At 44.8% G+C, this 142,271-nt stretch overlaps 6 protein-coding genes, 1 long non-coding RNA gene and 1 pseudogene across 13 annotated transcripts; 6 read left to right on the forward strand and 2 right to left on the reverse strand.

The window, feature by feature from the left end:
* Positions 1-23,085: 23,085 nt before the first annotated feature.
* Positions 23,086-37,261, reverse strand: LOC144991190 (uncharacterized). Of its 3 annotated transcripts, XM_078945108.1 has the most exons (4): positions 37,086-37,261; positions 36,896-36,997; positions 33,240-33,366; positions 23,086-27,762 (listed from the first exon to the last, which is right to left on the reverse strand). In XM_078945108.1, the coding sequence occupies exon 4, from the start codon at positions 27,744-27,746 to the stop codon at positions 23,370-23,372; it is 4,377 nt and encodes a 1,458-aa protein (XP_078801234.1). In that variant the 5' UTR covers positions 27,747-27,762; positions 33,240-33,366; positions 36,896-36,997; positions 37,086-37,261; the 3' UTR covers positions 23,086-23,369. The 3 variants fall into 3 exon arrangements, 2 of the variants coding, with proteins under 2 accessions (XP_078801234.1, XP_078801235.1); XM_078945109.1 differs by lacking the exon at positions 37,086-37,261 and having other exon boundaries at positions 36,896-37,032; XR_013655146.1 differs by lacking the exon at positions 23,086-27,762 and having other exon boundaries at positions 33,232-33,366.
* On the forward strand, positions 31,494-32,959 carry LOC144991191 (serine/threonine-protein kinase pim-3 pseudogene; annotated as a pseudogene). The gene has a single exon (XR_013655147.1). The product of XR_013655147.1 is annotated as a serine/threonine-protein kinase pim-3 pseudogene (transcript).
* Positions 37,262-39,685: 2,424 nt separating the features above from the next.
* ace2 (angiotensin I converting enzyme 2) lies at positions 39,686-49,105 on the forward strand. The gene is made up of 18 exons (XM_078944304.1): positions 39,686-40,067; positions 40,163-40,321; positions 40,426-40,519; positions 40,982-41,125; positions 41,478-41,593; positions 41,693-41,798; positions 44,729-44,826; positions 44,946-45,118; positions 45,396-45,622; positions 45,887-46,031; positions 46,119-46,217; positions 46,471-46,593; positions 46,682-46,875; positions 47,239-47,297; positions 47,404-47,501; positions 47,591-47,707; positions 48,008-48,202; positions 48,285-49,105. The coding sequence occupies exons 1-18, from the start codon at positions 39,714-39,716 to the stop codon at positions 48,397-48,399; spliced, it is 2,616 nt and encodes an 871-aa protein (XP_078800430.1). The 5' UTR covers positions 39,686-39,713; the 3' UTR covers positions 48,400-49,105.
* Positions 49,106-49,701: 596 nt separating this feature from the next.
* Positions 49,702-55,630, reverse strand: LOC144990948 (uncharacterized). 2 transcript variants are annotated; one of them, XM_078944305.1, is made up of 7 exons: positions 55,534-55,630; positions 55,330-55,448; positions 55,087-55,189; positions 52,649-52,982; positions 51,020-51,142; positions 50,774-50,913; positions 49,702-50,549 (listed from the first exon to the last, which is right to left on the reverse strand). In XM_078944305.1, the coding sequence occupies exons 1-7, from the start codon at positions 55,543-55,545 to the stop codon at positions 50,334-50,336; spliced, it is 1,047 nt and encodes a 348-aa protein (XP_078800431.1). In that variant the 5' UTR covers positions 55,546-55,630; the 3' UTR covers positions 49,702-50,333. The 2 variants fall into 2 exon arrangements, with proteins under 2 accessions (XP_078800431.1, XP_078800432.1); XM_078944306.1 differs by having other exon boundaries at positions 55,330-55,429; positions 55,534-55,619.
* A 4,004-nt stretch (positions 55,631-59,634) lies between these two features.
* On the forward strand, positions 59,635-75,740 carry LOC144990949 (uncharacterized). The gene is made up of 10 exons (XM_078944308.1): positions 59,635-59,769; positions 61,626-61,839; positions 69,163-69,347; positions 69,417-69,632; positions 72,067-72,466; positions 72,665-72,786; positions 72,899-73,138; positions 74,297-74,458; positions 74,580-74,669; positions 74,761-75,740. Exons 2-10 carry the CDS (start codon positions 61,626-61,628, stop codon positions 74,929-74,931), a joined length of 1,800 nt encoding a protein of 599 aa, XP_078800434.1. The 5' UTR covers positions 59,635-59,769; the 3' UTR covers positions 74,932-75,740.
* Positions 75,741-75,765: 25 nt separating this feature from the next.
* Positions 75,766-86,297, forward strand: pir (pirin). Of its 2 annotated transcripts, none has more exons than XM_078944310.1 (10): positions 75,766-75,905; positions 77,852-77,954; positions 78,054-78,146; positions 79,558-79,638; positions 80,531-80,737; positions 82,238-82,322; positions 82,528-82,572; positions 84,455-84,537; positions 85,429-85,495; positions 85,592-86,297. In XM_078944310.1, the coding sequence occupies exons 2-10, from the start codon at positions 77,862-77,864 to the stop codon at positions 85,708-85,710; spliced, it is 873 nt and encodes a 290-aa protein (XP_078800436.1). In that variant the 5' UTR covers positions 75,766-75,905; positions 77,852-77,861; the 3' UTR covers positions 85,711-86,297. The 2 variants fall into 2 exon arrangements, with proteins under 2 accessions (XP_078800436.1, XP_078800437.1); XM_078944311.1 differs by having other exon boundaries at positions 75,776-75,905; positions 77,845-77,954.
* Positions 86,298-87,145: 848 nt separating this feature from the next.
* On the forward strand, positions 87,146-95,173 carry vegfd (vascular endothelial growth factor D). 2 transcript variants are annotated; one of them, XR_013654824.1, is made up of 8 exons: positions 87,146-87,399; positions 91,129-91,345; positions 91,422-91,542; positions 91,618-91,687; positions 91,759-91,882; positions 91,981-92,096; positions 93,684-93,849; positions 94,235-94,374. XR_013654824.1 is itself a non-coding variant. In XM_078944309.1 (8 exons), exons 1-8 carry the CDS (start codon positions 87,295-87,297, stop codon positions 94,251-94,253), a joined length of 942 nt encoding a protein of 313 aa, XP_078800435.1. In that variant the 5' UTR covers positions 87,146-87,294; the 3' UTR covers positions 94,254-95,173. The 2 variants fall into 2 exon arrangements, 1 of the variants encoding a protein (XP_078800435.1); XM_078944309.1 differs by having other exon boundaries at positions 91,759-91,886; positions 94,235-95,173.
* Positions 95,174-101,813: 6,640 nt separating this feature from the next.
* On the forward strand, positions 101,814-109,117 carry LOC144991192 (uncharacterized). The gene is made up of 3 exons (XR_013655148.1): positions 101,814-102,228; positions 105,320-105,446; positions 105,652-109,117. It is a non-coding gene; the product is annotated as an uncharacterized LOC144991192 (long non-coding RNA).
* The last annotated feature ends 33,154 nt before the right edge of the window (positions 109,118-142,271 follow it).

Genomic DNA, 142,271 nt, shown 5'->3' on the forward strand with positions numbered 1-142,271 from the left:
CAAGTTCAGCCTGCTGACGGGTCTGCCCGGCAGGAAGACCTCGTTGTAACAAGGGGGCGGTCGGTCGCAAGGCGACGAGGAGGATGATCTTGCGATCAGGGTGCTTAGGTGGCCTCTGGAGGTTACGGTGTACCTGCGCGAAACCTTCCCTGTGTCGCGATCAACCGGGTCCTCCATGAGGAGCACAGGGTTTATCGATCCCCAGTGACAGCGCGCGGGCAAGGGACCCAGGGGTCCCGAGGCTCGTTTCAGGCAGTAGTCGACCAGGTCGTTGAAGCGTAGCTCCGCGCCCGTGAACACAGTGAACGCGTAAGGAAAGCCCTTCGGGCCGTCCGTCAGCGTTCCGGACAGATTGTTGAAGGCGGCATAGATCTCCCCGACCCCGTGAGCGATTCCCGGATCGACTGCGGCCACGTCTTCGTCCTCGCCGCTCGCGAGGTCCTCGCCATCATTGCCGCCGACCTCCTCTTCGCGGGAGCTCCCGTTTCCTCCGCTAATAGGGGTCTCCCCCTCAGCCTCTGCGCTCCCGGGCTCTTCGACGTCGAGTTTGTCACCTTCTGTCTCGTCGACAGAGCCGTCCCGAGCCTCGCCCTTTCGGTGGTCCTCCGCAGGGTCCTCGTCTTCTTCGTAGTACCTCCATCGAGAAAACGAAAAGCGGTCCGAACCCACCAGTGGTACACCGTGCAGAGTGACGTGCTCCTCCGCACTACGGTCGAGCAGCCCCCCTGGCGCCACCATGTCCTCCACCTCGGGCGGCCCGGACCGGACCTCGGACGTGTAGTGCAGGCTCAAAGCTCGACGGAACAGGGGGTAATGGTGCGTCACGTCGTACTGCCTGCGGAGCATCTCCTTCACGGAGCGCGCAAACAAGACCTGAAGCCGGGCTCCGAGCCTTGAGTCCTCGCCCTTCTCGTCCTCGGGCTTCTGCGCGTAGCAATTCAGGAAGAGAGAACAGTCCACTCCTTTGGACAGGCACAGTCTCGTGAGCTCGTCCTGGCGCGCCGCGCACTGAAGGACGCCGCGTGCGTCTGTGTGAAAGCGCACATCTCGATCGAGGGCGCAGGCTCTGCCAGAGCACCCGAGCAGGACGAGGTCTACGAGTGCTTGCACGACAATGCTCGCGCAGCTCTCAAAGTTTCGATCCAATATCCTCGCCGAGCATTTGTCTCCGGGGCGCAGGTTCACAGCTTCGGACGACGCGTTCCACACGTTCCACTCATTCTCCTCAGATCCTCTTGTCAGGTAGCAGACGGGTTTGTACACGCGGTCAGGCGAGGGCCTCTGAGTTCCTCCCAGAGGACCAGAGCGCTGCTGCTGCTGCTGCTGCTCTGCCGTGTTCACCCTTCTTTTCGCACGCTTCATCGTGTGACTGACGTTCTGCAAGAGGGTGCGATGTTGCTGATATTCTTTTCCTACTTTTTTTTTTCCTTCTCTTTCGGTAACAATCCACAAAGTGAAATTCGTCTCAGATTCTCGGGCCCGACGGGGACGAGGCGCAGGGTGAGGCTCGCTCGCGCCTAGAGAACTCGCCTCCGAAGCTCGGTGACCCGTCACAGAACCGAATTTAGGAGGGTGTCTTGTAGAGCGCCCGCCAGCACTCTTATTTTGTGATAACAGCGAGGCCCGTGCTCCCCTGGGCAGCGGCCGCACATGTAGCACCACAGTTTCTCGGACAACGTTACGTATAACCCGTGGGTGAGATGAACTTTCAGAGAAATGTCCGTCCCGGCCGGCACCCACACAGCCTGAGGGTGAGCGATTAGGCCTCTAGTGAACCTGGCTTGGCCCAACTCAATGGCGATGCGCTCAGGTGTGTAGTTTGAAGTCAGGACGGGGCAAGCGCCTCCCGAGACGAAAGCGTGCTGGTTCAGATAGGTCTCGCCTGGCGCCGCAACGACCACGTCCATGCCGCAGGAGAAACATCGACTGTGCCCCGTGGGCTCGGCGGGAGCACGGCCTTGGGCGGCCTGCGAAATACCCGTTTCATCGTTCTCTCTGGGCATTCCCAGCCGTACCATTTCTTGCGCAAAATACGAATTGTCGTCCGGGTGGACGTCTCGGCCTCCATTTGTGCTGTTCAACCACTCGAGCCTGCGCGACATGGAGACGTCAAAGTACGGGTCTAGGCCGATCGGCACGTACACGCCGTCCCTGCGGACGATGTTGCTGTAGACCGTAGGTTCGTCTCCCTGTCGTCGCTCCATCCCCTGGACTAGTTTGACACCTGATGCGAGCCTGGCTGCAAAATGTTTGTGAAACAGAATCCTGGAGCCTTATAAAGAGTCACTTACCTGGCACAGATGTCTGAAGTTGGTGTTACGAAATAAAATGAAAGGAGAGAGAGAGAAAGAAAAAAGCAAAGACAGCAAGAAGTAGGAGCGAGGTGACAGAGAATGAGATAGATAGGGACGGACGAGGAGGACTAGTAAAAGAGTGCCCACTCACGTCGTTGCTGCTGGACAGAAAGTGAGCGAAGGACGAGCCCTTGTACCCGGGATCGAATCTGTACACCCGGTTCTCGGGGCTTCCGTGAACGCTCACGGTCCTCTCGGTCTGAAGGAAGGATGGGAGTCTCTGGAGTTCCTCCATGGCGGCTTCCACCCCTAGCCTCAGTGTGGTGCACATGTGTTTGTTCTGAGCCTGCACCATGACGTTGATGTCCAAGTGCAAGAGCACCGCCGCCAGTATCAGCCTCATCGCCAGGCTCTTGCCGCACTGCCTCGGGGCGAGGCACAGGGTGTACGGGTTGGCGTATCGAGCAAACTCCTTTTCCACTTCGTGCAGGTGGCTGCGCGCCGGGTCCTGGTAATCGTAGCTCTCGGAACCCAGAGGCGCGAGGTTCAGCGTGCTCAGCAGGGCGTGCTTGTGCCTGAAGAGCTCGTCTCCGAACTGTGCCTCGGTGACGCCCAGCACGACTCCTCTCAAGAGCTCCATCTGAAAGGGCTCCATGCGCATGCCGTTCGTTTGGAAATATTCAAACACCCGTTCTACCATGCGCCGAAATCGATACATGAGGCGATCGGAGGCGTCCCCTTCTAGATTTCCAGAGGCCCGTATCTCGCGCACCCTCGCCTTCGCGCCTTCCAAACCCAGCTCGCGAATCAAGACGGCTTGCGCCACTCGGTCTGTCATCAGCCGATTGTATTCCGAGACCCTCTCCCGTTCGGAGCGCCTGCTCTCCTCCTCGACCTGATCCTTGTAGAGCCTGAGCCGTACGCAGTCCACAGCCACAGCCAAAGGCACCGGCGGCCTGGAGCCAGGCACGGGATCGCGCACGATTTCTCTTCGCAACCAAAGGATGTCATCAGGGTCTGGTGACAAAGTTCTCCACGGAGCTCTCGACAGGCCAGGGCGCGCGAGGCGCAATGGCCTAGGTCCACGCGTGAGCTCGCTGCTCGAGGAGAGGGCAGCGGGTGAGGCGCTGTGTCCGGCGGAGCTCATCGCGCACAGTGCCTGGGCTCGCCGAACCCGCGACGCAGAAAGACGTCCCTGCAAGGCCGCCGTGAGCGAGTTCGTGCTGCCGCTCAAAATCCACTTCAGGTACTGCTGGCTCTTCTCCGGGATTCCCGTCAGCGATGCGGCGCGACCGAGAGACGCGTGCCTGCCGGGAGTTTTAACAGATCTCGAAAGAGTTCGCTTCAACCGCGTAATGATGTCGGGAGACGGCGATCCCGAATTCTGCTGCGAGGGAAGGCTCTCGGACGTCTTCGGGATGAAATCTTTCTGGCTCACCACCGACGGAAGGTTGGTCGTCGTCGACTCGCCTTTCGAAGACGCCAAGTTGTCTCTGCTGAGGCACCGCAATCTCACGGACGCCCTGGCTCTCTGGGAAGTGCAGCCCGAGCTGTGCTCCCGGCTCACCGAGGACTCGAGCGCTGCGCACTCAGCCTTGATCGGGCTTTGCGGGGACGCGTGCCGCCTGAGCCGAGGCCGCTTCTACAACCTGTACGCCAGGTACCCTTTGCCCGTGGAGAAGCAAAGAGGCGGCCTCACTTCCGCACCTCCCCAGAATCGTAAGGCCCCCGTCGAGGAATGCGACGTCTCCGCTCGAGAGATACGTTCTGGTCAGGAGTTGCTCTCGATCCTCGCACCTCTCTACGCCACGTATTTCGCCCTGGTGGAGGGGGACCCGGCTTTGGATGAGCTCTGGCGCAGAGTGGATCTCCTCGGGGCGAGGTGGCTGGTTCGAGAAGAGTTTTCGGAGCTGAGCCTCTCCGTCAGGCTGCGCGACAGTCGGTTCGCGAGATTGGCGTTCGCCTGCGCTTTCTTTCTCTCCGACTGTTGAGCATGGCAGGTCTTTTGGGCGCAGAAACCGCCGCTCATTAACCCTGGACGCTGACCCGCGAAGGCCGCCGTGATCAGCTCTCGCTCCACCGAAGACATGGACCCTCCCAAGTTCGAAGACAAGGAAGAAACGATTAGGTCCATGCTCAGCACCCGCTTTGGCAGCTACCGCGTGGTCTTCAAGCAAGCTGCGTGCGACGTGTGGGTGCGAGGCAGAGATTGCACGGTCCAGTACCAGGTGCGCAAGCGCCCGGACGGGGCCGGGTGGTACGCCTACTCGAAATCCGAGTCCAGAATATTGGGGGAGTCGGCGGAAGACGTGATAAAGCTGTGCGTGAAGGACACGATTTCCGAACAGGACGAACGGGAGGACGAGGTGGTGGGGAAGGAGGACAACGAGGATGAGAACGAGGCGTCGCGGCACGACTACGAAGTGATACGCAAGCTCTTGGAGCGCGAGAAAGACAGCCGGCCCCAGGGAGAGACGATCCCGGACGTCGGGGACTATCGAAGGGCCGGGGGGTGGTTGAACTCGGGGCGGAGATGCGAGGATGGCGACCGATCGACCGAGGACGACGAGAGTGGCGATGAGCGAGACCGCTTGCGGGAAAGCTTTGGCAACCTCAGGCTCGGGGCAACGGATCGTGTGAAAGTCCAGCACCGCCATGCCGCTCGCCCCGTCAGCCCGAGTCTGGCTAACTGGGACCTCGACCCATCCGAAAGACGCTGGCCTGGCTTCCCCCCTCCAGTCCGTCGAGACCTGAAACCCGTGGAGCGCCTCTTCGCCAGGGGAATCCGTTCGATCTATTGTGGTGACGAGGAAGTCACGGATTCGAAAGGTCCATCGGAGTACGACAGCGAAGAGGATGGATACTCGTGGGGCTGCCGAGATAACAAGTCCTGAGCGTCGCAGCAAGCACCCGTACAAGCGCAAGGCAATGGGGCTGAATTTAGAAATTTAGAGTGTGTGTAATAAATTTTTTTTAAATTTTATTTCATTTTCTACCCATTTTCATCGGAACCACTTTACACCTCAGAGCTCCGGTCTATGTTCCGTGGAGATGAACGAGGTCGGACGAGCCTTTCCCGTCTACTTGAGCCCATAAGCAGCATAAGAGCGAAGAGACGAAGCCTCGGTCTTGTCTACTTGTCTGTTTCTGGAGCGTACACTCACACGAAAGCAGTCTGATACAACAAGCCCATCCGCCACTGCAGCAATGTCAACCACTCCAGAACAAGACTTGTACTCCTCGGATGTGACGCGCACCAGGGCATCGTCCTTCACGGTCACAACGGACACTGAATCGTTCACCACGGCCCGCAGTCCCGAAGGAGACGGTGTTGTTCCCGTATTCTCGCCCAGAGAGATGGCCCGCTCGGAGTATGACGGCGATTCGGGCCTTGAGGAGACCGAGGCCGAACCGGACAGCGTCCTTTACCTCCAGCTCTCGTCGAACCCTGGGATCGCAGAGCCACGGATCGATTTCGAGCCCCCGTCCGATTCATCGGGAAGCGAGATCTACAGCTCCTCCGATGACGATGAGGAAGACAGCAGCATAGAAAATTATGATCGCTACGACCCAGCACTCCGGTGGCACCACCCAGACGTTGTAGACCACATGCGAGGACTGGGCCTGGCCATCGACGAAGAAGGATACTGGTTCGATCCGGGTTCCTTCCCCCTCTTCTCTGAGCCTAAAGGCGTCGTGTTTGAAGACGACGATTGAAGTTCTGCTTGCTGTGTGTGTGTCTGTTCACATTTTCGCTACCATCTTTATCTTATGAGACTCAATAAAGGTTCTGCTATCTGATAACCAGTGTGCTTGGGTTTGTCGAGAGCTCCCGACGCTCGTGCAGTGAAAGGTTTAGGGGGAGCATGGGTTCGAAACCCTAACGCCGGGAGTTTGAAATGGGGGACATAAAATGAAATAAAGAAACGTGACCACCGGCAACAGCAAGCGTTTGAGCCTTTTCCCTTTTCATTTTATTGAGGTGAAACAAAACAAAACACAGCTGCATTTCACGTACAATGAACCTCTCCGCATATTCTCACGGAGCTCTCTCCCCCGTGAATCTCGTCTCTTGTGTGGCAAAGGAGCAGAAACGCGGAGAGCACGTCGTCCCTGGTGTATTCGCCCCCCTTGGACTTTTTGCCTCCGGTGACCACGGTCCCCCCGCCGCCCTTGGCTGACTCCTTGATCGAGAAGGCAGCCATTTCCTCCCTCAGTTTGCCCAAGAGCCGCTTCCCGTGCTCTGCGTGCAACCTGTCGGCCAACCTGCTGTCGGGTAGGGAGATGGTGTCTCGGATCTCCAGAGCTCGAGCGGTCGCGTCCGTGGCCAAATTGATACCGCTCCTCGACCTCCTGTACATGTGCACGGCCATGGAGGAGCCGGTTCTCGTGCTGGAGCCGGCGCCCCGAGAGACGCCCAGGGTGGCTTCCACGAATCTGCCCTTCCCCACAGCCTCGGCCAGCACGGCCCAGCCGAGGGACATGACGCACTCGCAGTAGCCCAGATCGTCCCTCTCTATGGCGGACACGGTGCTGAGCACCATGGCCAGTTTGGTCTTGGCACTGACGTGTTTCCCCAGCATGTACCTGGAGTTGACCTGGGACCACTTGCTGTAAAAGAGAACCCTGAAGCCAGCGCGTGCCAGAGCGTGTTCGAGCAGCTCCTTCAGGTCGGCCAGCGCGTTCACGTAGGTGTTTTGCTCAAACACCACAACCACCGGCACCTCTTTCCAGTGCGCTGAGGGCAAAAGGACTTTGAGCAGCCTGACGTGAGCGCTCAAAAGGGCCGCGTACACCCTGGTGACTTGATCTAGGTCACGTATCTCCAGCTCGTCCAGTGACATGATCTGCAAAGAGACGGGGGAGAAAGCAGGTTTAGGTACTTTGTGGCGAAAAACGAATTGCACATAGGAAACCGCTGGCTGCTCAACACGATCACATTCCGCTTCTTAATCATCATCATCATCGTCATCATTATCATCATCATCATCACTTGTTGCAATATCACCCTTCGAGTAAGACGAAGGTTACGCTTTGTCAACATGTCTTTCTGTCCCGCGTGCCGCAGGGCTCGAAGACAACTCTTGAGCCTCATGCGCATGCCGTGGGAGCTGCTGCTCTCCCGGTACGAGTTCATGGTAGCCCTCGCTTCGTTCCGCCGCAACATGGACCTGTTCGTCGAGATGGACATCGGGCAACTGAGGACGGCGTACAGTCAGGTGGTGTCGTTCTCGCCCGCGAGAATACTGGTGACAGACTCGCTCGTCTCTCATTACGTGCTGAGTTCGAGGAACGAGCACTCGGGGCGAGAAGCTCTGGCTTCGGCCCCGCGCGTCCCTGTGGAGCTTTCGGAGGCAGTGACCCTTGCCCTCGGAAACAGCGTGCCGAGACGTTTTGTGCACGATTGCATGAGCCAGCATGAGTGGCGTGGGCATGAGGAGATGGTTCTCTCTGCCTTCGCCTCTGCAGAGTCTGTGCGCGGCGGGCCCCTTAAGTACCTGGCCCTGGTAAAGGCCAGCTCCCGGAACGTGGCCTCTCTGCACACGGTGGTGGCGCTCGCCATTACGGGCTGGCTGATGGAGCTGTCGGGGCATAGCGCGGGGAGTTGCAAGTGCGGGGTCTGGGAACAGGCCCTGGAGCTCATCTCGTGCTCCGTGCCAGATGCGGAGACCTCCCTCAGCGTGCAGGACGAGAACCGCGTAAGCGCGTACATCTGCACCCTGATGGACGTGAAGCACTCGTGCTCGGGATTCGACTGCGCCCTCGTGCGGGCTATGGCCGCCCGAGTTTCTTACGCCTCGGCGTCGGGGGAATTTTCCTGCCCCGTGGTGGGGCTAGCCGCATTTCGCAGGGAGGACCCTGACTTCAGGGGGCCCTGGTACTCTGGGACGGAGGCGACGGTGGGCTACGGAGCATTGGAAGTTGACCCGCGGACGGGCGGACCTCGCGGAGGTCCGTGGGTCGAAGACCAGTGCGGCGTATCGGCGCGGGTGCTGAAATCCTGCCTGCCGGCCATGATTGCACTTTTCTCCACCATCCTCACGCGGGAATTTGCAGACGAGTACCGGACCGTTGAGCGCGGAGAGGGTCAAGTCCCGTCGCAGCGCTGCCGATGGACCTCTCGAGTGTTCAGGCTCGCGGGCTGTATCGAGTTCCGGACCGTCGGCGAGCGGGTCCGAGCGGACCTAGGAGATCTGGGAACGGTGAGGGACGCCGCTCTCAAAAGCGCAGCCGCCGTGTCCACCCTTTTCTGCTCACCCGAAGCTAGGATCAAGCGCTTCGTGAAGAAAATGGTGAACAAGCAAAGCGACAAGCACTCGAGGAGAGACGGCTTTTACACTCTGGTGATCATGGCCTCTCTTTGCTTCTTCCCTTACTTAAAACTCGCCGTGCTGAGCGAAATGTTCGACAACAGGACCCTGGTGCTCATGTTTTTCGACAAGACCCTCGCCAGGCACAACCAGTGGTCCATGCTCTCTACCAACGTCCACCTGCACGTGAAACGGCCTCAGTTTCAGAGAGCGCTCGCCGACCCGGGTAGACTCCTGCCACTGGTCGTGAGGGCCGCCTTGGACGACTACGTTTCTCTATCGGGTCAGAGCAGCGAGCTGAAATGCCTCCCGGCCACAGTAAGGGCCGCGAGCCAGTCCGAGCCTCGCTCGGAGAAAATGGAAACGCGCTCCGATGCCGCTCCCGAGGCAAAAGGGGGATGCCCTCTCCGGCGGGCTTTTACGAGGTCCACAGAGGCAGGGTCGAGGAGAAGAGAATCCGCGTGAGCGACGAGTCGCCCTCGTCGCAGCGATCCAGACAAATCCGCGTGGGATGACGACATGCTACCTTTCGTCCGATGTCTTCGCATCTCACGCTGAACATTGTACCTCGTGGCTGTTGTTTCTCTGCTGTGTTGTACCTACGCTACCTTCAATAAAATCTCCAACGAAAATGTGTCTGATGTGTTGGTTTGCATGCCTTGCCATCTTTTCTACCCCTTCATCCCCCCTTAAGAAAAGAACGGAAAAAAAACAAAACAGCGCTTGTTCAAATTCAGGTTTGGTGTATCGGCTTTATTTTCCCAACCATGTCACCCCAATGATACAAAGAAACGATGAAACGAAAGACAACGAAACAAAAAACAAAACAAAACAACAAACATAGAACCAGCAACTCGCACACGTTCCACAGCAGCACAAAGACACAGGAGGGCCTTAGACATCCCCATATCTCTTCTCTTTCAGTTTCCTCCCTTTCTTTCGCTTGGAGCACAGAGGTCTCTTCCATTCCACCCCTTTGCGCCTCGCGCGTTTCGCCTCTCTCGTCTCCACGTGGCCGGACGCGTCCTGCTCCCGTAGGGCCGCGCTCTCCAGAGGCAGCTCTAAGAATCGCAGAGCACGATCCGATTTGAGCTTCTGCAGCGCCTCCCTCTTCCACTGGAGGTTGACCAGGGCGGTCAACGGCGCGTGTCCGAATCGCACCAAAGCGTCGTACGAGCTTTCTGGGTTGGCCCTCGCCAGCCTATCGGCGAAAAATCTCACAAACGCGATCTCGCATCGCAAGCAGTTCCGCGATGCGCTCGAAGGGCACGTGGGCTGAGGCCACGGGTTGGGCCGAGTCCGATCCTCTTTGTCCTCTCGCAGACAGCCTGAATCCAACGTGGTCGTCATCAAACACGTAGATCCCGTCCCGAGACAGTTCCTCGGGCGAGACTCCCATGAGCACGTATCCATGAGGAAGCTTGCGCAGTGTGCAGTACGATGTGATGTGAGCGAACAGCCAGACCAGAGAAGCGATCTTTCTGTTATAGGACGTGGGTCTTGTCGTGTGTTTTAGCTGTCTGTCCACTCCCTCGCTCAAAGTCGCTCCGATCAGCGGAACCTTCGCTACCCGAGACACGCTCCTCACCAGGCTCCACGAGGTCTCCACCGACAGCCCCGACGCCACCAGGTGCTTGAACAGAACGATCCTCTCGGCCGTCCCGTTGTACCTGTCCGTGTATCTGCGGACAGGGTCCAGCGAGGCCATGCACACGTATGAGAGCAGTTTGTCATTGGTACCCGTTGAGGCAACGGAGGCCAAAGAGAGCTTGAGCTGCTCCACCTCGAGGCCCGCTCGCGTGCGATAGTCCTCCCTCGCCGGGTCGGGGCAACGCGTCGCCAGGAGCCTGGCCCTTTCTCGGCTCCTGTTCAGCGAACCGTAAAAGCGGTGCAGCCAGCGCACGGGATGGGTGCTCAGGTACCTCGGGGCTTCCAGCTCCTCCAGCGTGCGCACGTACGATCGGAGCTGATGAACCACTTCTTTCCCTAGGGCTATCTGTTTGTCCATCTCGTCCCGCCGCTTGATCGACTCCAGCTGCTCGAGGAACCTCACGGACCTCGGGCCACCACCCGTACCTTCCGGGGGCCGCTCCGTCCCGGGAAACGCGCCTCCGCTCGGCCTGGCCCCGGCCACCTCCCCGAAGCCTTCGCTGTTGCCCAAGTCCAGCGCGGCCGACGCGGCAGAGTCCGGGTCGACGGGGGGCTCCGCGCCCTCGTGCCTCAGCGTGAAGTGGCAGCAGGAAAACATTCTCCTGGTTTCTTCCCAAGTGTCCAGGGTAATGTCGGTTTCGAAATAGCACTCAGGGCACTCCTTGGTGTCTGCGACCAGCCTCGGAATCATTGGGTAGCGCAGCACCAACGCGAAAAAGTCCCTGAGAGAGTCCAGCGCGAGCAACGACTCTTCGGTCGAGATTGTGCCGAACTCCCTGCTCAGCCTCGCGTACACCTCCAGGGCTTCGGAGAACGTGAGGGGTTGGCCCGGCCGCCTGGCGATGGCTTCTCCTTCTTCTATGCCTCGCACCGCGAGCCACAGGGTGAACTCGTTCACTCGCTCTCCACCCGGGTCCGCTGGGGTCGAGGCGGCCGTGCGGGGCTCGGAGAAAGTCCTCGCGAATTCTAGCAGCGTTGCGTCCGCGTGGCCCAGCAGGCGCGCCGCACAGGCTCTGTCGTACAGCTCGGCCACGGACCTCCGAGCCGTCACGGCTCTCGCTTCATCTCTGGAGCCATCAGGGCTTCCAGGGCGCCCGGAACCAGCGCGTTCGCGACGAGCCGGTGACCTTGCCACTCGGCCAGACAAACCATGAGTCCTATCCATCGCGGGTCCCCCGAACACGACGGGTGCTTCACGTCTGACCTGAGCCCCGCCTGAGGCCAGAGGGTTGTTAGTTGAGCGAACGTGGCCGCTCCGCTCTCTGAGAGGAACCGCCTGGGTTCGCCGTAGACGGGTCGCGCCCCGTAGCTCGACGAGGACGGCGATGCGGCCAACTCGCGGTCCAATCTCTCGGGCAGTTCTTCGAACTCGTAGGCCCCTGCCTTCGTCACGATCACGCAACGGGAGAGCTCTCGGGCACGCTTCAGCATCTCCCCTCTGCCTCCGCGCACCACCAGCGTGACACCGAACCGTCCCGGGGGCGCGTCCGTCGATAGCACGTTGCCCAGCGCCAGAGCGCAAAGGACCAGGTCCAAGATCTTATCCCCCGCCGAGTCTGCCGATCCGTGCTCAAACACTGGCCTGAGGCCGCAGCCGAACGTCAAAACGGTGTGAACGTGATACGTCAGGGGTGAAAACGAACAGGGTCTGTAATAGCGTACGAGCTTGCCTCTTTCCGTCAGATCGAAATGCCTTTTCCAGGCCGGGTTGGGAGCGGGTGCGAAAAAAACGTGGCCCTCCACGGCAGGGACGTCTGGAACCAATTCGATTTCCAGTCGAGAGTTCAACGTGAGGATACTCGAAAGGCCTCTCTCTCGAAAGTCGCACTTTACTCTCAGGGGCGCGGGCGTTGGTACCGCAGGGTCTCCTTCTTCTCCTTCATCCACAGCTACCCCTTCTAGATCTTGGTCTTCTTCTTCTTCTTCTTCATCCTCCTCCTCTTCTACCCGTTCGTCTTCATCGTTTTCAGCTCTCTCGGTCTGCACCTGTGCATTTCCCGCCTCTGCATTGAGCGTCAGGGAGGCAGCTCGGCGCCTCATCTCGACGAGCGACGCCTTTGTGTCCACCGAATGCCAAAACCTGTCTCGCTTGAGCACGAGTCGACCGTCTGGGCTCCTCTGCCATCTCGGAGGGCTCGAACGTAGACGGGGAAGCCATTCGCAAGGTCCTCGAGCTGGCGCTTCAAGCGGCGCTTCGGTTCCCGACTCCCACCTGAACTTCAGCTCGGCCACCTTTGAGCAAAACGATCCTGGCTGTCTCTTTGACCACGGCGAGGGGTCCTTCCAGGTCTCGGGGCCTCGTATCCCCCCAGGCACTCCGTTCATTTCGCAGAAGGCCATGAGCGAATCTTTGTTGCGCATTCGCAGAGTCTCCTGCTGCTCCTCCGATGGTTCGGCGTCCTCGGGTGCGCTGACGAGCACGTGCAGGCCGGGATCGCCCCGTATCGCTGCGGCCCTTAGGGTCCTGGGCTCGGAATGCAGCACCAAGTTGCCAGAGTGTCTCACCGGTATGACCCCTTTGGACCTTTCGACCAGAAGCGCGATAGCATCGTCCTCCCGCGGGCCGTCCGGACGTGACACCAGGTACCCCGTCCTTCTGCTCCTCAGCACGTCCAAGTCCCTCGGCAGCGCGTGGGTCCAGCGACAGGCGAAAGTCTGCGAGTCTGCCTCCGGGGTGTACACAGTTACGGCGCGACTCCTGAAGGGGCCCGTGGCTCCCGCGAACCAAGCCACCGCGCGCTGCAGGTAACCGTACAGACCGCGTCTCGAGCATCTGATCTCCAGCTCTGCGTGAGTGTTCCCCGAGAGCATGGCTCTCGCGAGCGAGTCGGCGAACTCTCCGGCCGAGCTCACCTCGGCCCGAAAGCTCCAGCTCTCGAGCTCCTCTTCGCCGTCGGCCTCCGGCTCGCGGCCGTCGTCCTCTGGAACCGGCTTCGCGTACCACCTTCCGGGCTCCGCTATTTCGATCAGGCTGGAGATGGGCATGCGAGATTCGCGCTGAAACCGACTGGTGCCTCTATTCGTGACGACGCAGAGGCCTCTGGTCCACCTTCTTTCCGAGGGGCACGTCAAAACGCGCGATCGCAGCACGTCGAACCCTCTCCACTCTCTTGGGTTCAGGGCCCTGGCGTGCCCGTCTGCCATCTCCACACGCCCGAGGCCCTCGCCGGGGCGGCCGTGGTGCGTGAACTCCTCCGGCGGAGCCCCGCAGAGCCATCTGACGATCTCGACCCCTGCGCCCTCCGGGCCCGCGGACCTGGAGCTCCGGGACACCGGGTAGTCTCGCTCCCAGTCGCTCGGGCGCGAGGTCTCGGCCGGGACTTTGGCAAAAGTCCACAGAGCGTCCTTCAGTCTTTCCCAGGAGCTCTCGCTCGTGGCGTAGCCCTCCAACGGATCCCTGCGCCCCCGACGCATGAACATCTTGTCGATGGCGGACGCTTTGTCCAGGCACTTGATGCGTGCCCTGGCCTCGAGCGGCTCGGGAGCAGGCCACGCGGGGTCTTCGTTCGTCAGCGCGTCGGTCCGGAACAGCGAACAGTTCTCCGCGACCACGGCCACGGACTCCAGCCTCTGAACCAATGGGCCTTTGCCCCTCAGGTAGAACAGGGGAGACTCAGAAGCGAACGCCACCGTGTGCCCGTCTATCACGGACATGCCGGGGCGTCTGGCGGACGCCGTCGACTCGGGTCTCGAGGCCCCTTCGCTCGCCAGCCTAAGAAAGCTCCAGTCCCCCAGGCTCGTCGAAACTCTGCCCGGGAAGGTCTCGACCCTCTCGAACACCAGCGCGGGTCCCAGCGTCTCAGAGTACGCCCTCAGGAGGAGGTCTTCCTCATCCCCCCGAGGCAGCAGCTCGCTCCCGGGGCAGAGCTCGGAAGCGCTCAGGGGTCTGGGCTCGCAGCACCTGGCCAGGAGCGGAGCCAGCCTGTGGTCCCGGGAGCAGAGGAAGGCTCCGATTGTGTTGACCCTGAGGCTGCGCGAGTGGCGGACCTCTGCGTCCGTTCCCCTGGTCCAGGCAGACGCACCCCTGTGCCTGCTCAGCGTGAACAGCTTGCAGGCCGGGTGGCAGGTCAGTCTGCAGCTCTCGGCCAGGTGGCCCAGGAGAGCGTGCGCCGGGGGCAGAAGGCCCTGTCCGTGCAGGACGAACTCGTAGTCGAGCATCACGTCACCCCGGCTCATCTCTGGCACGCAAGGGTGCACGGCTCTGTAGAAGCGAGTCAGGCAGGCGCTCACGTCAAAGTCCTTCTCTGCCCCCCTCGTCGCCAGGACTCTCGCGCAGTGGCCCAGCATCACAGCCTCATCCAGGCAGGCTTCGTACGCAGAGCCGCACTCTCCGGGGCACCTGTCGGCCCTGTCCAGCGCGAAGCGCTTAGGGCGCGCGTTCGCCGCCAGGTTCAGGTTGTATTCACGCAGGGGATGGGAGAGGGCGTCCTCCGAGACGCTCCCGCTCGACTCCTTCTCGGCCCTCGCCACCTCGACCGTGGGGAAGAACTCTCCGTCCCCGATGGCGCTGTGGCACTGTCGGTCCGCCGCCGGCGACCTGAGCCACGAACGCGTGTGTGGGGGCTCTCCTCCACACGGGCCTCGAGCGAAAGGCTCGTCTACGGCCAGCTCCAGCTCGCAACGCCCGGCCGTCCGGCGGGAAGATCTGAAAATGCGCGACAGCCTGCGCTCCTCGTAACCCCTGGCCTGATCGCTGCGCACGGCCCGTTCCAGGCTGGACGCGGCGTCTGCTGTGAGCGGGAAGCGCTCCAGTTCGTGGCCGGAGCGGCTCCAGATACGTTCCCTCCCTGTCTCCGGGGCGTAATTCAGCTGAAAGTAGCAGTCGGGCGGCGGGATAGTCGAGGAGGCGGCGATCTCGCGCAAGTCCTCGGTGAGCCTCGTGCAACGGGCGCCACCTGATGCGCGGGAGCCCGGGCGCACGCCCTGCGTGTCGGGAATCTTCAGGAGGGCCCTGTGACGGCCGCGTCTCGAGTGAAACACCCCGCAGACCCTCAGTATGTTCAAGTCGGCGGGCCCCAGCGTGCGTATGCCTATCGTGACCCACTTGAAACGAGAGCTCGGCCCGAGCCCCCTCCCGAAAAGGACGATGTGGCCCGTGGTCCTCTCGCAGATCGACGGAGAATCCACGCGGGCCGGCGGATCTGCCTCTTTGATGCCCCTGGCGTCCGAGAGCGGCGCCCTGCTCGGGGTGCCCCGCAGCAGAGCCAGGTCCCCATCCAAATCCTCGTGCATCGGGCGCTCGGGCGACTCGGACGGCCCAAGACTCGCTAGGCGAGGACAGGTGCCAGGTACGTGCTCTGACACGATCTGCCTGAGCTTCGACAGAATGGAGCAGTCGCTCGCCTCGAAGCGAATGCTGCTTTCCCTGGAACCTCGTTCGAAGCCCGCGTTTTCCATGCGTAGGTAAGAAAGGACCAGTGCCCGCGCCTCTGTCCACTCCAAGGGCCCCGAGAACCATAGGCTCGTCGGTACGTCTGGGCCCGCCAGCTTCGCGAAGACTTCCAGCGCGTACAGCACTGCCGCGCAGCTCGCGCCGTCGAGCTGAGGAGGAGCGATCACGTCCATGCCCCCGGGGATCAGACACACGGCCCGATCGAAGAGGTACGCCTCTGACCTGAAGCCCTGCGGCATGACACCGCTGTACCGAGGGGTCCTGTAGACACGCAACGTGGGCGTCCTGCTTGCAGACGGTGATCTAGAGTTCCCTCGGACGACCTTCGGCGAGGATATCAGCAGGCGGGGCGCCCCTGGCGCGCCTGTCTCGATCTCCAGCACAGAGTGCCCGCTGGGAAACCATTCGGTGAGCCGTCCGCTCGGGCCTTCCGCAGCTGTCCTCGTCCTCAATCTGCTCTCGCTTTTGCTTTCGGCCTCCCGGGTTTCCCGTGCTGTCGTCTTCCCGCCTCTGCTCACACCTGCAATGTCCTGGCGGCCCGTGCCCCTTCTGGCGTTCGGACTCGACTTGGGCACGATCACCAGAGCATCCCTGAGAAGGTGCCTCAGCACGGCGACGTGGTCGTTCTCGGCGAGCACCGAGAACGCCAGTGGCGTGGAGATCACCTCCCTCAGAGCCGCAAGGCCGGAGAATGCGCCGTGGCGACTTTCCGCCGTTCCGTCCAGTTCCCGTAGAAATCCCTGCCTCCCGCTGGCGCCGGGGCCTAGCGCGGGCCCCGGGAACCAAGGATCTTTCGGCTCCAGTTCCCTCAGGTCGAACGCGCGGTCGCCTTCTCCGGGTAGCACGCACCGCAGGGCGAACCGCGTCCCCAGCCCGCAGTCGCCCAAGGCAAGGGCGCAGAGCGTGCGGACAACCTCCTCGCGGCAGTCGGGCGAGAAGACGAGGCAAACGCGAGCCTTCCAAGAAGACACCACCTGGTAGAGCGACAGGCCATCTGAAGCGTAGATGATACCCGGGACGACCTCGGCTCCGCTCACGTCCCTCTCCTCGACCTCGTAGCCCACGCTCGTTTCTGGCCACCAGTGGGAAGAGCCGCCCGATTCGATCTCTGAGCGCTTCGAGATCACCAAAGCGGGCTCGGCCCCACCGCCTGCGAGCGCCCTGAAGGCCACGTCCGAGAACACAGACAGGGTCTCCCTGAACACGGCGAACGCGCTGTCTGCGGGCCGCAGCCTCCTGGGAGGACGGGGCTCCGCGAATCGCTGGATGCTCAGCAGTCTTCCATCCTCGTCGGCGGTGATCAGCGCACCGTCACCCAGCCTCGCAGCGTAGAGCGACGAAGCGTTCGAGATGCTCAGGGGGCTAGGCCGCAGGCGCCGCCGACGTTCCCGCTCGTACGCGTCGCGGCACCTCGACCGGTAGCCCTCGAGCCACTGCGGATGGAGGCGGGCTCGCAGGTTTCGGCCCCGCGTCCCAAACAGGTAGGCCAGCTCGTCTTCCGAGAGTTCTGCCTTGCCGGCGCGGAGGCATGCGTACACGTAGCGGATGTACTTATCACACATGCGGACGGGGGGCCCCGAACGGCCTCCTCCCGAAATTTTCGGAGGCGAACGGGCTTCGAGGGAGCTGCTCTCGAACGCTTCTACCCCATGGACACGGGCGCGGCCCCATCTTTCTGCTCCGCGTGGAGCCGGGCCGCCGGACATGCTGGCGGATCGCAGCGCACGACGCTGTTCCAGGCCGTGGAGTCTGCGTTTCGGAGGTATGAGGAAAGGGCTGCCGCTTGGAGGAAGATCGAACGAACGGAGCGTGAGACTAGCGGAGGGGAGCGCAGAGAGAGCAGAACCGGATGGTCCGCACCGGAGGAGGTCGAAATGAACACAGAGGACGAGTCGTTCGATCTGGATTCTCCGTCCGAGAGGTCCTTAGTGAACTTGAGGCGCTGCGAAAGCGAAGAGAGCATGTCTGTGCTCTCTCAAGGAAGCGAAGGCGAACCCGAGGGCGAACCCGGGGACGAACGCGAATACAGCATTTCCTGGGTACCCGTGAGACGGGAAAGACGCTGGCGCGAAGACTCTCTGAGCGACGGATGCCTCGGTCCGGGAGATCCTCCGTGCGGGCCCGCCCGGTGCCTCAAGTGCGAAGCCTACGACGCCCACTGCAAGTCCGCTGCTGAGAGCTACAGAAGGACCTTGGGCTGCTACACGAAAACGGTGTCCGAGCTCATGTTGGGCTTCAGGACCGTGCTGGAGAGGTATCCCGAGCTCAGGGTCGACACGGGCGACGAACGCCTGCACTTCATGGTTCAGGCCGCGCTGGGCCGTAACAACCTGGTCCGAGAAATGGTCCGCCTCTCTGCGAGGAGGACTCACGAGCGCGCGCTCGGGGAATCCAGGCGGGGAGAGTCCTGTCGAGAGTCCTGTCGAGAGTCTGCGGCGGCGGCGACCGTGTGCGAAGCGCTGAACTCCTGCTACACGGACGGCGAGGCGCTGCGGATGATCCTGGAGCGCTACACCGACCTGTACGTGAGGTACATGGAGGTGTGGAGGGGGATGTGCGCCAAGATTTCCAGGGATGTCACGCCACTGGAGTTTGTGGAAATCGTGCGGGACAGGCCCGGGGTGAGCCACGGTGAGCCGTGGAGCGAGGCGAGAGCGTATGTGGGTCGCTTGCTCGTCAAGGCATCTTCGCTGGTGCCCAGGCGCGTCGGGGACGAGTGCGCCCGGACGCTCAGGATGCTGGACCTCGAACTGTCCAGAGCCAGACCTCAGAGCTCAGAGGGTCGGGACAGGGTCCTCATAGGGCACGTGGAGAACGTGCGCGAGCGTCTCGACGAGGCGGGCTCCGGCATGTGGAGCTGGGATTTTCACTCGAACGATGCCTACTTTGACATCAGGAGCGACCTGGCGGTTCTCGAGAGCCTAATCGGCATCGGCGACATCTCCGTCAAGAGCCTGCTTTACGAGAGATCCCTGCTGATCTCTCAGTTGAGAAAGGTCGTGAGGAACGAAGGTTCTCTGGAGCTCAGCCTGAGCAGGGCACGCGGCGAGCTCGCGGAGGCCCGAGCGTCGATACGCCAGCTCGAGGCCGCCAGCTCCTACTCCGCGTTCTGAAGGTGCGCGTACGGGGGTGGGACGGGACGCGGTAAGATACTTAACGCGGAGGGCGACGGGCCGAACTCGCCATCCCCCTCACCATGGACGTCGACTGCGATTACTTGACGATCGGCGGTGTCGACGCTGAACCTGACGGTCTGATTGACTCTTGTCCGCATTGCTCCTCCGCGCGCTCCCTGCGCAGGGCATTGGTGTACCAGCCAGCGCACCAGGAATCTGACGGGGTCCCGGCTTCCATTTCGGTCAGGCCGGTCACTTTCGAGGAGGCTTCTTCCGGCAGCATGGTCCCCTACGTGCTTTCGCATGAGACAAGGGACGGTCGCGGCATCGACCCGGAGGACGGGGACGAGACCGCGCATTACTACACGGTGCGGAACTGCCTCGCCTCGATCCGTGGCAGCGTCCACCTGAGAGACGCGGCGGAATACGGAACCTGGCTGTCAGAGGTGGACCAGTGTGCGGCGGCACTCGGCCGGTTGCGAAGCGCAGCTCACGTCTGCTCTCACCTGCCCGACCTGAAACGATTTGTGCTCGAGCAGAAAAATGACGATGGCCTGCTGCACCTCGCCAGCAAGTGGCTCAGGCGGGGCGAACACGCAACCGTCGGGATCGAGATGTTCGGGCCCTTTTTCGTCGATGTGGCTTTCGCGCCGGTTCTTCACAAGATCTTGAGATCTGACTGGCTCGTTATGCGCAAACGGAACTGTGGCACCTGCAACGAACTGAAACCGGGCTGGGCTCAGGAGTTCTACGACGCTCGCGAGGTCCCGCGCTCGCCAGACAGTGAGATGAGGTTCGTGGGCCACCCGACTTGTCCTTGTTGCAAGCCGGGGGAGGCGAAGGACCTTGGCGTCGTGGCTCGGGCCATTGTGAGGGAGATGAGGCTCTGCGGATACACCCCTTGGTCCGCTGTGCAGGCGGTGCGGCGCTGCGAAAGCTCCATGCTGGAGCTGTCGTGCTCCGAGTGCCGTCGGGTGATTTTTACCCATTGCGCATTTCTCATGGAGTGCGCTGCGGTCGAGGCTTCTCGGGAACGCGACTGGCTGGTCCGCAACGAGGCCGTGATTCAACTGTGCTGGGTCGTTCATTCCCTCCTTCCGCTCGAGAAGCAAGCCGCGTTCCCTGCGACGGACCTTTCGGGCGCCTGCTGCGTATCGGAAAACTTTGCAGAATCAGAAGATGGGGGTGGAGGAGAAGGAGAAATCCCCAGACGAGGAGAAGAAGGAGGGAACGGGGAAGGAAAAGAGGATTTGCCGGCTTGCGAGACGCGCCAGCACGGAGGGGCTGCTGCGATGTACGCTTGGGCTTTTTCGGTGGCCGCGCACTGCGTCGCGTTTCAAACCTACGAGCGAAACGGCTCGCTGGATTTGGAAAAGATCGTGGTGCTGTACGCAAACGATCATCTCCCCATGCTCCTCGACGATCAGGACGCCCGGGGACAAGGCATCCTGACGACGAGCGTGTCGCCGGACCCCAGACTGTTTGAGACGGCAGCGCTGAACACTGGCTTCGTCTCTCCTGGGCTCGACCCGAGGGATCGCCTCGAGGAGCGGGACATGCGGGTCCCCCCCGCCGGAGAAGTGCTGTACGAGCTCCCTGCACCGAGGACATTCCGTCGCTCGGGTTCCGGGACCCCGGTCGCCCTGGCGGAGATCCCCAGTCACACCGAGGCCCGGGCTCAGGATCCCGAAGCGATAGCGGCCGCCATAGCGCTTCACTTTCCCAAAGTGTCGCCGTGCGCTCTCGACCGTCTGAGCCTAAAAGTGCCTCGACCCAGCTCGCTCAGGGCTGACGCCAGCTTGTTCTGGCCTGTGTTTGTCAACCCCACAAGGTCCTGCCACAAGCTGTTCAAGGCCCTGGCTCTGCCCGCGTCTCCGAGTCCCGCTTACGCGCTAGAAACGTTGGCGCGAGGATGGCGACGGGTTAAGGACCTCGTGCGACCAGACTCGCCTCTGCCCACCGCCTCCGGAGGGTGGGTCGCTGTGGAGCGCGAGCATTACGAACGTTATTTCGAGGGCCCCCTGGACCTCTTGACGCGCGCAGGGTTGACGAGTGAGAGCGAAAAGGAGGCGATGCAAGAGGCTTTGGCGAGAGGCGTTTTGCCGTGCTTCGCGGCCGAAGGGGAAAGCTTACCCGACGCGCTTGTGAATTCCACCCTGGCGCTATCGTTCGCGGCCAGCGGGTTGAGACTCTCTGCGCCTCGTCACCTTGGAGGAGTAGAGCGGGGTCGGCGAGGAGTAGAGGCGGACGGCCGGTCCGCGGTGAGAGTCACCGTGGCGGGTCTGTTGTACTTTGCGGCGTGGTACGTGCTGGTGTACGGTAACGCTCTGCACTCTCGTCCCAGCGCTCTCGAGGTTCTGGCTCGCAACCCGGGAGGAACGGACGCAGACAGGCACTTGCGTGCGGCCATGGAACTGAAGATCGACCGACGCGCCACGACAGGAGACTGGGGAGAGGACGACGTCGGCCCAGACCCGTCTTGCCGCTACTCTGTCCACGGGTACAACGACCGCAGCATCGTGAGAGCCATGCTGATCGTGTTTGAGGGATTGCTCGATGCTCGAACCGTGCTGCGCGCGGCACAGCTGTACGTGCCCGAGCTCACGGCTCAGCTGCCTTTCTTCATGGCCCTAAACGTCGTTCCCTGTACGGTGAAGAGCGCGATCGAGGCACGCGACTCGTGGTTCGCTGCCCGCCTAGGCAACGCGGAGTCGTCTCCGAACGACCCGCCTTACGCCTACCTGGGCGACATTGCCCACGGGATTCGCAGCAGTATGAGAGGCGCCTTAGATCGCGGCGACGAGCGGCCCGTCGCGGCTCCTCCAGCGAGCCTCGACGCTCGAGCCTCAGACCCCTGGCACGGCTGCCTCCTGTCTCTGAGCGAGAGCGACGACGACTGGGGTTCTATCCTCAGTTGCGCGACGCGCGACCTGGAGAGCATGTCTGTTCAGAGCGACCCAGATTGCTGGGAAAACGAGGTGGAACCAGGGAACCAGTACGTCGATTCGACCGCTCGCCATCCAGGCACTGCAGACGGGACGGAACGAGTAGCGACCTGCTCTGAGAGCGCCCCTCGAGACCCCCCGGTCGCCTCCGGAGATCAAGACGTTCCGAGCGCGGCACTCGCGCAGCGTGACTGCCCTCGGTCGACGCTGGAAACGCTGCTGGTGGTGGACTCTCCAGATAGTCTCGGCTTTGCGCACCAAAAGGTTTTTCCCAGCGAAACCGCGGACGCGAACGAATGGCCGGGCTTTGTTGGGGTGAGCTCGGTTCCGAGTCTGAGAAAGCCTTGCCTGACGAACGTGTGGAATACGACTTTCGCCAAGACGCGCAGGGACGCCGTGCCGAGCTCAGAACCTGCCGTATGCAGCTCGGCGTCGCGCCCGTGCAAAACCCTGGCGGAAGCGCTCTGGCTGATGTTCGTCGGCGCGTACGGACGCCGAGAGTCGGACTCGGCTGCCCTGACGGTGGAAGCCCTCGCGGTTGTTGTACACTTGGCCTCGAAAATCATCGATAGAAATTCTACCTCAGGCCTAGGGCCCTGCAAAGACATAAAGGCCCTGTGCGGCGACTTGTACGCAGCGCCGGAACAGTTTCTGCCCGTCGTCTCCATAGCGGCAGGTTTGTTCGGGCGCAACGTCACGGTCTGCTCGCAGGGGACCTTCTTTCACATTTGCAACAGCCATCACGGGAACTCGTGGGTGCAGGGCTTTCTGGAATGCGACGGATCATCGTGGCAGCTGAGGGGCCTGCCGCCGCACACGACTCCAATCGAACTTCTGTTCGAGAGTGGACCGAATCACAGAGCGGGCTCGCTCCGCGCCTACGCGAGGCTACACGACCTCGATGTGATCGAGGTTCCTTCGGACGGTTACTGCGGATTCCACAGCGTAGCCCAGCTCCTGTTCAATGACACGGCCAGAGGGGAAACCCGCGCGTCCCTGGTGACGAGGACGGCCGAGTTTGTGTTTCTCAACGCGGAAAGGGCAGACGTCAGAGAGACGTACCTGACAGTCAACGGACCCAAAAACGTCTCTGAGCTGAAGCGACTCTTGTCTGAGGAGAAGAGGTGGCTCAGTGTACAGGAGGTAAAATACATGCTAGAAGCTCACGGCAAACGCTTGGGACTCCTCACGGAGACGTCGTACCCGATCTACGATAGGGCTTGCGCTCACATCGTGTGGACCCGAAACCATTACGAGCCCTTGAAACCCAAAGTGTTACGATGCTGAGCTATGCTGTTTTCTGTCAGATGTTTTTTTTTTTATTTTTCCTTGTTGTTTCGATGAGGTGATGGAAATAAAAATCAAAGACATACCAAATTCTGTGGTGCACGACTGAATTCTTTATTTTGTGAAAAAGGAATACACTGGAAATACTGTACATGAACACAAGTACATGAACACAACCGCAATGCAGTCAGAGGGTGAGTTTCTTTGCTTCATGCGAGATAAAGTAAACTGCAAAAATGGTACATGGCGACTGCTCTCGGTAGAAGCGACACGGGTCACTACACAGTCAGAAGGAACATTCGGTACACTGCCCCGTTGCCGAGTGAGAGACGGTGCGTGCGCTACAAATTGAAGCAAATTGAAGTGGATGAAACCTAATAGTACATGCTGCTTTGAGTGTCCTCTTCCCGCTGAGGGAGCCCTAGAGAGCTTTCCCCCGCCCCGTCACCGTGCGTGTGCTCAGACCCTCTCGAGGTCCACCCGTCTCCAGCCACTCCTTCCCCGTCGAGTTCTTCGTTCTGATTGGCAAAGGCGGCGGCGAGCGCTCTGGTGACCAGGTCGTACCTCTCCAACGGGTTGAGCTGAGCGAGGGTCACGGGCCCGGCGACAGCGGGCTCGACCACAATCACCCGATTCCACTTGATGACTTGATTTTGTATCCGTACGACAAACGGGCCGTAGGGTTGCACCTCGAAGCCTTGTTCCGTGGGCAGAGAAAGCATTTCGTATCGTCCGTCTCTACCCAGCACGTCCTCCAGCGGGCTTCGCGGTCCCGTGGCTCTTTCGGAAAAGCCGCACAGCCCGTACACTTGGTGGATGAGCTCCTCGTCCTCGGGCAAAGTCCACTCTCTGAAGTAGTTTCTCATATCCCCGGCCTGGAGCCACGACACGCAGCTGCGCTCCTTACTGCGGCCGCCCTTTGAGCACATCGGAGAGCCGTAGGCTGAGTGCGGGCACGCTCCGAAAACGGCGATGTACGCCCGCTTCAGCTTGTCAGCTGCCGCGTCGGGCACGTATTGTCGCAGGTTTAGCTGGGAGAGGGTTTCCCACACGGCGGCCAGACCTTCCAAAGCACCCCATGCGGGCCCGTTCCCGTCCCAGACGTACAGCGTGTCGACAAGGCACGCCAGCAGGTCGACCCTAAATCCCGTCTTGACCCTCCAAATGCGAGCCGGCTGTATGCGCTTCATGGTGAAGCCGAGAACCCTCAGGGAAAGGATCTGAACTCTGAGGAGGCACTGTAGCACGTGGTAGGCCAGCAGTACCTTGTCGTCGTAGAACCACGACACGAGCGACCCCTTGGAGCACCCGAGGTTCACAGACCCGGGGCTCTCGCCCACAAACACCCCGAGCGCCATTTCCTCCGTGTCTTTGGTCACGCAGTGTAGGGCGAAGGTGCGTGCAGCAAAGGAGTGGACTTGCAGGCGCGTGTGCATGTCCAGCAGATTCACCAGAGACTCGTAGGCCATGTGAATCCTGTGTATGATCAAGCCCTGGACGTCCTGGACGGTGCACACGGCACCCAGGTAGTTGGTCTTTTTCCCGAGCACTCGAAGGAGATGTGGCGTGTCCTCCTTGCACAAGCTCGGCAAACTGTCCACGAGAATCTCCGTGAGCCTGAAACCCCGGTCCGGCGGAGCAGAGAGGTCCACGGTGAAGTACCACTGCTCCGAGAGCTCGCAGTTGAGCACGGTGCGCTCCACCGCCGGCACGTAGGCAAACTCTGTGGGCCATGAGAGCTTCGTGCACCGGGCGTGCCCCCGTCTCGTCATATCCCCGTCCCTGTGCGAGTACTCTCTGCCCATCCTCCACAGAAACCTTTGGCAAGTGATTGATCCGTGTACCAGGTCCAATACAGCTGGCCCCCGCTGCATTTGCTTGTCCTTTGCGCCCGGGCCCCACGCATCCCATCGCTCCGGCTTGTTGAGTCCGTGGCACGGCCTGCTGACGCAGTCCTCCTCTGAGTGACGTTTCACGGTGAGGTTGCTGATCAAATCGGTTATGTCCCTCGAAACCAGGTAAGTGACGGGGTGAAAGCGGGCGCAGTCTGACAGTTGCCTCTCCCGCCGCGAGAGCCCTCTGGACCTCCATCTCATGCAATTAGCCTTCTGCACCCGCTCGCGTTTGGCCGAGCTGAGACTGTCCTCCTCGCCGCGACTGTCCTCCATTCGGATGGGGCCCTGAAGCGACTGCCTATCTGCGCTTCCCGAGGGGTTGAGTCCTCCCGAAGCGACGAGCGCCTCTTCTCCGTCGCACCGGGTCGTCTCTGGCAAGGGGTCCTCCGATTTTAGGCGAAGAAGGGTTAGAGTCGTGTCCGCACTCGTGCTCTGCTCGGGGTAAAAGGACTCTTGTAAGACTCTGTACACCATGTCGCTGCTCTGGAAATTGTCGATGTCAGTTCTGGCGAAGAAGAGATTCGTAGTGTTGTCTGTCACAATGCAGTCCAGGGAGCCTGCCGTGTGGAGGGAGCCTGCCGTGTGGAGGGAGCCGGTCGAGCGAAGGGAGCTCGCCTCGTCCTCGTCGCAAAGTCCGAAGTCCTGCAGCTCGGCGAGGGCGTCCCGCTTTTCGACCTTGGCACTGGGCGAACTGTGGCAGCCTCTGTCACAGTCTGTCAATCTCTCCCATTCCGCAGAGAGGAGGCCCTCGTTCACGGGGTTCACGTCCGCGTCTAGGTAGGTCACGGTCCGCGGCTTGCTCGAAGGTTCGCTCGACGACCCGCGAGAGAGAGCCAGTTCCCTTGTCAGATCGCTGCTCATCTTCATAATGTGCTCCAGGCCGCAGCATTCTTCCAGCGTCCGCTGGCTCGCGGACTGGGATGCCTCTGGAAAAAGCGGCTGACAGGGATCCATCGTCATGCTTTTTGTGACGTGCGGATTGCTCAGCGTGTTACTCTTGCGCTTCCTCCTGCCGGTCTTGGTTCGGGCTGGACTGGTGGCACGGGCGCGTCCCGAAGCCTGGCAAGACAGAATTTCCGCCAGGGTCTTACAGCGCTCCAGTGTCCTCCTCGCTGGCCCCAGCGAGGACAACTCGTCCTCCTTCAGGACCTCTATCATGCAGGCGAGCCCGGGCGCCGCTGCGGCCCCGTCGCACCGCGTCAACCAGTCGAACCGCTCTCTCAAAGAGCTGCGATCCCTGGACCCGGGCCCCAGCCACGTGGCCCGCGGCCAGCGCCCCGTCTCTTCGGACCGCGGCGGTCTCCCGAGGCAATCCAGCACCGTGGACCAGAGGTGAGCGTCCGCCATGCCCGTCCTGCAAAACTCAGAGATGGCGGCCTCCGTTGTCGAGCCATCGTCCGGGAGCGCTCCGGCGCGCAGCACGCTCAGCGCCAAGTTGGAGCACGCGGCACGAAAACTGTCTTCGTCGTCGGTCAGCGCAGAGGCCCTGTAAAGCCCGGGCATGGAAACTAAGGGGAGCAGCGACATTGTCTCCCCTGTGTGTCGGTGGATGACGAAGGCGCATGAGAGCTTGGAGGTGCGGCTGTGAGAGTCGTCATCCTTTGCGTTCTGGTACAGAACTCTGCAAGGATGGCGATCGGTGGAGCGGAGGTCTCTCAGGGAGTCCAACACGCAGACCAGCGCTCTGCGGACCACGACGTCGCGGACCTGCTTTCCTCGGGTCTCCCTCAGCCAGCTGTGGAGCGGCAGCCACCCGGCCCCCGACGTTGTCACCACGTGCATGACAGTCGACGGCGCTCCTCCCGCTTGCTCCAGCGCGATGCAATCGAGCTGCGGGTAGTGCTGCCCGACCCCCGGCGAAAAGACCTGTCCTTCGTCTTTCAGCCTGACCATCCGCCTCGCTCTGCATTGGTTCTCGTAAGCCCTCGCGGCTTCGTGCAAGGTTTGCTCCAGGTGTTTGTTGGAAACCAACACACTCAGGACGACGGAGACGTCCCCGTGGAGCGAGGTGCGCACCTCGCGCACCCTCACCAGCGGCTTACTCTGTGTCCTTTGGCTCGTCATTTCGGGTCCGGGCGCGGCCCTCAGCTCGTGAAACAGGCAATGGTTCCTCACAAAGCCGTAGAGGGGTTCGGGCATCCTCAGCTCGAAGCGGTCGGTCGACGGGGTCCACGACCAGCTCTCCAGCTCCGAGCCCAGGTTGAAGTAGTAGGGAATCGAAACGCCTAGCCTGGTGCTCTGCTTGTCCTGATATCTCCACCAGAGCTTGAGGATGCTGGCATGAAGGTGAAGCTCCTCTTCTGGGTCGTGAGGCGAGCGCCGGGATGCGTCGGGACCTAGCGCTAGAAGTAGGTGCCTGGCGACGTCCCTCAACTCGCCGGGGGATCTGTAAAACGTGTAGCGCCTCCTTTTGGCCAGGCTGACGAAGAGCATTACGAAGTACGGAGTGTGGAGGGTGGCCAAGTGTTCCAACCGCCGCAGGTTCAGCCCCACTTCTTGCGGTGCGCGGTTATCGCAGCGATCTTCCACCTCCAGCACGTGGCGACACAACGATGGTTCGAAACGTATTTTCACCCCTCTGCACAGCTGACAATATTTGCACTGGCCTGAGACGAAAAACGAACTTAGTCCGATCGAGCCCCTTAGGTCTTGCGGGTGGTAGAAGTAATCTCTGCGCTCTGCTGCGAGGCGGTCCCGCTCCCCCGGTGGAATCTCCCACGTAGCCCGATTGCAGAGGTAACAGATGGCCTCTTCGACGCAGTCGAAGCAGTCTCGGTCGACGTGGAGTTCCAGAGCACCTGCGTGCAGTGCTGCGGCTGCCACCAGCCACTTGGAGACGCCGTCCTTTGGATCCATGGGCTCAGCTGCGCAACTGACAAAAAAAACATAACACAGAGGAATGGTTGGGCAGGGGTGAGAGACAGAGGAAAGGACTCAGATGATGATGATGATGATGATAATGATTATGATTTGTCACAGACGCGGTTAGTTTTTTTTTTTCACTGCGTTTTTATAACTTTGCCTCGTCCTTTTCACTGGATCGCTTCGCGCTTCGAAGAAAAGTCTGAAAAGTCTGTTAATATCCCTCACGTGACGCCCGCCATGTAAGCATCACGAGCGCCCCCCTGTCATCTTGACTCGGCGTCACAGTTTGTAAATGTTCAGCGAGGTGTCGCCGTCCAACACTGTGTGCGTTACCATCAGTCTGTACTCTCTGTCTCTCGCGTGGTAGTACAGGGTGTGTTGCACGGCTATGGCGAGGCAGCAAGCCCCGTCCGTCTTCCCGAGAGCCCAGGTCCTGAACTGGTCCCGAAAGCCTTGCGGCTCACACACACGGCGAGACCTGGAGCCGCTGCTGAAAGGCGTGGGCTTCAGGGTGCCCAGGGATGCCGGCAGCTCGTACCAGAAAGCGGGAGATCCTGCCCGCGGGGAGCCCATCCTGCTCGAGGCCTCTGGGAGCTCACCGATGGCCGCCGCGGCGAGCCCGACATCTCCCTCGAAGTACGTGTGCGCGAAGCAGGAGGCTTCACCCTCGGGTGGCTCGGGCAGAGTCCCCGAAAAACCATCCACGTCTACGATGATGTAGCGCACGCCGAGACTCTCGTTTTTGTAGTCTACGCTGCGGACGGCCGCGGGCAGCGCGGTGACGTACCCGAAGAGCCAGGCCAGCACATCGGACTCGATCTTCACAGGGTCGGGCACGTGGTTGGACCAGACCACCGCCTGCATTCCCCTGATCTTCGGAACCGCCTTCATGCAAGCGCTCATCACGTCGAAGGAGTTCCAGCGGAGGTCTATCACGCAGGCTTGCTCCGTTCTCATGCCGATCAGGTGGTGCTTGCAGGCGACGGCTTTCTCGCATGACTCCGGAGACACCAGGTCGAGCGCCAGGGCTTCTCCGAAAAGCCTGTTTCCGTATTCGGGCGTGGGTGCCGTGATGGCGCGCCCTATCACGTACAGGGCGCTGAAGTTGTCGCGGCCCGGGAAGAGCTCCAGGGTTATCTCCTTGGGCAGCGCACTCTCGAAGCAATGCGGCTCTTCCTCCACCGAAACCGGTCCCCGTCTCTGGACACGAAAATTAAACTGGTCCACCACACAGAGGGGTCTCTCTGCGGTGCATCCGAAGTGGGATGGGCGTGATTTGTACACGTACAGTCCCGGAGGCAGGGTCCTGGAACGGTCTACCTGGTAGACCAACACAGAGTCGCAGCATTTGGGGTATCTCGCGCTCCGGTTGCACATCAGCCACCTGTACGCCGCTGCCACCGGCTCCATTTCGTACGCCCACAGGACTTGGGACTGGGCTCTGGCGATTTCGCGGGAGGAGCCCTGCCCGCCCGGTTTGGTGGCGCACCGTCGGCGGCGTTCGGGGTTCGGAACATCTGCGCCGTCCCCCCCTCTGTAGCGCTGTTCCGCGGACGCGCTAATCCGTTGCGCGCAAGTGCAGGGCCCTTCTTTCGTGCCATGTCGCAGCAACGCGTCCACTGCATGCCTAAAGTTGAACCTGTGGTGGGAGCAGTTGGTCGTGCCCTCTCCGAGAGACCTCAGGCTCACGCCTTCAGTTCCGGGGGCGTACAGCACGCCGCCGATCACTGGCACGGGGTCTAGCGCCAAGGCCCTGTACAGGGAGCAGCACAGCTCCCGCTTCGCTTCCATCGTGGACTGAGCTTCCTCAGACGGCGGAGGGGGCCACGGGTGTTATGTCGACGATGTCGCGAGGAGAGGGGGAAGCTCCTCGAGAGGGCCCTCACGACGCCTTTGCAGGGAGGGTACCCGTCGAACTGTTGATGGAGTGTAAAAGAAAGCGTCAGAAGGCCTCAGTGGAGGCCGCTCTCAAGTCTACGAATCTATACAGGAGAGTTTCCACGATCAGCTACGTCGGCGGAGCGTCCAAGGTCGGCAGAGCGAGGGTCGACAAGCGGTCGGGGTGCGCAAAGTGCCTGTCGTGTCTGGTGACCTTGGTCAAAGGCAGCAAGCAAAGGAGCAGAGCCGGCGTCAAGCTCCGATGTCCTTGCGAAGCCAGGGTGTGCGAGACCTGTTTCGTGAATGACCCACACTGGTACCTGACGGAGCCTCACTTCAGCAGCTGCCCGTCCCTCCGCGGGTTCATCTGTTCCACGTGCGCCTGTTTTGCAGGACTCGTCGAGAAACCATGTTGCCTCTGGATGTGCCCGGGCTGTTCGGACGGGGTCCGAGAGAAGGGCGTCGCCTGCTCGCTGTGCTCAAAACCCGTGCCTCGCGGGAAGCCATCCGCGCGTCGCTCCCTCTGGTGCGAAGCGGCGGATCCGGGTCGACGGGCTGCGGAGCCTCCCTCGGACGCCCCATGTTTGGACGAGGGCAAAGTCTCAGACGGCAGGGAGCTGATCAAGGCTCGCGTCTTGGAGCGTGCGGCAGAGAGAAGACACCTGTCGTCTGCCGACCTCGCCGTCCTCTTCCCGGAGTGCGAGCCTCGGCCGGGCAGATGCTCGTGCGAGGCAAACGGCGACCCCAATCCCATGTGCCCACGCTGCACCCCCGTGCTGGCCGTGTTGGAGCTGCTGGCCAGGAACCCGAAACCGCTCATGGCATCTTTCGCGGAGCGCGCGGTGCCTGGACGAGCCCTGGCCCGTAACACGTACGACAGGGCCCTGCTCACGGAGATGCTGAATGACAGAGGGCTCCCTTGGTGCGCTAATCGCAACTCCTGCAAAGGAATGCTGGTCAACGTGCGGACGGGCCCCTTGACGACTCTGATGTCCCCAGAGGCTTACAAGCAATATGTTCTGGAACGAGATAAGGTGCAGCGCTCGGGCGACGGCGAGCCGAACATCGTGCCGCAGCCTTCCTGCTGCGTCCTGTGCCTGCTGTTTAATCAGTCCGCCGCGGTCTCGCAGATGTGCGGTTCGCAGGGCCTCCGGCTCGAAACCCCCCGCACGGACCCCGTGTACTACTTCAACGTGAAGTTCGCACCAGACGTGGGCCTGCCTGAGGTATCGGTGAGAGACTACCAAGGGTTCCTTGTCAACTTTCAAGGTTCCGTGGGAAGCTACAAGCCCGCGTTCTACTACAACTGGAGACACATGCTGGAAATGTTACACAGAGACGCCTCTGGAGCAGTGACCCTCATTCACCCCGGACAAAGGCAGCTTTAGACTCTTGTCTCTTCGAGGTACGATAAGCTGTGCTCGAAAAGGGCGACTGTTTTGTAAAAGAAAAAAAAAAAGAGAAAAGCCAACCGTTGATCAATTAGGATTTAAAGTATGAACTCACTTACGTGGTCCTGAGCTCTAAGCTGTGCGATCCAGGTTCAGCAACACGAAGCCTTGTGAGATTCTGCAAAGTGGAAAAAGAGGGGAGTATGCAAAGGAAAGATTGCCCTCCTCTGTGTTGCTCTTTGCAGCGTGACAACTGGCTTTGCACGGGCCCTTGGTAGAAATCTGCCACGCTGCACTGAGTCTTAATCTCTGTGGTTGGACCTCACTGTCCTCTTTGCCCCTCCCTCTTTCCCTGCAGCGGGTGTGGGGGGGCTTACAATCAGCCTCCTCCTCCTTCAGAATGAAGGCCCCACCTTCTAACGTTTCCTCTTTTTCTTCCAGTGTCCTCCTTCTCCCTCTCTGTCTGACTCTGCCTCGCTGAAGTCTGACGGGAGTGCGGCGGACCGGAAACGGAAACTAGACCAGAAGATTTGGATCACAGGCCCTTTAAAACTTGTTCCGTGCAAACCAAGACAGGTCATAGTAACCTTACGCGAGTTTAACAAAGACTGGAGGGAAGTTGCTCCGTGAAGAGCGCGACAGTTCGAGAGAGAGAAAAATCAATCCTTCTGCCATGGAAAAGTACTGGAAGACCAGCTTTTGCCTGGGCAAGGGGGGCTTCGGCAAAGTGTTTCTGGGAAAGAGGCGAAGCGACGGGATTTCCGTGGCCCTGAAGATTATCCCGCTCTCGCGTACGAGATGCTGCGAGGTTGATGGGACCAGTAAGCCATTCGAAGCTGTCGCCTTGGAAATGGTCTCCAAAGACCCTCCGTTTCCTGGGATCATCCGCATGCTGGACTTTTACAAGACCCCGTATAATTGGGTGATAGTCACGGAGAAGCCAGAGAACACGCAAGATCTGTACGAATACATCACGATCAGTAAGCGTCTGCGCGAGGACACGGCCAGAGAATTTTTAGGTCAGGTCATCCAGGCCTTGCTCCACTGTCACAGCCGCGGTGTTGTGCACATGGACGTAAAAGACGAAAACCTGCTGGTGGACCTGACGACGCTCGAGCTGAAACTCATCGACTTTGGCTCCGCCGAATTTCTTGAACCCGACAAAGTGTACGACATGTTCCACGGGACTGCGGCATATGGGCCCCCCGAACGGCTCACACAAGGATGCTACAAAGCTCTTCCATCTGAGGTTTGGTCGTTGGGGATTCTTTTGTACGACATGGTGCACGGGGACATACCATTTGGAAACGACAGGGAGCTCCTACTGGGCGAGCTTAGATTCGAAAAAGACCTCTCTGAGGACTGCGTGGCCCTGATAAAATGGTGTTTGAGCAGGACGCCCGAAGAGAGACCGATGCTGAAAGACATACTGGCCCACCCTTGGATGCTGAAGCGAGGCTCGGAGGCGCACGAAGGCGACGCCACGGCTGGAGCCCCGAAGCCCACGCGAGGGGATCTCCAGCAATCGGAGCCCGGCTCTGCTCTGGCGGCCCGAGCCCACGATGTCGACACGCCGACCCGTCGAGGGTCCGTCTCGTCCGTGGGAAACGAAAAGCAGCTTCGTCCGGCGATGGCGACGCTCTGCTCCGAGGGCTTCGAATCAATCTGGAGGAGATTGCCGTCCTTCGACCGACTTCCCAGTCGTCAGGGGAGTATCGCCGCAGAGACAGGACTTACCGAGGCTCGTTGCCACTCAGAGGTCTCGCAGAGCGGAGCTCATCGTCCGGGTCAGGGAGAGCTCCCAAAAACGGAGTAGGATGTAGGATGTTGAACAAAATGGCTAACTGCTCATGTTGTATAGATGCCAGTTCCATGATAACTCAATAGAGCTTGTTCCCTGATGCCTACTGTACAGTTTTTTTTTTTGCCTTGTTCGAATAAAAGTCAAACTGGAACCTCAACGTTGCATATTCGCTTTCTTTTTTGCTCATGGGTTTTGTCCCAACATGACTATTTGAAGAGATATTTTTCTAATTATTGGATACATCACACAATCTCGGTTTTTAAAGATTGAAAAATTAAAAAAAAAAATACATTGGTGTGTACATTTTTAATCGTATAATGGTCAGTATATACACGTTAGATAAAGTGATTACCACACACAAAGGTTACATGATTTTGGTCAGCATATACACAGGTTAAATGAAGTGAATACCATATACAAGGAATGGCAGCCAGAGCTGTCTGCTGTGACGTTACTTTGATGACCCAGACCTCCCGCTCGCCGTAGCACCAACAGAGTGGGGTGGAAATGAAACGGTCCAAAGAACCTTCATGCAGCTCTACTCAAAAAGAAAAACAAAAACAAAACAAGAGTGTGTTGGAAAAGTCAGCAGAAGTCGATGGTATTTACTTACCAAATACCAAAAGAAACAAAATTAGTTGTAGCGTTAGATACAAGGGGGCTTACAAAGAGGCTCCGACCCAAGTTTAGGGACACTGACCTGAGTTCTGAGACTCAGACCATCAGAGGAAGCTTTGGACCTTAATCTCTCACAAAAAGAGTCTCAGTGAAAATCTGCTAAAAATGTATACTGAAAAAAAAAAAAAAAATTGTTCCACACGCTCTCTTGTAGGTCCGTTCGACCCCAACACTAACTAAAACTAAACAGTAGCTCCGCACACTGTCTCGCGGGGTCCGTGAGACCCAACGCCGACTGGAACCAAACAGTGGGTCCGCGCGCTGTCTCGCGGGGTCCGTTAGACCCCGAACAGAATTGGAACGAAACACAGGCTCTGCGCGCTGTCTCGCGGGGTCCGTGAAACCCCGTACAGAATTGGAACGAAACACAGGCTCCGCGCGCTGTTTGCACGGTCCGTTAAACCCCGAACAGAAGTGGAACGAAACACAGGCTCCGCGTGCTGTCTCGCGGGGTCCGTGAGACCCCGTACAGAATTGGAGCGAAACACAGGCACCTCGCGCTGTCTCGCATGGTCCCAGCGACCCCGTCTCGATTTGGAACCAAACAGTGGCACCTCGCGCTGTCTCGCGTGGTCCGTGAGACCCCGTACAGAGTTGGAACGAAACACAGGCTCCGAGCGCTGTCTCCCGGGGTCCGTGAGACCCCGTACAGAATTGGAACGAAACACAGGCTCCGCGCGCTGTTTGCACGGTCCGTTAGACCCCGAACAGAAGTGGAACGAAACACAGGCTCCGAGCGCTGTCTCCCGGGGTCCGTGAGACCCCGTACAGAATTGGAAGGAAACACAGGCTCCGCGCGCTGTCTTGCACGGTCCGTGAGACCCCGAACAGAATTGGAACCAAACTGTGGCTCCGAGCGCTGTCTCGCGGGGTCCGTGAGACCCCGTACAGAGTTGGAACGAAACACAGGCTCCGCGCGCTGTCTCGCGGGGTCCGTGAGACCCCGTACAGAGTTGGAACGAAACACAGGCTCCGAGCGCTGTCTCCCGGGGTCCGTGAGACCCCGTACAGAATTGGAACGAAACACAGGCTCCGCGCGCTGTTTGCACGGTCCGTTAGACCCCGAACAGAAGTGGAACGAAACACAGGCTCCGCGCGCTGTCTCGCGGGGTCCGTGAGACCCCGTACAGAATTGGAACGAAACACAGGCTCCGCGCGCTGTCTTGCACGGTCCGTGAGACCCCGAACAGAATTGGAACCAAACTGTGGCTCCGAGCGCTGTCTCGCGGGGTCCGTGAGACCCCGTACAGAGTTGGAACGAAACACAGGCTCCGCGCGCTGTCTCGCGGGGTCCGTGAGACCCCGTACAGAGTTGGAACGAAACACAGGCTCCGAGCGCTGTCTCCCGGGGTCCGTGAGACCCCGTACAGAATTGGAACGAAACACAGGCTCCGCGCGCTGTTTGCACGGTCCGTTAGACCCCGAACAGAAGTGGAACGAAACACAGGCTCCGCGCGCTGTCTCGCGGGGTCCGTGAGACCCCGTACAGAATTGGAACGAAACACAGGCTCCGCGCGCTGTCTCGCACGGTCCCAGCGACCCCGTCTCGGTTTGGAACCAAACAGTTGCACCTCGGGCTGTCTCGCGTGGTCCGTGAGACCCCGTCTCGATTTGGAACCAAACAGTGGCACCTCGCGCTGTCTCGCGGGGTCCGTGAGACCCCGTACAGAGTTGGAACGAAACACAGGCTCCGCGCGCTGTCTCGCGGGGTCCGTGAGACCCCGTACAGAGTTGGAACGAAACACAGGCTCCGACCGCTGTCTCCCGGGGTCCGTGAGACCCCGTACAGAATTGGAACGAAACACAGGCTCCGCGCGCTGTTTGCACGGTCCGTTAGACCCCGAACAGAAGTGGAACGAAACACAGGCTCCGCGCGCTGTCTCGCGGGGTCCGTGAGACCCCGTACAGAATTGGAACGAAACACAGGCTCCGCGCGCTGTCTCGCACGGTCCCAGCGACCCCGTCTCGGTTTGGAACCAAACAGTTGCACCTCGGGCTGTCTCGCGTGGTCCGTGAGACCCCGTACAGAATTGGAACCAAACAGTGGCACCTCGCGCTGTCTCGCGGGGTCCGTGAGACCCCGTACAGAGTTGGAACGAAACACAGGCTCCGCGCGCTGTCTCGCGGGGTCCGTGAGACCCCGTACAGAGTTGGAACGAAACACAGGCTCCGAGCGCTGTCTCCCGGGGTCCGTGAGACCCCGTACAGAGTTGGAACGAAACACAGGCTCCGAGCGCTGTCTCCCGGGGTCCGTGAGACCCCGTACAGAGTTGGAAGGAAACACAGGCTCCGAGCGCTGTCTCGCGGGGTCCGTGAGACCCCGTACAGAATTGGAACGAAACACAGGCTCCGCGCGCTGTCTAACACGGTCCGTGAGACCCCGAACATAAGTGGAACGAAACACAGGCTCCGAGCGCTGTCTCGCGGGGTCCGTGAGACCCCGTACAGAATTGGAACGAAACACAGGCTCCGCGCGCTGTCTAACACGGTCCGTGAGACCCCGAACAGAATTGGAACGAAACACAGGCTCCGCGCGCTGTTTAGCGGGGTCCGTGAGACCCCGTACAGAATTGTAACCAAACAGTGGCACCTCGCGCTGTCTCGCGGGGTCCGTGAGACCCCGTACAGAATTGGAACGAAACACAGGCTCCGCGCGCTGTCTCGCGGAGTCCGTGAGACCCCGTACAGAATTGGAACGAAACACAGGCTCCGAGCGCTGTCTCCCGGGGTCCGTGAGACCCTGTACAGAATTGGAACGAAACACAGGCTCCGCGCGCTGTCTCGCACGGTCCCAGCGACCCCATCTCGATTTGGACCCAAACCGTGGCACCTCGCGCTGTCTCGCAGGGTCCGTGAGACCCCGTACAGAGTTGGAACGAAACACAGGCTCCGCGCGCTGTCTCGTACGGTCCGTGAGACCCCGAACAGAGTTGGAACCAAACTGTGGCTCCGCGCGCTGTCTCGCGGGGTCCGTGAGACCCCGTACAGAATTGGAACGAAACACAGGCTCCGCGCGCTGTCTCGGGGGTCCGTGAGACCCCGTACAGAATTGGAACGAAACACAGGCTCCGCGCGCTGTCTCGCGGGGTCCCAGCGACCCCGTACAGAGTTGGAACCAAACAGTGGCACCTCGCGATGTCTCGCACGGTCCGTGAGACCCCGAACAGAATTGGAACGAAACACAGGCTCCGAGCGCTGTCTCCCGGGGTCCGTGAGACCCCGTACAGAGTTGGAACGAAACACAGGCTCCGCGCGCTGTCTCGCACGGTCCCAGCGACCCCGTACCGATTTGGAACCAAACAGTGGCACCTCGCGCTGTCTCGCGGGGTCCGTGAGACCCCGTACAGAGTTGGAACCATCAGTTTCTCTTTGAAAGCTCAAACACGAACCTGTTTCTGTAGATCCATGACATGTGGGTTACAGTGGGCCACAGGCTGGTTTACCTTCTCCCTTTGCTGCGGATCAGCAGCACCAGTGTTGCTGGCTTGTGACTGTGGGGCAAGTAAGATTAACTGAATATCAAAAAAAATAAGTTGTTTCAAAGAAGTTGGATTTGACGAACATCCCACGTTGACCAACCTCAGAGTTCTTCATTGTTTTGGTCCTCGCCTCGTAGTTTAGCATGTCAAACGGGTCGAGCCACTCACCGTTGACTGTCTGTCCGGAATTGGACAGAACCAGACTGCAGGACAGCAAAAACAACCAGAGCATCTTCTCTGGAGACCAAATTGGTTTGAACTAACTAGCTAGTAACGGAAGAAGAAAACTATGGAAGCCGAAATTGCTTCCGGTTATTTTTTTTAAAAAAAAAGCAGCAGAAAACCATTTAGGTTTGTTCATTTGTTTCTCTTGACCTTTCTTGATCACATAAAAAAAAAGAAACGTAAACACAAACAGTACACTTCGAAAAGCCTCAAGGGTGATGTAGAAAAGTGAATGCTAAAGAAAAAAAAAATACTTGGGGTCAATCGCACCCCATGAGCCAGCGGGTGGAAGGGAACCGGAAAAGCGAGAGCCCCGGTGGTGGGCCATGAGAGAAGAGTGAATGCTAAAAAAAAAAAAATACTTGGGGTCAATCGCACCCCATGAGCCAGCGGGTGAAAGGGAACCGGAAAAACGAGACCCCCGGTGGTGGGCCATGAGAGAAGAGTGAATGCTAAAGAAAAAAAAAAATACTTGGGGTCAATCGCACCCCATGAGCCAGCGGGTGGAAGGGAACCGGAAAAACGAGACCCCCGGTGGTGGGCCATGAGAGAAGAGTGAATGCTACAGAAAAAAAAAAAATACTTGGGGTCAATCGCACCCCATGAGCCAGCGGGTGAAAGGGAACCGGTAAAGCGAGACCCCAGGTGGTGGGCCATGAGAGAAGAGTGAATGCTAAAGAAAAAAAAAAAAAAAAAAACTTGGGGTCAATCGCACCCCATGAGCCAGCGCCAATCCCCTCAGTGGCCACACAAAAAAAAAAAAAAAAACTTGGGGTCAATCGAACCCCACGAACCAGCGGGAGGAAGGTGGTTGCTAAATAAGTGGCGCCCCTGGTGGCTGAGGGCAATAAAAGAGAATGGGGTATTAGTGACCCCTAGAGGCAGGGTATAGAAATGAACGGTGGAAAACAAGACCCCTGGTGGTCGGGGGGTATAACTAAAATGGAGAAATGGCGGCCTCTGCTGGACGGGGACAAAAAGAAAAGGGGGGTTTGGCGCCCTCTACCAGTCGGGGATATAGAGGGTGCCTGAAACGTACAAAAAAATTTTTTCAGGAACTCGACCCTCTTCGATTGCGGGAGGGTGTACGGGGTGTACCTGTCTGGGGTCAATACCAAAGGGGGGTATGCGTTTTTAAAATGACCCCCCCTCCTTACCTTTTTTTTAATCCATGCTTTTCTTTCCCCCTAAGACAGCACAAGGGATAAAGATCCAACTTTTCACAAAATTAAGAAGAGCCTTAATTATTCTGACCTTTTCAAAGATCCCAAACACTGTTTTTTGTTTTGTTTTGTTGTTTTTGTCTTTTGCAATATCATTTTAAAGAAATTCTCCTGTGCTTCAGGCTCTTTTATGCTTAAAATGATTGGTCCTTGCGCTTGAGCTCGCAAATCTACATTTATCATTCACATCCTTTTATAGGAAATAATTTCTGCATGCAATAATGCTACATGTTATATTTTCCAAATTTAACACCTGTTAGGTTTGTTAATCATTTCATTTAGTTTGATAATTTGGTTTAAGCAAATCAATTTCAATGCAATTGTGATGTCAAATACACATTTACAACTAATAAATACAGTTTTATAACATTGTGGGTAGGCAACATTTTTGTAAATATTTATTTCAGATAATAACTGATTTAGGGGATAAATGTTAATGATTAACTTTAGCCCGAGAGCTGATTTGTTATCTGCTTTTAGAACAAAATGCTTGATGACTTGAATTATACCCACATGGTTGTAAAAATCTCCCACACACAGATATGAATGTTGCAGAATCATCCTAAATGCTGTTTCCTGTTCTGATGGAAGTTTTATTGGAAGACGCACAAAAAAACCTGAAAGAGCTGCTAAAAAGGGATGATTCTTCACACAGAGACAGTATACATGGGAACAAAAGTGCCAACACCCCACTGTTAGGGAAAATAATACCAAAACATCTTAAAAAAATGTCAAGAAATATATCAAAAAGTAATACTATGTGAAAATGTCAAATAAAACACAAATCCTGATAGTTTTTTATTGCTGTTTAACAGAAAAAACTTGGATGGAATAAAAATAAAAGCACCCTTAACACTAGATTTTGTTGTTTAAACTTTTAAAACAATTACCTAAACCAACAAAGCTTATGTAATGTCCTCTTTACTAGTAATAGCATCAAAGTCAACAAATAATAACCACAACATGATATAAATAATGACTGCACAAGTTAAGGATGTTGGTTCAAGGTCCATATTTTTCATACTTTGGTTGGAAAATTTCAATTAAAGTGAGTGAAAATGACTTTATACTTTTTAAAATTCCATTCTTGAAGTAAAAACATTTCATTTTCATGTAAATTTTGCTTTTAGTTTTACCTCATTGTGCTGCTAGACTCATACAGTGAGTGGCTTTATCTGAGGGACTCACATGTAATCAGAAATACAGCTCATTCTTTTTAAAGACACATGGCTGATAGGGTATCAAGCAGAAACTCCCTACCCCTTAAAGCCCGCCCAGTGATGTTCAATGTTCAGCAGAAACATCCGTCAACTCAGATCCACCCTCACTTATGGCCTGAATGTTCAAAGGCCAAGGCAACCCTGAAGGTTAATAAACTGTACAGCGGTGGATTCAGCTTCCTTCTCAGAGTCAAGCCGTGTGTGTGGATGGAGCTGACGATGTCTGTGAGGATTTTTACGATACTGCTGGCCTTGTCGCCGGCGTTCTCTTCAGCAGCTGAGCTGGATGTGGAAACTCAAGCGAAAGACTTCCTTAAAAGCTACGATGATCAGGCAACTGTGTTGATGTATGAGTACAGCCTGGCATCGTGGGCCTACAACACCAACATCACTGAGGAAAATTCCAACAAAGTGGTAGGTATTCATGCTCAAACACACTGTACAGGATATAAAGAGCTTTATTGTGAATACAGATTGATGATTATTTTTATTTTTTTATTTTTATCCAGACAGAACAAGGGGAAATTTGGAGCACTTTCTACTCCAAGATGTCAGAGGAGTCCTTAAAATATCCCATTGACCAGATAAAAGATCCAGAAATCAAGCTCCAGCTGATCTCCCTTCAAGACAAGGGCTCGGGTGCACTGTCCCCAGACAAAGCGTCACGTGTGAGACCATCTTCTGATTCCCTCCTGCAGATTTACATCAAATGTTCCTTCAAGCAGTCACAAACATCTGAACATCTTAACCTTGCTTTTGTGTCTTCTTGTAGTTGAATAAAATTTTGGGTGATATGAGCACCCTCTACAGCACATCGACGGTGTGTCTCCCAGATGACCCGGCTAACTGTCAAACTTTGGAGCCAGGTACAGTTTTTAGGTCTACCAGAAAAAAAAGTCCCTAAATCTGCTTCCGTATTATGGAGCCCCCAAAGTGACATAGTAGCAAAAAAAAAATTGTGCTGTTTTCTTGAGCACGCAAGGAAGTATTACTGTTTTTTTTTTTTACTTTGATGTCCCTTAAGGAGATCCCTACTGTTTAAACAAATTTATAAAAACTATTTCAGTTAATGGTTTATACATTTTTCGTTTGCAACTCTTGCAAATTGTCTTCTTTGGAAATGTTATATAAGTGATAGCACTTGAAGTGACAGACTTGCAATTTACATCAAATGTACTAACGGACACAAACCATCCTTTATTGGTAATAATCTAATTGGTAAATGAAAAGTACTGCCTCTCAGTGTCAATTCTGTCATTCAAATAAATACCTCTTAAAACATAAGGAAAAAAATGGACCTAAGGGATTCACGTTTCTGTCCCTCACAGGTCTGGAGCAAATTATGGCCAGCAGCCGCGACTACTCTTTGCGTCTTCATGTGTGGGAGGGCTGGAGGAAAGAGGTGGGAAAGAAGATGAGGCCTCTGTATGAAGAATATGTGGAGTTGAAGAATGAAGCTTCCAAACTGAATGGTAATGTGTGAAGAATTAGTTTGTTATCAGAATGACAAAGCAGCTTTTGTGGGACTAGGGAAACTGAATAACACGTGTCTGTTCAGTGACAAACAAACTTATGCTGCTGAGTAAAGATCATGTCTGATAAAAACACATTGAACTTTGCTGTGATACGTGACACATCTTTCCATGATATACTAGCAATAACTACACTGCCAAAGAGGGTTTAGTCCATGTCCAGTTCTGTGACATCTTTTTTATTGTTTGGTCATGGCATTTCAGCATCGGAGCTGAAATATCGCCCAAATATTTCATTGTATCTATTAAAATGTTAATTTTCCTCTATCAATGTCTTCTGTGTGACATACAGGTTTTGCAGACTATGGTGCATACTGGAGGTACAACTATGAGACCATGGAGGAAGAAGAAGAGTTTAAGTACACCAGAGATCAGCTGATGGAAGACGTTCGTCTGATTTACAAACAGGTATGCTGATGTGTGTACGTGTGTTTGGCTTTGTTATGTGTACCTCATGCTCTCTTTGAAGACATGAAGAACAGAAATTCATTCATTTTTGTTTTATAGATCCTGCCTTTGTACAAGGAGCTGCACGCCTATGTGAGAGCCAAGCTGGTGGAGGTGTACCCCGGACACATTGACGCAGAGGGACATCTGCCCGCTCACCTGCTGGGTACGCTAAAGCTTGTGTTCGAAACATATATCAGGTCTTGAAGTGTCATACAATAAGCTTACATTACTCCCCATTCATTTTACTTTTGAATACACTACACAACAAGGAAGTAACAGCAAACAAAAATATATATACCCCGCCTTTTTCATTTTTATGGCCCAATGCATGAAAGTGAGGGCAAAGGCTGAAACGTCTTTGATATGATGCAATTTAGATCCTATCAACATGCAACCTGATAAAAATTACTTCCAAGCAATATATGAACCTAATATTTAAAGTATTTAAAATTTGTAAAGAAGGAAACTGATAAAAAATAACAAATATATATCTGAATTAATTTTTCCCTGTTATTTCGGAAGTGTTACTTGAGAGTCTATAACTTTATGCAATGACCTTCAGAATAAAATCATGATTTCTTTTTGCACTTTTAAGGTTTAGAATTATACGTAGTTGGAATTACTATTTAAATTAATTATGATGTTTAAAAAAATAAAATAGGTTTTATTCTGAACAAACAATCCACTCTATATGTTGTTTCAATTGATTTGAACCTGGGGAGAATATTCACACAATGCGACCCCCTCTGGTCAATTTCTGTAACTGCAATTGGTGATTTAAAAAGACTTGAACTGCTTTCACAGAATATCTTGAAATATGTTTTTCCATTTAAGACAGACATCATTAATGTTCATGCTAACAGACACCGAAATAACTTGCGGGGCCTGAATCAAATCAAATCAAATCAAACTTTATTTATAAAATAGCGCTTCTCATGCACTTTGTGCAGCTCAAAGCGCTTTAACACTAAAAACAGTAAACACACAACATTACAATAAAAACCCCAACCCACCCTTCACCCTTCCCACTCCCCTCCATTAAACCACATGACCCATGGCTCCCACGTACAATGAATTATGACTATGTAACTGTAAAATAAATAAATAAATAAACAAACAAACAAGTATGGCTTGGCTCTGCTGTGAGGAAACAGTATCTGGGAATCCTTTCATACCAGGAGCCAGCCCGGCCAACGGAACATCGCCACAGTGCCCACCCAGACCGGGACAACACCGGGGTCCCCCTCACAGCCATAAAGCTGTAAAATTAGACCCCAGCTGCCCCAGCAAGGGCAACAACTGCAGCAACAACCGCTGACCAAGCCGGCAAGCCCTGGAGGAAAAGATCCCCTCAAGAAACACAGGGGCTAAAATCATAAGATGCTAAAATTAAAAACATAAAAAAGGAAAAAAAGAAAAAAAAACATAAAATTGAAAATAAGATGCATAAAATTAAAATAAATACATAAAATAGCCTATACTAAAACTAATAGAATAAATTAGCAATTAAAATCAACTAAAAGCTAAATTAAAAAGGTGGGTCTTGAGCCTCTTCTTAAAAACCTCTACAGTCTCTGCGGCCCTGAGACTCTCCGGAAGGCCGTTCCACAAGCGAGGACCGTAATGGCAGAACGAAGCCTCACCATAAGTTTTGGTCCTCACCTTGGGAACAACTAAGAGGCCAGCACCGGAAGACCTCAAGGTCCGCGAGGGCTCATATTTTAAAAGAATATCATTTAAATAAGAAGGCCCAAGACCATAAAAACATTTATAAACCATTAAAAGAATTTTAAAATCAATCCTGAAATTCACAGGGAGCCAATGCAGCGATTTTAAAACCGGTGTAATGTGTTCCCGCCCTCTGGTCCTCGTCAGAACTCGTGCCGCTGAGTTCTGTAGAAGTTGTAAGTTTGAAAGAGACTTTTTGGGTAAACCAGAGAGCAGGGCATTACAATAATCTAAACGACTGAAAATAAAAGCATGCATTAGTACCTCTGTGCTGGCAAGAGAGAGGAACGGGCGGACTCTGGCAATATTTTTAAGATGATAAAATCCTGTCTTAACGACATTTTTAATGTGTGGGATAAAATTTAGCTCAGAGTCAAAAAGTACGCCCAGGTTTCTCACACATTGAGAAGGTTTAAAATTATGAAGATGTAGTAAAATCATCTCTGTCTTGTCTTCAGAACCGATGATTAAAACTTCAGTTTTGTCCTGGTTGAGCTGTAAGAAATTTTCTGCCATCCACAACTTGATATCTAAAATGCAGTTTAAAAGAGTGTTAACCGGTTCAAGGTCATCAGGAGACACGGCGATGTAAAGCTGTATATCATCAGCATAGCTGTGAAAGTCAACGCCATGTCTCCTGATGACATCCCCAAGAGGCAACATATATAAATTAAACAGTATTGGCCCTAAAATCGACCCCTGGGGAACCCCACAACTTATTTCGTGGATTCTTGAAGAGCACGTATCCATACTTACATAAAAGTGTCGATCTGTCAGGTAAGAGTAAAACCACTTAAGAACATTTCCAGAGAGACCCACCAGACTACTAAGTCTGTCTAATAAAATCTGGTGATCTACTGTATCAAAAGCAGCACTGAGATCCAGCAGCACCACGACAGAAAGTTTCTGAGAGTCATAGTTTAATCTAAGATCATTAACGATCTTTAAAAGAGCCGTTTCTGTACTATGGCTTTTCCTAAAACCAGACTGATATTTTTCTAAAATTTTTTGGGCATTTAAAAACTCATGCAGTTGAGTAGCGACACTTTTTTCTATTATTTTACTTAAAAATGGTAAGTTGGATACGGGTCTATAGTTATCCAGATTTTTTGGAACTAATTGATTCTTCTTCAGAAGGGGCCTCACCACCGCCGTCTTACAGGCAGAGGGGAAGACCCCCGTCTGAAGAGAGCAGTTAACTATTTGAAGGTTTTGAATTTCAATATTTGACGTACATGTTGGGTTCATACAGTCTGATTTGACATATTAATTAAAGTTATTTGTTAAAACTTGCAGAAACATTTTTAGATTAGATAGCTACTATTAAAGTTTAAAACAATAGCATCAACTTTTTTGGCTTTTCAGGTGACATGTGGGGGAGATTCTGGACCAACCTGTATGAAGTGTCAGTGCCTTATCCTGCCAAACCAAATATTGATGTCAGCTCAACTATGGTGGAGAAGGTATAATGTCATTAAATGTAAAAGAAGCAACAGTTAACTTTATTTGACGATCAAATTATTAGGTTCTTTGCAATGCGGATGTGGACTAAAAAAATTCTCCTGCTTTTTTGTACTTTCAGGGCTGGACTGAGCATCAGTTTTTTGAAGCGGCAGAGGACTTCTTCATGTCTGTGGGCCTGTACGAGATGTTTGAAAACTTCTGGGATAACTCCATGTTTCTGAAACCTGACGACGGGCGCCAAGTGGTGTGTCATCCCACAGCCTGGGACATGGGAAACAGGGAGGACTTCAGGTATGGACTGTAGATTAGTTCATATTTGCGATGGTTATAAATATAACACTGCTAAAACAAAGATGCAGAATAATCTCACTGATAAAGTCAATCATATTTGGCTGTAAATTACTGTGACTGTGCTCCACTCACCAGATGGGTTAAGTTTGTCCACTACCAAAATATGTTTGGATCCATTTAAGTGAATGTTTATATTCAATCAAAGGCAGCATTTCTCTGTTTCGTTGCTGGACTTGATCTGCCCTTTGACAGTTTCCAACACTTCTCTTGTCTGCAGGATCAAAATGTGCACCAAAATCACCATGGATGACTTCCTCACTGTGCACCACGAGATGGGTCACAATCAGTACCAGATGGCCTACCGCAATCTGTCCTACCCTCTCAGAGATGGAGCCAATGAGGGCTTCCACGAGGCTGTAGGAGAGATTATGTCTCTTTCAGCTGCAACACCGAAACACCTCCAAACCCTTGACCTCCTGCCCCCTGACTTCATTTATGACAGTGGTGTGTACAGCTTTCCCAATCAGTTTGTTTCTACATGGATCCTGGAAACCAGGAAATGACAATAGTTTGAACTTAAAAACAATGTTTGAAAACTTTTCATCATATTGTTTATACTGTTTCCTTTTTTTAGATGACAACGAAATTGTAGGCACAAAGCTATAATTGTAACAAATTACTGTGCATGGCTTTCAATACATTTGGGTTCACGTATTTTTTTTGAACATCATCATGACTTGTTGTCTGTTTTGGGGGTTTTGCTTGCAGAGACTGAGATCAACTTCCTGTTAAAGCAGGCCCTCACCATTGTAGCCACGCTGCCATTCACATACATGCTGGAGGAGTGGAGGTGGCAGGTGTTTGCAGGGAACATCTCCAAAGATGAGTGGATGAAGCAGTGGTGGGAGATGAAGTAAGAAAATGCTTTGTGATATTTTTGGGTCCAAATACTTTTCCACTATCAGACTGGACAGGTTCTGATTCCGTGTTCTCCAAACAGGAGGGATCTGGTAGGAGTTATGGAACCCGTACCCCGGGATGAAACCTACTGTGACCCACCAGCTTTATTCCATGTCTCTGGAGACTATTCGTTTATCAGGTAACAGCCCTGTCAGAAGAATTATCATCATAGAAAATTACATTTTATTTCCTTCAAATCCTTCAAGTTCCTTTCTTTTCATCAGAAATTTATTCTCAATAAAATAAAATAAAAAATTGGCCTTCATGTTACATCAGGAAAAGGATTCGATCAAGTTATTTTTTATTTATTATAAAAGTATCATATACCTATTACTGTTTTGCATCTTATCTGCTGAAAGTGCATTGAATTTGTGTGCTTTCTTTGAATGCAGGTATTTTACGAGAACAATTTACCAGTTTCAGTTCCAAAAAGCTCTTTGCACCGCGGCCGGTCACACAGGTTCCCTATCTACGTGTGATATCACGGGTTCCAAAGCAGCAGGAACCAAGCTGAGGTAAACTTAATTTTCTGTTGTTGTATCTTTAAATCAGACAGAGTTATAACTAATCAATACTTATGGCTACATATTTTTCTTTGATCAGGAATATGTTGGAACTGGGAAGGTCTCAATCCTGGACTAGAGCTTTGTTTACAATATCTGGGGACAAAAGGATGGATGCCACTGCCCTGTTAGATTACTTCCAAAACCTTTATGACTGGCTGAAAGAAGATAACTTGAAAAATAAGAGGTTTGTGGGCTGGAAGTCATCAGGAACACCGGAAACAGAGGATCCACGTAAGTAAAGACGTTTGTATTCATCCATGCTGTATTATATAATTATTCTACATGTGATTATTGGACAACGGTAAAGAAGTCACTAATGTCGGGTGATTGTTGTGAATTAAAAAGGTTTAGGTGCACATTAAACTCAGTTTTGCACAAAGGTTTTGACGTAACATTTTACCAAAATGTAACCTGTTATTAACCTACAGTTTATGTATAAAGCATTAACTGTTAGGCAGAGCCATTGAATTTTATTTTAACATTTTGTCACTACTGCAGAATTGTTTTTTTTGGGACAAAATTTACTACTGTTGATTCTTAAGGGGGAAAAGGTTTAAAAGAAACTTCTTATTTGTTTGTTTATTGCTTTTGCAGAAACAGAGAATGCCATTAAAGTTAGAATAAGTTTGAAAGCTGCAATGGGCGATAGCGCTGTAAGTATTAGAAAACATTCCTTCAGAAAGGTTTATGATGTGTCAAGTGATAGCTGATCGGGAATCCATGTGCATTAAATGTGATCAATCTTAATATGTGTTTCAGTATCCATGGAATAACAACGAACTGTACCTGTTCAGGGCCAACATCGCTTACGCTGTGAGGCAGTACTACAACCTAAAAAAACAAGTCCTTGATGTCAAGTCAGTGATTTGTTATCCAAATGAGTGCTTTAAAATTCGGATTTTTCACTTTGCAACATTTTTAAGGCTTTGTCTTTTTGCGGCTTTAGCACAGAGAATGTCATCGCCTTTGATGAAACTCCCAGGATCTCCTTCTACGTTGCAGTCACAGACCCCAGAAATCCTTCAGTGTACATACCAAAGGCTGAACTAGAGGCATCCATCAGGTAAAGAACTTTTACTATTAGTTGTTTTATTTTGAAAGGTCATTAAAAAAATGCGTGAAAATAATTTCATGCAGTTTTCTGCTTAACTTTGTTCTATGTTCATAAATGTGGTTTGCCAAGACTAAATTGAGGTAAAAGTGGCAGATTCCTGAAGCTTTCCTTAAAGAAACAAAAACTTAAGTGAGAAGCTGATGTTGGTTGAAGTCAAGAGTCTCTGAAATAGATGGTTTTGATCACGTTTTTTTTTGTTGTTGTTGATGTCGTTGAAATAAAATAAGAATAAATATGCACCCATTCTAGGTTATCCAGAGGTCGAATCAATGACGCCTTCCAACTTGATGACGGCACACTTGAGTTTGTGGGCATAGCCCCAACACTGGCCTCGCCAGCGGAGCAGCCTGTAGTGGTGTGGCTGGTGGTGTTTGGTGTGGTCATGGGCATTGTGGTGCTGTTGGGCGTCTACCTGATCAGCTCTGGTATCAGAGAGCGCAGGAAGTGAGTATGTCTCTAGAACATCTCATGCAGGAGAAACTGATCACTTTAACGTTGATTAACCTTTTTCCTCCATCGTTTGTAGGAAACCCGCCAAGACCAATCCGGAAAATCCTTACAGTCCAGATATCGACGGGCAAAGTAATAAAGCTTATGAAAGCGGGGACAGTGACAGCGACAGTGAACAAACGGGGCTGTAAACAACTAAAAATATTTTTATTTTGTCCAAAAAGAAAAACAATTGTCGACCAACAGAATACCAATACTTAATTGCTGTTTACTTGTACATCTTTGTTAATATTCCCAAACGGTGCTCCTAAGAATGTACTCAATTATGTCTGCTCATCTGTTTTTTTTACTTCTTCTGAATGCTGTTGGAACAGCTAGCAAATAGTATGAATATTGATGTGATAAAGTGTATTAATAGACTGTAAATAATGATTTAACTCACTTGAAACTCCACACCTCCACTAAAACATTTGAAATGCAGTTCCTCTCTCTTCAAAAATGTTACGTGACTTCACAAATTATTTTAAAAAATCACCTAAGTACGCCTCCGTTTAAATTCCAATCCAGCAAAAAAGTTTTTTTCTGTCTGAATTTTATTTGCCTCTGTATCTACAGATTGTGTTTTATCAAGATTATGCTTAGTAAACAAAACTTAAAAGTTCTATTTTATTTGTTTTTGCAAGGAAGATAGTTAAAGTGCATTACCTTATATTACTGATGTTTTTTTTCTTATTTAGATTAAATGTGATTTAAACAAAAATGACAATGAAATGTAACTAATTATACTAAAGTCCCCCTCCAATGAAAATCATGTTTTTGGAGTTTTTGATATGTTCGTGTGGCATTTTTCTTATGAAAGAGAACAAATGTAATAAAAAAAATCATTTCATTCTTGCATTCTGAGTATTCCTCATTTTAAATCGCTGTCAATCAAACTATTGCAAAGACACTTGATTTGAATTAATGAGCCGTTGTGACGTCACAACAGCCCAATGCACAAGCTCCCTGATCTGGCCCGCCCAGCGTGCACAAGATCAGGTGCAACAGAATAGAAGATGACACAATGCTGCAGTACCCGCACACATTTTAATTATATATATTTGTATGATTCAGGTCAACTTCCCTTCTCTGTTTCTGTGCCGGTCCCAAGCCCGGATAAATTGAGAGGGTTGCGTCAGGAAGGGCATCCGGCGTAAAACATTGCCAAGTTAACCATGCGACTCATCCTCGAAAGAGAGGTTGTTTCGCTGTGGCGACCCCTGATGGGACAAGCCGAAAGAGAAAGAGGTATGATTCAGGTCAAAACATGTCTGCTACAGAAGAACCCCATCCATCCATCTATCAATCCATCCATCAATTTTCAGAACACGCTGCATCCCTTTTGTGGACACCGGGACACCGGAGGACACCCAGCTACTGTCGGAGTAGACCCTGAACAGGACACCGCTCTGTTGCAGAAGAACTCAACAAACAAATCTAAAAATTAGGCACAATAGATTTCATCACAATTGTATTTTCAAGACAGCTTTTACTTCACAGACAAAACAATAAGGAAAAGGTGCATGCTGGTGTGTCTTAACGTAACCCTTGTGCTATCCTAGGCACTTTATTGGGAGTCGGGTCATCTAGACCCACTAGACAGTGCTCTGAACTTTTTTTCTTCAATGATTTGTGATCTTCACTGGTGTCCATGGATTACATGAAATCTTTCCACCTTTATCCACATTTGTCATGGTAGGGAGAACACGTCAATGTAAGGGTGGGGTCATCTAAGATAGCACAAGTGTTAAAGACCCACTCCATTAAAAATCATGTGTTTAACATGTTCGTGCTGCAGTTTTCTCAAGAAGGAGGACATATATAAAAGACTAAAACTGTGTTTCTGAGTATAAGGCTTTGTTATTCAATTTGTGATGGATTAGGGTTAGGGTTACTATGCACCACAACTCTGCAAATTTCTAATGAACTCCTGCCGCTCTGCAGAAACTATGTCTTAAAAAATGATGTTTGTTTTGTTTTTTGGCAAAAAACGACATAATCAAAAATAAAAGACCACTAGGAAAGCTGTTACATATATACAGTTGGAGTGGGAATTGAAACATGGAAATTCATATAGATATTTTTATCACTTCTGAATAATGAAGAAGAACAATTCTTCCTTCATTTTATCCAGCGGTTCCATCCCCACTTTAGTATTTTCCTGTACACAGATGAACCAGCCGCCGTAAAGAGCTGATTCAAACGTTCGCAGTTTCGTCCGGTCAGCTTTCATGTAGAAGACAAAGGCGAGGGTGCTCTCATCACTCTTGGATATCTGCTGCAGTCTACCTTTTTCACATGTCTGCAAGAAAAAAAGCCTGTTCATCTAATTTGTCATAAGAAGTTAGCAAATTCTGTAGCATCACATGAATTTAACACTCAAGGTTCGAAAGTTTTGAGTTAAAATTCAGAAGGTTTTTCTTGCTTTTCAAAGAAAACAAGCGTAAACAAAACACTTTTTAAAGTGTTTTCAATAATTCATTCTTTCATACCATTGGCTAGATTCAGAAAAAAGCAATACTGTACCTCTATTTGTAAGATCATGCCATCTTCCGTTTTGCAGCACTTGAGGAAGCAGTTGGTGTCTGTAAAGTTCAGAACCACTGGCATCCCTCGGTAAGGCTTATCCACACTATTCGACTTATAGTAGCGGATGGTAATTTTCTCTGAACATAAAAGACAAAGAAATTTAAAATTTAAAATTAGATCAAGGTGTTGAAATATTTTGGCAGTATGAAGTTGCCTTTGATGCTGTGACTCTGAATCACTGACCGGGGTTTGGGGACGTGTAGAGACCCGTCTTTGAGCAAATACGTTTGAGGTAGCGATGAGATGGTTTGTGTTCTATGAAAACTTCTCCCAGCTTTTCCAGTCTGATACTACCACCTTGTGGCACTGAAAGTCAATAAGAGCAAAAAAAACGTGTACAAAGATAAATTGAAAGTAATTACTCTTTTGATTTGACTGCTATTATTCTTGCACTGTCATGTCTGGTGTCAGGTTTGGGATCATCTCAAAGTTTCACAAGTTGTTTGATTAAGTAATTTTTTATTTTTTGAGCCTTTTTCTTTCCACCAAAATGGACATTTGTGAATTCCCTCTTTGTAAATAAAATAAAATAACAAAATAAAAACAAAAAATAATTGTTAATTTAGCTTTGGTAGAATTTCTGTGCAGAAAATTACTTTAAAGACCGACTCCTAAGAAAATTGTGTTTTTGGTGTTTTTAACATTTTCTTGTATTAAGAAAATTAACATTAAAATTGTGTTTCAGAGTATTTCTTTATTTAAAATGAAATGTTAAAAAAAAATGCAATTGAAAAAAGCATGTACTTGTACATACAAAGTACTATTGGCGTACCACAATCTCCTTCCATCACTTTGATGCACCCATTTGCAGTCTAATAGATTCATATAATCTTCATTTTCCTCATTTGAGCTGTTATCTGGATCAAAACTGTAAGTCTTGATAGCTCCAATGTTGCTTGCCGTTTTTGTTGCACCGCTAATGCTAGCACAAGGTTGTTTAGGGCTGTAAGATAGCGGGAGAAAGAGTAAACAAAGGGTTGATGGGAAATCAGCGAAGGCTACTCTGCGCCAAGACTCCCGCCCACAACTCAGAGGTAAATTTCTAATGAACTCCTGTCACTCTGCAGTGACCATGTCCTAGAAAATGACACATGTTTTAGATTTTGGGTAAAATCATTATTAAAAAAAACCATTGGAAAGCTTTTAGAATAGATCAAAAGATGATCAGAGTGGGACTTTAAAAACTGTAAACATTTAAAGAGCCTCTTTCCTGTTTTTTTGGGGGGGGCTGATATTATTCACATACTATTTACATGCAACTAGCACAAAAAATAATTGAAATTCACGTTGATCACATCTAATACATGCAGCCAAGATGCATATTGTTGCATTGTGTTTTAACTACATCCAAAGTTGGATTTTTTTTGCTGGCCGCACATGTTTAAAATTAAATTTAAAGTTAAAGTCCCATTATCTGTTACGCACCTAAGTGTGTGAAATGTATTTTCCGCATTTGATCCATGCCCTGGAGGAGCAGTGAGCTGCAGAAACGGCCAAGCTCAGGATTGATTTGGTGGTCTAACCCTAACCGCAACCGTAATCCTAAACTTAACTCTTCCTCTAGGTTTGTGCGGCCAAGAAAAACGTTCTGGGCTGGCCAATTACCGCTATGTGCAAATGGACACTTCTCTTTTTTTTTTTTCTTGCTAAAAGTCTCAATCAGTAATGGTTCTGTTCTCTTACATAAATATTTCCAGGTTTAATCCCTCTGCTATTGAAAACATCAAAATTCTGTCCCTGTTTAAATAAATAGATTTTTCCTCATGGCTAAGATGAATATAAGCACAGGAAACTCTAAACCACCATACTCACCAAAAGTGACTGTGCTGGCTTCTGCCACCAACACGATCTCCTTAATGGTACATTTGGTATCGGTGCAATTAACACCGTGGCTCATGTTAGAGCAGCCCCGGGCGATCACTACGGAGATGCTTGTTTTCTTCATGTTAATAACAAGCAGGTCTCTCATCTCCACATCTTGGAAAACCTCATTTTCAGTGTTCTGATTCTGTTCCAACTCTTCTCCCCTCTTCATCTTCCAAGAAAAGCTCATCATTGTGAAGTCTTGAGAGACAGAGACAAAAACCTCTCCTTGAGGAGGCTCCTCCTCGACCTGCTCCTTTTGCTTTGTTGCCGTGTGCACTTTCTAAAGAGGCAGACACAAAAGAGGTCTTCTGGTTTTTTTACGCAAAAACATGACAGGAAGGAGTCATAAAAACTGCAAGAGACACAAAACAAAAGTTACTCTTGAGCTGTGATGGAGTCGTACCAGTAGAAACTTTCTACAGGTTCAACAATATTAAAGCCTGTACGACATATATCATATTATGCAGTTTTAAAAATGAATATGACACAAAATGACAGTTAAAACTTCTTACTCAGTTAATTTGAATTCACTTAAGGAGAAAAAGAGAAATAAATTCCCTGGATCCATTTCTAGAACTCTTTCGGGGTCAAGGGGTTGCTAGAGCCATCAAGAATTCTTATTTAAAAAAAAATAAAAAATAAAGGTGGAGAAGGGCTACAACCTAAACATTTGGCCATGCAGTCTGTTTCAGGGACACACACTCACTCATACTTAAATTCAAAGCTAGAGGCAACTTAGAGACACCAAATAACCTATGAAGCCTGTTTTAAGACTGTGGGAAGAAAAACCAGCCTGGAAAAAAAACACACAAGCACAAGGAGAACAGAAAGCTCCCAGATTTGGCTTTCTCACTGTGAGGTAAGGACACTACCCACCACGCCACAGTGCAGTGAGTAAGTAAGTACGTTTTATTTATGGAGCGCCTTTGCCAGATAAAATCACAAAGCGCTGAACAATAAAACACAATACAATACAATACCATACAATAAAAACACAGAAACGATCAATTAAATTTGATGTAAATCAAAACTAAATCAAAGAAAATAAACATAGAATAGAAATAACAATGAAACCAGTCAGCCAAAGGTTTTTTGAATAAAAGTGTCTTTAGTTAACTTTTAAAAGAATCGACAGTGTTGGCCACACGACGGGACAGAGGAAAGGGCATTCCAGAGTCTGGGGGCTATTGCTTGGAAAAACAGCTCACCCCTGGTTTTATATTTGGTCTTAAACAATTTTTTAAAGATTTTGATCTGAGGATCGGAGGGCACGGCCAAAAGCATAGGGACAGAGCAAGTCTGATAAGTATTGTGGGGTCTGTCCATTTAAATCTCTATAGGTTAAAGCTAATATTTTAAAATCAATACGCCACTTGATCGGGAGCCAGTGCAAAGAGGATAAAATAGGGGGGGATGTGTGCCCTTTTGTCAGATCCTGTTAAAAGCCATGCAGCAGTCTTTTGGACTAACTGGAGACGGTTAAGAACAGATTTTTTAAAACAATTAAAAAGATAATTACAATGATCTAAATGAGAAGAAAAAAAGCATGAAAAACCATCTCTAAGAAGATGAAAGTAAAAAAAAACAATTTCTAATTAGAAGTCTGGAATGACGGTCCAAAGACATTGACTGGTCAAACCAGACACCAAGATTTCTGATATAGGGCTGGACAGAGGAGCTCAAAGACCCAAGGTGCTGAGAAATTATTGGGATTGTGTTTTCTGGGCCAACTATTAGTGTTTCAGTCTTTTCTGAGTTTAGCTGAAGACTGTTACTTGTGAGTCACGATTTAACACAGGTAAAGCATTCTAATAGTTCCATAATGGAAGATGATGGCTGAATGCCATGCTGGGAGGAGGAGAGGTAACAGCGGCAAACATCCAAAACATGAGAGCTCCGTGCCATGCCAGAGTAACCGAGGAACCCCCTGGAAAGGAGGAGCCAGGACGATCCCCACTGCCGTCAGTTCTGGCCACCGTAGTAAACGGGCTCGTCGCAGCAGGTGGACAGGCGGGAGTTGGCGTTACACCTGGTGCGCGACGGGAACCGGCCGCTGAGGCAGGCGAGCCATTTCAATAATGGCACTACTGGGTTCACCATGATGCAAAGTTTCTAAGTATTATACACTTCATCTAATGACCCTATAAGCAAAAACAGGGTTGTTTGGTTGATTGAAAGAAATATTTAAAAATGTTGAAAAAAATGATTAGATCTGACATTTGGCTTTAAAAAGCCAAAAAAGCTGACAATTTTTAGGTATTTCATGTCGATATTTATTTCCTTTTGTTTTTATTACTGACAAGTGCATTTGCAGTTTACAGGAAATTTAAGATGAATCATTGCATTGAAAGTGTTTAGTTTTTGATAACATAGAAAGAACTCACCAGCTTGGAATTCCCTTCAGAGAGACTATGGGCCAAGTCCTCAGGGGTGAAATTATCCAGACCAACGCCATTCATCTCCATTAGATTGTCCCCTTTACTGAAACTGTTGGTTGAATTCCAGAACATAAAACAAAAATTAACAATACTAACACTAATATTTATTGTTGCTTTCTTCCTATTTTTTTGTTTTTGTTTCCAAATGATGGACAGAAAAAAATATAATGATTCGAATCAGCACACTACCTGCCAAACATTTTTCCCCCTCTGCCATTCTTGGACTTTACCACTTTTTCTACTTTATACTGATGCTTCCCTTCACACAAATGGTGGGAAATGAACACACCTCCATCAGGGAAAGATTGCTGAAAATTGTCAAATATTCTCATCAGAAACCCTCAACATAATGTTGCAAATCAAAGATAAGCAGTCATGTGGTCAAATAGTCACCTGACGGTCCATGTCTTCGGCACTGTCTGCAGCTGTTAGAGTCAAAGACTGAAGTTAGCAGACTTATAAGTGTTTCTCACTTCTGCTTTGTTCAGGGTTGAGCAGGAAAGTGAAGTCACTTGCACACTAGTGGGTTGGACCTGATATCCAAAGAGGAAGAACTCAAACTGTTTTTTTCATGGAAAAATGCATGTCCATGTTTTTGTTTTTCTCACATAACAAAGATTTGTAAAGTGCAAAACGAAATGAGAAATTTTGAAATAAAAGAAAAACTTTCAGCATGAAATAATTATAGTGATGTCATTTTTTTGTTATCATCTTGTCATCATGATGGTTCGTTCACACTGCAGCCTGAAACGACCCAATTCCGATTTTTTTTTGCCCCTATGCGACCTGTATCTGATGTTTCATGACAGTCTGAACGACACAGATCCGATCTTTTCAAATGCTAACTCAGGCCACTGGGGTATTTGGTCCTGAATCCGATACGTATCCGATCTTTTAAAACCTCTGTCTGAACGGCCAGGCCACATGTATCCGACCCGTATGTCATTGATACGCTACAAACTTCATAATTCTGCCTTGAATTAGGCGGGAACGAGAACATAAACATCAACCATGGCGGACAATGCTGCTGAAACCAGTCAGTGGAAGGGAAGCGAGGTCACCGATTTGATTAATATTTGGGGTGACAGCCCATTCAGGCCAAACTCGAGGGCTCTTATCGCAACCGGGCGCTTTTTTTCCTTTCCAACCCTGGTGAGAAGCGCAGGGGAGATCCTTTCCAGGGCCAAAGGCTGATCCTCCTTCGGGGTTCACTTCCCTGTTTGGACCGTCAGATTCTCCAGAGCGGGTTAATAAAGAGTCAATAGCAGTTCTTCTGGAAGAAGCCTACTTTATCGTTCTCCTTGCTCTGTAACACACAACATTAATGCGCGCCCCTAAAGCTGCCCCCTCTGGCGCTGCACACGGTATCTCCTCTCCCTTACACACACGCGCGCGGCCCCAGCACACATATTACTTACTTATTTCTGCATTTGAAAAAAAATAAAGTTTCTTACATGTTTTTTTACTGTTGATCACATGCTTTGCAGTTGACCACATGTTTTTTACACTTTCACAGTTGTATTTATTTAATATTTAATATTTATTTATTTATTTTATTTGAATCTCGTTTTTGATAATAATTTTGATAATAATTTTAATAATAATTTTAATAACAATTTTTAATAATTTATTAAAAATATCATTTTTGATGTCCTATTTTGATATTATATTATATAGATTATTTCTGAATGTCTTTTTTGCTGCCACAGATAATTTATCTATCTATCTATCTATCTATCTATCTATCTATCTATCTATCTATCTATCTATCTATCTATCTATCTATCTATCTATCTATCTATCTATCTATCTATCTATCTATCTATCTATCTATCTATCTATCTATCTATCTATCTATCTATCTATCTACATCCCCATTCCACAACAGTGAGTACAGACAATCCTGGCTCCAATGCCTTCTTAGATTGTACCTGTGCTGACTCTTTTATGAAAATAAATTTATTAATGCAAAAAGAGCTCTGCTTTGACAACACTGTTGTTGACATCCACTGTTAACGTTAGCTATCTGCAAACAACGAGACACGTCGTTCACCGTTGAGTACTCTTCTTCACATGCGGGTCACTTCTGGGTCATTTTACGTTCATACAGGAGATCACAAAAGTTCTAATTTAATTGGAAATGTGAACGGCCTGGTAAAAAAAATCAATTTTTAAAATAAAATCGTAATTGAGCATTGAGTCCTGCAGTGTGAAAATGGCCTTTATACTCTGAATACAAAGTATTTCTCAATAACCCTTCATTTCCTGTTTTGCACTTCTGTATTTCGTATAGTATCAACAATAAATGTCTCATATACTTTAGATAAAAGAACGTAGGAAAGAGGAATTAAAATGTCTGTTAGGAAGAACATATCAGTGAACAGGGGAACTGCCTCTGTCATACAAAAAACAGAAACATCGAGAGTGCACATGGTTCTCTTCGATTTTGTTATGATAAACTACCTACAAACTAAGATCCCATTTCATTTGTAGAATGAATATCAATGTGTCTGATTGCTGAAAGCGTGCTGTAACAAACCATTCAGCATTTTTTGCCATTTCTAGGTGAAAGTCATTATGAAACCAGATGCAACACAACTTATTGACCATAAGCAATGCATCTTAAGGATATTTATCCTCTCATTTGGAATTTTAATTATGATTTGGTGAAGTTGATCAGTTGACGAGTTGTAGCTTTGCAAACTTTATTGGCCGCACCTGCTAATTATGACCCGCAGCAGCAGTCACTGACTGCAAGGACCATATTGTTTTCGCGGTTGGCACGACTTCAGCACCTTTCAGCGATATTTGTCCCCCGCCGCATACTCAAAAAGTCACCAAAATGTGCACACACCTAGTATAAATAGAAAATGAATTTTCCACTTACAGTTTTTCTCAGTCGCTTTAGTACAATTTTCAGATCAGAATGAAATTCCCAGGACTATTTGTTCAATCTTCACATCATGATGTCACTTGTGCACATCATATAAGCAGTTTATCACTTCTTCGAACAAGTTGCAATTGCTTTGGTACATCCATGCAAATGATTATGTACAATTCTCTGCTCTTTGCTACATTATCAAATGTTTCTGTCATGTTGATCAAAATGTATAGTTCACTGTGCAAAAGTCTTACTCCTCAAAACACTTAGTCATTAGTTTATCGTATAAGTCATTAACTGCAAAATGGTTGACCAAGTTGTCATAATGTGACAAACATATTACGCTGCATTGCAAGAGAGGATATTCGCTGTGATGTGGATGAGAATTTGTGGTCTAACATACAAGAAGAGGTGTAGGAAGACCACACCAATTCCTACTGCACTGCCTGTACTGTTGTACAGAATATTGTCCTATCTTTTTTTTCCCTTTGTGTTACTGTTTGCAGTGGGGTTTTTCTATGACATGGTCTGTCAACAAATTACAATATGAACAATAAAAGTGTAAATGTGAATCTTGTCCAGTCTCTTGCAATCAAACAAAAAAGGTGTCACTTACATTTTACAATAATTGTCATCAAAACTTTATCCATAGTTTACATCAGAACCTCCCTCTAAAGTACACAGTTATATTGACAACATGACTAAGTAATTTGGCTGTCTTGTTCGTAGACAATGACACAAGGACTTGACATTCTGATGGCACTGACATGTTCAATGACATAAAGACTTCGTTATGAGAGATGAACTAAAGATTTTGAGCAAGTTACAGGCTTTTGCAAGAAATCCATAGTGTTTTACTGTTTGTACAAATTGTTTTGAGAAATGCACACACGTATTTGCAAACTTCAATTCTGATCTGAGTATTTATGCTAAAGCGACTGAAAAAAACTGTAAAGTACAGTACAACACGCATGTTGGAGGTAACCAACTCGCATTTGTTAAGAAGTTTGTAATCATTATGGGATGGCCACATGACCTACGCCTTGACGGCCATTTTGTGGTGAACTCTGAGAAATGGCGATTTTCTAGTTTTTTGACAATGTGGGAAAACGACACTTTTGTTAGCGGGATTTTCACGAAATCGCACACACATGCCGCCAGCTTGATTCAGACAAATGTAAACAATAAAACAATAACTGAATATTTAATGATTGCTAAAAAAAGAAATTCTTTTTTTCACCCATCAAATTGATCTAAAAAAGATAATGCCACAGACTTGTGATGATGTCAAACATCATACTGACTTACACAGCTGTGGGTATTTATTTTAATGTTTTTCATAAAGCAATTTCAACAAGTTTACAAAGGTTAAATATGGATGTGAAGTAGTCTGTGCCTTTACTTTAAAATTATTCTAACTTAATTATTTCATTCTGCATAATCTTTGAAAAATAGCATTTTCTTATATTGACACTATAAAGAAAACCAACATATTTCTGTTTTTTAAGAGATTAATGCGACACTAGAGGCATGAGCTGCACTTGTTACTAAGTTTACAAGCACACCCTCACTTTAAAGCTATTCCCAGCGTTCCCTCTATGGCCAGTCAAGTTCATCTATATCCGTAGAGGAGGTAGCATATTAAATTACATGGGATCTACTATTATAGAACTTCAAGTCCCACACGAGATGAGCAAAGAGACAATATATATTTTGGGGAACCTGGGATAATTTGACGATTCAAGCAGGTACTGAACTTTTTCTCCAAGATTTTGCATGATTGTGACTGATATGTTGAGAAAAGCTTTACAACTGTTGCACAAAATGAAACAACCTCTATGTGCTATAAATAAAACTGTTTGGTTTTAGAACTTGATGATTAATTTAAGTTTTTGAAAGATTAAGTGAGCCAGTGTGCAAATAGTTAATATGTGTCATTAAAAAATGATGTAAAAGAGATTTTGACGAGTGTCATATCTTTTGAGCTAAATTACTTTCTAAGTCCTGTCAATTTCTTAGTGCTTGCACTACATTGTAGATTTGATATTGTCAGGGTTCTGACTTTTTCCTTAATAAAGAGAAGAACCACACAAGGGATGAGAACTTTTGCTAGACTTCTGCAGAAGGAGAATCGGTCTGTGACAGCGCAAACTGTCACAGAAGAGTTCTCCGTTCTCAGTGTATCCAGTCTGGTTTTATTGGTGGCCAGGGTTGATAACATAAAAGTAGGTCATTCAATCAATCAGTACAGGAACATAATTTTCATGTATAATCAGAACTTTTCAGGTCATTGTTTGTATACTAAAAGATAGAACTGAGACGAACATATCATGGTGATAATGGCGTGTTAGCAAATGATAATTACATAACCCTAACATCCCTCCCTTTTTATCATTTCAAACACGTCATAAGTAAACACAGATAAATGGAAGGCACAAGAGTGAAACATGGTTATTTATTCATAAGAACGAGGCATCAAAACATCATTTCACCACTCGCTTTTGGCACTTTCAGTGAGAGATTCAAACGATGCCTCTGAAGTAGGAGTATTCACACGGGGAGGGGTCCTCTTCAGCTTGTTTAATCAGCTGGTAACGAATGAAAGACTGCGTAGTGGCCTTTATGATCATGGACATGACACAAGGCAGAGCACATGTTGTAAAAGACAAAAACATGCACAAAACGATGAGTATAGGGGTCAATAATTTCAGTAGGAGGTGCCACCATGGACCTGATGTAAGCCAGGACCAGATGTCACTGGTGGGACTGGCACCAGGAGTCGCAGACTTAACGTAGGTTTGCAGCTCTGTTAAGTCATGCAGTGCGGTGGAAATGTCCTGTCCATCACTGGTTCCGTCCGGGATGAAAGTGCAGCAGTTGTCTCCAACCATTTTGCACACGCCTCCCGATGATGCATTTAGGAGGTCGAGCATGAGTTGGTTTTGCAGAACCATAGATCTTATGGCCGACATCTCTGTTCTGCCACTCCGATCCATGGAAAGAGTGATTGTCAGAATTTTGGTCATGCACCCCAGATGCGGAACTCCCATGGGACTCCAGTATTGGTAGTCATTTGTAGGGCAGAATTTTTCCCGTTCTGCGGGCTGAGGTTTAGGGACAGTTATTCATGTTAGATTGGTTGTAGCCAGGATGTGTGCTGACTTCATACAGATCCCATGACCTGCGGGCTCGGTTGAAACCGCCATCTCCTGGTTTCTCCAGGAAAGTCAGGGTAACAAGAAGACATGCTACAGTCACAGCGCAGCTCCGCACCCACCTGCTGTGGTCTCCCAGCAGTGGGCCTTCCATGCTGCTAGGTTGCAGAGTCACTTCAAGGATCCAAGTTCTAATGGATGTTGGGTTCGGGTGGTTTCTTCGCTGACGATTGAGACGAACCGCCACTAAAAGCCTTTTGTAGTCAGACTTCACCACAACAACCTCTTTAGGCCTCTGGTGCACACTGCAACTTACAGTGATTGAGATGTATCCAGCTGGGGCGTTCAGCTATTGTTATTGCCGTGGGTGTTGTTAGGAGGACTTGGTATGGTCCTTCCCGATTACTGTAAATGATCTTGTAGCAATTTTCAGTCACTCTCATTTTCAGATGGTCGTGCTCGATGTGTTAGTCATAGGGGGAGGCCCCCATGCCCTGACCTTGGCAAGCTTGCTGTCCGCTCCTGAAACTGACACAAGTGCCGACTGTGAACATGACCCACTCCTCACCTCCTGCACCTTAGAACCTCAGAGGTGTCTGCTTAAACCAGAACCATCAAACAACAAGGGCTCCAATGGAAAGAGGAAAAAGAGGCAGACGACAGGTACATTTGACAGAACTTGAATATTTAGGTTGGAGATGTACAATTCAAAGAAGTAACAAACTGTTTTTGATGTAACTGTGAAATGTACTTGTATCTATTCACTCTGTGCATACGTTTGTTTATGGTACTCATTGAATTTTGATTTGTGTCGTTACTTGGAGCTGTAAAGGATATAATGATAAATACAGCACATCTCTAACCCCAAAAACCTTTAAAAACGAAATGGCCATCTCAGTGGATTTTAAAAACAAACAGGAAATAAATACATTTAAGTCTGTTTTCAGACACGAGGTGACGCAAGCTCAGAAACATTTTGTGCTATATTATTTTAAGACAAACAAAAGCAAACATAAATACATTTTATGAAATGATTTGAAGTCAGCAAACACATTTAAAACCAGGAGGTAACAGGAGGAGGTAGAAAGAAGAGATGATGACCAAAATAGTTCTAAGTAAAGTTCCACTCTAATCATCTTTTCAAAGGGTTTCCTGTGGTCTTTTAATTAATTTTATGCTGTTTTTAACCAAAAATCCAAAATTAGTGCTGTTTTTTAGAATATAGTCTCTGCAGTATTTGAAATTCACCTCTGAGTTATCACTGTTGTCACGGAGTACGCCCAGCCCCATTTCCCATCATCCCTCTGTTTACACTCTCTCCTGCTAGCTTACAGCCTCTCACACCCCCATCCTAACATTACAAAAATGAACAATATCAGAGCTATCCAGCTGTACAGTTTTGAGTCAGATACCAGCTCAGACGAGGAAAACAAATACAAACATGGATCTATTTGTCAGCAAGTGGATGCATCAGAATGAAGTAGAGCAGGAAACTTGTGGCTTGCTATTGTAGCTCCGCCACAGCTACATGCTTTTTTCATCAGCATTTATTTTGTCTGCCCCCGATTCACAACCATTTGAATAAATAAATACTCAGAAATACAATTTTAAGCTTAAATGTCTTCATATGTGTCCTCCATCATAGACAAAATGGCACAAGAAAATGTTAAAAACACCAAAAACCCAATTTTTATCGGAGTGGGTCTTCAGAAGGAAAAAACTAAAATAATCCAAACGTACCTCTGAGGACATAAAAGAATAACAGGGAAGCGTATAGGATGAGAAAAGACAATTAGAAGACTAATGTCCTCATCAGCAGAGGCAGAAACAAAGCCTGACTGTTAACAAAGTAGCAGAATAACAGAGGCTCAAAGCGCTTAGCTTTTGCAGTCCCATTCACACACACATTCACACACCAATGCCCTTAGCCAAACCACAAGGAGCAAAGCAAGGTTCAAAGTCTTCCCTAATGAAACTGCAAACACAGGCCAAAAAAGAAGGAACTGAACCTGCAACCAGTGGTCGATACCTCTGCCTCTGTACCACGGAGACTTTGAATGAACCCAGAAATGGAGAAGTGATTACTGATGCTTTTGTAGAGTTTTTTAAAATAAATAAATCTGATCTCTAAACATCATCCGTGTCTTCCATGCAATGTCATGAGACACAGACAGAAATTTGACAATATCTGCTGTAAATCCAAGTATTGCTCACATCCATGTTTATGATTGACTTATCACATAAATTATTATTTTGTGGGAACAACTTATTATTTTGTTGGAACAAATTAATTATTTTTTTACCCATGTCAGGCTCCATAAATATCCATAATGGGTGACTTTTTTTTTCTTGCTTGTTTGTTTTCAACTGGTTGACTGAAAACATTTTGGCATTCATTGGCAGGCTCAACAATTTCCAAAACAAAACAAGATTTGTTCTTCAAGTAAGGCTCTAACAAAGAATAATTCCTTTTAAATCAACATTTTACACTTCTAAAAGATCATCAAAGGTCTAAATTCTGCAATTTCAAAAGTATCCTTGTAAGTAAAATACATATTTATATGTCACAGTAGTGACAATGTTTAGCATTGTCAGTGAAAGTGTAAAGAGGATCTTACACACTGAATTACATTTGTAAATGAGAGGAAGTAAGGCTAACCGAAGACACAAGATGGTGTAAGTCAACAAAACTAACCACCAAAAATTGAAATGAAACACGAGAACAGAAAAACTGACAAAATAAAAAATATAACACAGACACCATAGACTTTTTAAAATGCAAGGAAGTATTTAAGCAGATACTATGAGGTTCCATTTGTGCCAAAAATATCAAAATGTGTTTTTGCGTCTACTGTTATGTCTTTGGTCCATTGTCTATGTCCACTGATCGTGTTTTTGCGTCCACTGTCTATGCTTTGGGCTCATTGTCTATGTCTATTGAACGAGTTCATTTTACATTGGTTCATGTCTATGTATTACTAAGCAATATCTTCTGCATGCCCATGATTCTTTGATTATTACTTTGTATTAACTTTGTGATGTATATGCTTGCTTTATCCTTAAACTTTATCTTTGTCATTGTCCTTATCCCATGTCGTCTAACTACGGCGTCAGGAAGATCCTTAGCAACCGTTGCTAGTGTCGTTTGCTACGTCGTCTCGCCATGTCGTCAGGAAGATCCTTAGCAACCGTTGCTAGTGTCGTCTGCTACGTCGTTTCACGTGTCGTCAGGAAGATCCTTAGCAACCGTTGCTAGTGTCGTTTGCTACGTTCTTTCACCATGTCGTGTCCTTAGATCTTGCTGTATTTCAAATTTTGCAAAGGTCGTCAGAGAAGTCTTTTGTACGGTCGATAAATTGTTTCCCGTATTATCACGGAACAAAACACTTTAAAAAAAAAAAAACCTTTATTGACAATCCTGCAAACGCGCACTGCCAGAAAGGGGGGGGGGGGGGGGGGTGCAGCGTACAACGGTTTCACGTTCCCGTTTAAAGTTATTTAGAGTATGGCTTTAATTTAATCTTGTGATGAAACTATTATTTCAAATTATTTTGAAAAATGACTGATCTTTATAAAATATGTTGTTACAAATCTGATGGATAAACGAGGATCAGACGGGCTAATAAGAGCCTTATGTGGTCCCGAGTGCGCCATCTCATGGTCACATAAATAGATTAAAAAGAAAAGCTCAAAAACCAGTCAGTTTTCGACTGTTATATTCATAATTAGTGACTCGACCCACTAAAATTTGAGAAGGTAACTCATCAAAGATATTTTAAAGGCCTCCTGGCAAGGCCCCCGTAAATCGTTCAGCGGCAAAAAAATAAATATTGCCATGGACTAATGACTTGAGGGTTTATTTCTGAACAAATACATTAAATCAACACCAATGTGTTTGTAATTTTATTATTAATAAATCAACCACGTTTTTCATGATCAGAACACAGCACATTCATAAATAGTCTTCGTAAAATGTTCATATTTATTATGTGTCATTCTCCGCGTTAAATAGAAGTAGTTCGCCTCCAGATCAGGTGGTGGCGGTAATGCGCCACTTTGTTTTCGTTTCAAGCGTTGTATGCAAGCCCCCCCCCCCCCCCCTTTCTGGCAATACGCGTTTGAGGGAATATCAAAATAAAGTTCATCTTAAAAACGTGTTGTCATGGTTAACCCTGACGTCTGCTTTGATAAACATTTCTTTTTCGTTCCGTGGTAGTACAGGAAAAAATTTACCGGCCTTACAAAGGACTTTTCTGACAACTTTGGCAAAATTTGAAAAACGAGAACATCTAACGACAAAACACGGGGAAACGTCGTAGCTAACGACAGCAGCAAACACCCTAGCTAACGACAGTAGCTAACGACAATAGCTATCGACAGTAGCTATCGACAGTAGCTATCGACAGTAGCAACGGTTGTATGAGGTTCCATTTGTGCCAAAAATATCAAAATGTGTTTTTGCGTCTACTGTTATGTCTTTGGTCCATTGTCTATGTCCACTGATCGTGTTTTTGCGTCCACTGTCTATGCTTTGGGCTCATTGTCTATGTCTATTGAACGAGTTCATTTTACATTGGTTCATGTCTATGTATTACTAAGCAATATCTTCTGCATGCCCATGATTCTTTGATTATTACTTTGTATTAACTTTGTGATGTATATGCTTGCTTTATCCTTAAACTTTATCTTTGTCATTGTCCTTATCCCATGTCGTCTAACTACGGCGTCAGGAAGATCCTTAGCAACCGTTGCTAGTGTCGTTTGCTACGTCGTCTCGCCATGTCGTCAGGAAGATCCTTAGCAACCGTTGCTAGTGTCGTCTGCTACGTCGTTTCACGTGTCGTCAGGAAGATCCTTAGCAACCGTTGCTAGTGTCGTTTGCTACGTTCTTTCACCATGTCGTGTCCTTAGATCTTGCTGTATTTCAAATTTTGCAAAGGTCGTCAGAGAAGTCTTTTGTACGGTCGATAAATTGTTTCCCGTATTATCACGGAACAAAACACTTTTAAAAAAAAAAAAACCTTTATTGACAATCCTGCAAACGCGCACTGCCAGAAAGGGGGGGGGGGGGGTGCAGCGTACAACGGTTTCACGTTCCCGTTTAAAGTTATTTAGAGTATGGCTTTAATTTAATCTTGTGATGAAACTATTATTTCAAATTATTTTGAAAAATGACTGATCTTTATAAAATATGTTGTTACAAATCTGATGGATAAACGAGGATCAGACGGGCTAATAAGAGCCTTATGTGGTCCCGAGTGCGCCATCTCATGGTCACATAAATAGATTAAAAAGAAAAGCTCAAAAACCAGTCAGTCTTCGACTGTTATATTCATAATTAGTGACTCGACCCACTAAAATTTGAGAAGGTAACTCATCAAAGATATTTTAAAGGCCTCCTGGCAAGGCCCCCGTAAATCGTTCAGCGGCAAAAAAATAAATATTGCCATGGACTAATGACTTGAGGGTTTATTTCTGAACAAATACATTAAATCAACACCAATGTGTTTGTAATTTTATTATTAATAAATCAACCACGTTTTTCATGATCAGAACACAGCACATTCATAAATAGTCTTCGTAAAATGTTCATATTTATTATGTGTCATTCTCCGCGTTAAATAGAAGTAGTTCGCCTCCAGATCAGGTGGTGGCGGTAATGCGCCACTTTGTTTTCGTTTCAAGCGTTGTATGCAAGCCCCCCCCCCCCCCCCTTTCTGGCAATACGCGTTTGAGGGAATATCAAAATAAAGTTCATCTTAAAAACGTGTTGTCATGGTTAACCCTGACGTCTGCTTTGATAAACATTTCTTTTTCGTTCCGTGGTAGTACAGGAAAAAATTTACCGGCCTTACAAAGGACTTTTCTGACGACTTTGGCAAAATTTGAAAAACGAGAACATCTAACGACAAAACACGGGGAAACGTCGTAGCTAACGACAGCAGCAAACACCCTAGCTAACGACAGTAGCTAACGACAATAGCTATCGACAGTAGCTATCGACAGTAGCTATCGACAGTAGCTATCGACAGTAGCAACGGTTGTATGAGGTTCCATTTGTGCCAAAAATATCAAAATGTGTTTTTGCGTCTACTGTTATGTCTTTGGTCCATTGTCTATGTCCACTGATCGTGTTTTTGCGTCCACTGTCTATGCTTTGGGCTCATTGTCTATGTCTATTGAACGAGTTCATTTTACATTGGTTCATGTCTATGTATTACTAAGCAATATCTTCTGCATGCCCATGATTCTTTGATTATTACTTTGTATTAACTTTGTGATGTATATGCTTGCTTTATCCTTAAACTTTATCTTTGTCATTGTCCTTATCCCATGTCGTCTAACTACGGCGTCAGGAAGATCCTTAGCAACCGTTGCTAGTGTCGTTTGCTACGTCGTCTCGCCATGTCGTCAGGAAGATCCTTAGCAACCGTTGCTAGTGTCGTCTGCTACGTCGTTTCACGTGTCGTCAGGAAGATCCTTAGCAACCGTTGCTAGTGTCGTTTGCTACGTTCTTTCACCATGTCGTGTCCTTAGATCTTGCTGTATTTCAAATTTTGCAAAGGTCGTCAGAGAAGTCTTTTGTACGGTCGATAAATTGTTTCCCGTATTATCACGGAACAAAACACTTTTAAAAAAAAAAAAACTTTATTGACAATCCTGCAAACGCGCACTGCCAGAAAGGGGGGGGGGGGGGGTGCAGCGTACAACGGTTTCACGTTCCCGTTTAAAGTTATTTAGAGTATGGCTTTAATTTAATCTTGTGATGAAACTATTATTTCAAATTATTTTGAAAAATGACTGATCTTTATAAAATATGTTGTTACAAATCTGATGGATAAACGAGGATCAGACGGGCTAATAAGAGCCTTATGTGGTCCCGAGTGCGCCATCTCATGGTCACATAAATAGATTAAAAAGAAAAGCTCAAAAACCAGTCAGTTTTCGACTGTTATATTCATAATTAGTGACTCGACCCACTAAAATTTGAGAAGGTAACTCATCAAAGATATTTTAAAGGCCTCCTTGCAAGGCCCCCGTAAATCGTTCAGCGGCAAAAAAATAAATATTGTCATGGACTAATGACTTGAGGGTTTATTTCTGAACAAATACATTAAATCAACACCAATGTGTTTGTAATTTTATTATTAATAAATCAACCACGTTTTTCATGATCAGAACACAGCACATTCATAAATAGTCTTCGTAAAATGTTCATATTTATTATGTGTCATTCTCCGCGTTAAATAGAAGTAGTTCGCCTCCAGATCAGGTGGTGGCGGTAATGCGCCACTTTGTTTTCGTTTCAAGCGTTGTATGCAAGCCCCCCCCCCCCCCCCCCCCTTTCTGGCAATACGCGTTTGAGGGAATATCAAAATAAAGTTCATCTTAAAAACGTGTTGTCATGGTTAACCCTGACGTCTGCTTTGATAAACATTTCTTTTTCGTTCCGTGGTAGTACAGGAAAAAATTTACCGGCCTTACAGAGGACTTTTCTGATGACTTTGGCAAAATTTGAAAAACGAGAACATCTAACGACAAAACACGGGGAAACGTCGTAGCTAACGACAGCAGCAAACACCCTAGCTAACGACAGTAGCTAACGACAATAGCTATCGACAGTAGCTATCGACAGTAGCTATCGACAGTAGCAACGGTTGCTAAGTCCTGACGACAAAGTGGGACGACCAAAGACATAGACAGTGGACACAAAAACAGATTTTTGGCACAAATGGAACCTCATAAGATACTTGTTTTTTCATTCTGACTCAGTTGGTTTAAACTACAACTAAAGGAGGCATACATTGTTTATAAGATATTCTCATTGTATGGAATAAATATGATATAATTAATTTGAGGTCAGACAATCAGTTTAAAAAAAAAGATGGGTTTATACTGCTTTATGAGAATTGATACTTTTCCTTCTTGCATATGTCCTAAACCTATAAAGCACATTCTTTCTGCTTTGTTCTTGATCAATTCCAGGGCATCATATGGCCGAAGAGCAACAATCAAAGTTAAGCATTCAAGAGTGTGTTTGCCCCTCTCTCCGTTTCCAAGTAGTTGACACATATGGAGATTGGGCAGCCCTCTGGGAGAGCCAGTTTGCAGCTCTGAGCATCCCTCACCTGCGCTCACATGCACTGGTGCATACAGACCCTCTTAAGAAGGTACAAACAAACACAAGGCTTATAGAAGCAATGCACCAACTCTGGTTATAATGTTGGCTTTTTGGTTAGACAGCACTCCAGGAGTTTGTTGTCAAGCATGAGCGTTCAGAGGAGCTTCACACTCTTCCGGACCGAGTTTACATTCTGGATAAAAACACTTTCTTTAACGACATGCGACTTGGCAAGAAGGAGAAGAAACGTCTGCACCTCCCTTCAACACTGAAAAAGAGTCTGGCCTTCAGTTTACCAGGAACAAAGCTGAGTGTGGATTTCTTTAAGGATCAGGTCAGAGTTTTTTTGTTTTTTTTTTGCTTATTTGAATGTAAACATTACTCCTCTCAAACTGGAAAGACATTTTTATGTTTTGCTTGTGCATGTGAGTTTTGCTAACTTTTATCCAGGAGGCAATCTGTCTCATGACTTTAGTTGCAGAAAAACATGAAAAATATTAGAGTGGAGATTAATTTTATACATTTAAAGGTATTCGAACTCTCATGTTTGACCACATCGATCCAAATCCACTTTAAAATAGAAAAAATGTGGATAACTTTACTTTTCGTTGTTCCACATCTAATTTATCACATAAATTCCTTTTTTTGTACATGTTAATGCATTTTTTTTTCACATCTCGTGAAGGAGTTTTTGATGTCAACAGTTTTGTATCTAGTTTAAAAAAAGATATGAGAAGTAAAGAGATAAACCCTAAAACAATGTGGCATTCGGTTCCCTCTGCCCACTCTATTACCCAGAGAGGAGAACTGCAGAGTTGTCCATGAATGTAAGTGAGTGCACACAGGAGGAAGCAATTAAAGCCAAACCCCACTGTTTGCTCTTTGGCTGCTAACTAAGAATGCCTGTTGATCTTTTGCTTTAAACCAATCCAGATAGAGGCAAAAAGAAATCGAGACAGCGATACTGTTTAACCTCAAACGTTAACATAGTGGAGAACTAAATAGTACAACAGGAAGGTCCATTGAGCTATTGTGTCATAAAGAATTGGTTATGTCAGTCCTTCATTAAGGGAAGAGAATGTGCATTTGGTTACAAAGAGGAAATATGCAGTAAATCCTGTTTGTGAAACATAAAGTGAAAGTTGATGGAACAATACCTCCAAAGCATTCTGCTGCACCCTCATGGTTTTTTGCCAAAACAAAATAGACTGAAAGACAATGTAAAAGAAAAACATGACAATGCACTAAACTGGAATCCTATTCTAACATATGGAAGTGCTTTATATTCAATTTGGGGGGAAAAAAATAAAAAACAAATAACGTTTTTTTTGTGCTAATTTTTTTGTGTGTGTGTTTGCTGCCAATTATCTAAGAATTACAAAAGCAAAGAACTCCAAACAGGCCTTGGCACTAACCTTATCTTCTCATGAAAACTATAATATGACAGAAAACAACATAAAACATAAAACAGCTACAATATGTCCGTGTCAAAGACATGATCCATTTCTGCTTCGTTCATGAGCTCATCACGATATCGCCTTGTTTTTGTTCTTCCTATATAATCAACACATATTAGAGAGTAAATTATAGGGAAGTATTAGTTATAATGACTGTATGATCCGTTTTTTTCTGGTGATGCAGAAAAAGGCGGATCCTAACAGGATATGCCTGTTCTGAGGTTTGAGGTTTGTCTTAATGTAAGCTGCAGATGCAGGTAGAGGCTGTCAATGAAGTATGCAAGAGCATCCCAAACAAACAATATAAACATTGCAAGTTCTCATTATTATTAAAACAAACAGAAACCTAATGCAAGTTTAGACATGTCTTTATCTTCTAGCTTGTAGTCCTGAAAAATTTAGCTCAAAAACCAAAAATTATTAGCTTAAAAAACAGAAGAATTATATCGAAAAGTAAGAAAAAATATGTACAACACTAAGTTGTTTTGAAATGTATCTCAAAAAGCAAAAAAAAAAACATTACATGAAAAAAAAAATCTCAAAAAGCAAAAAAAATATATATGTCCAAACATTAGGAAAAAATATCTTTAAAAACAAAACAACGTATCTAGAAGATCATTTGAAAAATTATTTCAAATAACAGACCTTGTGCCACAAAGTTGACCATAGCCACAATGTAAACATTCTGGTGATGCTGGACTATGGTGCTTTGTGTCCAACATTGTCTTCATACGACAAAAAACAAACAGTTCATGGCACATAAATAAAACAGAAATGGAAATGGATCATGTCTATGACACGGACACATTGTGGTTTTTCAACTTTTAATTGCAGGTCACAGTTTTCATAAGCAGAGGAGATTAGTGCCCAGCCTGTTTGTAGTTCTTTGTTTTCGTAGTGGTAAAACTTAGTACGAAAAACACCTGTTTTTTTGTTTTTTTTGTTTTTTTAAGTGAATACAATACTTCCATACAAAAGTGAGGCGCACAAGTAGGGTCACAAATCAGAGTGAGTCTAAAAAGTCTAAAAAAATCAACAGGCAAAGGGCCCAAGAGACAGAGAATATTATGAGTGCATATATGTGGCCTAACAAGAAAATAGTATGAATCTGTATAGAACCAAACAGTTTTATGGTATTTTGAAGGAAATACCAGAAAAAGAAAAAGAGCCCATGATAACTTATATTTATCATGTGCTGCTAAACCCCTAAAGCCGTAGACAAAACACACACATTGTGTTTGATGTGTGTTTGCTCAATAATATCTACGGTTTTATCATTGCTTCAGCTCATTTAAGTATCTTTATGTTCAGGTACAGAGATACAAATTGGACAAAGTGTTGGTAAAGGACACTGTGGAAAACATCATCCCTGTAACTGTGGACAACACGGACATGGAAGACGATCAGGCAATTCATGACCAGACCAGCAGGGAAACTGAAAGGAGAGTATATGGAGTAGAGAAGAGAGTAAAATATTTTAAAGTTCAACTTCAAGAAGGTGGCGTTGTAAAAGTCCATCATGTCGTGATGGCAACAGGCCCAACCCGTGCACAGATGGCAAACATCCCATCATGGGTACAGAACATAGGAGAGAGCTACCCAGAGGAGTCCTTACGACACACAGTCCATCTCATGCACTGGCAGCCAAAGTCTGAGCAAAAACTTGAAGGAACTAATGGCCAGCATTCAAAAGAAACTTTTTCTAATCAAGGTAAGTAAGACTTTCCCTACGATTATACGGCACCCTGAACTAATGAAATTTTCAAGTAAAAGGTCGATTGCTCAAAGTCTAAAGCTTCAGAATTGATGGCTGTGTTTTTGCCAGTATTTTATGATAACTCTCTTGATTTTTCAGTCACCATTTAGCTTTACAAGCACTACATGCATATCTGTTTGGGGTTGTTTGTAGTGTGTGAGGCAGGGCAAAGAGTAATGGTAGTTGGTGGAGGTCTGACCAGCGCCCATGTGGTCTCAGTTGCCTTGCAGCAAGGGGCCAGCCATGTGACATGGGTCATGAGAAAGCACCTGCAGGTCGAGTGGCCGTGTGAAACAGCATGTGGATCAAGCATGAAGGAAAAAAAAAACACTATGGTCAGTCTTGTCTTTTGACACTTCAGCAGTGATGTTTCTTTTTGTCCTACAGCTAAAACAGTTTGATGTGGGTGATGTGGAAAGCCTGGTGGGTCGTTACTCCCATGTGGAGCATGGCATAAAGATGGACGGTCAAGCCTACCTGCGGCAGTTCTACAATGAACGGAGTCTCCACAAAAGGCTAGCCATGATTCGACAGGCTAGGAAAGGGGGAGCTGTCACCCCAGAGGCTTACATCCAACTGCAGCCATTCATACTGAGTGGGCAGGTGGAAGTGAAGACATACTGTCAGGTATTGTTGAAAGTACAACACATGGTAAGAATTGTAGTTACTGCTTCATGAAAAAGACTATTTTAAATGTTAAACAAGTTTAGTAAATGTACAATAAAATAACTGTTAAACCAATTTCAAAGACCCTCTCAAATGAAAATGGTGTTTTTGGTGTTTTTATGTTCTTGCAGCATTTTTCTGACGATGGGGGACATATATAGATATAAAGAAGCTTAAGCTTAAAATCGCATTTCTGAGTATTTTGTTTTACAGATCCTTGTGAATCAGGAACAGGCGAAAAAATGTTGTTGGGAATTAATTTACATAGGTCGCAACAATAAGCAGGCTACAACCTCCCCACTCAGCTCCATTCTGAAGCATACACTTGCTGAAAAATAGATCAATGTAGGTCTTCATTTTCCTCGTTTGAGCTGGAATCTGGCTTAAAAATGTACGGCTGGATAGCTCCAATATTGCTCGCCATTTTTGTTGCACTGGTCATGTTAGGTTGGGGTTATGAGGGGCTGTAAGATAGCAGGAGAGTGTAAACAGAAGGATGTTGTGAAGTAGGGGCAAGCTTTTTCCATGCAGCCCCGCCTATGACTCAGAGGGGAATTTCTAATGAACTATGTCCTAGACAACACAGGTTTTTTTTTTTTTTTTGCCTACAAACAGCATAATCATAAATAAAAGACCACTGAGAACACTTTTACAACAGATCAAAAGATGATTGGATTGGGACTTTAAACACACAGTATACTTATAAGTTTAGTCGGTCGAAAGGCTCAGAGTATGAAGACAGTATTTTCCCCTTGCCTTGAAGAACTTGGAGACAAAATATAATAAGGATAAAAAGTGTACAACAAAACTTTTGATTTCTTTTTCTTTCATTTTAGGGCTTTTTTATGTGTGCAGTTTCACTTTATAGATATTGTAAAATGTAAGCTCCACTACAGCAAAGTAAAGCAATAGAAACATATTTAAACATCTAATTAATATGAACCCAGTAGCTAAAGAAATTTTGGCTAATATTATTATTCTATGCCAGGAAGTTATATTGTACTTTATATAGGAACCGTATGATATCATACCATAAATAAAATAAAAAACGTTAAAAAAAAACATCATGCAAAATCATCACATCCTGTGCTCATTTTTGTATTAAATGTCATCGTCCAGGTGAACGAGGCCAGATGGTGCTACAAGGACCAAGCCTGGAGTCTGTCTCTCAGCACTGGGGACTGCTGGACAGGAGATAGAATCTGGCTTGCCACAGGCTGCAAGCTAGATGTCAATCAAGACCCATTACTTAGTGAGGTTATGAAGGAATTTCCAATTCAGGTGAGCTAAATCCAACTTTAAAGTGACACTCTTCTGAATGCATACACTTACCATACGGGCCATGTTTTAGTGACAGAGTGGCCCTGGACAAAAGATGCTGACTTTTCCTCTGACATGTAAGGTTTTAGATGGGTGGCCATGTATAACGGAAAATTTAAAATGGACAGAAGGATGCCCTCTCTACCTGATGGGACAGTATGCCGCTCTTCAGGTAATCGAAGCATTTCCTACAAATATTTGCAAAGCAAAGTTAGTCAAAGCATCAACCTTTGCAATCATTTTGCAAAAAAAATCTTTCCCAGATTGGACCTCATGCAGTGAACCTGGCTGGTGGACAGGCTGCCAGCATGCGAATCGCTGAAGACATTCTGCAATGTAAGCTGCAGTGCAGCAGAGAACCGTCTGATTTGAGGGGAAGCAAATCAAAAACTGAGGATTATATAAAACAAATGCAAGGATTATTGTGGCTTTAATGACAACATGTATGTATGTATTGTATTTTCTGCACACAGTCAAAACTGTTCAAGGTCACAAAAGGGTATTCTTTTTAAATTCAGACTTTATTCTATCTGCATCAGTTGAGAACAGTTTCTCGTGGATCCATTTCCAGCTGTATTTGGATAAAAACAGAGTACACCCTGGAAATTAAGAATTAAAGCAATGTTTGGTGTCACTTGATTTTATCAAGTCTGCTAAAAAAAATCCCAGCTGAGGGGAGCCGTGGAGGTGATTAAAGAGGGGGAAATTATGTGTAATATTTACATAAGAATATTTAATTTGTATCCATAAATTCAGGTAAAAAATGTGTAGAATAAAAAATAACTATTTTAGGAAAATGAATTGATCAAATCTTTGTGTTTTTGCATTATCCTTTAAGATCCCATTAAATTTAACCATTTGCTTTTTCATTAAATTACCTCTGATGCAAGTGCAACTAAGACTTAAGATTTAAAATATATATCTTCAAAGTCTATAAAGAAACAAAAAATTGATATTTTTCTGCAGAACGTTTCCTTTTCACAGGGGAATTATTTTAAAAAAAAATTTGTAACTTTTGTAAATGTCTTTATTGCTATTTTGGATCGATTGGCTGCCAATTTGCCTTTTAGGGTGTCACTGATTACTGTTTATTACTCAGATACATTGTGAGTGTAAAACTAATAAAATGTCTCCTGATTATTATCCTGTTTTTGTGTCTAATGGTCACTCTAGCTCAGTGCAAACAGTTATTTAAAATTCTTAATTTATTTCAATAAAACTGACGTGATTTTTGTCCATTATATTTATCATGGACTCATTTGCATTTTCCCTGCGTCCCGTCGTTAGCCACGCCCCCTCTGTGCTTCCGCCTTCCACTCTAACCTGAAGAGGAAAACGAAGGAGCTGGAGTTACATTTGGCTTAAAGAAAGGTTTAAAGAAGGAAAATACAGTCTGGTTCTCACGCAGGTGAGTATGTTAAAAGCGGGCAAATTACGCCGCTTTTACTGTGGCGGTTTTAGCCTAAATAAGTGAGCGGACTGCGAAAAATAGAGCCTTGCCGTTTGTGTTTTTGTCAGTATTTAGGGGTACTACTACCGAGGAATTTCCATACTTGTTGTTGAGGGAAGTTATCAGCTAAACCGGTGATCGTTATTTCTTAATTTAATAATGTGGAGGGACCTGTTCGGTGTTGCTCTATGGCTACTTTTGCCTTGGATGTTCATGTTGTTTACACTGCAGACGGTTTTCACCGGGAAGCGCCACAACCTCCCCGACTCTGCCGGGAAGAGTGTGAAGTGGAGGCGTGGAGGTTTCTATGAATGTTGTCTGTGGAAAATCCACGGAAACCGGATGACAGCTTTCAGCTGCAGCGAGAGGTTGACAAACAGATCAGCTGACCGCTGTCATGGTAACGGGCGGACGGATTTTGTCGAAGAAACCCGTACGGATCTTCTTTCGTTACAAGACGAGATTTTAGTTTTTTTTTAATTACATCTTTAAAGTCACAAAACGTTTGATCACAAAAGACAATTATAGTCTTCAAAAATACAACACTGTAACAAAAACCAGGCAGAAGGCATAAAATAAAAATGACACAGCAAAGACAACAAAGAGACCCAGGCAAAAGTAATATAATTGTAGAAACAAAAAATAAATAAGAAGAAAAAAGGGGATTAAATCTGGAAACAGATAAATAACTTTACAGTTTCAAAGCTGTATTGCTTTCGTGTTTTGGAAGGGATTTGCTAAATAAATTACAATCTATTAAAAAAAATTGGGTCTTAGTTTAAAAACTGACAATTAGGAAATTCATCTTCTTTCACCGTTTATTCCCTTTCGGGGTCACAGGGTTGCCGGAGCCTATCCCGGCCACTTGGGCGATGGCAAGGGATGCCCTGGACTGGTCACCAGTCTGAGCGCAGGGTAGAATATCCTCAATCACACATCCATTCACGCTCACACTCACACCTATGGACAATTTAGAGTTGCCAATCAACCTATGAAGCATGTTTTTGGATGGTGGGAGGAGAAAAGCCGGAGATCCCGGAGAAAACCCAGGCATACACGGGGAGAACATGCAAACTCCACACACAAAAGTCCCCCATTGATGTTGTTTTTCATGTCCCCCAGCCGGGACTTGAACGGGGGGCCTTCTTGCTGTGAGGCAAGAGCGCTAACCACTGTACCACCGTGCATCCATTATACATTTAGGAAATGTCTTAGTTAATCAAAATTTTAAGAATTGTATATTTTTGTTTTATATATCATCCCAAAACTGAAAAGGCTATACATAAAGGAATGTCGTTCACATAAATCCTTTCACAGAAATCCTGCCGAAAAATAATAACCAAATCAATTTGGGGTTTTTATTCCGCGAAGAAAAGAGTAGGTAACAAATATCATGCCGTGTGACAAAAATGGTAGCCATTCTAATTTGTATTGTATTGTATTTTATGTTATTGTTTTGTCAGTGCTTTTTACTGCATTATTGTTATACAAGGATGTCATAGAATGTCAAAGCAATTTGTTTTTCATAAACTACAAACCCTCACTTTTGCAGTTTTTCTAAAATAGGCTAATCTACCCCCTTTATTTGATTTAACTGGGAGTTATGGGAATTTTATTGATCTTTTGTTTTCCTTTTAAATTGCATTGCTTTAGATTTTCAAGCTGGTAAATTAGGAACATGCCAACAAAGGGAATGAAGGAAAACACATGCATCAAAAGCTGGCTTTATATTTTGATCCACTTACATTTTTTTTTTTACAAAATGTTGTTAATAAATTTAGAAACGTCAGCGGAAACAAATTTAACTTTGAAATAATGTAGCTAAAAGCGAACTGTGTTTCTAGAATTTGATTGCAACTTTTTTTAATCTCACTGATGATTGAAATCATTTGTGCATGGCCTAGTAAGCTCAAGATGGATGTGAGGAAGGTGAAAACAATAGTTCTGAGTGTGGAACAAGCAGAAGGAGTTGGTGCTCGAGTCCGCAGAAGCATTGGCAGAAAGGAGGTAAGACGCTTAACAAAGTAGATTTTAACTGTACCAGCTTTTACTTAAATTCACAAATATCAGGGCAGCACTTTTGTACTTCATGTTTTCATTTATCAGCTGAGAAATCTGGATCCTTTCCTGATGTTGGATGAATTCAAAGTGAGCAAACCAGCAGGTTTTCCTGACCATCCCCACAGAGGATTTGAGACGGTGAGAAGAAGTGAAGTTTACGCTTTCTTGTCAAAAGCTGATCATTTGTGTCGTTGGGCTTCTTGAAATTTTTAATTTGTATGTACAGATAAATGGATGTGCTTTCTGTCTGTGTTCCTCCGTCCATCACTTTACAGATGCATTTCTTTCCCAAAGAGCTGCAAACTAGTGTCTAAAAGGAACAGCTATTTAAAGTAAAGTACTTACCATAAACACTAGAGGGCGACATGACTGTGTCCAGAGAAAGTTTCCACCAATGTTTCTCACTGCATGTGTCTCTATTTCCTATTAAAATATAGAACATGTAGGGGCTAGAGTAGTGGTAGTGTAGTGGTTAGCACCTTGCCTTCGTTTGAATCCCAGCTTTTCTGTGTGGAGTTTGCATGTCCTCCCCTCTTTACTTTGGCTCCCTCCTAAACCAATCTTGACAGGTTAATTGGTGATTCTAAAAGATCCCTCAGGTGAGTGTTTGTATGTCTTTTTGTGACTGAACAATGCACTGGTGAAACCTCACCTTCGCTCGATAGGTGGATCCAGCATCCCTCTGACCCTCAGCAGAACAAACTGGGTATTGAAAGTGGGTGGATGCTTATATAAGATTCGCAATTGTTGAATCTGCTTAGTGTGTACAAATCCAATTCAATGCTAGACAGTAATATTCTAGTAAATTAAAAATTTTATAAATAAAAATTCTAAATTTTCCAAGATTCTATTTAATGTATGTTATGGCATTTTGAATAATGTTTTAAGCCTTTTGAATTTGGGATTTGTCTTTGCAAAAATATGAAAATTGTAAAACAATTATTTTCTTAATAATTCAACATATTTTTTTTTCAAATGTTATGATTTGGTTCTTAAAACATCAAGAAACTTGCTGGTCATCAAACAAAGCTCCCATCCTGGGGTCAGTTTCATAACAAATGTCCATTCAATTTTCCAACTCTCGTATTATAAGACGATGCAGGAAGAGGTTAAAGTAAAACATCCAAAACACAGACATTGTTCTGAGATTGCCAGACGTTGCCCTCAGAAGTGTTTGATTTGGCAGATTTGCCGTAGTTGTTCCAGTGTGGGTGGACAGCACAAGGCTTCACTCCCAGCATGCTTTTCAGCAGGTGTGTTTGCTTACTCCCACATTGCTTTAGGAATCCCACAGCTGTGGAGACCGATCGAACACAGATCACAGCAGTGGCCCCAGTTTCCCCCACGTACACAGATGTTCACCTTTGAGCCAGCAACTCTGCTAGCATTTTAACTAGGTTCTGTTTTGACCTGTGAATCTAACTTTGAGCTTTTTGTCCTGGGCCAAAAGACTTGTATCCCAAAGTAAAGTTAAAGCATTTTCCAATCTTTTTCGCTAAAATTGTGATATATTCTTGTATCAGAGCCATGTCCTGTGTGTGTATTTCAGGTCACATATGTTCTAAAGGGAACCACAGCTCATGAAGACTTCTGTGGCCATTCAGGAGTACTGAAGCCTGGGGATTTGCAGGTGTGGCCTTCATTAATGTCCCTCATATGATGCAAAGACCCACATTTATTAAGCTTCCTTTGAAGAGCAAAAAATAAAATAAAAAAAACTAAAGAAGTGATTTGGTACCAGGTTAATACGTCTGCCTGTCAGCATAGGGGTTTGCTAACTTTTGTTTGAGCTGTTTTGTTCATAAATCTTCCAATTTATAAAATACTTTCCAAAAAAGTCTTCAAGTTCACTTTTCCAAGTTTAGGACATCCCTGTAGTAGCCCGTGTGAAGTGTTCTGAAAAAGTTAGATATGTTTGAATCAGCAGCATTTTGTCACTTTGTTGGAAAGCAGTACAGCTACATTAAAATGCACATAAAGACACTGCACTTCTGGCTTGGCTTCAGTCTGCAGGAGAGTTGCAGACTCGACGTGCTCTCTAAGAGCTCCAGCCTCCTTTGGGTAAAGCAGATGCTCAAGCATGGCTGCCCGTTTTCTGAGAAAGCTCAAATGTTTTCCCAGGTGACACTAAAGTTTCATTTGGTTTGGAGGTGGAAGCTTTAGACCAAGCATGAAAGGGCAATAATCAAGACATTCAGACAGAAATTTACAACCTGGATGCATTCTAAAGAATCATATTGTTGCTCATGAAAGGTAAGCATTTAATGTACCAATGCAATGTGGTCAAGATGGATTTAAACTGATTTTTCTTTAACCATATCAGTCTATGGAATAAATATTTTGTTTAGGTGTAAATAAAATAAAAAAATTGTGTGAATTCTTGACCTGTAAGGTCATGATTTTCACTCATTCTTAATCTCCTTGAACCTGGAAAATAAGAACAAAAACTTTTGAAAACATTTTTCCCTCTCAGCTTTTAACAGATTTTGTGTGTCATAAAAATGTCTCTTTCTTTTTGTAAGTGGATGACTGCAGGGCGCGGAGTGGTGCACGCCGAGATGCCTGTGTCAGATGAGCCAGTGGTTGGCTTGCAGCTGTGGGTGAACTTGTCAAAGCGAGATAAGATGGTGGAACCAGCATACCAGGAGCTGAAAGGGTCGGAAATCCTTAAACCCAGTGCAGGAGGAGTGACCGTTGCTGTGATATCTGGAGAAGCCTTAGGAGCCAAGGTGGGTTTGGGAGTTAATTCAGACCGTGATATTACCAGTCAGAGAAAATCTTGAAAAGAAAAGCATGTTTACTCCCCTGATTCCTGTTGATTGCATGACAATTGCTAATTTGCTGAATTCTCATAGTAAACAGGAAAGTCACACAATGTGTGTGCAACACTGCGTGTCAAAAAGAAAAACACAATAGTGCCATCTAACCACAGTTTGACCAGAGTTATTGTGACTTTGAGAGGAAGAAGCCACAAACGGGAAGCAGATTTCCCTTTCTCAGGAAGTCTTCTTATTTTTTTTCATGTCTAAGTAGCTTTTTACCTACACATGATGAAAAGAGCCAAACCGGAATACTGTTTAAAGAACTGATGACACACTGCCTCGGTGTGAGAGACTTGAACCAAAACTAACACATTTGATTTAAATTAGTTTTAAAATAACCTTTATTATAATCTTTAAAGACCCATTCCAATGGAAATGTTTTTTTTTTTTCCCAACACGTTGTTGTGGCATTTTTCTTATGATGTATAAAAAAAAAACTAAGAATTTCTTTAGTCAAAATGCTTTGAATCAGGAGCAGATGAAAAAATGCCATTTAATAAAAGCTTGTAGCAGTGACACGGTGTGGGCCACAGTTTCCCTGCTATGCTCCATTCCAATTTTTCCACTTCTGGAAGACTTGATCCATGAATGTCTTTGTTTTCCTCGTCTGATCTGACATCTGCCTCAAAACGCTATGGTTGGATAGTTATGTTATAGCTCGACATTTTTGCTGAACTAGTAATGTTAGGTTGGAGTTGTGAGGGGCTGTAAGCTAGGAAGAAAGCATCTAAAGATAGGGATGATGGGAAACAAGGACGGGCTTACTCCATGCCAACAGTCCCTCGTACAACTCAGAGGTTAATTTACTAATGAACTCCTGTCGCTCCGCAGAAACTCTGTGCTAGAAAATGACTCAGGTTTTTTAAAATGGCTAAAAGCGGCATAATCATAATTAAAAGACCACCGAGACTGCTTTTATAATGGATCAAAAGATGATTGGAGAGGGACTTTAATTTGTCAACTTAGACCCTAGCTACCGGTAGTTATTTAAAAATGGTTATAAAGCTAACTTAATTAGCCACTATCTTTTAAAAAGAAAAGTATATTCAGTCATGCAAAAAAACACCACCATCCTTTCAGCTTATATTCTTTCTGCACTTGTTGAGAGACCGGCTCTAAATTTTCTGTCTCATCAAGTTGGTTTCTTACTTACTAAGGTGTATCACCATGGCAACCACTGCAAGGAAATATGACCATCTCAGGTACAGGTTACATTGTGAAACAAGAGATGAACACAGACAAATGAAAATAAGTAACTAATAATCTTCTTGCACTCTGAGTAAATGCAAAACAATAATCTTGACTGTGGCTTGATTTTATTGCCACACAACAACAACACAACCTGGTGTGTACCTTGTGTGTAAAGCTGAGAGTGACGTTTTTATCTTTTTCGCTTATTGTGTTCAGTCCAAGGTCTACACAAGGACACCAACCATGTACCTGGACTTCAAATTGCAGCCAGGGGCCGTGCATGTACAGCCAGTTCCTTCTGGTAAAAAAAATGTCTTTGTGCATTTTGTTTTTTTAGGTGTTAACTCACACATTTGCACATTTCCACAGGGGATAATGCATTTTGTGTGTTTGCTACATTAAAAGATCTAATTGTTTTTTATAAATTCTAAACAGTAAAGGTTAAAAAAAGACAATTAAAGGGTAAAACATCCTTACCGGCTTTTTCATTTTTTGTCTATTTACAGGATGGACTGCCTTCATCTACACTCTCACAGGAACCCTTCATGTTGGTGAGGTTTGCTAATTTATTCACTGTGTGTTCTTGAGAAGCAAGTATACTGACAGTTTAGTGTGATTTGTGCGATCTCTGACTGAACTCCTCTACATCCCAAACACATTTGTGGTCTCTGGCCAATCACAGCTGGCCATCCGCTTCCATCCTGAAGGTCCATGTGTTGCCTTTAAAGCTTGATGGATTCGTTCTCTCACTGAGCTTTCCTCAGAAGTCAGCTGAAATTCACCCAACGCTTCCGTGAAATATGAGCGTGTTGTTGATGTCTGGCTTCACATCAATGGCTGGATGAAACTGCTGCATCAGTGATGACTTGACCCTTGTTGACCACATGTATTTTGTGGAAAGTTATTGTGTTTTCAGGGAAGTCCCCCAGACGTTGTTGGTTTGTTGGAATCTGGTGTTTTTACAGACAGAATTCCCCTTTCATCATTCTTTCATAAACTCTGCATTTTTTTCAATGCTTTTTCTTTTTTTGTGTGTGAGTTACACTGGATGATCTCCAGTTTGGAGATTATTGCTTCCAGATGTTTTGGTGACACAAGGAAAGGAAACTTGTTGCTACATCTCTTAATCGGAAGTCTCCTAATGTGTTTTTTTGATGTCTGTTGACTCTGATTTCTTTCATTCAACATGATCAAATTTGTCTGCTGTCAAAAATGGTCAATCACAATTTATTGTTACTTGATATGATCTGGAAAACACATTTTATCTATGATTCATGATCTAACTTTTAAACTGCTAAAATACCAGTTCTACATGTCAAAGAAAGATTTGCACAGCTGACAGCGATGTCCTAATGTTTGGGTTCACTTTACGTCAATACAAGTTCATGCTTCCATGCTTCCATGCTTTCTGGGTGGTGGTGGGCTGCTTGTCTGTCCCTGGGCTGCCCCCCCTGGTGCGGCAGGAGCTTACATTCTCTGTGCTCCTGTGCCCCTCTGCTCTCTTTTGTTGGGGGCTCCTGTGGCTGTTCTGCCAGCCCTGTTCTGGGTGGCAGAGGTGGGTCACCCGGCTGGCGAAATTCCTCGGTCTGCTTTCCCGTGTGGGTGTTTGGTGGGGGAGGGGGGGCAGCTACCACTGCTGCCTCGCCTTTGGCAGGGGTCTTGGTGTGGGGGTGACCAGTCCCTCCCCCTCTTTTTACATCCCATTATACACCACAGCACAACACAATTGTTCACATGAGCACAGGTGTCAGCTCCCCTTCGCACAAATACATCACAAATGTGTGATAGAATGATAAGCTTGACATGTGCTTGTTTGTATGCATAGATGTGCATGTGAGCTATAGTTGTATTGTGTTGCCAACAGGTATTTTTGTTTTATTCGAGTGCTTCTTTGTGCACATTTAACTTCCCACTCCCTCCTTTCCTTTTTTTTCCATCCGGTCCAAAAAAAAATGTAAACAAACATAATTAATATGAATCAAGTTTAGCCTCAAATACAAAAGGGGTTTATACAAATATACACCTCGTGTGTCCGAAGATTCATAACCCCCTATTGTAACAGTAAAATCTGTTCAACACCAGAGGCTTTCCGCTCTTATTTTTCCTCAGCTGCTGGACAGGGCAAGTTTTAAAAAAAATACAAATTTATGCTTGCAAAGAAAAAAGTATATCCTTTATTTGTGCATCATCTAAATGGTATTATGCCTTGGTGTTAGTTGATGAAAAAGATTAAAATCAAAATTACTGGATTATTTCAGAAAAGCCTGTGACTTGATTCTTATGTAGACAGTAAACCTATGAAATGATGGGAAATGTTTTTTCTTTAGCAAGAGACAGTGACATTTTCTTCAATAGATGTGATTATAGGAGAGCTGGAAATAACAGATGTTTCTTTTTATTTTTTTTTTGCTATCAATGTTCTTTGCTGTTAAGGACCTGATCAGGAGCAGAAACAGGTGGAGCCGCATCACACTGTGGTGTTCACAGATGGAGATTGTGTCAAGCTTGAAAACAAGGTAACTGCTGACTGTCCGCTCAAGTTGAAACACGTCATCTTTTTGATCAGCCTGTCTCAGTTTCCACTCTTGAATGTCTCTATGTGTGTGAAGCTGAATGTCAATTCATTGATTTGAGCTAACACTCCAAACTGCAGCAGCAATTTACCTTCACTGGCTTGTTCAGCCGGCTCTGGAGCCAGAAAAACTCTACCACTGTGTTTTTCTAAACACTGAAAATAGAATTTCTATTTTATTTCCAACTTTTTACATACATTTTCTCAAAATCTTAACCTGCATCATTAGCCCCACACAGAGGGTGCCTAGTGGTAGAGTACCCACCCTGAGCCTTGAAGGTTATGGGTTTAAATCCACAGTCTTAACAAAGAAAATTGAGTTTCAGTGCCTTCCTGTTTCACTCTCAGCATCAGGGGTTGAGTTGGGGAGGGGGGGTTACATCACCACATGGTTGCTGAATGTGGCTGTAGCTCACCACTCTCCAAAGTGAAACATCATATGAAGACAACACATTTAAAAAAAACTTTGTGTTTTGTGTTCAAGAACTGACAGTTTTGAGATTTTAAGATTAATTTTAAATAATAATAATTTAGCCCAAACTGGTTTCAGATCAACGTCTTTTTAAAACTCCAAGTCTAATTCCTTTTCAAACCATTTTTTTGCTTACACCTGTATATTCAACATTAATATTTGAATTTATTGCAGTTAAACTTGAGAAATAAATTAGTTTGTCTAAAAATATCTAATTCATGTAACAAGACTTAATACATTAGTGCAATTCTACCGATTTTTTTTTGTATTACTACTACTATTTTTGCAACACTTGTTTTCTAAAACACAAAAATGTGTTGGCTAAACATGGAAATAAAATGAGCTTTTTATGTCTTTCTTCAGGGTTCTGAAGTTTCCCACTTTGTGCTGATTGCTGGAGAACCCATCAAGGAGCCTGTTGTTCAGCACGGTATGTCCCGCCTTTTAGACAATATTAGTAACTAAAAACAAAGTTAAATATTGTTATTCATAATTTCATCAGCTTAAACACTTGTCTGCTCCTCAGGGCCGTTTGTAATGACCTCAGAGGAGGAGATCACACAGGCGATGAAGGACTACCGCACTGGGACAAATGGCTTTGAAAGGGCTCTGAATTGGAAGTCAAAAATAGGAAGTTCCTTCTGAACATTTTATGCAAAAAAAATGTATACATTTATCTGAATTCTAATTATTTTAAAAATGTTATAAATGGTTTGGATTGATTTTTAAAGATTTTTACATAAAATATAGTAATATATAGGAAAATGTGATTTAAAGTTTGTTCTGTTACTGTTTACTAAAAAACTTTTAGTAAATTTCAATCGTATTAATTAGTTTTAGTGTTTTCTTGACTGCTTTTTCACCATCATCTTCCTGTAGACTGTTTGACTTTAAACAGTTTTTGTTTTGTTTGTTGGAACAGAAAATCCTATTGTCTTCCTCTGAGCTGCTGCATTGACCAATCTGGAAGGTTATTATTACTCTAATAATTGTTTATTGTTTGGTAAATATTCTTATTATTTATGGATATTTTGCTTTATTCAAGTCTGTATAAGCTAAAGGTAAAAGAATGATTGACAGAACACTGATGCTGCACTCTGGTGGCTGCAGATATTCATGAAACTACAGGACAGTACTCATAATTTTAAAAATGCATTTTTTTCATAGACCTATTGACTCTTTAGAATGGCAGATTTCATATTGTTTGGGTGCGAAATAAATGCTTGAAGTAGTTTGCTGTCGAGAGGTATTTTTAGAACTTTGCTTTAATGTATGTAAAACATTTTTTAGAAAATTCTATAGGACTGTAAACAATTAAAAAGATTTAAATTGTTGTTCCAATGCAAAATCTAACTGAAAATGTTGACTATTCTATGAAATGAACATAATGAAAAGAAACTGAAAGTTTTTTTTAAAGTAACTGACATCTTCAAAGGATGTGGTGGGTCTTTTAGGCAGGGGTGGTGCTGGCGTCCAATTCCCCCTGACATGTAACAGAGATCTGGACCCCATTTAAAAACACGTGTTCCTGCTCTAACCCTGTTAGTTTAGATAACCTCAGAGGAAAGGAGCCTGTTAGAGGATTCAGCGGGATGGGGATCTGATGATGGGAGCTGCCAAATCTGAAAAAGGGAAAAACAGACTTATGAGATAGAGGAAAGAAAAAAAAAGAACATGCAGCTTTTGTGTTATAGTTTTTATAGTAAGCATTTTGTAGCTACTCAAAAAATCATTTTAACCTAGAAAATTTTGATTATATCCTGTAAAACAAAGACTGACTAAATGCTGCTTATTTTATTTAGAGTAAACTAAAAGTCAGAAGTTTTGACCAATCGCACTTACCAATGGGCACTGAAATGGAAAATATGCCTCTGAACTGTTGTAAGAAATAAAGTCAGGACTATCCAGGCTATGGTTTTTTCTGATGTGATCTTACTTGGCTCGTTATTTAACTGGACAGCTGATTTACTGCACCAAAGTGTGAGGAGTGAGTTCATGTTTTAATGCCACCTCTCCATTTGGCTCATGGGTGTCTGTGTGGCTGTGACAGGTCACATCTGACTCAGACTCAACACTGCTGTGCGTCTGGAAGATCAAGAGTTTGCACATACCTGCTCTCGGAGGACAGAGTGTGTGGTCTGAGGGACTCGCTTGCTCTGGGAAACAGATTCAGACAGGCAGCCAGCTTGGAGAGCTTTCACAGCAGCACTCAGAGAAAACAGTACGAGGATGAGGATGAAACAAACTCTTTGCAGATCCTCTTTGTTGGTGACTTTGCTTGTGGAGCTCTGTTGGATTACTACGGGACACAGCATGCACAGGAAGGGAAGTGAGGTATGTATCAACTTAGGCTTTAGATCTTTGTGAGATCATTGTTTCTATGGAAACAAAGCTTTTTTGTGTTTTTTTCGTTACTCTTTTTTCTGGGTCCCTCTTAAATTTTATGCTTTACAGCTGCAGAGTGTGAAACAGTTGGCATGTTGTTGCTTAATCCGAATGTCAAATGTTTCTGATGTTTTTCTTTTCTTTAGTCTACAGATTGAGTCCTTCAACTTTATCTAAAATGCCTCCATGTTTTTCTCCAGCATTTTCCTTCTCTGGTTCTCATTAGAGAACTGTGGTGGATGCTGGGAAGAAAAAGAAACCTTCCCAACTTCTGTTGTAGTTTCTCTGATTTAAGTGGAGACATTAAGCTGCTCCACCCTCTGTTTTATAAGAGACTGACACATCCCTGGGCTTTGATCCTCACAGCCTCGAGGACACATGTTTATAACTGGTGGTTTGCTGTCTTCTTAGCAGGTTTTTGTGTGCTTGGCTGATCTTGGGATTTGAACTGTTTTATAGTTTACTCATTTGAGGCCTTTTGTTTTCCATCATAATATCAATGATAAAACAAAAAAAAATGTCTCCAGGACATAACTCTGAATTTGATGCTCTTCATAAATAAATGATCTTGAATTAGTTTTGTTTCTTGTTTCATATAATCTTGAAATGTACTCTTCTTTTGTTATGTTCTAGTTTACATCACCGTGGGAACTCCTATGATACTTTGGCTTTTTCCCCAAATTACTGAGTCATAATTAGTCTGTAAAGAGGGGACTTGCGACAAAAACCTTACGGAAAACTGCAAAACTGAAAACAAATGCATTATCTACAGCTGCAACCATGAGTTTAAAAAGCATTTAGGGGAAAGTGTTAGTCAGAAAAGACCTTTTGTTGTTGGAACTGAGCCTAAACGATTTACCGCAGATCACATTTTGGGCATTACTCCACAATCTTCCCACGACATCTCAGTGGAATCTCTGCTCGTTCCTCCTGAAAGAAACAGTGAAGTTGATTCAAGTTTACAGGCTTTGCTCAAACTTTAAAGGTTGCTCCCTCTGATTTAATCTAAAACTTCAATAAGGGCTTTGACAAAATACTTCCTGAACTTTCTTCTTGTTGTTCCCCAAAGAACAGCGGGTGTTATGAAGGTATGGTAAGAGTTTTGTTTTTATAAACAGTGTATACCTTTTCGATACATTTAAGTGGCTTTGATATAATAAAGTTTTTGTTTATTAATGTACAAAAAAAGATGAAACCATTTTTGGTGCCCATGTTTAGAAAATATCATTCACAACGGTCATGGAAATAACTGGAAGCTAGTCATAATTTGAATAAAAATGTACCAAAAAGAACCACTAAAATGCTGTGTTCTTGGTCGTGACCCTGTTGGGAAAACACATGACCTTCAAGTGTTACCAAGTTACCTGACACTGGAGAGCACATTTCTCTCCAGAATAATTTGATAGTCTTGAGATTTCCTTGTATTCACATAGACTTGAGAGATTGTGTGACAGATACAGCAAAGTAGCTCAGACCTCAACCAAGCCTTCCCCATGTAAAAGACGTGTTTTTGAGTTTGAGTTGATGTTGTGTTATTTCCTCCATCGAAAGGACATTACCTCAGATGCTCTGTGGTTTTTAATTGGGGTAAATTCCAGAATGGCTTTTTTTAAACTCCTTTATTTCTGAGTTATTTCCAGTTATTAAAAAATACATATATATTCTTCAGTGTCATTTCTATTTAAGGTGACACTAAAAAGGTGGAGTCCCGGATTACATGTTGCTAATTAGCAACGTACAGCTTAAAAGGGTTCATACTTATTTTTGATGTTCTCCTTAATTCCATCTATCCATGAGATACTGTAACCAAAACTGTGTTAAGATGGGCCTGATCTTGGAGTTCACCTTTATTATTTGTAGGTGTTGGTCCAGGTTCTTTGGCTAAAATTTGTCACATCCGTCTTTTAAAATCTTCCTTAAATGTTTAAATAGATTCAATTTTCAATTGTCTATAGTCCTGTGGACCCAAAACGACAAATAATATGAGCAATTCCAGGTTACAGGAACGTCATGCTGGTTGGAGATTAGACGGGCTAATTGACTTGTTACAAGATTAAAGACACTAGTGATGCTAATCAGAGGTCAAACCAGACCACAACATTGTTTCACTTCTTTTCAGACTCTCATCAGTTTTGTCCAAACCTTTATTATGATAGTTTTTTTTTTTTTTGTATAATTTTTTGAAAGAAATTCAACATATTATTTATTTGCAAGCATATTAAGTATTTATTTTCTATTCATTATTAGTTTTGTCTGTTTTAGATTACTTGAAATAGCTTAGTAATCCATGCAGGAAAGAAACTCTAATTATAACACTGCCTCTTCCGTATCTCGCATATATCATGATAGTAAAAGCTTTTCTCTTCTTGTTTCATACAAAAGTATTAATAATTAATATGATGAAATAAATGCTTTTTTGTTTGGTTGGACATGATTTCTGTTGGAAACTGTAACCTGTTCGTAACTTAAATGCTGAGAGGGAAACTCCTGTAGCCAGAAGAGGAAAAACCAAGTTTGGTAAAGGAGACCACCTGCCTGATCAAACTCAAAGAGAACGAAAAATGGACAAAAACAAAACGGGCTATCTGTTTTGGTACCAAAAGAGACAAGTTATTGGAAGATAAGCTTGATGGTTGAAAGCTCTTGTCCCATTCTAGTTTTGGAAATTCCAGGAACAATCAGGAACGCTAAGGAATCTCCCATAGTGATGTGTCTGGCGAGAAAGGAGCAATGAAGTATATAAGATAAAATAAAGGTTTGCCGTTTAAAGCTACACGTTTGTAAAAAAAAAAAAAATGTATTACTTGATTTTGAGTGTAACAGTACGTTCTCTCGTAATAAAAACTGAAAGTTGTAAAAATTGAATATATATATATAAATAAAAGATCCCTCTGCAGAACAAGGGCAGCCTTTTGATAAACTGGAGACTTTTCAGAGACGTTTTGAAATAGATGATGTAAAGAGATTAATGTACTCCTACTTGTTTAGATAGCACTTCTCTTTAATGGAATTCCACCTTTAAAAAAACGATAATTTTGAGATTACTCTGAGTTTGTGTGAAACCACGTCTGCTCACAGTTGTTAATCTATTGAATCCATTTGTCCTTGCTTTTGAAGATTTAATCAACAGAGAAATTGTTAGAAAAGTTTTTCTAAACTTGACAGTGTATTTGGATTTTTGTGACCTCTGAACCCTAACTGTGTGTGGGCTCATGCCTGCTGGGATAACAACTGTTTCATTTGTCAGTCTTGAAACAGATTGCCATGCTGACAGATGCTTGTCAGTCAGGAGTGGTGAGAATACAGCCAAGAAGAAGCCATATGGTTTTGTTTTCTGAGTCACAGAAAACTATGGTTTCACTATTTCAGTCCAAGACTGATGAAGGCAACAGCAATGCTCCATGGAGATGCTTCTTCATGCAAGATTAAGCTTAAATGTATAAACTCCATATGGCTGTAAGACCTTCTAGGCAATTATAGATCGTAGAAATCCAATTGGTGTTTTGATAATTTCCTTCCCTGTTTTTTTACTGGATCTTTGCTAAATTATATCCTTTTATTTCCTTTGTATCGCCACATGTGAAAGCTTTTACTGTCTAAAGAGTCTGTTTGTGTTCTCAATAAATCCTTAAAAATCCTGGATCCAAAAATGTCTCTTTTTGTTTCCTGTGAACCCAGCAAGCAGTGAAGCAGTGGGAGAGGGAAGTGCGCTCCTGTTCCAGCTTGGATGAACTTCTGCGGCTCACAGACTTTCCTGACTGGAAGCTGTGGAAGTGTCGTTTGAAACTACAGCCTGCAGAGAATCCAGCAGAGACGCTTTCTTCTCCGCTTTCCCTCGGATCACACCGCTCCACTCGCTATGCTGCTGAGTCCTACAGCCTGGAGATACTTAAAGGTTCAAGAAGAACAAGTCTCTCATGCGTTGTTCAACTTTCTGTGTCTTTAAAGCTTCTTGTGTTTTTCTTCATTAGCCATAGATGAGGAGTGGCAGCGTACTCAATGCATGCCCAGGGAGGCATGCGTAGATGTGGCTAAAGAACTGGGGACTGACCCTTCCATTTTTTTCAAGCCTCCTTGTGTGTCTGTCCACAGGTGTGTTTCCAACAACAAATGTATTTTTACAGTTTAAATCTAAATTTCTTACTTCTATGTAAATTTGCTTTTCAGATGTAGTGGCTGCTGCAATCAAGAGGGGCTTACCTGCAAGAACACAACAACTGTCTATGTGAATAAAACTGTAGGTAGCATCATTTCGGCTGAAAACTTGAACACTTTCTTTCGCACTAAGTGAGTGTTTGTGCATTTCAGATCTTCAGTGTAATTCCTTTCAAGTTTGTACCAGAACCTGTGCTTATTAAAGTAGCAAATCACACTGAGTGCAGGTGCATGGAGCCTGCAATAATACGACGTCATGCTCAACCTCAAAGGAGCAGTGAGTGAGTCCAAAAGTTCTGCCAGTTTTGTTTCTGTGATGAATATGGAGTGACTCCTTTGATTAATCTATTTCTGATCCTTTTGTTTGGTTGGCAGCTGCTTTCCCTTCAGCAGGCTGTCTGAGGCAGAGGACTCCAAGAGGCTCTGTGCCACTGGGTTCATTTGGGATTGTTCAACTGAAAGGTGTATACCGTATCCTTCCAGCGCACCAGGTGTGTTTATGCAGACATGTGGGTGTGTGTGTGTGTGTGTGGGGGGGGGGGGGGGGGGGGGACTGTTTTTACACTCTTACAATATTAGTTGCTCTGTCCAAAAATGAGCTAAATTAGGGGACTGCAACCTTCAATACTTAAAGAGACATTTGGGTCGATTGTTACTGACAACAACCCATAGGAGCCACAAAGTCTTACTTTACCCTTTAGAAAAATAAAATGCTAATTTGTTATTATTATGATAATAAACTGTTGGTTTGTTTTTGTTTTTTTGGCATAAGCCTTTTTGCAAAATATGAAATAGTTTTTAACTTTTGACAGAAATAAGACAAAAAATCAGGGGTGTAACATTGTATTAATCGATTTCTATTATGATCCAAAAAGATCGATCTGTCCGATTGAATCGACCTCATTGTTTCAAAATGAGATTTTTACTATATCATAAAACGACCAATTTTCATCACAGCAGACAACACAAACGTGATGTAAGCAAAAAATGATCAGTCCATCATTCCCGTCCAATGTGTGGAAACACTTTGAATTTAGCAAACATGTGACCATACAGTGAGGTAGAATGTTCTAATAATGTGCCCTTTGGATTATTTTGACGTGGAAAAACAACAGTGGACTGAACTATGAAACTAAAATGTGAATGGATTTGACATTCATTCTTGTTTACTTGTTTGTTTGTACACATTTGATTTACACTTGATCAAGAAATACAAAAAATCTGGAAAACTTCAGCTGCACTTTTCCAGGTATTTATTCATAAGTCACACTGGTTGAATTTTTGGCTAAGGACATCATGGATCGATTTTAGGTCTGAATCGGATCAAATCGGGTCGTTCAAAAGGCATAGACTATTAATCGGATTGGCAACCACAAATTATGATATGAATGGAATCCTTGTTAAAATGGATCGTTTCACCCCAACTAAAAATAAATGCATTTAAAATGGCACACATGCCATAGAGATACACCAATAATGCCCTGAATCTGCCTGTTGGAGGGGGAGGAGAGTTTCAAGACTTTAGAGTTTTTTTTTTTTCTGTTGAGTTGTTCTAAAAAAAACATTTCTAATTCTTTTTAATTATGAAAAATACTGTGAGCATTTATTAAGAGATTTAAAATAAATAAATAAACAAGTGTTTGCTTGTAAGCTACAAAGTGGAGGAGCCAGAACATTTTATATGGGGGGGGGGGGGGGGGGGGCAGGAAGGTCCAGAAGACTTTAGAAGGGTGGCAAATGAGAACAGCAGAGTGGAAGACCATAACAAATGAAAGGATTAAATGTATGTATTTCACAGAGTTTTATTATCGTCATTGTTATTAACATTAAAACAGCAGTTCTTTTAACTGATATGGCATTAAAAAATATGGCCTTTCTTGTTTTTGCATTGCTCGAAGAAGCTTGTATTGATGATTTCTTAATCTTTGTCAATAATGATACTAATATTGACTCAAAAATTTGGAGGGGGCATCGTTTTTTTGCAGGGGGACAACTTCCCCCCCTGTAGCTCTGCCCCTGCTGATACAGAAAATCTGTCTTCAACAGTGAAACAAAAATTCTTCTTATGTCTGTCTTAGAGCTTCCCCTCGGCTCATGGATGCCAGATTGTGAAATAGATGTGGAACACTGCGGGTGTCTTCCACGACCAAAGCCCATTCTCCAGCCCAGACAAATCTATCACTGTCAGCTGAACTCCTCCATCTGTGCCAGCAGGCATCAGCGTTTTGACAAGGCCTCATGCAGGTTAGTAAGTTCAATGAGTGGTGTAAAATAAAGACATGTTGATTTCTTCATGTCAGTATTATATCAAAAGCAGGAAGACCAAACAAAGAAGATTGTGGTAAATGGTGGATCAACAATCTGTTCTCAAAGGACAAATGTTTTTTCCTGAGGTGGGAAAAAAAATTTGAAAGATATAGAACAATAAAGAGAACATTGGTAATACACCTGCACTACAAACGTGTTGACGAGAGAGCATGATCATCAAACCTTGCTCTTGTAAGTCTTCAATCCTCTTGCCCTGCAATTATTTCAGAGTAAGGGTTGGCAGGATTGTCAGCCAATGAACCCTAATGTGTTAAATCTATGACTTTTTTCTGCTTCTGAATCATCTCTTGTCTCTTCATAGATGCAGACTGCCCAAGTAGAGGTACCCTGAGGCAAAACAAAGACAAACTGCCTATTAAAAGGACAGTGAGAAAAGCAACATTATTTATTTAATGCATTATTTATGAAAATCACTTTTAACTAATTATATTAACTCTTGTGACAATGTTGAGCATTTTTTAACATGCTTATGTTTATTTCAATCCAAATGTGAAGTTAATGATTTTGTTCTTGTGCACTGAATCAATAGTTAACAATAAAATGTTATTATTTTGGATTAATTTCACATTTAATAGTTCAATGATTGCTCGCTTTAATCCTTTTAGTAAGTTGTTGAGTGCTTTGATTCAGAGTAAAAACGAGTAAGAAACTGCCAGCTCTTTTCCATAATTAAAAAAGAGTCCTGCCTTTTTTTATGAACCTTTAAAAGACTATCTGGTATAAAAAATATTTTTTTTATAACAGTAAAATAAAGTTCAGTTAGTTCACTGCAAAGGCACAAGCATCTTCAATGCACAAGGGTTAACCCTTGTGCTATCTTAGATGACCCCACCCTTACATTGACATGTTCTCCCTACCATGACAAAGATTTAATGTAATCCTTGGACACCAATGAATATCACAAATCATTGAAGAAAAAAGGTTCAGCGCACTGTCTAGTGGGTCTAGATGACCCAACTCCCAATGTTAAAGTGCCTAGGATAGCACAAGGGTTACGAAAAAAATATTCAACAATGATCCTTTCAGTATTCAAATATGAGCTGTACATGTCTGCTTCCCTGTGAAGCTGCAGCAATCAACACCATCTTTCTGTTTCGAAAGTGAGCTGTAAACGGAGTGTCTCAGGGTCCGTTTTCATCTTTTGCCAAAGTGCTCATTTTTCTGCTGCTGAATGGAATTATCGATTTCCAGGATGATATTTCTGTTTTCCTTCCACAGTCAATAAAGGGCAAAGAAAGTAGTGCGCTGTTTTTACTTCCTCATTTCATTAGACTCAAAATTGATTTAGTGTCATCATGAAAAGGTCAAAAATATTACAGACACTGAATCTCATCATGTCTTTCAAGGTAAGAGTAATTGCTCAAAAGCCTTTCTCAGAGCTCATGCATCATGACAGTTTTACTTAGCATTTGGAACAGCACATGCGTGATTACAGGGTCAGAAACAAAAGTGTAAGCTGGAGTTTAAGATTAGAAAGAGTTTTGTCTCCCCCTTCTGTGTCAACTTCACCCTCATCAGCTCTGCACTTTGCCTAAATGTTAATAAATCATGGTTTATGGGTCTTTGCAATCAAATTGTGATCGTTAATTTTCATTATTGTTACTTTGATGCAATTGTAAGTCTCATTAAATTACTTTATAATACTAGTCTCTACACTACTTGAATGTTTATGGAGATGCAGAAAAATAAAATGTTTTGAATTTGTTTAAATAATTAAGTTTAAATTGCATCTTCCCAAATTGCAAAGGGCAGTAGATGCAAATTAAAAAATATTTCAAATTAGAAAAAAGTTTCCCTTAATAAGCATTCCTCATAAAGTGACCACCAAACCTGTGTAGGAGCTAATCCTGTTGGGAGACATGTAAGCTTTTACAGCCTTTATTGCATGCTGTGTGTTTATTTAAAGACGCTACATGCGTCTGCTTGCTATTGACAGATCTGACACTTACTTCTCTGAGCTGAGATGCAGCAAAGGCAACAACCGTAATGGATCAATGCACTTTTGAGTAAAGAGGCGCAACACCTCCTTGATTGCTGACCTTTTCTTCCTTTTTGTATTTGCTAGATGCCATTACTCTTTTGTAACTCTTTCTTAAGGCTCTGTCTACACACAAGCCTCTAACACAGTTTGAGAATAGTAATGTATCTGCAATACCATGCCAGTGTCGGGGGTCCTGACTACCGCTACCGCTTTGGCAGGAGTCTTCCTGTGGGGAGGGTGGGCACTCTCCCTTTTTTTGCATTCCATCATCCACCTCATTACAACATAAACACCCACCTGAGAACAGGTGTCAGCTCCTTGAGCAAATTATTATATGTGTGACAGAATCAAATGCCTTACATGATTAAAATGCAGTTGTGTTGAGTACATGTTGACATGATTGTATGTGAAGATTTTCGGAGCCAACAGGTACGCTTGTAACACTTGATACTTGACGTGTGTGTACAGGCCCCGCCCCTTTTGACTAATATTTACACCAGGCAGTAATGATGATAATCCTCCAGCATCTTGTTGCTTAATGATTGTACACCCCACCACCACCTCTGTGATCCTCCTCCAGATTTCTTTAACTCCCCTTTTCCCCCTTTCTTCTGTGTCCCCATTACCCCTGTCTCTAACATCCCTCCGTTCTTTCCTCTTCTTCTTCTCCGTCCGGTCCAACAAAAAAAAAATGATACAAAGTTAATCGATACAAATAAAGTTTAGCTTAAATTACAAAAGGGGTTTATAAAAATACTCACCTAGTGTGTTAGAAGATCCAGGACCCCCTGTTGAAACAGTAAAATATGTCCAAAACGAGGCCTTCAGCTCCCATCTGTGTGCTCGGCTGTTGGACAGTACAAGCTAATAATTTACAAAAAAAATGTGGAGGTAAAATAAAAACCACAACTTCACTTTGACCATTTGTTGCATTTGAATGTTTTTCTGAGTTCTCCCTTGCTTGCACAACTGAGCATCTAAGTGAAGCATTTGAACAATAAAAATGTTTGAAGAGATATAAAAAAATTAGAGCAGCAACAAGCACATGTAAATAAGTAAGCCAGTTGCCATTTTGTTGCCTCATTTGCTACGAGGGTTTTCCTTTTCAGACACGTGCACATTATGTATGTGCTGATTCTTTTCATTGTAAAAAGGTTGGCTTTAGTCTCATTTTTTTCCTCATCCATACCTTTCGCTTTAGTTTGTCAAAACTGAGGAAAGTGACCTGGATATTTTTCCTCCTCTTAACACCTGTACATTTGCAGGTTGTCACTTCCAATCACTTCCAGCTCCTGATGGCAGGTAATTGACTGCCCCTCTTGGTTCCTCTGATGTGTTTTAAACGCTCTGTGTGACGACAACAGTTGAGGGCAGGCAGGGGGTGGGTGAGTGAGTCAGTAGAAAATGACTTATATGAAGCTTCCACTTAACTTTAATGAACTTTTGTTTGTCTTGAGAATAAAGCCCACTGCTGTCTGAGTGCAACAAAAATATTTCAGGTAAAGGCTTCAACAACGACGCTAGTTTTATTAAAAAGGACACGTGTCCATTTTATTGACAACATAGCTGTCAGAGTGATTAAAGATGCACAGCAAATATCAGACATGCAGTAGTACTGGTTTGCAACAGAAAGGGAATCTTGCCTCTTTCAATCTTCAGCCTGGCTTCCATCAGTGGGAGCAATGAGGATGAAATGGGGCTGGATCTTCCAGCATCACAATGATCCCAGACAAATCGCCCGTGTAATGAGAGAGTTGCAAAAAGCCTTTCAAGGTGCTGGAGTGATATAGCCAAGTCTTTGGACCTCAATCTAATAGAGAATCGGTGGAAGGATCTGAAAGTCTGTTTTGCCTAGCAGCATAGCCCAAAATATCACAGCTCTCGAGAAAATCTGCCTGGAAGAACAGAACAAAATAGCTACAACAGTGTGTACAAATCTGCCAAAGACCTAAATGTTTGACCTCGTTCCAACCGGGGTTACATTGCAAAGTAGTGAGGTGAACTTTTGTCATTGACTAAATTATTATTTTGTGTACCAGAAATTCTTTCAAAATCCTTCAATGTAATTTCCTGGATTATTTTTCTACATTCTGTCTCTCACAGTTGAAGTGTATCTATGAGACACTCCTCTCTCTTATCTTTTTATGTGGATCTTACATAGTTGGTGACTGACACATATCCATGTATCCATGAAAAAGTCCTGTTTTCTAAACCAGTCTTAAACATTAAACTATAAAAATAATTAGTGTTCCCTGGGCAGGTATTTCATTGGTAGACTGTCCACATGCTTTCAGTTCCTGGCTTTTAAAACTCTCAGGTATATCAACTCTTTTTCTGGAGACCAGTAATCCTTATTGCCTGATGCAGCTCTGATTTATTGGGAGATGACCTAGAAGGTGAAGTCTGTTGATGGTGTTTGTTTTTCTAACTTCTTTTAAGTTTGCAGCATACCTTTTCAGTCATCTCCAGTCATCCACCTTTAGGTTATTGTGTCTTCATCAAAATGCATCTATTATTAAAAGCAGAGTTCCAAAATGTAAAATAAAATAAAAAAAATCAACAGAAAGTACAGGTTGTGGCCCCTAAGGCAAATACTGGAAAAAAAAAAAAAAAAACGCATCAACAAATCATTGACATTTATGCAGGAAGATCTTCCACACCACCCAGAGCCCTTGCTGTTGATCTCATAAGGAGGACAAATAAAACAGAGCTGCGAGTAAAGGGGTGGTTGACAGGCTGAACCAATTGTATGGATTCATGAGTAAATGGTAGGTTAAAAAATCTGCAATTATTAGGGCCCGAGCACGGAGTGCAAGGACCCTATTGTAATTCGAATGTTTATTAGGGCCCGAGCACGGAGTGCAAGGACCCTATTGTATCTGTTAGGTTTATTATTAGGGCCCGAGCACGGAGTGCAAGGACCCTATTGTATCTGTTAGGTTTATTAGGGCCCGAGCACGGAGTGCAAGGACCCTATTGTATCTGTTAGGTTTATTATTATTATTATTATTTTTCTTCTGCCGGAAGAATCGCATTTTTGAGGCCTTTAACATACCCCAAAACTCACCAAATTTGGCACACACATCAGGGGTCGCGAAAAATTTCGTATTTTATGAGAAATTGGCATGGGTGCGCAAAAATGGCTCGACAGCGCCACCTACACTGACTTTTGTCCCGACGCCCCGCATACGCTTTAACGTACAAGCTTGATTTTTTCAGGGCATGTTCATCAGATGGAAACCTACAAAAAAGTCTGTAGGTACCAAGCTGTCAGTCGCACAGGAAGTCTGCTATATTGATGTCAATATGTCATTTTTGCTCTATTTTGGACATTTGCAGGCCTCCTTCTAGAACGAACTCCTCCTAGAGATTTGTGAATAATGACTCCAAACTTTGGTTTTGTAAACTAGACACATGTCCGATGTTAAATTGCAAAGCTTTTAAGTTTTTACAGAAGTTTGTGACCGTGGCGGCGCGTAGAAATTCGACGTTGTTTCGAAAACACGCCATGAAAAGAAAAATGGCCATAACTCAGCCATGCATAATCCAATCTGATCAAAAATTGATATGCATGATTGTAGTCTGACTCTGAACACATCTGCAGTGAAAGAATCTGGAAAAAGTGTAGCGCCACCTGCTGGCAAGAGGAAATGACATGTTTGACTTGGAGCATCACTGCTCCGAGTAGGATGAGCCGACACACCTGAAAATGACGTCCACCTGTTGAAAAGCCATTGAAGTTTACTCTGACAAAAAACCATAACTTTCAATGCGGGGGTGTGGTCGTGACAGAGCGGCAAAGTTGGGCATCTCGCTATGCACACAAAAGTTGCTCTCACGTGCACATTCCTTGTCCAATCTCACTGAAATTCAATGGATATGATGAAGCTTCTATTCTGAACCCATGGATATGACAATCTTGGACGAGCTCTATAGCGCCACCTAGTTATTGCATTGGGCACATTCTGCCCTGTATTTTCTCTTTGCTTTGTCCGATGTGCATGAAATTAAAACTGGAGATACTCAGAAGGGTCCTCTCTCATCATGTAAAGTTTCATGGGTGTACACCTGACGGTGCCTGCGTAACAGGAAGTGGTCGATTATGTGCACCCAAATAATAGAAATTTATTATAAATCAGCCGTTTGTCTCAGGAAGCTGAGATTTCAGAATTAGATGCCTTTAATAACCTCCAGCTTTGATATGTAACACTATAGGGTCTACGAGAAACTTCATCACTTGATTTTTTTAATGAAATTTTGGACTGAACAAAGATTTTTAGCATAAATTCTGTTTAGGTTATCAGCACCAAGAATTCAACTTTCATAGGCATTTATGTGCTACTGCTTCCTAAAAAAATTCAGAATGATTGAAGTTACAGGTGACATCTTAGAGAGCATTACATCCAAAAAGGTCCGAAAACGTCTTTTTAGGCAAAACTACAAACACCTATTTTTTTTCATAACTTAATCATCATATATCAACACCATTTATTTTTTCAAATGTAGGGATCTGTGTTTGCTGCCTTCCATATTTTTTTCAGAAGTCCAGGTGAAACAGATGATTTTAAAAAAATCCTGATTCATCCCAAAACCTGTGCTTTTTCCGTCTGGACTCCAAACAAGTGTGTTTTAAAATTACTTATGCTTCAAATATCCACACCAAGTTTCACACGCATATAGCTGAACATGTCTAAATGCTTCTTGAATATTCTTTACAGATATAAAATGAACTGGTCAACTGTAGGATGTCATTTCCTCTTACATGCTTAAGTCTTTTCCTCATGCTGCAGCCTGCTCCTCAATCATCCCTGTTGCTGGAGTCAAATTCCCCCCCCCCCCCCCCCCCCCCACACACACACACACACACCAGCTGCCAGTTCATATGCTAACTAACCCAGAAGTGAGGTGACAAGAGTTTAGACACAAGAGGGAGGGCAGACTGCTTTTTCATTTGTTTTGTATGTCTTTCATAGATTTTTATGAATAATCATTGCTTTTCTAGTCATGTAAAATGCAATTAACCTAATATTTTATCTTTTTTTTTTACAAACAAAACATATGAATGTGCTCCAAAACAAAACCCAACTCTCAGTACAGTTCTACAGATGTAACATAAGACTTAGACAGTAAATGTCTCTTTTATCCTTTTTTAATCAATGCTGCAACTTCTTTTCCTTAATATAAATCCAATGAAATTAAACTACAAAACCAAAAAACACAACGTATAGCAAATTTCTCTAAATAAATTATGTGTATATACAATATGTAGCACTTTTAAACAAAATAATAACAAATCCTTCCAATACAAGCACAGAAAAATGGAACACAAAATTTAAAACCCAAATTTGAAATGGCAATTTTAAAAAGATAATTTTTCAGCCTGCTAAAAGTGCACAATTGTAAAAGCTCTTTTATATAGACAACTGTTTGGTTGCTTAGAGCTCTAAATATAAAAACAATGCCTTTATGGACGTGGCACGGATGGCACGGATGTTCAGCAGGGTAAACCCCAGGAAAGCAGTTGGACCTGATGGAGTTCCCGGAAAGGTTCTGCGGGCCTGCGCCGATCAACTCTCCCAGGTCTTCACAAAAATCTTCAACCCGTCGCTAGCTCAGGCTTTCATCCCTGCTTGCCTGAAGCAATGACGTCACAACCCCTGATTGGGAAAAGTTTCTTGTGAGAATTATCTAACAGAATCACCCACAAAACATTTTTTTAACACAGACATAACACAAAGAAGACAACACACCACCACTTTGGGATTGGAATGTAATTTTATTAGATTTTAACCCTTTGGAATCAAACTAAAAACGGAGCTGTCTGATTGGTCCATGGGAGAACTCATGCCAATGGGGCAGAAACCCAACAGCCAGAATGTTCCCTAACGGACTAATGATCAATACAATAATTACTATAAAATGTTCTACACATACATACGGAACTAAACGAAGTAGAACATCTATTATTTCATGAAAACAATAACATGTAATCAACCTACTTCATCAAATACGAACGATAAAAGGCATGCTGGGAAACCATGAGTGAAGCAGCTGGTCAAGACATTGATCTCAGGGTGTATTCATCTCAGCCGTCCCTCTGCTCGACCCCTGCTGGACGACTGGAGAATCACACCCCACAGAGTATTTTGCTAAAGCCTGCCGAATTTGAGCAAATCAGTTCTTTTTAGAACTTCCTCATTTCCTCTACACTTCGATCTTCGACGCCCCTGACCAGCAAGGAAGACTACCGGACCCCCAGTGAGAAGAACTCGACCCGGTTAGACGCGCCGCACCAGGACGCCTTCAGTTTGACTGTAGGTTTGTCACCACCATTTTGAATTTCCCCGCGACTTGTAAACGAACCGTTACTTTAAATCGACCATCGAACCTTTTTTACATGGCCACAATGACTACTCACCTTCTGATAATCAATTTTATTGAATAAAAAACCGTAAAAGTTGTTTAAAATCGATAAGACGAACGTAAATAATTTGACCTTTTACTTCGTTGAACCGGGAGTGATCGCTTCCATTATGATGCGAACGTAAGTTTTAAAGACTTTTTAAAGCAAACCAACCGACGAATTTTCTTTTTAAACGGACACAAACGTACAAAATGACATGTAGAATCGATTCTGATCGACAAACAACAAGTTTCTATCCGTTTCAGAGATCGTTTTTTTGTAGTCTATCCAATCGCGGTCAAGTGAGCCGACATCTGTGGAAGTGCGGTCACGCCAGCCGTCACTGACTCTTTGCATGCGCGTTTACATCACAGTTTACGGTACACACGTCCAGCGAGCTGGAAAGACGGCATAAGCGCTGATATCACCCATATCAGTTACCCATTATAGAAATGACATGTACTGTACTCTGAAATAAATGAGAGTTATTGCATGCCCTGTATGGTTATTTAATGTAAAAATGTTTTCATTTGGATTGCATGTCTGTTCATTCCATAATAAACCACCAGAAATAACGTGTTTTGTCTGAAATATAATCAATCAGACACATTCTAAAAGTGAGATTTAACACTGACAAGAGTGTTTTGTGGGTTGTTGAGCATGACATGGAATGGTTCACATGTTCTATTATGACTATGTAAGAGGAAGCCTGAATTGGTCTAATATGTCAATATCTTTACTTTTCTACAGTCAATTTTCATCAAACTTGCTGTGATGATCATGAACATCATTACCAACAATAATCCAGTGAAAGTTTTGCGTCACCTTTGAAAAAAGTGGTATTTTGGATGGTTCACATGTTTTACTTTAACCACAAAGGCTGGATGCTTAGGAGAACTATAACTTTAATTTCTCTGATATTCTCCAGTCATTTTTCTTCAAAATTGCTGGGATGATCATGAACATCATTATTAACCATAATCCACTGAAAGTTTTGTGTCACCTTTGAAAGAAGTGGTATTTTGAATGGTTCAAATGTTCAACTATGACTATGTATGAGGGAGGATGAATTAGACTATAATGTCAATATCTCTAATACTCTCCAGTCAATTTTCATCAAACTTGCTGTGATGATCATGAACATCATTACCAACAATAATCCAGTGAAAGTTTTGCGTCACCTTTTGATAAAGTGCCCTTTTGAATGGTTCACAAGTTTTATTTTAACTATACAAGCAGGATGCTTAGGTGTACTATAATGTCAAAATCTCTAATTTTCTCCAGTCAATTTTCTTCAAACTTGCTGTGATGTTAGTAAACATTATTACCAACAATAATCCAGTGAAAGTTTTGCGTCACCTTACAAAAAAGTAGCATTTTGTAAGGTTTACATATTACACACTGTCTGTGAATGAGGAGACCCGAATTGTTCTATAACTTTAATATCTCTAATTTTCTCCAGTCATTTTTCTTCAAACTTGCTGTGATGTTAGTAAACATTATTAACAACAATAATCCAGTGAAAGTTTTGTGTCACCTTTTGATAAAGTGCCCTTTTGAATGGTTCACAAGTTTTATTTTAACTATACAAGCAGGATGCTTAGGTGTACTATAATGTCAAAATCTCTGATTTTCTCCAGTCATTTTTCTTCAAACTTGCTGTGATGTTAGTGAACATCATTACCAACCATAATCCAGTGGAAGTTTTGCGTCACCTTTTGATAAAAAGCCCTTTTGTATGGTTCACATATTACACTTTAACTACATTTGACGGAGCCTGTATTAGACTATAATGTCAATATCTTTCATTTTCTCCAGTCACTTTCCTTCAAACTTGCTGTAATGATCATGAACATTATTACCAATAATAATCCAGTGAAAGTTTAGCGTCACCTTAAATGTAGCAACTTTAGAAAGAGTTGACAGGACCAGATGTGATTTTACTTGGAGTTTCTTCATTTCTGCTTGATTCCATTCCATGTCATGCTCAACAACCCACAAAACACTCTTGTCAGTGTTAAATCTCACTTTTAGAATGTGTCTGATTGATTATATTTCAGACAAAACACGTTATTTCTGGTGGTTTATTATGGAATGAACAGACATGCAATCCAAATGAAAACATTTTTACATTAAATAACCATACAGGGCATGCAATAACTCTCATTTATTTCAGAGTACAGTACATGTCATTTCTATAATGGGTAACTGATATAGGTGATATCAGCGCTTATGCCGTCTTTCCAGCTCGCTGGACGTGTGTACCGTAAACTATGATGTAAACGCGCATGCAAAGAGTCAGTGACGGCTGGCGTGACCGCACTTCCACAGATGTCGGCTCACTTGACCGCGGTTCTATCCACCATCTTTGTAGTTCTCGTTGAATTATTCGAACATTGTTTTTACGGTTTTTAAACCACATTAACAAGCGAAACTCCTTTCTAATTGATTAAATACATGTCAGTTCACATATAATACCTTTTAAATGCCTGCTGACCCGTGAGTATTTCCACTGAAGATCAGTTCCAACCTATTTTGTACTTTTTAGGTTTTAGGTTCAATTTTCAGTGTTTAATAATCTCATATAGGACACATGTTAAATTTATTTGTGTATAAATGTTTTCAAATAGTCAATTATTAGTGTATGGCAGCCACTATGAATATATTTGCAGGAACACACACAGATCTTAAAATGGCTGCTTGGCCTGCTGATTGATTTTAAAGTTCTTAGTAGTTTATAAATATTTTTATGGTCTTGGGCCTTCATATTTATCTGATATGATTTTAAAGTATGAGCCCCTGTGGACCCTGAGGTCCTCTGATACAGGCCTTTTGGTTATCCCACACACGGCAAGGCCTCATTCAGTTGTAATGGACCTCCTCTATGGATTAGCCTCCCAAAGAGCATTTAGCATTTTATGTCTATTAAAGTTTATGTACTTATTTTTTTTTAATAAATGTTAATTTTTGTTATTTCTTTTACATTTTATTTGTAACTCCAGAGTTTTCCTCTGAGGGATCTTCCACACCAGTGACTGAGCCTTTGTCTCGACAACAAAGAGAGAGGAGCTGTTTGCTGGTTTTTCCAGAGCACCTTTTTTTTGTAAGCCATTAAAGAGTTTGGTAAAGGTAAGTTAAATTTGCAGTGTTTAATAATCTATTATAGGACACATGTTACATTTATTTGTGTAGAACTATTTTCCAATAGTCTGAATATATTGTTTTATGTTTTTGATTATGGGTCTGTGTGGTATAAATGTATTGCTTTATGTATACATAATAGAAATGAGAATCTTATTTTAATGGTGGTTTCATTTTTATATCTTTTTTTTAGATGCCACGAAAGAAGGGATTTAATATGCGTCGCACCAAAGTGTGCAAGGTTCAGGAAGAAGGTAAAACTTCTGGTTGTGTGTGTCAGGAGCAAATACAGAAGCCTTTGATTTCTGGAATGAAAGTAAGATTAACAAATTCAAGTGATAGTACAACATCACTTACATGTTGTGTTGTGGCTGCAATCAACCATGTTGTTGCTCCAGTGTGTACATGGAGGGACGCTGATGTTGATAATATTAGAAATGAAGGTGTGCAGTTGGTTTGTTCATTTAATGGAAGTGATGGATGTATAAACAATTCCAAAAAGTTATTCAAGGTTTCTGAAAAGCTCAGTGTGTTTGGAAGAATTTGGGATGTTGCTATCAATGAGCCTGTGTATTCTAGTGATTCAAAGAGTGAAGATTTTTCACTGTTGTATGAAATGATGCAGGAGCGACTGATGGAGGAAGATCTGTGTTTGTTGGATTTGCAGGGTTTCGTTTGTGCTGTCATTCATCACAAAGAGTATTTTGTTGTGGTTGATTGTGGTGCACGAGATTCATCTGGAATGTTTTCTAATATTGGAACATCTGTGGCTGTTTTCAACAGTTGCTTTAATGACTTGATGTTGCACATTTGGAACTTGAAAAAGTCTTTGAATGCAGAATGGTTTGGCATTAGTTCAATGTTTGTGAAAGAAGCTTCTTGGGATGGGTGTAATAATACATTTGGTTTGGGAGCAGAGGATGCACGTGTGAATCAGTCAGTTTTGGGCAAAAGACAGACTGGTTTTATAAAAGAACATGTTCAGGAGTTAAATGACAAAATTGTGGTTGGCGAACAATGTAAAGTGTTAATGGAATGCAAAAATTCATTGAAAATTGGAAAAAAGGGCAATAATTTAAAAAAAAAATCATCTTCAGTGATTTTAAATGAAAACAATTGTAACAGATTTGACACAGAACGTTGTGTAAGGGGATCTTTTCATCAAGGAGATCGGCAGCTTCAAAACAGAGGTGTGCAGTGCATGGCAATAGCCCTGGTGAGTTTGGCTAAACACACGGATCGTAGTGTTTTTGAGTGGGAGGCAACAGACTTGGACCATGTTGTGTTTCTTGGTGATCAGCTGTACTCCTCGGTGTGTGAAAACAAAATCATCCCTGGAAATTTGAAGTTTTTGTCAGTACCTGATTTGCCCATGGATTCTGAAATTGATGGTAAATTATTTAAGTTTGAATATGGTGAATATGTTTCTGGGATTGTTAATGTGAGTAATGGTAAATTTGTTGACAGTGGTGAAGTGATAACTCTTAAAAAGGGACTGGAGCACATGCTTGTCAAGTATAAAACATGTTTTTTGACCATAGGCAGTAGTACTTGTGCTGTTATTTCAGAAAACGGCCATTATGCTGTGGTGGATTCACATGCACGCAGTGGTACTGGAATGGCAGATGTAAATGGAAGAAGTATTATCATGTACCTTCCTAGTCTTAATGATTTATACAATTATATTTGTTGCTTGAGTATTTCACTTGCAGGGAAAGAAATGGCTTTTGAAATTGCATCCGTTGCTGCGACTGACAATGATCATAGTGAGAAAAATAAACAAAGTGTGCTTGAGAAGGATTGTAAAACTGGATTAAATACTGAGTCACAGTTTGGTTTTGGGTGCAGTTTAGATGTTCAAACTAGTTCCTTACCGTTGCCTGAAAGTAACAGAAAGCGTAAGCTTTTAACTGGGCAATGTGAATCAAAGAAGACAAAATGGTATGATGCTAATGAAGCTAGTTTGGATGTTGAGTTTATTGGTGAAGTTTCATCAAAGAAACTTGAGTTTTATCCTGTTGATTTTGATGTTACACAAGCATTGTGTAAACAACTGAATGTGCATTGTGAAAACACTGCATGTGCTAACCCTCTAGAGGTTGGCATGTTGGGAATTCCATGTCAAACTGATCATATAGTAGCTGATGGCAATTGCTTTTTTAGGGCTGTGTCCAAAGTTATTAGTGGTACTGAGAAAAATCACATAAAGTTAAGACGTTCAGTTGTTACACATTTACAAAAAAATGTTGGAAATTATAGTTCTCTTTTGAGATCTGAAAATATGTCTGTGGATGAATATCTCAATGTTTCTAAAATGAGATTTTCTGGTAGTTGGGCTACAGAGGTTGAAATTCAAGCTACAGCTGACTACTTGGGTGTGAGTGTGTATACGTATCACAATGAACGTTGGTTGAAATATGCCTGTCAACGTAAAGCTATCTCTAAACAAGGCATATATCTGCAAAATATAAATGAGTGTCATTATGAAGTTGTAACTTGCGTTCAAATTTTTCAGCAGCAGCGTTGTTTTGGGTTTTGTAAATCTATGGAAAATAATATTTTGGGTCATATGAGGCAATGTAAAAGGAACTCAGAAATGCTTTCAGAAGGAGATTGCAAGAGTGTTAAACATAGCAGGTCTGAAGTTGGTGATTGTAACGATGTTTTGTGTAGTGCATTGGTTAACAATGATCACCAAAACAGTGAAATTGTGCAAAGTAATAATTTAGTTGAAAGTGTTTTCAGTTTTCATCCATTGTCATTCGAGTCTGCAGTTTTGTTGTCAAAACATCTGGATTTGGATTTTGTGAAGCAGAATGAAGACATTCCAACTAATAATGTTACGCTTGGTTCTATTTGTAAGACAGAGGTCCTATTAAATGATGGCAATAGTTTTTTCCGAGCTATTTCTCGAGTCATTAGTGGTTCTGAAAAGTGTCATAGAAGAGTTCGACTGGCTGTTGTTAAGTTTATGCTAAAAAATAGTGACATTCATATGAAGTTGCTTTGTCAAGGATATGCCACAGTGTCTGAGTACATTCTGAAGTCACGTATGAAATATGTTGGCAGTTTTGTATCTGAGATTGATATTCAAGCTACTTCAAATTTTTTGGGAGTAGAAATTTTTGTACACAATGGTAGCATATGGAGAAAGTATAATCCTGTGAACAAAATACTTGGAAATCAAGCAATTTATTTGCGGGAATGTGATAAATATTTTGAGGTTGTTGTTTGTGTTCATTGTAGTGGTAAAGCTGGATGTGCCAATTGGTGTAAAAGCAATAGTATTTGTTCTGAGAAACCACTGCTTAGACGCCGTTCTTTTCAACCATATGTTACTTGTGATTCAGTTGCTGAATCTTCTTTTTCAAAGTATCTAAAAAAAAGGAAATCGTTTTACCAGAAAGTGCAGTATCAAATAATTGAACTGCATAAACAGAAGAAAAAAGATATAAGTAAAAGGAAATATGCATCTGATTCTTTGCATAGATCCAGAGCATTGGAATTGAGTAAAATAAATTATAAGGAAAATGCTATCTATAGAATGTGTGTTAAACAACGTAGTTCTGCAAAATATAGAACTGATGTATTACACAGAGATCGTGTTAAAAATTTGAGTAAAAACAAGTATAAATGTGATTTGTTACACAAACATAATGTTAAGGAAAGGAGTAAAAGAAAATATCAGAGTAATGATACTCATAGAGAAAATGTTAAAGCATTGAGTTCTAGAAAATATCAGAGTAATGATACTCATAGAGAAAATGTTAAAGCATTGAGTTCTAGAAAATATCAGAGTAATGATACTCATAGAGAAAATGTTAAAGCACTGAGTTCTAGAAAATATCATCAAGATCCTCACTTTAGGAAAAGTGTGGTGGATGGGATCAAATATAAGCGACAATTGAATAAAAAACAGTTGGAAGAGTTTGATGTTGTTATGAAACAATTTTTGGATAAAGTTAAAGATGGACCTGGGTTTGTTTGTTGTGTATGTCATAGGTTGTTATTTGAACATCAAGTCTTACATTGTAAAAAAGAGTCGTACAGTAATGCAGGACTTGGACTTATCGCTGATCAATGTATCACGTCTGATTATTTGCATATCTGTAAAGGAAACTGCTCAAAAAATTGTGAATGGATGAAAACATCAAGAAGTAAATTGTGGATTTGTTACACGTGCCATGCTAAAATCAAAAAAGGTAAAGTACCAGCTGAGAGTGTTAAAAATAACTTAGAACTTGAACCTATACCAGCAGAATTGGCATGTTTAAATCAATTAGAACAACATTTAATAGCATTACATATTCCATTTATGAAACTGTTGGCATTGCCCAAAGGTGGGCAGAATGGCGTGCATGGACCTATTACTTGTGTTCCTGCAAATACTGAACAAACAACTTATTTGTTACCACGCATGTCTATTGAGGGTTCTCTTGTGCCTGTGAAATTAAAACGGAAGCTTACTTATAAAGGACATTATGAATATCAGTATGTTGATTCGGAACGTGTTAAGCAGGCTTTACAGTTTTTACAAAGCCATAATTCTTATTATAACAACGTGAAATTTAATAATGATTGGATTAATGGTTTTTGTAAAGAAACATCTGATGTGGTAGAAAAAGATGTTGAATGCACTGCAAATGTTGACGATTCAAATGTTTTAGGAGATGAACTTCTGCATGATAGACAGCAGCATTGCATGTTCCAGGACACTTGTCTAATGCCAGTAGACATTGGTCAAGAGGCTTTGGATCAATATTTTGATCACATTTTGAATGTAGCTCCCGCTGAAGGCAATAGTCCGGTGAAGTTGTTGTCCGATATTACAAATGAGGCTAAATGTTTTCCTGTGTTGTTTCCTAAGGGTGGACCAACATTTCATGATGGAAGACAACATCCTTTAACTCTATCACGATATTTTAACAACAGGATTCTTAATGCTGATTGTCGTTTTGCACAAAATGTGGAATATATTTTTTTTGCCCAATATATGACAGAATTAGAAAAGGTCGTTTCAAATGTTTCGATTGCAGTAAGAAAAGGTAAGTATGATTTTAAAAATAAACGAGTAGTTACTGGAGAGTTGTTGAATAGTGATGATTCTATTAAAAGGATGTTGGAATTTGATGATGGGTACAGATTTTTAAAACCAATCAGAGGTACGCCAGCATTTTGGCAGGCGGCCCAGAAAGACCTCATGGCTTGTGTGAGGCAGCTTGGAATCCCCACATGGTTCTGTTCATTTTCTTCAGCTGATATGCGGTGGAAGAATTTACTTTCCTGCATTCTGAAGCACGAAGGTAGAACTGAAACTGTGGAGCAGTTGGAATGGGCAGACAGATGTGAGCTTTTGCGTCGTAATCCTGTCACTGCTGCTCGGATGTTTGATTTTCGTTGGCATTGTTTTCTGAAAGAGGTTCTTATGTCGCCTGCATGTCCTATAGGAAAAATTAAGGATTTTTTTTATAGGGTGGAGTTTCAGCAACGAGGCTCACCACATCTTCATTGCCTGTTTTGGATAGAGGATGCACCTGTAATTGACAGAAATACAGATGCTGAAGTGATTGCATTTATTGATCGTTATGTGACTTGTGAGTTACCATCAAATATTGACTTACTGGAAATTGTTACATCTGTGCAAAAACACTCTGAAACACATGCGAAAACATGTAAAAAAAAAGGAACTGTGTGTCGTTTTAATTTTCCTAGACCACCTTCTGCACGTACGTTCATATCACGTAGCACAAGTGCTGAAGAGACACAGTCTTGTCAATGTGTGTTATCAGAGAAAGAGTCTTGCAACTGTAAAGAAAATGCACAGACACAGCAATTGAAGAAAAAAGAGGCTTCTGCATTGATTGCACACATTAAAGCTGCTCTCTCAGCTGATGGGCCAACTTATGACAATGTTGAAGATTTGTTTGGATCTGTTGGGTTAAACCAAAGCACATTTGAAACTGCATATAACTGTTGTGCTCGGAAAACCCATGTTGTGCTGAAACGTCAGATCAATGAAGTTTGGATTAATCAATATAGCAAGCCACTGTTAAAATGCTGGAATGCTAATATGGATATACAGTTTGTTGTCGACGCATATGCATGTGTTGTGTACATCATTTCTTACATCTCTAAATCAGAGAAGGAAATGGGTTTATTATTGCAGTGTGCACAAAAGGAAGCAAGCAGGGATGGAAATGCTTCTGCCAAAGAGAGTCTAAAAACATTAGGCAGTACATATTTGCACAACAGAGATGTATCTGCTCAAGAAAGTGTTTATAGACTGACAAATGCACATTTGAAAGAGTGCTCTCGGAAAGTTGTGTTTCTTCCTGTTGGTGAAAATACTGTTAAAATGAGTTTACCGTTAAAAGTACTAAAAGAAAAAGCATCAAAGCATTCTGTTAGTACAGATGATATGTGGATGACAAGCATTGTGGATAGATATAAGAACAGACCTAAGAGTGATGATTTTCCTTCAATGTGTTTAGCAGTATTTGCTTCCGAATTTCGTGTGTTGTCAAAAAATGAAAGTGCTGCTAAGCGAATAAAGTTGAACAACAACACTGGATATGTTGTGAAAAGAACCCGCACACAACCTGCTGTTGTACGTTACGTTAAGTTCTCTGAAACAAAACAGCCTGAACTGTTTTATCAAAGCAATCTGCAGTTGTTTTTGCCATACTACAGCGATAGCCAGCTGAAACCTCAAGGTTTTGAAACGTATCAAGACTTTTTTCATAAGGGCACGATAAGACTTGGTAATTCAGGTCTGCAGTTGGTAAAGTCCGTGGTAACATTAAACAGAAGTAAATTTGAAATTGATGGTGATAAATTGGTTAATGCTCAGCAAGGGATAGATAATGCTGGTGTAGTTGAAGATGGCTGGTGTGAATTATGCCCTGAGCAAGAATTGGAAAGACTTGAGTGTCAAGAGTTGTTGCAGAACCAAAAAAGTGTAGATGATGAACAGGAATTTGATATTCCTGATTTAAGAGTTTCAGCTCAACATAGCCATTTCTTTCAACTGAATAAAACAAAAATGCCTCGTAGTGATGGCTTGGCTTTAATTCGCTCTTTAAATGAAATTCAGATGGATATTTTTTACCAAGTGAGAAAATGGTGTGTGGAAAAGGTTTTGGGAAAAAAGCCAGAACCATTCCACCTGTTCATAACAGGAGGTGCAGGGACTGGTAAAACTCACCTAATTAAAGCAATACAATATGAATCAAATAGACTATTGTCTCCTCTTTGTCGTCATGTAGATGACATCTGTGTTTTGTTGACAGCTCCCACAGGAATTGCTGCGTTTAATGTACAAGCAAGTACTATACACAACACTTTCTGTATTGGTAAAGATGTCCGCTTACCTTACACACCACTGGGTGAGGAAAAATTAAATTCTTTACGTGCCATTTACAGCAGTTTACAGATTTTGATAATTGATGAAATATCCATGGTAGATCATAATTTATTAGCATATATTCATGGGCGTCTGAGGCAAATAAGGCAAACTGGTAACTCTGCATTGTTTGGAAATGTTTGTATTATTGCAGTTGGGGATTTCTTTCAATTACCTCCAGTGAGAGGAAAACCATTGTATGTAGAAAATGTGGGTATGGATCTTTGGTGTGGTGTGTTTAAAATTGTTTGCCTGGAAACCATTGTACGCCAAAAAGATCAGGAATTTGCCAAATTACTCGGCAGAGTTAGGACACGATGCAAAGGTACTGAAATGTTAAAAAGTGATATCCAACAATTGAAGTCACGTGAAACGGGAGAAGGCAGCGCTGCTTTACATATTTTCCCAACTAATGGTCAAGTAAATCAACATAATTTAACCCATCTACATTCATCCTGTCCAGATTATGTAACTATTAAAGCTCAAGATTATGTAAATTGTAAGGAAACAGGTAGACAAGTGTTACTAAGTGGTAATCATTCAAACGCTAACAATACTTGTTTAGCAGGAAGACTTCTTTTGGGGAAAAATGCACGTGTCATGCTTTGTAAAAATGTTGATGTGGCAGATGGTCTTGTCAATGGTGCATGTGGAATTGTGACTGATATTGTCTATAGAAACTCTGACTTTCCACAAATTGTTTTTGTGAATTTTGATAATAAAGACATTGGAAGACAACGGAAGAAACAGTATGAAAATCATCCAGGGCTTGTCTCAGGTTCTGTAGCCATTGTTCCAGAAGAGGAACGACTCACAGGAAGAGGTGGTCTGAGACGTCAGTTTCCTCTAAAACTTGCTTGGGCTTGTACTGTTCATAAAGTTCAGGGTCTTACCATTGATAATGTTGTTGTGTCTTTGAAAAAAACCTTTGCTCCTGGGCAGGCTTATGTTGCATTAAGCCGCGTAACAAGTTTGTCTGGTTTAATTATTCAAGATTTTAAGGAACAGGCCATTTATTGTAACAAAACAGTTCATGAATATGTGGCAAACATGCCTCAATATCTAATAAATAAAGAAAATCTCACTTCTAGTTCATGTGACTTTAGCATTTTCCTTATGAATGTGCAAAATTTAGAGTGGCATGTAAAGGACTTAGCTTTGTGCACAAAACAGTTACATGCTAACTGCATAGCTGTAACTGAAACATGGCTTCCAAATGCCCCTTTTACTGATGCATTGAACATCAGTGGCTACAATTTTTATAGTATGCCACGCTCACTGTCTTATAGTGGAGTAGATCCTAGACTGAATGTCATTAAAGGCTTAAAACATGGTGGTGTTGGAATGTACACCGTTGAAAATATCCTGTTTGAACATGTAGAGGTACAAAGTGTAGATATTGAATGTTTAGTGCACAGATTTATTAAATCGAACATAGTCGTGGCAGTTCTGTATCGTCCACCATCATATGCCATTTCATTATTTAGAGAGAACCTTAAGAAATTAGTCGATCTGTTGGAGCCCCTGGGTGATACCATTGCTATAATGGGTGATTTCAATGACAATCTAGTAAACTCGAAGACAATAACTGATTTCATGGCACATAAAGGTTTTATTCAACTGGTTTCTGAAAACACAACGTTAAAAAATACGATAATCGATCATGTGTACTTAAAAACAACAAAATATAAAGTCGAATGTACAGTTGTACAAACATACTTTAGTGATCATGATGGGATTCTTTGTCGTTTTAAACATGTAAGTGACTGTTGATGATTGTGGCGAAGGAGAAAGGGACATCTTTATCTCTTTTAAGTCACAAACGTCTGACTTAATATAAAACGTCAAATGTTGAACTAAATACATGCTGGTGTCAGTTATTGTGGCGAAGGAGGCGGGGAGAAATGACGCATCTGCGACATTTTTATCTCTGTTAAGTCACAAACATCTGACTTAATGTAAAACGTCAAATGTTGAACTAAATACATGCTGGTGTCAGTTATTGTGGCGAAGGAGGCGGGGAGAAATGACGCATCTGCGACATTTTTATCTCTGTTAAGTCACAAACATCTGACTAAATGTAAAACGTCAAATGTTGAACTAAATACATGCTGGTGTCAGTTATTGTGGCGAAGGAGGCGGGGAGAAATGACGCATCTGCGACATTTTTATCTCTGTTAAGTCACAAACATCTGACTTAATGTAAAACGTCAAATGTTGAACTAAATACATGCTGGTGTCAGTTATTGTGGCGAAGGAGGCGGGGAGAAATGACGCATCTGCGACATTTTTATCTCTGTTAAGTCACAAACATCTGACTTAATGTAAAACGTCAAATGTTGAACTAAATACATGCTGGTGTCAGTTATTGTGGCGAAGGAGGCGGGGAGAAATGACGCATCTGCGACATTTTTATCTCTGTTAAGTCACAAACATCTGACTTAATGTAAAACGTCAAATGTTGAACTAAATACATGCTGGTGTCAGTTATTGTGGCGAAGGAGGCGGGGAGAAATGACGCATCTGCGACATTTTTATCTCTGTTAAGTCACAAACATCTGACTTAATGTAAAACGTCAAATGTTGAACTAAATACATGCTGGTGTCAGTTATTGTGGCGAAGGAGGCGGGGAGAAATGACGCATCTGCGACATTTTTATCTCTGTTAAGTCACAAAAATCTGACTTAATGTAAAACGTCAAATGTTGAACTAAATACATGCTGGTGTCAGTTATTGTGGCGAAGGAGGCGGGGAGAAATGACGCATCTGCGACATTTTTATCTCTGTTAAGTCACAATCCTCTGACTTTATGGAAATGTGGTTTCTTTTCCTGCATCTTGAATACATATTAGGCATTACAAATTTACATTTTTTTTCTGTAGTTAGCAATTGAGTAAAGAATCAAAATGCTTTTTTTTTGCATATTTCTAAATTTCAAACCATCTGATGTACAAACATATTCGAAGTACTTAAAAAGTACTTTAGAAAGTAATTGAAATTTATGTATCTATTGCATTCCTATGGCCTAGTTATTCATGATGCAGGTTTTGCTTTCCTTGCCATGTGACCTCAAAAAAAGCAAAAGACATTGGTAATGGTACTCCCAGTTACTGGGATGGGGTTCGATTCCCTACAATGTCCATGTTCTGAGGTCACATAAACACTTTTTTAATGTTAGTGCATATATGTGTCTTCATGAAATAACTCTCGTCTATTTTTAATCATAGAGAAATTTCTATAAATCTCGTCATAGGAACATCCCCACAGTAACCACCCTGACTGGAACATCAACGTGGTCCACTTCACAGCCGTGAGGCTGCAAAGTTAAACTCCAGCTGCCCCAGCAAGTGTGACAACTGCAGCAACAACCACCGACCAAGCCCTGACAGAAAAGATCCCCACAAGGAACACTGCAGGCTGTTCCATGAAAAATATAGTTTTGCCATTGCCTTGCAGATCACAGTTCAAGTGATTTAGTTTTCCAGTAATATCAGTCAAACTGCGAGTTCAGATTTACCATATTCATATTAACCATATTCAGCAGACTGCTCCTCCAATAGCACCTTGAAAATCCTGTGCCGTTTTGCTTTGCAGCAGAAGTTGATTTCACAATAGGAGTCATCATGTGTCTAGAGCCAATCACTTCTGCACATAGGGCCTACTGGTGAATGACGCAGCAGTAATGAAGACATTTTGGGAAGTCTGGGTCAGCTTTACAGTGAGTGATGAAACCCGTTTTTCTATTGATCATAGCAGGAGCCCTGTCTGCAGTCACTGCTACCAGCTTTTCTAAAGGTACCTTTTTCTGCACAAAAATTCCTTCACCATGTTATACATTTCAACTCCTCTTGTAGTTGTCTGTTAGGGCAGTTGTGTCAAGAGTTCTTCTCTTGTGGACTCCAAAAGTTTGTACTGCTGCTGTCCACAGACTCATCACATTGGACATCAAACCACCTGCACTTTGTAAGATCCCAGTCCAGCTAATTAACCAAGTTATCAGACATAGCTGACACTTGTCTAAATATTGTAGTAAAAATTAGAAGAGTTCAATTGTTCTCATCCTTAGGGACAGTGATGGCAATTATCATCATTGATTGTTTCTCAAACTGAAAACAACAAGCAACAGAATACAGTTCTCCCCCCACCCCCCCCCCCACCCCCACCCCCCACAGGCTGCTGTCATGTTAACATTAGCTTGGAGCTCCAGAAAAGAACAAGAAAGAACAAAGAGAATGGCTCGAACAAGGCGTTGCTCACGGGGCGGTCGCTCGTGCCAGGCGGTCGCACGTGCTCGGGCCCGCTAAATGCTACTTGTAGCTTTAATTATTATTATTATTATTTTTCTTCTGCCGGAAGAATCGCATTTTTGAGGCCTTTAACATACCCCAAAACTCACCAAATTTGGCACACACATCAGGGGTCGCGAAAAATTTCGTATTTTATGAGAAATTGGCATGGGTGCGCAAAAATGGCTCGACAGCGCCACCTACACTGACTTTTGTCCCGACGCCCCGCATACGCTTTAACGTACAAGCTTGATTTTTTCAGGGCATGTTCATCAGATGGAAACCTACAAAAAAGTCTGTAGGTACCAAGCTGTCAGTCGCACAGGAAGTCTGCTATATTGATGTCAATATGTCATTTTTGCTCTATTTTGGACATTTGCAGGCCTCGTTCTAGAACGAACTCCTCCTAGAGATTTGTGAATAATGACTCCAAACTTTGGTTTTGTAAACTAGACACATGTCCGATGTTAAATTGCAAAGCTTTTAAGTTTTTACAGAAGTTTGTGACCGTGGCGGCGCGTAGAAATTCGACGTTGTTTCGAAAACACGCCATGAAAAGAAAAATGGCCATTACTCAGCCATGCATAATCCAATCTGATCAAAAATTGATATGCATGATTGTAGTCTGACTCTGAACACATCTGCAGTGAAAGAATCTGGAAAAAGTGTAGCGCCACCTGCTGGCAAGAGGAAATGACATGTTTGACTTGGAGCATCACTGCTCCGAGTAGGATGAGCCGACACACCTGAAAATGACGTCCACCTGTTGAAAAGCCATTGAAGTTTACTCTGACAAAAAACCATAACTTTCAATGCGGGGGTGTGGTCGTGACAGAGCGGCAAAGTTGGGCATCTCGCTATGCACACAAAAGTTGCTCTCACGTGCACATTCCTTGTCCAATCTCACTGAAATTCAATGGATATGATGAAGCTTCTATTCTGAACCCATGGATATGACAATCTTGGACGAGCTCTATAGCGCCACCTAGTTATTGCATTGGGCACATTCTGCCCTGTATTTTCTCTTTGCTTTGTCCGATGTGCATGAAATTAAAACTGGAGATACTCAGAAGGGTCCTCTCTCATCATGTAAAGTTTCATGGGTGTACACCTGACGGTGCCTGCGTAACAGGAAGTGGTCGATTATGTGCACCCAAATAATAGAAATTTATTATAAATCAGCCGTTTGTCTCAGGAAGCTGAGATTTCAGAATTAGATGCCTTTAATAACCTCCAGCTTTGATATGTAACACTATAGGGTCTACGAGAAACTTCATCACTTGATTTTTTTAATGAAATTTTGGACTGAACAAAGATTTTTAGCATAAATTCTGTTTAGGTTATCAGCACCAAGAATTCAACTTTCATAGGCATTTATGTGCTACTGCTTCCTAAAAAAATTCAGAATGATTGAAGTTACAGGTGACATCTTAGAGAGCATTACATCCAAAAAGGTCCGAAAACGTCTTTTTAGGCAAAACTGCAAACACCTATTTTTTTGCATAACTTATCTTTCAAATATCAGCACAAAAAAATTAAAAACGGTAGGGATCTGTGTTTGCTGCCTTCCATATTTTTTTCAGACTTAAAAGTGTAACAGATGATTTATAAAAAATCCTTTTCATCCAAAAACCTGTGTTAAATCTGTCTAGACTCCAAACAAACATTTTTTTATGGTAACTTATGTTTCAACAATCGACACCAATTTTCACAGACCTAAAGCTGAACATGTCCCATAGCTCCCTGAATATTTTCATAGATATAAAATGAACTGGTCATTCTAACATCTGGCATTCTAACATCTAACATCTTACATGTCAAAGCCTCTCTCAGCCTGGCTCTGCTGAAGGAGTCGTGTTACAACCCCGCCCCCTCCTGCTGGGACCCCTGCTATGTAAATTAGCAAGCAGTGAACAGAGAGATGAGGAGTAAGAATGGTCATTACTCAGGCATGCATAATCCAAAGACAGCCAGTTAAACACTGAAAGACATATTTTTTCGGTATGTCTTTCATACATCTTTAGTATTAAAAACTCTCCAAGATGAATGTGCCTGACTCCACCTGCAGGTGGATCACAGACTTCCTGACGGACAGACAGCAGTATGTGAGGCTGGGGAAGCTCGTCTCAGATACTCGGACCACAAGCACCGGATCCCCCAGGGCTGTGTCCTTTCACCCCTGTTACTCTCCCTGTACACAAACAGCTGCACAGCTGGTCACCTGTCTGTCAAACTCCTGAAGTTTGCTGACGACACCACACTCATCGGCCTCATCTCTGACGGAGATGAGTCGGCCTACAGGAGTGAAATAGCCAGGCTGGTGTCATAGTGCAGCGCTAACAACCTGGAGCTTAATGCTCTGAAGACAGTGGAGATGACAGTGGACTTCAGGAAGGCCCCAGCCCCCCTCCCCCCTGTCATCCTCTGTGACTCCCCGGTGACCTCTGTGGAGTCCTTCTGCTTCCTGGGAACCATCATCAGCCAGGACCTCAAGTGGGAGCAGAACATCAGCTCCATCACTAAGAAGGTCCAGCAGAGGATGTACTTCCTGAGGCAGCTGAAGAAGTTTCACCTCCCTGAAAAGATGCTGGTAGACTTTTACACCGCCATCATCGAATCCACCCTCACGTCCTCCATCACAGTCTGGTTCGCTGCGGCCACGGCCAGAGACAAGGCCCAGCTGCAACGCGTCATCCACTCAGCAGAGAAGGTGATCGGCTGCCACCTCCCGTCTCTCCAGGAGCTGCACATCTCCAGGACCTGGAGGCGGGCAGCCAGGATTGTAGCCAACCCCTCTCATCCAGGACATAATCTCTTTCGGCCCCTCCCTTCTGGCAAGAGGCTCCGGTCCATCAGGACCAGGACCTCGCGCCACAAGAACAGCTTCTTCCCCACTGCAGTCAGCCTGCTGAACAGTACCCCAACTCCCCCAGGTGACCCCCCCTCCCGCCCACCAAAGGACTGTCGATGCCACTTACAGGCCCCACCATCCCAGCCCATCTGTGCTCCCACTTTAATTCACCTTACTCTACTGTATATAGTGTGTTGTTGTTGTTAACTTAATTTTTAACTTATTCTTAATTGCACTATACACCAAGTCAAATTCCTCGTTTTGTAAAGTGCGCTCTACTGAACCTGGCAATAAAACTTTTTCTGATTTCTGATTCTGATTCTATTAATCATTGTTTTTTATTCATTCAAAATGCAATTAAATCAATATTTTATCTTTTTTCTTTTCCTTTTTCTTTTTTTTTATCTCTTATATCCTTTTTTATAATCAATGTTTGAACTTCTTTTCCTTTCTATTGTCATGGTTTCAGTTTGTTGTCTTTTTTTTCGCTTTAGTTCTTGTTCTGTCTTGTTTGGTTCTGTTTCCTGTTTTATTTTGAAAGGTTTCCTGTCTTGTCATGTTTCTTGAGTTTTACTTCCTTTGGTCCCCATCTGCCCTAATCGTGTTCACCTGTGTCTTGTCTGCCCTGTCTGTATATAAGTCTTGTCTCTGCCTTCCTCCTGTGCTGGTCCATTAACTTCTGCTCATGTTGATCACGTCTTCTTGTCTGGCGTCCATGTCCCTTGCCATGCCACAGTAAGTTTTTGTTTTTAGTTTTGTCATCCTGCTCTGCAGCGCTTTTTGTTAGTTAAATAAACCCACTTGCCCTGAACCCGTTTGCCTCCCGTCTCTGCGCCTGGGTCCTACCTGCTCTCGAGCCTCCCCCCCACACGACATCTATACATCCAATGAAATTAAACTACAAATCAACAAACACAACTGATAACAAATGTCTCTAAAAAATGATGTGTATATTTGCAGAACCTTAAAAACACCAAACAAATAACAAATGCTTCCCAATTAAAGCACAAAAAATGGAACACAAAATGTAAAACCCAAGTTAGAAATTGCAATTTGAAAAAGATACTTTTTTCAGCAGCTTTTCAAAATCAATCACCAATTCTACTCTTCTGTGGATGAAACAAAGAACTCCAGAACAATGAAGCCATTTCTCTAAGTCTCTCTCACCTTCAGTTTTAAACAAGGTCTGTGAAAATCCACCATACATTGGTCACATGAACTCAGAGACCTGCTAAAAGTGCACAATTGTAAAAGCTCTTTTATATAGACAACTGTTTGTTTGCTTAGAGCTCTAAATATAAAAAAAAAATGCTTTTCTATCACCTAGACACAGATGGAGAACCATATCAACTGGATTAATAACAGGGTGGCATGTTTAGACAACATGAAGCTGTCCATCACATTTTTGACCTAAACATGTAAACACATCCTTGGCTCTGCGGTTAGGAAATGGTATTTGGGAATCTCTTTATACCAGGAGCCAGCCTGGCCATTGGAACATCGCCACAGTGCCCATCCAGACTGGGACAGCAACGGGGTCCACTTCAGAGCCGTGAGCTGCTGTGTTTAACTCCAGCTGTCCCAGCAAGGTAGACAACTGCAGCAACATCCACTGACCAAGCTGACAAGCCCTGGCAGAAAAGATCCCCACAAGAAAAACACTGGCTCAGGCAGGCTGGTCAAAAAAAAATAGTTTTGCCATTGTCTTGCAGCTCGCAAGAATGCAAGTTCAGATTCACAATGTTCATATTCACCATATTCAACAGACATCTCCTCCAATAGCACCTTAAAAATCCTGTGCTGTTTTGCTTTGCAGCTGAGGTTGTTTACGATTTTCAGAATAAGAGTCATTATATGTCCAGAGCCAATCACTTCTGCACATAAGGCCTGCTGGTGAATGACGCAGCAGTAATGCAGACATTTTGGAAAGTCTGGGTCAGCTTTACAGTGAGTGATGAAACCTGTTTGTCTATTGATCATAGCAGGAGTCCCATCTGCAGTCACTGCTACCAGCTTTTCTAATTGTACCTTTTTCTGCACAAAAACTCCTTCACCGTGTTATACATTTCAACTCCTCTTGTAGTTGTCTGTTAGGGCAGATGTGTCAGGAGTTCTTCTCTTGTGGAAACCAAAAGCTATGCTGTACTGTTGCCGTCCACAGACTCATCACACTGGACGTTAACCACCTGCACTTTGCAAGATCCCGGTCCAGCTAATTGGCCAAGTTATCAGACATAGCTGACACTCATCTAGACATTGTAGTGGAAATTGAATGAGTTCTATTGTTCTCATCCTTAGGGACAGTGATAGCAATTATCATCATTGCTTGAATTTTTTTCATGCTATATGCAAAAGTCTTTGTCCCTTAAGGCAACAGATTACAGCCCCCCCCCCCCCCCCCCCCCCCCCCAGGCTGCTGTCGTATTAACAATAGCTTGGAGCTCCAGAATGGACAAGAAAAAACGACGAGAATGGCTCGAGCAGGGCGTTGCTCACGGGGCGGTCGCTCGTGCCAGGCGGTCGCACGTGCTCGGGCCCGCTAAATGCTACTTGTAGCTTTAATTATTATTATTATTTTTCTTCTGCCGGAAGAATCGCATTTTTGAGGCCTTTAACATACCCCAAAACTCACCAAATTTGGCACACACATCAGGGGTCGCGAAAAATTTCGTATTTTATGAGAAATTGGCATGGGTGCGCAAAAATGGCTCGACAGCGCCACCTACACTGACTTTTGTCCCGACGCCCCGCATACGCTTTAACGTACAAGCTTGATTTTTTCAGGGCATGTTCATCAGATGGAAACCTACAAAAAAGTCTGTAGGTACCAAGCTGTCAGTCGCACAGGAAGTCTGCTATATTGATGTCAATATGTCATTTTTGCTCTATTTTGGACATTTGCAGGCCTCGTTCTAGAACGAACTCCTCCTAGAGATTTGTGAATAATGACTCCAAACTTTGGTTTTGTAAACTAGACACATGTCCGATGTTAAATTGCAAAGCTTTTAAGTTTTTACAGAAGTTTGTGACCGTGGCGGCGCGTAGAAATTCGACGTTGTTTCGAAAACACGCCATGAAAAGAAAAATGGCCATTACTCAGCCATGCATAATCCAATCTGATCAAAAATTGATATGCATGATTGTAGTCTGACTCTGAACACATCTGCAGTGAAAGAATCTGGAAAAAGTGTAGCGCCACCTGCTGGCAAGAGGAAATGACATGTTTGACTTGGAGCATCACTGCTCCGAGTAGGATGAGCCGACACACCTGAAAATGACGTCCACCTGTTGAAAAGCCATTGAAGTTTACTCTGACAAAAAACCATAACTTTCAATGCGGGGGTGTGGTCGTGACAGAGCGGCAAAGTTGGGCATCTCGCTATGCACACAAAAGTTGCTCTCACGTGCACATTCCTTGTCCAATCTCACTGAAATTCAATGGATATGATGAAGCTTCTATTCTGAACCCATGGATATGACAATCTTGGACGAGCTCTATAGCGCCACCTAGTTATTGCATTGGGCACATTCTGCCCTGTATTTTCTCTTTGCTTTGTCCGATGTGCATGAAATTAAAACTGGAGATACTCAGAAGGGTCCTCTCTCATCATGTAAAGTTTCATGGGTGTACACCTGACGGTGCCTGCGTAACAGGAAGTGGTCGATTATGTGCACCCAAATAATAGAAATTTATTATAAATCAGCCGTTTGTCTCAGGAAGCTGAGATTTCAGAATTAGATGCCTTTAATAACCTCCAGCTTTGATATGTAACACTATAGGGTCTACGAGAAACTTCATCACTTGATTTTTTTAATGAAATTTTGGACTGAACAAAGATTTTTAGCATAAATTCTGTTTAGGTTATCAGCACCAAGAATTCAACTTTCATAGGCATTTATGTGCTACTGCTTCCTAAAAAAATTCAGAATGATTGAAGTTACAGGTGACATCTTAGAGAGCATTACATCCAAAAAGGTCCGAAAACGTCTTTTTAGGCAAAACTGCAAACACCTATTTTTTTGCATAACTTATCTTTCAAATATCAGCACAAAAAAATTAAAAACGGTAGGGATCTGTGTTTGCTGCCTTCCATATTTTTTTCAGACTTAAAAGTGTAACAGATGATTTATAAAAAATCCTTTTCATCCAAAAACCTGTGTTAAATCTGTCTAGACTCCAAACAAACATTTTTTTATGGTAACTTATGTTTCAACAATCGACACCAATTTTCACAGACCTAAAGCTGAACATGTCCCATAGCTCCCTGAATATTTTCATAGATATAAAATGAACTGGTCATTCTAACATCTGGCATTCTAACATCTAACATCTTACATGTCAAAGCCTCTCTCAGCCTGGCTCTGCTGAAGGAGTCGTGTTACAACCCCGCCCCCTCCTGCTGGGACCCCTGCTATGTAAATTAGCAAGCAGTGAACAGAGAGATGAGGAGTAAGAATGGTCATTACTCAGGCATGCATAATCCAAAGACAGCCAGTTAAACACTGAAAGACATATTTTTTCGGTATGTCTTTCATACATCTTTAGTATTAAAAACTCTCCAAGATGAATGTGCCTGACTCCACCTGCAGGTGGATCACAGACTTCCTGACGGACAGACAGCAGTATGTGAGGCTGGGGAAGCTCGTCTCAGATACTCGGACCACAAGCACCGGATCCCCCAGGGCTGTGTCCTTTCACCCCTGTTACTCTCCCTGTACACAAACAGCTGCACAGCTGGTCACCTGTCTGTCAAACTCCTGAAGTTTGCTGACGACACCACACTCATCGGCCTCATCTCTGACGGAGATGAGTCGGCCTACAGGAGTGAAATAGCCAGGCTGGTGTCATAGTGCAGCGCTAACAACCTGGAGCTTAATGCTCTGAAGACAGTGGAGATGACAGTGGACTTCAGGAAGGCCCCAGCCCCCCTCCCCCCTGTCATCCTCTGTGACTCCCCGGTGACCTCTGTGGAGTCCTTCTGCTTCCTGGGAACCATCATCAGCCAGGACCTCAAGTGGGAGCAGAACATCAGCTCCATCACTAAGAAGGTCCAGCAGAGGATGTACTTCCTGAGGCAGCTGAAGAAGTTTCACCTCCCTGAAAAGATGCTGGTAGACTTTTACACCGCCATCATCGAATCCACCCTCACGTCCTCCATCACAGTCTGGTTCGCTGCGGCCACGGCCAGAGACAAGGCCCAGCTGCAACGCGTCATCCACTCAGCAGAGAAGGTGATCGGCTGCCACCTCCCGTCTCTCCAGGAGCTGCACATCTCCAGGACCTGGAGGCGGGCAGCCAGGATTGTAGCCAACCCCTCTCATCCAGGACATAATCTCTTTCGGCCCCTCCCTTCTGGCAAGAGGCTCCGGTCCATCAGGACCAGGACCTCGCGCCACAAGAACAGCTTCTTCCCCACTGCAGTCAGCCTGCTGAACAGTACCCCAACTCCCCCAGGTGACCCCCCCTCCCGCCCACCAAAGGACTGTCGATGCCACTTACAGGCCCCACCATCCCAGCCCATCTGTGCTCCCACTTTAATTCACCTTACTCTACTGTATATAGTGTGTTGTTGTTGTTAACTTAATTTTTAACTTATTCTTAATTGCACTATACACCAAGTCAAATTCCTCGTTTTGTAAAGTGCGCTCTACTGAACCTGGCAATAAAACTTTTTCTGATTTCTGATTCTGATTCTATTAATCATTGTTTTTTATTCATTCAAAATGCAATTAAATCAATATTTTATCTTTTTTCTTTTCCTTTTTCTTTTTTTTTATCTCTTATATCCTTTTTTATAATCAATGTTTGAACTTCTTTTCCTTTCTATTGTCATGGTTTCAGTTTGTTGTCTTTTTTTTCGCTTTAGTTCTTGTTCTGTCTTGTTTGGTTCTGTTTCCTGTTTTATTTTGAAAGGTTTCCTGTCTTGTCATGTTTCTTGAGTTTTACTTCCTTTGGTCCCCATCTGCCCTAATCGTGTTCACCTGTGTCTTGTCTGCCCTGTCTGTATATAAGTCTTGTCTCTGCCTTCCTCCTGTGCTGGTCCATTAACTTCTGCTCATGTTGATCACGTCTTCTTGTCTGGCGTCCATGTCCCTTGCCATGCCACAGTAAGTTTTTGTTTTTAGTTTTGTCATCCTGCTCTGCAGCGCTTTTTGTTAGTTAAATAAACCCACTTGCCCTGAACCCGTTTGCCTCCCGTCTCTGCGCCTGGGTCCTACCTGCTCTCGAGCCTCCCCCCCACACGACATCTATACATCCAATGAAATTAAACTACAAATCAACAAACACAACTGATAACAAATGTCTCTAAAAAATGATGTGTATATTTGCAGAACCTTAAAAACACCAAACAAATAACAAATGCTTCCCAATTAAAGCACAAAAAATGGAACACAAAATGTAAAACCCAAGTTAGAAATTGCAATTTGAAAAAGATACTTTTTTCAGCAGCTTTTCAAAATCAATCACCAATTCTACTCTTCTGTGGATGAAACAAAAAACTCCAGAACAATGAAGCCATTTCTCTAAGTCTCTCTCACCTTCAGTTTTAAACAAGGTCTGTGAAAATCCACCATACATTGGTCACATGAACTCAGAGACCTGCTAAAAGTGCACAATTGTAAAAGCTCTTTTATATAGACAACTGTTTGTTTGCTTAGAGCTCTAAATATAAAAAAAAAATGCTTTTCTATCACCTAGACACAGATGGAGAACCATATCAACTGGATTAATAACAGGGTGGCATGTTTAGACAACATGAAGCTGTCCATCACATTTTTGACCTAAACATGTAAACACATCCTTGGCTCTGCGGTTAGGAAATGGTATTTGGGAATCTCTTTATACCAGGAGCCAGCCTGGCCATTGGAACATCGCCACAGTGCCCATCCAGACTGGGACAGCAACGGGGTCCACTTCAGAGCCGTGAGCTGCTGTGTTTAACTCCAGCTGTCCCAGCAAGGTAGACAACTGCAGCAACATCCACTGACCAAGCTGACAAGCCCTGGCAGAAAAGATCCCCACAAGAAAAACACTGGCTCAGGCAGGCTGGTCAAAAAAAAATAGTTTTGCCATTGTCTTGCAGCTCGCAAGAATGCAAGTTCAGATTCACAATGTTCATATTCACCATATTCAACAGACATCTCCTCCAATAGCACCTTAAAAATCCTGTGCTGTTTTGCTTTGCAGCTGAGGTTGTTTACGATTTTCAGAATAAGAGTCATTATATGTCCAGAGCCAATCACTTCTGCACATAAGGCCTGCTGGTGAATGACGCAGCAGTAATGCAGACATTTTGGAAAGTCTGGGTCAGCTTTACAGTGAGTGATGAAACCTGTTTGTCTATTGATCATAGCAGGAGTCCCATCTGCAGTCACTGCTACCAGCTTTTCTAATTGTACCTTTTTCTGCACAAAAACTCCTTCACCGTGTTATACATTTCAACTCCTCTTGTAGTTGTCTGTTAGGGCAGATGTGTCAGGAGTTCTTCTCTTGTGGAAACCAAAAGCTATGCTGTACTGTTGCCGTCCACAGACTCATCACACTGGACGTTAACCACCTGCACTTTGCAAGATCCCGGTCCAGCTAATTGGCCAAGTTATCAGACATAGCTGACACTCATCTAGACATTGTAGTGGAAATTGAATGAGTTCTATTGTTCTCATCCTTAGGGACAGTGATAGCAATTATCATCATTGCTTGAATTTTTTTCATGCTATATGCAAAAGTCTTTGTCCCTTAAGGCAACAGATTACAGCCCCCCCCCCCCCCCCCCCCCCCCAGGCTGCTGTCGTATTAACAATAGCTTGGAGCTCCAGAATGGACAAGAAAAAACGACGAGAATGGCTCGAGCAGGGCGTTGCTCACGGGGCGGTCGCTCGTGCCAGGCGGTCGCACGTGCTCGGGCCCGCTAAATGCTACTTGTAGCTTTAATTATTAGGGCCCGAGCACGTAGTGCAAGGACCCTATTGTATTTACTCAGATTATTATTAGGGCCCGAGCACGGAGTGCAAGGACCCTATTGTATCTGTTAGGTTTATTATTATTATTAGGGCCCGAGCACGGAGTGCAAGGACCCTATTGTATCTGTTAGGTTTATTATTATTATTATTATTATTATTATTATTCTTCCGACTTTTCCGTCGCCTTTTTGAGGCCTTTAACATACCCCAAAACTCACCAAATTTTGTATACACATCAGGAGTCGCGAAAAATTTCATATTTTATAGGAGAACGGCATAGGTAAACAAAAATGGCTCGATAGCGCCACCTGCAAAATTTGTTTTCGCGAGCACCTCCATATGCTTTATAGTACAAACCTGATTTTAACAGGGCATGTTCATCGGATAGAAACCTACAAAAAAGTCTCTTGGGACCAAGCTGTCAGTCGCACAGGAAGTCTGATATTTTGATGACAATATGTCATTTTTGCTGTATTTTGGTCATTTGCAGGCCTCGCTCTAGAACGAACTCCTCCTAGAGATTTGAGAGTAATGACTCCAAACTTTGGTTTTGTAAACTAGACACATGTCCGATGTTAAATTGCAAAGCTTTTAAGTTTTTATGGATGTTTGTGACCATGGCGGCGCGTCAAAATTGGAGGTCGTTTCGAAAACACGCCATGAAAAGAAAAATGGCCATTACTCAGCCATGCATAATCCAATCTGATCCAAAATTGATGTGCATGATTGTAGTCTGACTCTGAACACATCTGCAGTGAAAAAATCTGGAAAAAGTGTAGCGCCACCTGCTGGCAAGAGGAAATGACATGTTTTACTTGGAGCATCACTACTCCGAGTAGGATGAGCCGACACACCTGAAAATGACGTCCACCTGTTGAAAAGCCATTGAAGTTTACTCTGACAAAAAACCATAACTTTCAATGCGGGGGTGTGGTCGTGACAGAGCGGCAAAGTTGGGCATCTCGCTATGCACACAAAAGTTGCTCTCACGTGCACATTCCTTGTCCAATCTCACTGAAATTCAATGGATATGATGAAGCTTCTATTCTGAACCCATGGATATGACAATCTTGGACGAGCTCTATAGCGCCACCTAGTTATTGCATTGGGCACATTCTGCCCTGTATTTTCTCTTTGCTTTGTCCGATGTGCATGAAATTAAAACTGGAGATACTCAGAAGGGTCCTCTCTCATCATGTAAAGTTTCATGGGTGTACACCTGACGGTGCCTGCGTAACAGGAAGTGGTCGATTATGTGCACCCAAATAATAGAAATTTATTATAAATCAGCCGTTTGTCTCAGGAAGCTGAGATTTCAGAATTAGATGCCTTTAATAACCTCCAGCTTTGATATGTAACACTATAGGGTCTACGAGAAACTTCATCACTTGATTTTTTTAATGAAATTTTGGACTGAACAAAGATTTTTAGCATAAATTCTGTTTAGGTTATCAGCACCAAGAATTCAACTTTCATAGGCATTTATGTGCTACTGCTTCCTAAAAAAATTCAGAATGATTGAAGTTACAGGTGACATCTTAGAGAGCATTACATCCAAAAAGGTCCGAAAACGTCTTTTTAGGCAAAACTACAAACACCTATTTTTTTTCATAACTTAATCATCATATATCAACACCATTTATTTTTTTAAATGTAGGGATCTGTGTTTGCTGCCTTCCATATTTTTTTCAGAAGTCCAGGTGAAACAGATGATTTTAAAAAAATCCTGATTCATCCCAAAACCTGTGCTTTTTCCGTCTGGACTCCAAACAAGTGTGTTTTAAAATTACTTATGCTTCAAATATCCACACCAAGTTTCACACGCATATAGCTGAACATGTCTAAATGCTTCTTGAATATTCTTTACAGATATAAAATGAACTGGTCAACTGTAGGATGTCATTTCCTCTTACATGCTTAAGTCTTTTCCTCATGCTGCAGCCTGCTCCTCAATCATCCCTGTTGCTGGAGTCAAATTTCACCCCCCCCCCCCCCCCCCCCACACACACACACACCAGCTGCCAGTTCATATGCTAACTAACCCAGAAGTGAGGTGACAAGAGTTTAGACACAAGAGGGAGGGCAGACTGCTTTTTCATTTGTTTTGTATGTCTTTCATAGATTTTTATGAATAATCATTGCTTTTCTAGTCATGTAAAATGCAATTAACCTAATATTTTATCTTTTTTTTTTACAAACAAAACATATGAATGTGCTCCAAAACAAAACCCAACTCTCAGTACAGTTCTACAGATGTAACATAAGACTTAGACAGTAAATGTCTCTTTTATCCTTTTTTAATCAATGCTGCAACTTCTTTTCCTTAATATAAATCCAATGAAATTAAACTACAAAACCAAAAAACACAACGTATAGCAAATTTCTCTAAATAAATTATGTGTATATACAATATGTAGCACTTTTAAACAAAATAATAACAAATCCTTCCAATACAAGCACAGAAAAATGGAACACAAAATTTAAAACCCAAATTTGAAATGGCAATTTTAAAAAGATAATTTTTTCAGCCTGCTAAAAGTGCACAATTGTAAAAGCTCTTTTATATAGACAACTGTTTGGTTGCTTAGAGCTCTAAATATAAAAACAATGCCTTTATGGACGTGGCACGGATGGCACGGATGTTCAGCAGGGTAAACCCCAGGAAAGCGGCGGGACCTGATGGAGTTCCCGGAAAGGTTCTGCGGGCCTGCGCCGATCAACTCTCCCAGGTCTTCACAAAAATCTTCAACCTGTCGCTAGCTCAGGCTTTCATCCCTGCTTGCCTGAAGTCATCCACTATCATCCCGATACCCAAAAAGTCCTCATCCACAGCCTTCCTCACGGACTTCCGCCCAGTTGCACTCACTGCTGTCATCACAAAGTGTCTGGAGCGGCTGCTCCTGGGACACATCAAAGACTCCCTCCCTCCAATCTTCGTCCCCCACCAGTTTGCTTACAAAGCAAACAGATCAACGGATGATGCCATTTCCATCACCCTCCACACTGCGCTGAGCCACCTGGAACACAGAGACACCTACGCCAGGATGCTCTTTGTGGACTATAGCTCAGCCTTTAACACAATCATTCCTGACATTCTGGTCAACAAACTGTCTGAACTAGGACTCCACCCACTCACCTGCTCGTGGATCAAGGACTTCCTGACAAACAGACCACAGACAGTCAAACTTGACCCCCACCTCTCCTCCACCCGGACGCTGAGCACAGGCTCCACACAGGGATGTGTGCTGAGTCCTCTGCTGTATACACTGTACACAGCAGACTGCAGACCAGCCCACACCAGCAACACCGTGGTGAAGTTTGCAGACGACACTACTGTGGTGGGGCTGATCTCTGGGGACGACGAGACGGCCTACAGAGACGAAGTCCTGAAACTCTCAAGGTGGTGTCAGGCTAATAACCTCATCCTGAACACCACCAAGACCAAGGAGATCATCCTGGACTTCAGAAAAAACAGAACAGATCCACCCCCACTCTACATCGATGGAAACTGTGTGGAGAGGGTCCACAGCTTCACCCTCCTGGGCACCACCATCTCTGCTGACCTCACATGGTCTAACAACACCATGACTGTCATCAGGAAGGCCCAGCAACGCCTGCACTTCCTGAGAAAACTTAGGAGGAACGACGTCAGCCAGGAGCTGCTGGTAACGTTCTACCGCTCAACCATTGAGAGCATTCTGTCCTATGGCATCACAGTGTGGTTTTCCCACTGCACTGAAGCAGAACGGCAGAGTCTCCAGAGAGTGGTAAAGACAGCGCAGAGGATCATCGGCTGCCCCCTCCCCTCACTGAAGGACATTTACCAGTCTCGCTGCCTCAGCAGAGTGACTAGCATCACCACTAACTCCACCCATTCTGCTTTCCCTCTGTTTGAACTGCTGCCCTCTGGAAGGAGGTACAGGTCCATCAGAACCAGGACAAACAGACTAAGAAACAGCTTTTTTCCACAGGCAATTATCATACGGAATGCACATACGTCCACCAACCACACCTCACTCTAATTTTACTACAATGCGTGCAATATCCTGACTGTCTAACCGGGTCACTGTGCAATAACTTGATATTTATTAAGCTGTGCTCACAGCAACTCATGTAATTCCATTCTATTTTATTCACAAATATTTAATATTTAACAGTTCCTGTCCATATTGTTCATTTTTTGTTAAGAGTTGTAAATACAGTATTTCTTTTTCTATTCTATTTTTATTTTTATTTTATGTAACTCCTTCACTCCAAGGCTGCTGCAATTTCATTGTATCCCCATGTACAATGACAATAAACGATTCTGATTCTGATTATATCACTTAGACACAGATGGAGAACCATATCAACTGGATTGGTAACAGCAACAACCACCGACCAAGCCGGCAAGCCCTGGCAGAAAAGATCCCCACAAGAAACACTGCAGGCTGTTCCATAAAAAATATAGTTTTACCATTGCCTTGCAGATCACAGTTGAAGTGGTTTAGTTTTCCTAAAAAAATTCAGAATGATTGAAGTTACAGGTGAACTTTTAGACAACATTTGATCCAAAAAGGTCCGAAAACGTCTTTTTAGGCAAAACTGAAAACACCTATTTTTTTGCATAACTTATCTTTCAAATATCAGCACAAAAAAATTAAAAACGGTAGGGATCTGTGTTTGCTGCCTTCCATATTTTTTTCAGACTTAAAAGTGTAACAGATGATTTATAAAAAATCCTTTTTCATCCAAAAACCTGTGTTAAATCTGTCTAGACTTAGTATTAAAAACTCTCCAAGATGAATGTGCCTGACTCCACCTGCAGGTGGATCACAGACTTCCTGACGGACAGACAGCAGTATGTGAGGCTGGGGAAGCTCGTCTCAGATACTCGGACCACAAGCACCGGATCCCCCCAGGGCTGTGTCCTTTCACCCCTGTTACTCTCCCTGTACACAAACAGCTGCACAGCTGGTCACCTGTCTGTCAAACTCCTGAAGTTTGCTGACGACACCACACTCATCGGCCTCATCTCTGACGGAGATGAGTCGGCCTACAGGAGTGAAATAGCCAGGCTGGTGTCATAGTGCAGCGCTAACAACCTGGAGCTTAATGCTCTGAAGACAGTGGAGATGACAGTGGACTTCAGGAAGGCCCCAGCCCCCCTCCCCCCTGTCATCCTCTGTGACTCCCCGGTGACCTCTGTGGAGTCCTTCTGCTTCCTGGGAACCATCATCAGCCAGGACCTCAAGTGGGAGCAGAACATCAGCTCCATCACTAAGAAGGTCCAGCAGAGGATGTACTTCCTGAGGCAGCTGAAGAAGTTTCACCTCCCTGAAAAGATGCTGGTAGACTTTTACACCGCCATCATTGAATCCACCCTCACGTCCTCCATCACAGTCTGGTTCGCTGCGGCCACGGCCAGAGACAAGGCCAAGCTGCAACGCGTCATCCACTCAGCAGAGAAGGTGATCGGCTGCCACCTCCCGTCTCTCCAGGAGCTGCACATCTCCAGGACCTGGAGGCGGGCAGCCAGGATTGTAGCCAACCCCTCTCATCCAGGACATAATCTCTTTCGGCCCCTCCCTTCTGGCAAGAGGCTCCGGTCCATCAGGACCAGGACCTCGCGCCACAAGAACAGCTTCTTCCCCACTGCAGTCAGCCTGCTGAACAGTACCCCAACTCCCCCAGGTGACCCCCCCTCCCCCCCCCGCCCACCAAAGGACTGTCGGTGCCACTTACAGGCCCCACCATCCCAGCCCATCTGTGCTCCCACTTTAATTCACCTTACTCTACTGTATATAGTGTGTTGTTGTTGTTAACTTAATTTTTAACTTATTCTTAATTGCACTATACACCAAGTCAAATTCCTCGTTTTGTAAAGTGCGCTCTACTGAACCTGGCAATAAAACTTTTTCTGATTTCTGATTCTATTAATCATTGTTTTTTATTCATTCAAAATGCAATTAAATCAATATTTTATCTTTTTTCTTTTCCTTTTTCTTTTTTTTTATCTCTTATATCCTTTTTTATAATCAATGTTTGAACTTCTTTTCCTTTCTATTGTCATGGTTTCAGTTTGTTGTCTTTTTTTTCGCTTTAGTTCTTGTTCTGTCTTGTTTGGTTCTGTTTCCTGTTTTATTTTGAAAGGTTTCCTGTCTTGTCATGTTTCTTGAGTTTTACTTCCTTTGGTCCCCATCTGCCCTAATCGTGTTCACCTGTGTCTTGTCTGCCCTGTCTGTATATAAGTCTTGTCTCTGCCTTCCTCCTGTGCTGGTCCATTAACTTCTGCTCATGTTGATCACGTCTTCTTGTCTGGCGTCCATGTCCCTTGCCATGCCACAGTAAGTTTTTGTTTTTAGTTTTGTCATCCTGCTCTGCAGCGCTTTTTGTTAGTTAAATAAACCCACTTGCCCTGAACCCGTTTGCCTCCCGTCTCTGCGCCTGGGTCCTACCTGCTGTCGAGCCCCCCCCCCACACGACATCTATACATCCAATGAAATTAAACTACAAATCAACAAACACAACTGATAACAAATGTCTCTAAAAAATGATGTGTATATTTGCAGAACCTTAAAAACACCAAACAAATAACAAATGCTTCCCAAATAAAGCACAAAAAATGGAACACAAAATGTAAAACCCAAGTTAGAAATTGCAATTTGAAAAGATACTTTTTTCATCAGCTTTTCAAAATCAATCACCAATTCTACTCTTCTGTGGATGAAACAAAGAACTCCAGAACAATGAAGCCATTTCTCTAAGTCTCTCTCACCTTCAGTTTTAAACAAGGTCTGTGAAAATCCACCATACATTGGTCACATGAACTCAGAGACCTGCTAAAAGTGCACAATTGTAAAAGCTCTTTTATATAGACAACTGTTTGTTTGCTTAGAGCTGTAAATATAAAAAAAAATGCTTTTCTATCACCTAGACACAGATGGAGAACCATATCAACTGGATTAATAACAGGGTGGCATGTTTAGACAAAATGAAGCTGTCCATCACATTTTTGACCTAAACATGTAAACACATCCTTGGCTCTGCGGTTAGGAAATGGTATTTGGGAATCTCTTTATACCAGGAGCCAGCCTGGCCATTGGAACATCGCCACAGTGCCCATCCAGACTGGGACAGCAACGGGGTCCACTTCAGAGCCGTGAGCTGCTGTGTTTAACTCCAGCTGTCCCAGCAAGGGAGACAACTGCAGCAACATCCACTGACCAAGCTGACAAGCCCTGGCAGAAAAGATCCCCACAAGAAAAACACTGGCTCAGGCAGGCTGGTCAAAAAAAAATAGTTTTGCCATTGTCTTGCAGCTCGCAGATCAAGTGGTTTAGTTTTCCAGTAATGTCAGTCAAGAATGCAAGTTCAGATTCACAATGTTCATATTCACCATATTCAACAGACATCTCCTCCAATAGCACCTTAAAAATCCTGTGCTGTTTTGCTTTGCAGCTGAGGTTGTTTACGATTTTCAGAATAAGAGTCATTATATGTCCAGAGCCAATCACTTCTGCACATAAGGCCTGCTGGTGAATGACGCAGCAGTAATGCAGACATTTTGGAAAGTCTGGGTCAGCTTTACAGTGAGTGATGAAACCTGTTTGTCTATTGATCATAGCAGGAGTCCCATCTGCAGTCACTGCTACCAGCTTTTCTAATTGTACCTTTTTCTGCACAAAAACTCCTTCACCGTGTTATACATTTCAACTCCTCTTGTAGTTGTCTGTTAGGGCAGATGTGTCAGGAGTTCTTCTCTTGTGGAAACCAAAAGCTATGCTGTACTGTTGCCGTCCACAGACTCATTACACTGGACGTTAACCACCTGCACTTTGCAAGATCCCGGTCCAGCTAATTGGCCAAGTTATCAGACATAGCTGACACTCATCTAGACATTGTAGTGGAAATTGAATGAGTTCTATTGTTCTCATCCTTAGGGACAGTGATAGCAATTATCATCATTGCTTGAATTTTTTTCATGCTATATGCAAAAGTCTTTGTCCCTTAAGGCAACAGATTACAGCCCCCCCCCCCCCCCCCCAGGCAGCTGTCGTATTAACAATAGCTTGGAGCTCCAGAATGGACAAGAAAAAACGACGAGAATGGCTCGAGCAGGGCGTTGCTCACGGGGCGGTCGCTCGTGCCATGCGGTCGCACGTGCTCGGGCCCGCTAAATGCTACTTGTAGCTTTAATTAGGGCCCGAGCACGGAGTGCAAGGACCCTATTGTATCTGTTAGGTTTATTATTATTATTATTATTATTATTATTATTCTTCCGACTTTTCCGTCGCCTTTTTGAGGCCTTTAACATACCCCAAAACTCACCAAATTTTGTATACACATCAGGAGTCGCGAAAAATTTCATATTTTATAGGAGAACGGCATAGGTAAACAAAAATGGCTCGATAGCGCCACCTGCAAAATTTGTTTTCGCGAGCACCTCCATATGCTTTATAGTACAAACCTGATTTTAACAGGGCATGTTCATCGGATAGAAACCTACAAAAAAGTCTCTTGGGACCAAGCTGTCAGTCGCACAGGAAGTCTGATATTTTGATGACAATATGTCATTTTTGCTGTATTTTGGTCATTTGCAGGCCTCGCTCTAGAACGAACTCCTCCTAGAGATTTGAGAGTAATGACTCCAAACTTTGGTTTTGTAAACTAGACACATGTCCGATGTTAAATTGCAAAGCTTTTAAGTTTTTATGGATGTTTGTGACCATGGCGGCGCGTCAAAATTGGAGGTCGTTTCGAAAACACGCCATGAAAAGAAAAATGGCCATTACTCAGCCATGCATAATCCAATCTGATCCAAAATTGATGTGCATGATTGTAGTCTGACTCTGAACACATCTGCAGTGAAAAAATCTGGAAAAAGTGTAGCGCCACCTGCTGGCAAGAGGAAATGACATGTTTTACTTGGAGCATCACTACTCCGAGTAGGATGAGCCGACACACCTGAAAATGACGTCCACCTGTTGAAAAGCCATTGAAGTTTACTCTGACAAAAAACCATAACTTTCAATGCGGGGGTGTGGTCGTGACAGAGCGGCAAAGTTGGGCATCTCGCTATGCACACAAAAGTTGCTCTCACGTGCACATTCCTTGTCCAATCTCACTGAAATTCAATGGATATGATGAAGCTTCTATTCTGAACCCATGGATATGACAATCTTGGACGAGCTCTATAGCGCCACCTAGTTATTGCATTGGGCACATTCTGCCCTGTATTTTCTCTTTGCTTTGTCCGATGTGCATGAAATTAAAACTGGAGATACTCAGAAGGGTCCTCTCTCATCATGTAAAGTTTCATGGGTGTACACCTGACGGTGCCTGCGTAACAGGAAGTGGTCGATTATGTGCACCCAAATAATAGAAATTTATTATAAATCAGCCGTTTGTCTCAGGAAGCTGAGATTTCAGAATTAGATGCCTTTAATAACCTCCAGCTTTGATATGTAACACTATAGGGTCTACGAGAAACTTCATCACTTGATTTTTTTAATGAAATTTTGGACTGAACAAAGATTTTTAGCATAAATTCTGTTTAGGTTATCAGCACCAAGAATTCAACTTTCATAGGCATTTATGTGCTACTGCTTCCTAAAAAAATTCAGAATGATTGAAGTTACAGGTGACATCTTAGAGAGCATTACATCCAAAAAGGTCCGAAAACGTCTTTTTAGGCAAAACTACAAACACCTATTTTTTTTCATAACTTAATCATCATATATCAACACCATTTATTTTTTTAAATGTAGGGATCTGTGTTTGCTGCCTTCCATATTTTTTTCAGAAGTCCAGGTGAAACAGATGATTTTAAAAAAATCCTGATTCATCCCAAAACCTGTGCTTTTTCCGTCTGGACTCCAAACAAGTGTGTTTTAAAATTACTTATGCTTCAAATATCCACACCAAGTTTCACACGCATATAGCTGAACATGTCTAAATGCTTCTTGAATATTCTTTACAGATATAAAATGAACTGGTCAACTGTAGGATGTCATTTCCTCTTACATGCTTAAGTCTTTTCCTCATGCTGCAGCCTGCTCCTCAATCATCCCTGTTGCTGGAGTCAAATTTCACCCCCCCCCCCCCCCCCCCCACACACACACACCAGCTGCCAGTTCATATGCTAACTAACCCAGAAGTGAGGTGACAAGAGTTTAGACACAAGAGGGAGGGCAGACTGCTTTTTCATTTGTTTTGTATGTCTTTCATAGATTTTTATGAATAATCATTGCTTTTCTAGTCATGTAAAATGCAATTAACCTAATATTTTATCTTTTTTTTTTACAAACAAAACATATGAATGTGCTCCAAAACAAAACCCAACTCTCAGTACAGTTCTACAGATGTAACATAAGACTTAGACAGTAAATGTCTCTTTTATCCTTTTTTAATCAATGCTGCAACTTCTTTTCCTTAATATAAATCCAATGAAATTAAACTACAAAACCAAAAAACACAACGTATAGCAAATTTCTCTAAATAAATTATGTGTATATACAATATGTAGCACTTTTAAACAAAATAATAACAAATCCTTCCAATACAAGCACAGAAAAATGGAACACAAAATTTAAAACCCAAATTTGAAATGGCAATTTTAAAAAGATAATTTTTTCAGCCTGCTAAAAGTGCACAATTGTAAAAGCTCTTTTATATAGACAACTGTTTGGTTGCTTAGAGCTCTAAATATAAAAACAATGCCTTTATGGACGTGGCACGGATGGCACGGATGTTCAGCAGGGTAAACCCCAGGAAAGCGGCGGGACCTGATGGAGTTCCCGGAAAGGTTCTGCGGGCCTGCGCCGATCAACTCTCCCAGGTCTTCACAAAAATCTTCAACCTGTCGCTAGCTCAGGCTTTCATCCCTGCTTGCCTGAAGTCATCCACTATCATCCCGATACCCAAAAAGTCCTCATCCACAGCCTTCCTCACGGACTTCCGCCCAGTTGCACTCACTGCTGTCATCACAAAGTGTCTGGAGCGGCTGCTCCTGGGACACATCAAAGACTCCCTCCCTCCAATCTTCGTCCCCCACCAGTTTGCTTACAAAGCAAACAGATCAACGGATGATGCCATTTCCATCACCCTCCACACTGCGCTGAGCCACCTGGAACACAGAGACACCTACGCCAGGATGCTCTTTGTGGACTATAGCTCAGCCTTTAACACAATCATTCCTGACATTCTGGTCAACAAACTGTCTGAACTAGGACTCCACCCACTCACCTGCTCGTGGATCAAGGACTTCCTGACAAACAGACCACAGACAGTCAAACTTGACCCCCACCTCTCCTCCACCCGGACGCTGAGCACAGGCTCCACACAGGGATGTGTGCTGAGTCCTCTGCTGTATACACTGTACACAGCAGACTGCAGACCAGCCCACACCAGCAACACCGTGGTGAAGTTTGCAGACGACACTACTGTGGTGGGGCTGATCTCTGGGGACGACGAGACGGCCTACAGAGACGAAGTCCTGAAACTCTCAAGGTGGTGTCAGGCTAATAACCTCATCCTGAACACCACCAAGACCAAGGAGATCATCCTGGACTTCAGAAAAAACAGAACAGATCCACCCCCACTCTACATCGATGGAAACTGTGTGGAGAGGGTCCACAGCTTCACCCTCCTGGGCACCACCATCTCTGCTGACCTCACATGGTCTAACAACACCATGACTGTCATCAGGAAGGCCCAGCAACGCCTGCACTTCCTGAGAAAACTTAGGAGGAACGACGTCAGCCAGGAGCTGCTGGTAACGTTCTACCGCTCAACCATTGAGAGCATTCTGTCCTATGGCATCACAGTGTGGTTTTCCCACTGCACTGAAGCAGAACGGCAGAGTCTCCAGAGAGTGGTAAAGACAGCGCAGAGGATCATCGGCTGCCCCCTCCCCTCACTGAAGGACATTTACCAGTCTCGCTGCCTCAGCAGAGTGACTAGCATCACCACTAACTCCACCCATTCTGCTTTCCCTCTGTTTGAACTGCTGCCCTCTGGAAGGAGGTACAGGTCCATCAGAACCAGGACAAACAGACTAAGAAACAGCTTTTTTCCACAGGCAATTATCATACGGAATGCACATACGTCCACCAACCACACCTCACTCTAATTTTACTACAATGCGTGCAATATCCTGACTGTCTAACCGGGTCACTGTGCAATAACTTGATATTTATTAAGCTGTGCTCACAGCAACTCATGTAATTCCATTCTATTTTATTCACAAATATTTAATATTTAACAGTTCCTGTCCATATTGTTCATTTTTTGTTAAGAGTTGTAAATACAGTATTTCTTTTTCTATTCTATTTTTATTTTTATTTTATGTAACTCCTTCACTCCAAGGCTGCTGCAATTTCATTGTATCCCCATGTACAATGACAATAAACGATTCTGATTCTGATTATATCACTTAGACACAGATGGAGAACCATATCAACTGGATTGGTAACAGCAACAACCACCGACCAAGCCGGCAAGCCCTGGCAGAAAAGATCCCCACAAGAAACACTGCAGGCTGTTCCATAAAAAATATAGTTTTACCATTGCCTTGCAGATCACAGTTGAAGTGGTTTAGTTTTCCTAAAAAAATTCAGAATGATTGAAGTTACAGGTGAACTTTTAGACAACATTTGATCCAAAAAGGTCCGAAAACGTCTTTTTAGGCAAAACTGAAAACACCTATTTTTTTGCATAACTTATCTTTCAAATATCAGCACAAAAAAATTAAAAACGGTAGGGATCTGTGTTTGCTGCCTTCCATATTTTTTTCAGACTTAAAAGTGTAACAGATGATTTATAAAAAATCCTTTTTCATCCAAAAACCTGTGTTAAATCTGTCTAGACTTAGTATTAAAAACTCTCCAAGATGAATGTGCCTGACTCCACCTGCAGGTGGATCACAGACTTCCTGACGGACAGACAGCAGTATGTGAGGCTGGGGAAGCTCGTCTCAGATACTCGGACCACAAGCACCGGATCCCCCCAGGGCTGTGTCCTTTCACCCCTGTTACTCTCCCTGTACACAAACAGCTGCACAGCTGGTCACCTGTCTGTCAAACTCCTGAAGTTTGCTGACGACACCACACTCATCGGCCTCATCTCTGACGGAGATGAGTCGGCCTACAGGAGTGAAATAGCCAGGCTGGTGTCATAGTGCAGCGCTAACAACCTGGAGCTTAATGCTCTGAAGACAGTGGAGATGACAGTGGACTTCAGGAAGGCCCCAGCCCCCCTCCCCCCTGTCATCCTCTGTGACTCCCCGGTGACCTCTGTGGAGTCCTTCTGCTTCCTGGGAACCATCATCAGCCAGGACCTCAAGTGGGAGCAGAACATCAGCTCCATCACTAAGAAGGTCCAGCAGAGGATGTACTTCCTGAGGCAGCTGAAGAAGTTTCACCTCCCTGAAAAGATGCTGGTAGACTTTTACACCGCCATCATTGAATCCACCCTCACGTCCTCCATCACAGTCTGGTTCGCTGCGGCCACGGCCAGAGACAAGGCCAAGCTGCAACGCGTCATCCACTCAGCAGAGAAGGTGATCGGCTGCCACCTCCCGTCTCTCCAGGAGCTGCACATCTCCAGGACCTGGAGGCGGGCAGCCAGGATTGTAGCCAACCCCTCTCATCCAGGACATAATCTCTTTCGGCCCCTCCCTTCTGGCAAGAGGCTCCGGTCCATCAGGACCAGGACCTCGCGCCACAAGAACAGCTTCTTCCCCACTGCAGTCAGCCTGCTGAACAGTACCCCAACTCCCCCAGGTGACCCCCCCTCCCCCCCCCGCCCACCAAAGGACTGTCGGTGCCACTTACAGGCCCCACCATCCCAGCCCATCTGTGCTCCCACTTTAATTCACCTTACTCTACTGTATATAGTGTGTTGTTGTTGTTAACTTAATTTTTAACTTATTCTTAATTGCACTATACACCAAGTCAAATTCCTCGTTTTGTAAAGTGCGCTCTACTGAACCTGGCAATAAAACTTTTTCTGATTTCTGATTCTATTAATCATTGTTTTTTATTCATTCAAAATGCAATTAAATCAATATTTTATCTTTTTTCTTTTCCTTTTTCTTTTTTTTTATCTCTTATATCCTTTTTTATAATCAATGTTTGAACTTCTTTTCCTTTCTATTGTCATGGTTTCAGTTTGTTGTCTTTTTTTTCGCTTTAGTTCTTGTTCTGTCTTGTTTGGTTCTGTTTCCTGTTTTATTTTGAAAGGTTTCCTGTCTTGTCATGTTTTTGAGTTTTACTTCCTTTGGTCCCCATCTGCCCTAATCGTGTTCACCTGTGTCTTGTCTGCCCTGTCT

This window comes from Oryzias latipes, chromosome 3 (assembly GCF_053564925.1).
Source record: "Oryzias latipes strain Hd-rR chromosome 3, Olatipes_Hd-rR_3.1".
NCBI classification, from domain to species: domain Eukaryota; kingdom Metazoa; phylum Chordata; class Actinopteri; order Beloniformes; family Adrianichthyidae; genus Oryzias; species Oryzias latipes.

Bases quoted from the DNA above. Each gene is read 5' to 3' on its own strand.
- LOC144991190 (XM_078945108.1), bottom strand. From the start codon at position 27,746: ATGGATCCAAAGGACGGCGTCTCCAAGTGGCTGGTGGCAGCCGCAGCA.
- ace2 (XM_078944304.1), top strand. From the start codon at position 39,714: ATGTTCAATGTTCAGCAGAAACATCCGTCAACTCAGATCCACCCTCAC. The intron at 40,068-40,162 runs GTAGGTATTCAT...ATTTTTATCCAG, and splicing joins AGGAAAATTCCAACAAAGTG to ACAGAACAAGGGGAAATTTG. The intron at 40,520-40,981 runs GTACAGTTTTTA...TGTCCCTCACAG, and splicing joins CTGTCAAACTTTGGAGCCAG to GTCTGGAGCAAATTATGGCC.
- LOC144990948 (XM_078944305.1), bottom strand. The intron at 55,190-55,329 runs GTAGTGTGCTGA...TTCAACCAACAG, and splicing joins GGGGGAAAAATGTTTGGCAG to TTTCAGTAAAGGGGACAATC. The intron at 50,550-50,773 runs GTACAGTATTGC...TTTTTCTTGCAG, and splicing joins GCATGATCTTACAAATAGAG to ACATGTGAAAAAGGTAGACT.
- LOC144990949 (XM_078944308.1), top strand. From the start codon at position 61,626: ATGGTCGTGCTCGATGTGTTAGTCATAGGGGGAGGCCCCCATGCCCTG. The intron at 61,840-69,162 runs GTACATTTGACA...GATCAATTCCAG, and splicing joins GAAAAAGAGGCAGACGACAG to GGCATCATATGGCCGAAGAG. The intron at 74,670-74,760 runs GTAATCGAAGCA...AATCTTTCCCAG, and splicing joins GACAGTATGCCGCTCTTCAG to ATTGGACCTCATGCAGTGAA.
- pir (XM_078944310.1), top strand. From the start codon at position 77,862: ATGGATGTGAGGAAGGTGAAAACAATAGTTCTGAGTGTGGAACAAGCA. The intron at 78,147-79,557 runs GTGAGAAGAAGT...TGTGTATTTCAG, and splicing joins CCCACAGAGGATTTGAGACG to GTCACATATGTTCTAAAGGG. The intron at 80,738-82,237 runs GTGGGTTTGGGA...TATTGTGTTCAG, and splicing joins GAGAAGCCTTAGGAGCCAAG to TCCAAGGTCTACACAAGGAC.
- vegfd (XM_078944309.1), top strand. From the start codon at position 87,295: ATGAGGATGAAACAAACTCTTTGCAGATCCTCTTTGTTGGTGACTTTG. The intron at 91,346-91,421 runs GTTCAAGAAGAA...TTTCTTCATTAG, and splicing joins CAGCCTGGAGATACTTAAAG to CCATAGATGAGGAGTGGCAG. The intron at 91,543-91,617 runs GTGTGTTTCCAA...TTTGCTTTTCAG, and splicing joins CCTTGTGTGTCTGTCCACAG to ATGTAGTGGCTGCTGCAATC.